General features: G+C 33.5%; 7 protein-coding genes and 3 non-coding genes across 13 annotated transcripts in view; 6 read left to right on the plus strand and 4 right to left on the minus strand.

Moving 5' to 3' along the window:
• Positions 1-773, minus strand: part of LOC105780737 (hypothetical protein) — a 1,825-nt gene extending 1,052 nt beyond the window's left edge. The window contains exons 1-2 of the mRNA XM_012605225.2: positions 609-773; positions 353-448 (exon numbers count right to left, since the gene is read on the minus strand). Coding sequence (XP_012460679.1) covers positions 353-432 — 80 coding nt within the window. The 5' untranslated portion in view covers positions 433-448; positions 609-773. The remainder of the gene's footprint in view (positions 1-352; positions 449-608) is intronic.
• Positions 774-3,786: 3,013 nt separating this feature from the next.
• Positions 3,787-8,347, minus strand: LOC105780948 (protein trichome birefringence-like 3). Of its 2 annotated transcripts, none has more exons than XM_012605488.2 (6): positions 8,035-8,347; positions 7,716-7,938; positions 7,432-7,603; positions 5,324-5,520; positions 5,086-5,244; positions 3,787-4,296 (listed from the first exon to the last, which is right to left on the minus strand). In XM_012605488.2, the coding sequence occupies exons 1-6, from the start codon at positions 8,201-8,203 to the stop codon at positions 3,963-3,965; spliced, it is 1,254 nt and encodes a 417-aa protein (XP_012460942.1). In that variant the 5' UTR covers positions 8,204-8,347; the 3' UTR covers positions 3,787-3,962. The 2 variants fall into 2 exon arrangements, with proteins under 2 accessions (XP_012460942.1, XP_012460941.1); XM_012605487.2 differs by having other exon boundaries at positions 7,716-7,953.
• A 34,891-nt stretch (positions 8,348-43,238) lies between these two features.
• On the plus strand, positions 43,239-48,542 carry LOC105780360 (phosphoinositide phosphatase SAC8). Of its 3 annotated transcripts, none has more exons than XM_052629344.1 (20): positions 43,242-43,535; positions 43,836-43,910; positions 44,019-44,146; positions 44,248-44,339; positions 44,427-44,484; positions 44,799-44,855; positions 45,068-45,099; positions 45,290-45,372; positions 45,450-45,556; positions 45,896-45,982; positions 46,115-46,192; positions 46,507-46,571; positions 46,926-47,024; positions 47,132-47,231; positions 47,376-47,484; positions 47,575-47,647; positions 47,745-47,838; positions 47,924-48,010; positions 48,139-48,231; positions 48,326-48,542. In XM_052629344.1, the coding sequence occupies exons 1-20, from the start codon at positions 43,385-43,387 to the stop codon at positions 48,374-48,376; spliced, it is 1,719 nt and encodes a 572-aa protein (XP_052485304.1). In that variant the 5' UTR covers positions 43,242-43,384; the 3' UTR covers positions 48,377-48,542. The 3 variants fall into 3 exon arrangements, 2 of the variants coding, with proteins under 2 accessions (XP_052485304.1, XP_052485303.1); XM_052629343.1 differs by having other exon boundaries at positions 43,244-43,535; positions 48,139-48,205; XR_008195092.1 differs by lacking the exons at positions 47,575-47,647; positions 47,745-47,838; positions 47,924-48,010; positions 48,139-48,231; positions 48,326-48,542 and having other exon boundaries at positions 43,239-43,535; positions 47,146-47,231.
• A 1,227-nt stretch (positions 48,543-49,769) lies between these two features.
• On the plus strand, positions 49,770-51,009 carry LOC105780361 (protein ZW2). The gene has a single exon (XM_012604645.2). The coding sequence runs from the start codon at positions 49,978-49,980 to the stop codon at positions 50,677-50,679; it is 702 nt and encodes a 233-aa protein (XP_012460099.1). The 5' UTR covers positions 49,770-49,977; the 3' UTR covers positions 50,680-51,009.
• A 192-nt stretch (positions 51,010-51,201) lies between these two features.
• TRNAA-AGC (transfer RNA alanine (anticodon AGC)) lies at positions 51,202-51,274 on the minus strand. The gene has a single exon. It is a non-coding gene; the product is annotated as a tRNA-Ala (tRNA).
• Positions 51,275-67,733: 16,459 nt separating this feature from the next.
• On the plus strand, positions 67,734-67,840 carry LOC128040723 (small nucleolar RNA R71). The gene has a single exon (XR_008195529.1). It is a non-coding gene; the product is annotated as a small nucleolar RNA R71 (small nucleolar RNA).
• Positions 67,841-105,029: 37,189 nt separating this feature from the next.
• LOC128040411 (uncharacterized) lies at positions 105,030-106,367 on the plus strand. The gene is made up of 3 exons (XM_052629158.1): positions 105,030-105,361; positions 105,837-105,894; positions 106,083-106,367. The coding sequence occupies exons 1-3, from the start codon at positions 105,030-105,032 to the stop codon at positions 106,365-106,367; spliced, it is 675 nt and encodes a 224-aa protein (XP_052485118.1).
• Positions 106,368-112,080: 5,713 nt separating this feature from the next.
• On the minus strand, positions 112,081-112,153 carry TRNAA-AGC (transfer RNA alanine (anticodon AGC)). The gene has a single exon. It is a non-coding gene; the product is annotated as a tRNA-Ala (tRNA).
• A 246-nt stretch (positions 112,154-112,399) lies between these two features.
• Positions 112,400-120,108, plus strand: LOC105780041 (uncharacterized). Its single transcript, XM_012604125.2, has 24 exons — positions 112,400-112,653; positions 112,757-112,887; positions 113,094-113,178; positions 113,676-113,729; positions 113,812-113,903; positions 114,022-114,125; positions 114,417-114,492; positions 114,863-115,295; positions 115,705-116,043; positions 116,136-116,342; positions 116,411-116,509; positions 116,616-116,685; positions 116,761-116,888; positions 117,016-117,310; positions 117,414-117,637; positions 117,721-117,845; positions 117,969-118,083; positions 118,302-118,357; positions 118,449-118,542; positions 118,616-118,790; positions 118,868-118,939; positions 119,020-119,120; positions 119,210-119,272; positions 119,550-120,108. The coding sequence occupies exons 1-24, from the start codon at positions 112,609-112,611 to the stop codon at positions 119,655-119,657; spliced, it is 3,291 nt and encodes a 1,096-aa protein (XP_012459579.1). The 5' UTR covers positions 112,400-112,608; the 3' UTR covers positions 119,658-120,108.
• A 2,536-nt stretch (positions 120,109-122,644) lies between these two features.
• LOC105780050 (omega-3 fatty acid desaturase, chloroplastic-like) lies at positions 122,645-124,644 on the plus strand. The gene is made up of 8 exons (NM_001309351.1): positions 122,645-123,150; positions 123,260-123,349; positions 123,444-123,510; positions 123,613-123,705; positions 123,787-123,972; positions 124,056-124,136; positions 124,230-124,367; positions 124,465-124,644. Exons 1-8 carry the CDS (start codon positions 122,645-122,647, stop codon positions 124,642-124,644), a joined length of 1,341 nt encoding a protein of 446 aa, NP_001296280.1.
• Positions 124,645-127,556: the final 2,912 nt, after the last annotated feature.

Genomic DNA, 127,556 nt, shown 5'->3' on the forward strand with positions numbered 1-127,556 from the left:
AGGGAAAGGGGGGCTGATTTTGAGGTAAAAATCTTCTCAAACCTCCTTAATCCATGGTGCAAGGCATGTTGCACTATCGATGTGTGTGTATATATATATATATATGGAAATTTGAGAATTGAGGCACTTTTGCTTCAAGTGAACGAACTGATGGGAAACAGAGCAGTCCCAGCAGCCAGAGAAAGAAGCTTCCATAAATAGTTAACAAACAACAAGCTATTTCAAGTCTTTAGAATTACACGAACAAATATTCAACCTTTCTGATCTCGAGAAAAAATTTTGATTTTTTTTCTTATTCTATAAAAAAAATCAATGGAAAATAATGAAAAATAAACCAGAGAAAAAAAGGCACCTGTTTGCAAGTCTGTCAACGACAAGCTCATTGACGACATAAGATATAACTCTGTGCATGAAATTTCCTCCTCCAGCCATGATCAGTTTCCAAAATCTGATAAAAAAATTAAAATTAGAACAAATATCAGATAAACAAGCCCGAAGTCAAATAAACCCTAATATTTTTGTTAGACAACAAAACAATCATTATGTAATTATATAAAAGATTTAAAAAAATTAACGCTAGGAATTATGATGATTAAGAGAAGTTTTACCTGGCAAATGAAAACGACGAAGACGATGGAGCTGGCTCCTTTGTTTCTCGAAGCTACCTGATCTCTTCTAAGGAGGCTTGAGTTTCGTTTATATCAGGCGCAGGCAGGACAGCACGAGTGTCCTTGTGAGTTGTGGGGTTGAAGCTGGGTCAGGGCTCAGGGGCTTTGATGGATCATGGCGATTAACAGGCCAGAAAACTTTGTTGTTGTCTAAACGAAAAGTTTAGCTCCTTGGGCCTTTCCAATTCTTTTTCTTTGTCTTGTTGGATTTATAGAATTCTATTTTCAACAATCAAGAAATTTTATATATTCTTTTACAAGGGAAATTACTTGTTTGATACATATTCCCGGATACGCAACTCCTCCATTTCAAGCGAGGTCACTTATACATAAATTTACCCTCATTCATCTTTTAAAAAATAATAATGTCTCATGTCATATCAACCTTAAAAGTCAATCTATATGTTAGTCATATTACATCAAATCTAAATGAGATACCCATAATTTTGTCAATTGAGTCTTAGTTCGATTGGCATTGGTATTGTTGTAAATACAAGAGGTCATGAGTTTAAATACGTTGAAGCGCATTATCCTCCTATTTAAGGGTTGGTGAGGGGCTATGAGTAGTTTTGGGCATTGCATCAAAAAGAACAGATATGATAACAACGTTAATGAAATTAATGTTAAAAAAAAAGATATCCATAATCTTAAAATTAGACTTGTAAGCTAAAGTGATCATTTGTGAAAGAACCACATTAAATCTTCAAACCTATATAAATAAAGCCTTACTACCAATGCCTTATAAGGCCAGGATACTAACAATATTTTGCCTATAACCACTTGGTCAACCTAGTCATCACGAGGGATATTCGTACAACACCACCCATCTAGCCTACCAATAGTATCACTAGCAAAGCTGCATGCAACCTCAGCCTTAGTACTACCATACCTACCCAAATCAATATGATCCTCAAGTTGCAACTTGCTAATAGCCCCCTACCCCTATTTTCGCTAACTGACCATTCCTCCGTCCAAAATAATATGAATGCGAGCCAACAATATACAAAACTACTGAAGCAACTCAAGCTCCTTCAAGAATAGTTCCAATGACATCAAGGAACATTGCAATAAAATGCCCAGGTCATACAAGAATTCGAGACATGTAAAGGCCATTAGCAAAAAGATACTAAAGGGCAAGATAATGACGAATTGGGGAGGTCCCTATAAAGTCGTAAAAAAGGCTAGCTGTGAAGCATATCAATTGGTACGATTAAATAGTAAGTTCATCCCAAGAATGCGTAGATTATGTAGTAACACCATCCCAACTAATCTTAATATGTGAATAGAAGGTGTAGAGATTCCCTATTTGTGATTTGTGTCATATGGTGGAGGAAACTGTGGAGCATCTAATGATATGGTGTCAATAGGTGGGGATGATATGGTTTGAAGCATGTTATGGTATTCATGTTGATGGGCAAGTGATCAATTTTGTATTAATTCAGTCATAAAAATATGATAGGTCTTGCCTATAAATTTAGGCAATAAATGTCGTTTCAAATTTGACAGAGTACATATAAAACAAGCGTATACATGAACAACTTTGATCGACATTTTTGAAAAATATACTATGCCTATAAATTTAGGACAGTTGTTTTTGTTTTTTTAGATAAATTACACCAATAATCACTCAACTTTAGGGTAGCTAATAAAACAATCACTTTAGTTTCAGTTCAGTCACTCAACTTTTAAAAAATAACAAAATAGTCATTTTAACCATTTTCCGTTACAAACGTAATGGAAAAGTGGCATGGCATCCTACTATGTAAACGACCCCACATTAAAACCCTAGCAGCAGCAGCAGCAGCAGCAGAAGAAGAAGAAGAAGAAGAAGAAGAAGAAGAAGAAGAAGAAGAAGAAGAAGAAGAAGAAGAAGAAGAAGAAGGAAAATGATTAGGAGAAGAGAAAAAAAATTGAGATTCGTGACTAAGTCAGGAATCGAGAAAAGAAAAAAAAGGTCGTGGATCGTGGTGACGGCAATGAGGCAAGCTTCACAAAGAACAATTCTGGTAACGAGAACGGTCGAGAGCTTTTCTTGCCGTATCCAGCCAAATGCACCATCTAATCTCTTCTCAAGTCATCTCTATTTTTTCTTCTTATTCTTCTTCTTCTTTGTACCAAATACTTTGGACTTAGAATCTGCCATGGTTTAGGGATAAAACGGTGCGATTGTTGCTATTTCCATTTTCTTTTTCTGTATGGGATTTTTGTTTTCTTTATTACCTTTTGTCTTAAATCTTTTTTTATCAGTTTACTACCATGGAGATGTTTGGTAAGTATCTGATTATGAGTGTTTTGTTGAGTACATATGGTTTGTATTGAAACGGAAACTCATTTGTCAGTTAATGGATCTTGTTGGTTATACCCATGTGAGGTTTAAACCTACAGTAGTTAATGGATGATGATGATGTTTAATGTTAACCATCATGAAAACTGTATTTTTTTTAAAGTTGAGCATATCTGTGTTAGTGAAGAAGAAGAAGTAGCATATCACTATATTTGAAAACAGAGATTGTTGGGGTGGAGAAGAAAAAGCATAAACATATTGGGTCATTTAGTAAAAAATAAAAATATTGGGCCATTTATTAAAAAATGGAAAAAGAAGGACACAAAAAAAAAATCACTCAACTTTGCCTCATCCAACGTGGCAAGTTAACTAGCCACGTTAGTGGTCCCGTTAAGACAATGACGAAAAAAGTTAATGGGTGACTGATTTGTCACTTTTCGATAACGTTAGTAATTGTTTTGTTATTTTTCGAAAGTTGAGTTACTGAATTGAAACTAAAGTGACTGTTTTGTCAGTTACTTCAAAATTGAATGACTGTTAATGTAATTTACCTTTTTTTTCTCTTTTTTTTTTCTTTTTAACATTTCATACCTATGTTATCCATGAAATAAGTACATATATATTTACAATTTGAACAATGTGTTTTAAATATTGTACGCAACATATTTAAATCACATTTAAAGCCTAAATTGATAAATAAGTTCATTGAAGGAGTTGATTGATACAATATTAATACTTAAAGGATATTAGAAGTCTTTGAAATTTGGGACCAATTTAGAAACTATGGTTCGATGATATTCAGCGATAACAACCCAGAATTCGAAGAAATCATGATTAAAGAAAATGAAATGATTCAGCTGTTGTTTCTTGTAATTTACATCTTGTATGCACAAAATTTGGTTAAGAGTAAAACTTGCAATATACAAATGAAAAGAACTTTGAATTAACGCATAACAAGCAGATTAATTCCCTTCTCGGTTTCTGTGGAGTGAAAAAATGAAAATAAAAATCTACAAATGTGCTAAAAATATTTGATTCCAAGTATCGGGAACACCGGGCAAGCACCAATGGATGCAATCGGCATGACGGCCTGGATCTGCTTTTTCCTCGTCGTTCAAAAGCCGTCCCCCAGTTTCGGTATAAATGGATGAATGTGCATCGATCCTGTACTCTGAAAGCTGCGTAATGTTAAGAACCGAGACGGGGACTTTCATTTTGTTGATCACACCAGCCACCACGCTCATCATATCCTTGTTGGAACCGCTTCCCCAGAATTTCTTCTTCATCACTGGCTTCGTTTCGTTGAAGCATTTAAGCCCATCTTCCCTGCCCCAGTCTTTGCTCCTGCACAATAAAAGCATTCATGCCCATGGTTATATTTGGCAAAAAAATACACAGTGTTGAGAAAATTTCAAATTCTGATTTTGGTCCCTCTACTATGTTCAATTTTGAAATTAGTTCATGTATTTTAATTTGATATTCTACTTATAGAATCTCATTAGTTAGTCATTAATTATTTCAGTTAAAATGCCAATTTGATTTTTTTTTAAATATCAATTCTAACTTATCATGTTGACATGATTTTTTCTAGAAAGGTGTTTTTAAATATATATATATATTCAGTCCCATCTTTTTGTCCCAGTCTTTGCTTCTGCACATTTGGTAAAAATAGGTAATATTAGAAAAGTTAAATTTTAATTTTGGTCCTTTTACTTTATTCAAATATTAGAATTTAATCTATATACTTTAATTAGATATAATTTATTCCTCTACTTTTATAATATCATTGGTTAATCTAAATAGTTAACATTATTAACTATTTTGGCTAAAATGATGACATGAATTTTTTCTTAAAAACATTACTTTCAACTCATCAGTCTAACATAATTCATTTTCTTATTAGAATGATGTTTTTAAGAAAAATTCATGTCAATACTCAATATTTTAACCAAAATAGCAAATGCTATTAACTATTTACGTTAACTAATAACATTATAAGAGTAGAGAAAATCAAATGATGTCAAATTAAAAGACATTGACCAAATTACAAATTTGAACATAGTAGAGAGATCAAAACCGCAATTTAACCTTAAAAAAGCAAGATTAGAAAGAGAAGAAGGAGAAGAAGCAGACTTGGAATGTATAGAGGACATAGTAGTGAAGAAAACACGTGTCTTGTTGGGATTGATGGTAGAATCGATCCAGTTAGCCCATGTCTTCAAACCGATTTTGTAGGCAACCGGTGTATCCAGCTGTGCATAACCTTCTTCACCATTTGCGAACGAACCCCATCTGTTCATGTAATGTTCAAAATCAGAAGCTTAAACGCAGAAAGAAATTATTTGGAATGGAGAGAGGAGAAGTTACATACAGTGTTTTGAGGCGAAGGCCAATCATCCACCAAACGTAAGTATTGAAGGCAAGGATATCAGCTCCTTCCCAGTTTTTTGACTGCTTGGAAACTGAGTCAACTTTTATGATTCTCTTCTTCGGTTCTAAGATATTCACCTCCGTATTGGATTCAACTAGAAATGGAGCCCAATAAAACTCTATACTTGCATTATATTCCTGCCAAAGGTCAGTGTTAGCTTTTATGTTATTTTCTGAATTCTGGTATACCTTCTCTTTAAAGGAATGGAATTAGGAACAACTCTGTTGATCAAATCATGATTTGACTATGGCTACCATTAGTTAATATTTTTTAATAATTTATTTAAACAAATAATAATTAATTTCAAATTTAAAAACCATTAATTTAAGTAATTAATTATTTACTTTTCCTTAAAATTGATTATTATTTATTATATAAAGTATTTATTAATTTAAGCGTCGGTGACAAGTGTCCTATAAGTATAATAAAATATTAAAAATATATATTTTATGAAAAGAGACCTTTGTCAATTTTTAAAAAATTATTTGTGAAATAAAAAAAGGTACATCGGTGTACCAAATGCTCACTCATAATATTATTAATATATTATGATTTTTAACAATAATCATTTAGGATTCATGTGTGAATCATTTTAAATAAATTATTTAAAGTAAAAGGTAAAATAATTTTTCAAGCAAAACTATAATAGAATAAATTTAAATTTATTGAAAGTTACGAACAAATTATGTATAGGTTAAAAATATTACCATTAATAATATATTCTATTAATTGCTTAAATTAATTTTATGATAATTTATCAAAACTGATCATTTTAAATACATTGTTATTTAAATTTGAAAAAAAGCTTATTTAATTTATAGCAATTTTGTGGCCAATTTTTTTTTGAAGAATTTATATTAGATTTGTAATTTTGCTTGTGGGTTTAAAAAGCTTAAGCGACAATTAGGATAATAACCTAAAAGTAAATAAATAAAATTTTGCAAATAAATTGAATATGGATTTCAATGTATTTGAAAGTAGATGTAGGAACAAGATCATCTAAATACTTGATTTAAAATAAAATTAATACTTTTAATTCTAGGAATCTAGCTCATTTGCAATTAATTTTAAATTTTAAATTTAATTGGTATCATTTTATTGGATTTTTTCAATTTTAAATATATGCGTTTTAATATTCAAAGGTTTGATTTAAAATTAAAATTTAATTGATAACTCATATTCAACTTTATAGACACGGATTAATAATGTTATCAATTTTAATTTAATTTTTAAATCAAACAAGTAGATGATGAAATTTTTAAAATCAAAAGCGAGTGAGAGGGACTAAATTCCAGAAGTTAAAGATGTACAGGGACATAGGGATAATTAGACCCTTTTTCTGCCTTACTTTCTCATCCACCCAAATGAGAAAAAAAAACTCAACTGCTAACGTGTCAGCATTCAAAAGCCTAACTTCTACACTACTCTATGTATTCCAATATGTAGTTATAGATGATAGTTCACAATCACCAACATGATTAATTGCTAGGTGCGGTGGGATTTTTAAAAATAATAACAATTTAAGTGAAAAATAACTATTCTCATAATCATAATTTTACATTTTAAATGTCATAAAATATTTTGAGTTAACAAAATTTTAACCTTACTAAAATATAGAATTAAATTATGTAAAATAAAATAGTTAAAATATGTTTTACTTTTCAAAATTTATATTTTAATTCCTATATTTTTATTTTCAATAATTTAGTACTGTATTTTTAAAATTTAAAATTTAGATCCAACTATTATCTTTATAAAATTTGTTAGTTTGACATTTTGAAATAAATAAAAAAATTATTTGGTAGCCATGTAATTATAAAGATAACATTGTAATGAACTTAAATTTAAAAGAAAAAATTAATAGTGTTAACAGTTGGACCTAAATTTTGAAATATGAAAAATAAAGAGACTAAAATCTTGAAAATGAAAGTACACAAGGATTAAATTCAAAATATTCAAAGAAAACAGGGACTGTTTTTAACCAATTAAAATGTAAAAAAATATAATGGAATTTGACCAAATCTTTCAAATGGTAGAGGGGTAAGTACCTTGGCTTTGAAGACATTACGAATTTTGCCTCGTTTCATAGACTTCTTTTGTGGAGGAATAGTCCATTCTATCATACAAACGAAAGATTCCCATTGACTCCTTTGCAGGGAATCCCCTGCAAACACCAACCTCTTCCCTCTAAGCTTTTCAAGTGCAACTTCTGGATCAAATCTACACATGAAATGAAACATTAGAAGGAATAAAACCGGTTAATTCATTAGACGTCCTCAAATTATGATTCAAATTCTAAAATCATCGTAAGTTCTAAATGTATGTTTGTTACCTAGGCAAGTAGCAGTCGTCTGGCTGCCATTCCCAATGACGGTAATCAAGATCAAGCCGACCATTTTTGACACAAGAAAATTGCCTGTCCACGTACGGACAACTCCTGTCTGTGTACAGAGGCTTGATGGAACGGTTGAACACCCACTTCCCACGAGTTATATCACATTCCTCAGGGTCAAACTCGAACCTATCGTCTAGTTCGGGGTTTTCTAGGTTCTTCTCTGCTGTTTCATCCTCTGTTAGACAACGACATCATAACAATAAAATCCTCGTACAAAGAAATTCAATCATAAAACAAACCCTGTTGAATCACTTACTAGCTTTAACAACAGCACTTGTTCTTCTAGCACAGGATTTAGATTTGAGAAAAGAACTTGAAGAGAGAAAACTGAGTCTTTCAGTATATAAGAGAGCAAGGAAAGCAAAACCGCAGAGTGTAACAGTGATGATTGAAAGGGGTAGCTTTCCTCTGTAACCTTTCATCATAATGGTTGAAGGAGATGCTACAAAGAGGCGCTGAGGCAGAGCTGAGAAATATTAAAACCCAAAAGCCAAAACAGTGTGATAAAAGGCATCAGAGAGCTCAGCTGGTGCAACAGAATGATGACCACCTTTGTGTTTTGAGTAGGAGTAAAGCTAAAGCTATGGTTTGTGGGATTTTTGACATATATATATTGGTTTAGCATAATGTGATGGAAGGTAGAGAGTAAGTTGAAAGGCTAACATCCTTGTCTAATCTTCTTCCTTTTCGTGGAAGCTAAATTTATACCTTTAAACGTTTTAATTAGGTGAAGTAAATGATGTATTTTTTCGTAACAGGCTTTCTTTTCAATTCTTTGTGTTCCTATCGCTGCTGAGTATGGTATCAGTTTTTTGTCTTCATTTAGTAGCAGGAGAAAAGCTGATGTCGACTAACGTACTTGCAGTATCTTTTACGGTCCCCATGTGTGTGTACGCAAGGGCGACGGCAAGAAGAAATATTTGGCACCCGTTATAATTCATTTCATGAATATTCTTTTAAAAAAGTATTTTTAAATAAAAATTTACCCACATTTTAGATGTGAAATCATCTAATATATATCGTAAATAAATAAAATAAAAAGTAGATACATTTTATAATAAAGTGTACCATAACATATACATAAATGCCATTAATAAGAGGAGGGTGACTCATTCCATATTATAATGTACCATAGAGTACATGAATCTCATAAAGCATTCAAAGAGCATTTTCTTTGTATATTAAGTCATCCACAACATGCAAGGTGTATGTATTGCAACAATTCTCCCTTGGATGGCTATTCCTTATAAATATGCTTTCTTAAAACTTTGTAAAAAAATGAGATAAAAATTTAGTGAAGGAAAAAAGTGAAAATATTAATAAGAAACCTCCCATCAAATGTAACCAATTATATAATATTTTTAAGATGACACATTCAAGAGCAAATTTAGATTTTGTTTGGGGGGAATTTAGTTGTATATTTTTATAAGAGCTAAAATGCAATTTTACCGTTTTAATAGTTTATATCTTTATAATTGTTTAAAGGACTTGTAAACTCGAGAGAGAGAGAGAGAAGGGAAAAGTAGAAAAATAGTGGTTGTTTGTGATGTTGTTACAATTAAGGGTGAGCATTCGATCGAATCGAATCGAATCGAATCGAAAATTTTTGAGTTAATCGAGTTTTCGAATCTCATTTTATCATCCTAACTTTATTTGAAGTTTTCTCGAATTGAGTCGAGTGAGATGGAATTCGAATCGAATATATTTGTTCGAGTTAAATTTTAAAAAATAATTTTGGGCCCTTGTAACCATTGTCACCCATCGTAATAAATTTTTTCCACCTTTATCAAATTTTTTATTAACTTTCATCACTTCATAATTTATTTATTAATTTTATATATTGGTTAGCTTCTTTGCTTGCTTAGTTGTTTCAATTATCTTGATTCTTATCACTATGTATTTTAGAATTAAAAATATATTAAATGTAAAAATATAATTTTTAATAAAAGTTATTTTAAAAATAAAATGTGAAATTGATACCAATATAAAATTTTAACACGAATATTTTATGGCATAATTAATAATTTAATTTTAATATAAATATTCAATATGACTAAACAATTCAATAATATAAATAATATAAAATGTGAAATTTAATTTAATAATATAAATAGTAGATATAAATAAAATTATTACTATTTATGTTTAGTGATTTTTTGGATAATTTTGATTTTTATTTGAGAGTAAAGGGTGAGAAGTAAAAGTTTAGGGGAAAAATAAAAAAGTTTTAGGAATAAAAGTTTGAGGGAAAGTAAATAGGGGGAGTAAAATTTTGGAGGGAAAATATTTAAAAAAAATTGGAGGGGGGAGGGTTTGGGATAGATGAGAGGTGAGATGGGAAGGGAATAAAAGTTTTAGGGAAAAGTGGGAGGAGTAAAATTTGGGGGAAAATAAAAGGTTTTGAGGGTTTTTGGGAGTAAAATTTTGAGAAAAAATAAATGGGAGAGTAAAATTTTGGTGGGAAATGGATTTTGGGTAGATTGGGGGGTTGGGAGGGGAGGGGAGTAAAAGTTTTGGGGGGAAAGTGGGAATGAGTAAAAGTTTTAAGGGAAAAGTAAAAAGGTTTGGGAGTTTGGAGTAAAATGTAAAATATTATAGTTTGATATTGAATTATTCGAGTTATTCAATTGAAAACTAAACTCGATTCAACTCAAATTGAAAAAAATTTAAGTTGATTCGAATAACTCGATTAACTCGAATAACTCGATTCGTTTAACTCGAAATTCAAATTTTTTTCGATTTTTTCGAGTCGAATTGAGTTTTGCTCACCCCTAGTTACAATTGCGGGAAATTAGAAGAAGAAGAAAAGAGAATAATTTTTTTTTAGTTATAAAGGAAGTTGAACTTGAAAAACTCAACCAAGAAACAAAGATTAGCTTGACTGACATTGATCACGTAGCCATCTTGCTCCACCAAAGGCAGGTGAGAGAAAAAATGAAATCCCGTTGTACAGCTCCCTACCACCTTGGTCATAGCATCAGCTGCCATGTTCTTCGTTCGTGGCACATGTCGTATCTTTACTTGCCAGTCCCTCCGTAACAGCCCGTTTTCAATGAAATCAGAACAATGGTTTTGGGACCACAAATCCAAAGTCAAAAAATTTATTTTAATATTATTTTGTGATCTATAGCATGATAGTATTATAGTATAAAAATTTCGTTAAGAAATTTTACCGTTTGTATGCTCAGTTTGATGAAAAGGACTAAATCGCATAAAGTGTGAAAGTTGTGTTCTATTAGCTAAAGGTGTTAAAAAGCTATAGAACTTTAAATTGGAGGTCCTTATATGGTAATTGGACCATTAAAGGTGATAGTGGATGTGGCAATTATGAATTTTTTAAAGTTAGGTAAGGTTAAAATGGTAATTAGGTAATAAATGAATAAAATAAATAGAACAAAAGGATCATCTTTTTCATTCAAAAACTAACTGAAATTTACAGCAAAGGAACACCATTTTAGGAGCTTCAACATTTGGCCAAGCTCATCCTTGCATGTAGGTGTGTTTTTGTCTCGTTTTTAATAATTTTTATGTTTCCGGGATTGTTGTAGCTTAACCTAGCTAGCCTGGAGACTAATTTGCAAAATGGTTGAAGGTTTGGGGTTTTACCATTGATGAATATGTTATGGGTTTTAAGTTTAATGGAAGAAAATGAATATTTGTTGTTAGTTAAACAACTTTTGTTAAGTGATTTTTAATGAAATTGTCAATTAGGGGTTAAATTGAGAAATATGAAAATTATGTGTTAAATGTGTGAAATTGTGAAATTCATGGGCTTCTATGAGTATATAGGATATTCGACTAGGCTTGGGTGTGGTGAAATTGCATGAATTTCATTTTTACTAGCCTAGGGACTAAATTGTAAAGAAGTCAAAAGTATAGGGGTAAAATAGTATTTTTCTAAAACATAAATTTTGGATTCAATTGATTAGAATAAAGATTAAAGTAGTTAAATTTTATTATATAGATCAAGAAAAGCAACGTACGGAATTAGATCGGGGGAAAGATAAAGTATTAGATTGAACGATCGTTTTCCGTCATTCGTGTTCGAGGTAAGTTCGTGTAATTAAATAGCGTATTTATATGATTTAATTGAAATATATGTATGTGAATGGTTTAATTATTATGTATAATTATCGAGCTCATAATGACGACATACGAAGAATACCGAGCCCCATTTGAACCTTAAGAATTCGTAGGATACAAATGACATGTCATTAGGGTTACCAATTCTAGCTCTTATGAGCTTACCGATACTCAGCTCGTATGAGCTTACCATTATTCAGCTCGGAAGAGCTTACCATTTATCGCTCGTATGAGCAGACATGTACAAGAATTGACGGATTACAGTTCAGTACACCTCGTGTGTACCATCCGCGTATCTAATGATATTCTAAGTGGTTCTATAGGCATAGTATTATTACGAGATTATACAAGTTCGATGCGAACTAGTATAGGTATTTACATGGAAATGGTTTATATATGATATATGGATACACAGTATAAATGTTACATGTACATGGAATTTAATAATTGTTGAATTCATACATGATTCTCGGTTTTTATATGAATACATGACTAACTTGGTTAATGATTACGTGGTAGGCTTTGGCCAAATTGAATTGTGTTATGCTTTGATTTACTTACCTAAATTATGGTTAAATGGTAAGTTTAATTCTTTATTATACGAACTTACTAAGCTTAATTGCTTACTCTGTTTATTTTTCCGTGTTTAATAGTGTTTTGAAAGCTCGTTCAGATTGGAGTTCGTCAAGGATCTCATCACACTATCAAACTTTATTTTGGTACTTTTGACTTTATATTTTGGGTTAAATGGCATGTATAGGTCTTTTCGGCTAATGGAAGCCTATATGTTTTGTTGTGTATTTAACCATTTGATTTGGCTTTAATTTGGTATATTTTGTTGTCATGTGAATGCCTTATTTGTGAATTGGTATTTTGGGTACCAAATAATTGAGATTGATAAGTGGTATGCATGATAAGTTTAGGCACAATGATGCATATATGTGTTTGACCATTTAGGTAGATTTTGGAGGAATAATTGACAAGTTTTTAAGTGGTTAATTGAGATGCCTACTAGTATCATACTTGTATGTATTGATATTACATGTTATAAACTTGATGTTGGTTGGTTTTGAATGCCTATTTATGCTATAGTTATATGTAAACTTATGTGTGTAGGTTGGTACTAAATTAGGTGAGAAATATGGCTTGGAAAATGGCCTATTTTTGTCCACACGGGCAGAGACACGGGCTTGTGTCTCACATGGCCAGGTGACACTACCATGTGTCCCCTGCAACTTTTATAGAAATTAAGTCAGTAGCTTCACACGGCCTAGCACACGGGCGTGTGGCTTGGCCATAGGCACAAGTCAGTATACCCTCTAGTTTTCACACGACCTGACACACGGGTGTGTGAGGCCGTTTCGAATGGTACACGGCCTGGCATACGGGGTGTGGTCTGGTCGTGTTACCTAAGTCAGTATGCTTACTAGTTTGGACACAGGCTAGGGCATGGGCAAGGACATGGGCGTGTGGCCCCATTTCGAATGTCCGCACGGCCTGAGACACGGGCATGTCTCTTGGCTGTGTGAGACACACGGCTTGGCCACACGGACGTGTGTACCTTTAAAAATTTTTCATGTGTTTCTAAAAATTTCTTGAGTACTCGATTTAGTCCTGAACCCTTTTTAATGTTTATTTTGGGTCTCGAAGGCTCGTATTAGGGACTATATGAATGAATTTCAATAGTTATTGATTTGAATGTGAAATGTACATAAGATGTTTGTTTAATTGAGTTATAAGTCCGGTAATGCTCTATAACCCTGTTCCGGTGTCGGATACGGGTTAGGGGTGTTACACCCTTGCCATCCATTTTCAAATCTCCAACCCCAATAATGGTATCCCTACTCTTTCGGTTCCCAGTATTAAATCAACCCCTTTTTTACTATCGCTCTCAACTAATAGTCAACACACTCCCTCTTCCCAAGTTGTTTTTAGCCCATCTACTAACACATGAAGTTTTGCCTTTAAAATCAAGCTAACACCTGTAGTGTGACCATATCCAAACACCAAATCTCCCTTTGGACATCTCACTAAGCTACCTACAGTTGTACGACCCGATTTTACGTCAACTCTACCATTCGTATTCAGTTTAAATCACCCAATCTATGGATTTTCCCATTGAGCAAATGCTTGCTATTACGAATTGGAGAGTGATCACATGATCACCCTAGCCCAAAACAAACTAGCCATGACCACTTCTTCCGTATTAAGATGTTGATCTGTGAAGATAGCCTAATTTCTTCCTTTCTCCCATTGTATCCCTTTAACCAAAAATTTTGCCGAGTTCTTGGCGTTTGACTACCACCATTTCTCAAAGTTACTTGTAAAAAAAAATCTTGTTGAAGACTATCTGGAATTAAACTTTTCCATACTGCTTGAGCCGATAGGCATATTCTCAAAATGTGATCAATATTTTCCATCATATGACCACAAATGTAACACGAATCATCATCCATTAAGCTCATTTTGTAACTTTATTCATTAGTTAACAGTTGACCATGCAGGCATAACCAAAGAAATTATCTTATTTGTTATGGTACCTGGACTCTCCAAATTGCTTTCCATTTCGCATTCGCCTTTGTCCATGAATCTTGATTGAGAGATCTATACCCTATTGCCACTATGTAACTACCAGATTTAGAGGCTTTCCGTATACAAATATCTCTTCCTTTTCCTTCTAATGGTGTCATGATTCTACTAAAAAGTGGATGATCTCATGTGGCAACTCATCGATGAAACAAGGCTAATTCCAATCTCCATGTGAAAATTATTGAATAGACGAAAAGTAAAATTATAAGTATAATGAATTTTTATGTGAATAAGGACTATATTGTACAAGACATAAAGTTTAAATTGGTTTTAATTGTTGAGTGAATGTAGTGAATTTAACATATAATTGCTCATGTAAACAAGGTGTGAACTAGTGGGATATATATGGCATGCCATTAGGATATTTTCAAGCGTGCTAGTGATAGTGACACTTCTGTACAATTTAGTGATTTTGCACTTCGGTGTTAGTGATAGTGACACTTTTGTACAATTTAGTGATTTTGCACTTCGGTGCTAGTGATAGTGACACTTCAGTGCAATTTGTTAACTTTACACTTTGGTGTAATGTAGTGTATGCATGCTTGTGCAAATGAATCAATGTTCATTTTGCATATCCTATGTGTTCTATTGAATCTACAATTGGGTGAATAATATAAGTGGTCTTATAAATGAATCGATAAATGATCTATAGAATGTTAGTTTAAGAATTCATTATGATTACTTTTCACTTAATTCCATTACATATAACTATTTTTCAGGTATTTAAATGATACTATTGGTTGTTTTAAATGGTAAGTTTAATTCTTGATGTACTTACTAAGCTTTATAAACTCAACGCGTTATTTTTCAACGTGTAGATAAAGACTCGAGTTGAAGCTTTATAAACTTAACGCGTTATTTTTCAACTCATCACATCTCAAAGCTTAGAAGAGAGTATGATTTTGATACTTTTTTAAATATAGATTATGGCATGTACATAAGTTAATGCAAATAATATGGACAAGGTTTCTAGTGAAAATACTTGACGAGTATTGATCATTTAGTTGGCCTTACAAACTTGTTAAATTTTGATTAACTTAGATGTGGAATCATATAATGTTTTGATGGAGAATTATGTTTTATAATGCTTTGAAATGGTTTAGAATGGTTGATGATGGTAGGGACTTGACTTTTAGACATTTCAAACATGATTCAAGTAATTTGTCTTCAGTGTCGCGACATCAGAAATTAATGTCATGAAATTGGACATGTAGTTAGAGTAATTTGTTTTCGGTGTCACGACATCTATCAGTGTCGCAACATTGACCTTGTTTAGTAATCTATTTTTGGCATCACAACATCGACAGCTCAATGTCGCAACATTCTTCAGTGTCGTGACACCCACTTCTCAGTGTCGCAACATTGACCTTGTACTTTTGACTCAAATAAGCCCTGAATGTACCCAAACTTTAAATAAAGCTTAAAAATGAATTGAATAAAAAAAATCTATTTATGTTCAAACAAGTTTTAATTTTGATGTTTGATTTGAATAGTTCTAGTGTCCCAATATGACATCCCTTACTCGTGATGTATTGGTTCATTTCGGGTAAGGGGTGTTACATTCACCATTTGGATCTTTGCTTTTATTTCTAAGCATAATGAATTCTCATTGATTTTAAAAAAGGATTTAAGGAAAAATAAGAAGTTACAGATGATGGGAAAAGTGGAAGGGGTGGAGAAAGAGTGTAGGGAAGCTCTTTGGAAGAGGATGAAGAAGGCTTTGAGAAAAAGAGAAATGGAGATCGTGAGAAGGATGAGAAGAAGAAGAACAAAGAAATAAAAGAGAGAAAAAAAACACATAAAAAGAGAGAAAAAACACATAAAAAAAGAAAGGGAAAAATTGTTAATGGCCATGTCAGTTTATCGTTACACCATTAATAGCAATTAACAACTCAATGATCATAACCTAACAAATTAATGAACATATTATAACTCTTTAAAGTTCAATAGCCAAAATATAATTTAAATTGCACATATATATTTCATTTGCTCATTACACAGAATCAAGTTAAGTTTATAGCAATGAGGCAAATTACAGACAACATAATTATTGCCCAAGAGATAATTCATTCGATGCGGACTAAAAAAGGTAAAACCGGTTGGATAGCTAGTAAAGTCGATTTGGAGAAGGCGTATGATAAACTCAAGTGGGATTTTATCGAAGATACACTGTTAGATGTAGATATTCCTCTTTCGCTGTCTCGAATTATTATGGATTGCGTTGCTTCTATGTTTATACAAATAGTATAGAATGGAAGTCTATCAAAAGAGTTTTTCCCAATGAGAGGTATACGACAAGGTTGTCCTCTCCCCCCTTATTTGTTTATTTTCTGCCTGGCGAGATTGGGCCAGCTTATTCATAAATGGGTGCAGGATAATACTTAGAGGCCTATTTTTATTATTAAGAATGGTCTAGCTATATCGCATCTATTTTTTGCTGATGATCTGTTCTTATTTGCAGAAGCGGAAGTGGAACATGCACAGATGATTAGGGATGTATTGGACCTTTTTGGGGATGCTTCGAGACACAAAGTAAATTCTAGTAAGATGGAGGTATATTTTTTCCAAAAATATTAAGCCTCGTGATGCAGCTGAAATTTGTAGTATTCTTAGCTTTGCGAAAACGGAAGATCTGGGGGCTTACTTGAGGATGTCATTGTTTCTTCGAAAGGTGACTTCAAGTACTTTCAAGTTTGTTGTGGAGAAAATTCGGAGGAAGCTAGATAGTTGGGATGCTAAAATGCTTTCCGTGGTAGGAAGGGTGGCTTTTGCGCGGTCTGTCCTCCTTTCAATCCCTAATTTCTTTATGCAAACTATTAAAATCCTTATTAGTATTTGTGCAGAAATAGAGAAGATTGCACGGAGGTTTATTTGGGGTAAGGATACAGAAAGGCATAAGCTATCTTTGGTTAAATGGTCTAATTGTTGTTAGCTACTCACTAATGGGGGACTTGGTCTTCAAAGTCTCAAAGAACATAATGATTCATTCCTACTTAAGTTGGGGCTCAATCTACTCACAAATAAGCAAGCTTTGTGGGTAAAACTTCTCTGTGTCAAATACAAAGTTAAAGAAGTTTGTCCAGTGGATATATCAAAGGGGTCGTGCTCCTTTGTTTAGAGGTCTCTTTCTAAGGTTTGGCCACTTTTACATCAAAGTCTTGCTTGGTCAGTTGGTGATGACAACCTTATTATGGTTTGGGCTGATAATTGAATTTTAAAAATTTTCCCTTTAATTATTTTTTGTCGGACTATTGAGCTTATTAATGTGTCTACTACTCTGATGGATGTTACATTAGATGATAGCAGCTAGAATTGGAATTATTTACGTTGTGTGGTTGATAGGAATATTCTTTCCTACACTGTAGGTATTCTGCCTCCAAGTCCTTTAATTGGGAAAGACGAATTGATTTCTAAATGGTCTGACAACAGGAAGTTTACTGTTAAATCTGCATATTCTTTTATCCAAAATCTTTTGAATCCTGTGGATAAAAAATGGAAACTGGCGTGGTCCTTTACTGGCCCTCAACGTGTTAGACAGTTCCTTTGGTCGGTGCTTAACGAACTCTTGCTAACTAATGCTGAACGATACAAACGAGGTATGTTTGGTGACACTTCTTGTATATTTTGTGGTAATGTTGAAGAATCTATTATTCATGTGTTGAGAAGTTGTGGCAAAGCTCGTGTAGTGTAGAAGTAGATTATCCCGGAGAGGGTGTTATTGCATTTTTTCTGTCCCGTTGTTGGAATGGCTTACGATAAATTTAAAGAATGATTTTGCTTTAGATTTTGTGGAAGTTGAGTGGCGATCTCTATTCGGTATTATTTGCTGGAATTTATGGAAATAAAGGAATTTGTGGATTTTCCAATGAGAAGGTTTCAATGTATATCACATTCTTCAATCTTCGTGGTGTTGGACGAAATTTATAAAACTTAGTTCTATGCCCTATGCTTGTAATAATACGAGATACAAACAATGTCGAGAATGGAAACCTCCACCTTTGGGGTACATTAAGCTGAACATGGACGGGGATGGCTTGACAATGTTGGTAGTGGAAAGAGACAATGTTGGTAGATGGCTTAAGGGAATGGGGAGAAATATTGGCAAATGCAGTGTCGAGCAGGCAGAACTTTAGGCGATTTAAAATATCCTCACTCTGGCTTGGAATGCTAAATGAGATATTGTTACTATTGAAATAGATTGTGCTCAAGCTATTGCGGCAACTTTGGATAAGACTCGTGGACAATCGAATAGGGACTTGGTTATAAGAATCCAGGAACTTTGTAGGAGAGATTGGCCGGTGGACATACGGAAGGTTTCAAGAGAAGCCAATGTTGTAGCACATTTTTTGACTAGATTAATGAGAAATCTCTCTTATGGTCTTAAAATGTTCAAGGAGATTCTAACAAAAATCATTGAGCATATTCGGATAGATGATCAACTCATTTGTAATAATACTGATTTATCTTTGTGATTGATATCTATAATTCTTCAAAAATAATTACATATGATCAGTGGCTAAAACTATAATTTGGAAAAGAAAACTTTTAAATATAAATAAGTTTTTAAGATATTACTCAAATGGCTTTAAAAAAAAGTGTAACCATTGAGGAGCAGAGATGTCTCTCAATCAAGCTCTAATTCTACCAACAAAAATAAATCTGCTTTTTTCTTTCTACGTGTAATAAATATCTTATCCATCTTATTTATTTTATATATATATATAGAAAGAAACTTCTAATAACATGCATTTAGTATTTTTCAAATATTGTATTGAAAAATCAAACACATGAAAATTTGAAAATGATTATTTTATAAATTTAGAGGTTTTTATTAGACGGCATATAAATGAAGTATTTGGTATGGTCCTATAATTGGTGAATACAATATCAATATTCTAGATTTTGTAGCAGGTGAAAGTTACCAATCCTATTGTTTCTTTTATGGTCCCAATCATATTGTATGTATATGCATCAAACTAATTTAATGGTTTAATTTATTTGCAAGACAATTCATCTTAATTTTTACGGTAAACAGTCCTCCATTCTTCTCTAATAACATAGGAATAATGAAGAAATAGTAGAAATGGAAATGATAATTAAGAAATAACAAGAATTTTATGGTTCATATTTGGGATTCGTGATCATTCTTTCCAATAATATCATTTTCAAGATTTGAACTGATGTTTCCACTTGAGAATGCAATGTAGCTTCCCATTACACCCAACATTTGCTGATGACCTAGCGGAACTTTAAAATCTTGTAGATGATTTCAATCAATGAATTGGTTTTATGACTTCCAAAATTATTTGCTAAAGTTAAAAAAAGAAGGGGGGGGGGGGGTTTGTATAATTTTTAAATTGATTTTCAAATAAATAAAAATAATCATAATTCTTAACAGAGTATTTTTAAATAATATTTGCAAGATAGAGTAAGCAAGCATCCACATCTGCTTAGGCTAAATATGAATTTTCATTGTTTGGCCTAACATCAAATAACATGCATGTTTTTCTTCACTTTGTTAAGGTTAGGCTCACAAGTACGAATTTCCATCATGGGCCATATTGAGTTTTGAATAAATTCATTCCTACCAATGAAGCTATTATATAGTTCATTAAGGCATCCATTAGTCAATGAGTCATGCCTTGATAACCTATTTTATTCTGATTTGAAATGCAAGTTGTAAGTTTCATCAACTACCATAACAAATGGGAGCAATCTCTAAATTATCATACAATGGCTGCATGAGTCTCATCTCATCTCCCTTGGGGTTATGGCGATTGGTTGGTGAATTGTATTTTATAAATCTATATATGGATAATATTAACTTAATTAAACTTGTTAGAAAGTGGCATTGTAGAATTCATTGGGGTTTACTTTGGTTGGGTGTAGTTTTTTATTTTTAATTTTTTGAATTATTCGTGATTATTTGATTTGCTTCTTTATTTTTTATATTATTTTTGGGTTTTGGGTTTTGAACTTTAATTCGACAAAATGACTTTATTTTGATCGCTTTGAGAAATTATTTGATTAAGTTTCAATGTTTATTTCACAAATACGCCTAATTTTTAAGTAAACGAAAAATAATAAATAGTTCTTATATTGTAGGATTCTTTACATAAATAATACAAAAAATATTAAATGTAAAAATGCGGTCAGTTACCAATTATATACGAGAATGGTATGTTTTGAATAGCAAAAATGGATCATGTCAAACTATCAGGTGACACTGGCTCTAACAGTACACTAATCATTAACAAATCATTCTAGCCGAAAAAAAAATTTAAGTGGTGTTGCCATTTAGGGTGGCAACACCGAATTTTTTTAACTGTAGTACATATAATACTGATGAAATACATAAAAAATACGGACACAAATACTAGTTTTGCCTTACACATTGGCGACACCGATTTAAAATTGAAGAAAAAAGTTGTGTAGAAGTCAACTGTTGTGATGGAGTTGTCACATCGGGGTAGGGGTGCCGTCTAATAGGGTGGCGACACCACTCCTGACTGGTTGGTCATGGGTGGACTTATCCATGGGCCGGGAAGGTCCACCCGAAAAATAGGAGGGTTTGGGCAAAAATATAGACCTAAAAATGGGCTTGGATAAAAAATAAGGCCCGTTTAGAAAACGGATCGAGCCTCGAGTAAGGTCTTTTGGGCTCGGCCTGACTCGACTTCGCAAAACAAAAAAACCTATTGTTTTCCACTATTTTGCTGCTATTTTCTCACTATTTTTCTGCTATTTTACTATTATATTGCAACTATTTTATTGTTATTGTTTGGATATTTTATAACTCTTGTTTTATTGTTAATTTTATTGCTATTTTAGAGGTATTTATTTATTAAGTTGCACATATCTTAGTATTATTTAAGTGTAATTTTTTAATTTTTGATATATTATAATTTTTAAAATTTTTTATATAAAAAGTAAAAAATTAATGGGAACTAGACAGGACAAAATTTAAGTCTATTTTCTAGCTCGGGCCTTATTAATTGGATCTAGAATTTTAATAGAGCTTGGCTCATGGATAACTCTAATTATATATTTGACCAAAAAAATTATTATTTTTTCCTCGCTTCTTGCTATAAACCCTCCAAACCTGTCCCCTGCTCCCCCATTTGCGGAAACGATAAGGAAAGAAAATAGTCTGTGTCCCCCACTTTACAAACGGTAAGCAAAAAAAAAAAAAAAAGTTGGTGTTTGAGTTTTGGGGCAGCTTGTAGAAGTGATAGGTTAGTGCTTATCTTTGTAATTTTTTTTATTTTTTATTTATGTGTTGAAGTTATATATTTTTAATAATATAATAATGTTATGTTTTTATTTTTATTTATTTGTGTAGATTAGTTGAAACTTTCAGTTGCAAACATTCCATTAAGGAATTTTTTGAGTTTTTTATTTAGTTGGTGATTAATATTGTTATATGGATTTTTTTGAATAATATTTGTTATTTATTTTAAGTTTAAGGGTGTAAAAATTCTTAATTTAAAACAAAATTAAACACTTGCTTTTTTTCATTTAATTGGGAACTTTCAAAATGTATAAAAAATGTCAACAAATTTTTTCAAAAAAATCAATTAAGCCCCTGCATTTTTTTTACACTTAATTAGGTATTTGAATTTTCAAAATGCATCGAAAAGGCCCTTTGACCGTTAACTTTAACAGTTGGCCGTTAAAGATAATCGCCCCTAATTTTTTTCAGTTAAAGCCATCACGTGTCATAATTACGATGTGACATGCGATAAGAATGATAAAAATAAAAAATAAAAGTTATAAAATTATTAAATTTTAATAAAAATATTAAAATATTAAAACTTAGAAAAAATTATTTTTAAAAAGTATAAAATTGTAAAATTTTTATAAAAATCGTAAAAATTATAAAATATATAGAAATATAGAAAAATTGTAAAATTTTATAAAGTCGTAAGAAATTTATAAAAATGTAAAGAAATATAAAGTTCATAAAAAATTATAAAACTATTGTACCAAAAAATTATTTTATAATTTTTTTATAAATTTTAGTGTTTTTATATTTTTATTAAAAATTAAAAAAAATTATAACTTTTATTGATTTGTATTATTTATAATTTTTCTTGCCACATGTCACGCTGTGGTTGTGACACGAATTGACTTTACTTGAAAAAATTAGAGGAAGTTAACTTTAATGTCAACTGTTAAAGTTAACAGTCAAATAGCCTTTTTGATGCATTTTAACAATTCAAGTATCCGATTGAGTGAAGAAAAAAAGCAGGGGCTTAATTGCTTTTTCGAAAAAGTTTGAGGGCCTTTTTAATGCATTTTGAAAGTTCGAGTACCTAATTGAGTACAAAAAAAAAGCAGGAACTTGATTGCTTTTTTTTTTAAAATTTGAGGGCTTTTTGCACCCTTAATCTTTTATTTTAATAATACTTATTATCTTAATAGATAGTTAAATGTTGATGTTATGTTTGTAGTTTTTTTATTTGTTATTTATTTTTTATGTGTAGAATTTATATATTATTATGTTTATATTATATTTTTAATAAATACACTTATGTTTTTATAATTATTTATATTTTTGTGCAAAATGGGAAATTTCAGTAGCAAACATCTGGGTTAAGGTAATTTATTTTAGTATTTTTATGTTTAGTTGGTGATTAATATTAGTATGTGGATATTTTATTTAAATAATACGAAAATTTAATTATTTACAAAAATGGGTTGTACTAAAATTATCAATGAGAATGTTGTTATAATTTAGGGTTTAGGATCTTTATATTAAGGGAAAAACTTATTTATGAAAATGGGGTGGGAAAATTTATTTACTAAAATGTTGTTATTATTATCTTTATTATAGATAATTTTTTAATATTTGTTTACTTCTGTAGCTAGATTATGATTTAGTATATTTAGTTTTTTTTTATTTGTTGTAACTTAACAAAAAGTGGGGAAAATCATCAAACAGTGTCACATGGCCGTGTAGAGTTAGATAACACAGTTGTGTGTTTATACCGTGTCACAAACTGAAGTCATGTATAATAGGGTTACACGATCGTGTCGTCAGGCCGTGTAACAAACTGAAGCATGTGGGTCTAAATGCAAAATTTCTAACAAAAGTCACATGGTCGTGTCTTGGACAGTGTAACAGACTGAAACCATGTAAGCTGGAGTCACACGACCATGTATCCACACCGTGTAACTCATTGATGTCGTGTACACCATTCACCTCCCAAAACATGATGACCACACGGCTGTGTGTCAAACCGTGTATACTTTTAGTACCTTTCAAAACAAGCTATCAAACCTTATGTTCACTTATGCCAGAAGCATACAATATACCATTCTTCAAACCTACTTAAATGCATCAAAAACATACAAAAATATAACTCAAAACACCATCTTATGTGCCTGACTAATATGTCATAAGGCACTATCACAAATAACATTCAATACCAAAGTGTTTCCTATTTCATACAAGTTTAAGCACAACTAAGCAATTACCATATGAATCATCAAAGATACCATAACTTCTATCACCAACTAACAACCATATGCCAAGGTATATTCACCAATACATTTGCCATCAAAAGAACCATTGTACATAACACCTAAATAACATCTAAATCAAAGATAAAACCATTATGTTATATGTTTCAACCAAAATCTCACCTAGCAATTCATTCCATACCATATTGCAACTTACAACTACTTATCTTATTTCATCATATACTAATCTCAATCCCACATTCAAGATTACCACATTAAACCATGAGCAACCATACCATTTAACCATTAAGACACGTCATTTGTGCAAGCACAAAACATACAAACATTTACGAATACATATATATACAATTTACTCCTATTACATGCCACATAACCAAAATAAACCGTATTCAAAGTCTACCAAAAGGTGGTTGAATGGTATGATCTTCAAGTTGATCCGATCGCCAAGTTCCTCAATACGATAACAACAGGAAAAACAAGAAAACAAATAGAGTAAGCTTCAATTGAGCTTAGTAAGTTCATAGGTTGAAAATGATATAACATACCTTATAATCAAAGTTTGAATAACAAAAAAAATTACTAACATTTAACCCTGTCACCACAACCATGTCAAAAGGTAGAGTTCATCACATACAAGCCATATAACCTTCCAATTACACAAGTTGATTCAATACCAATTCATGATATAATATCCATAAGCAAGAACACATTTTCAAGTCATTCATTAAGACTTTGTCACCGTACCTAATCATTACATCATTTAAAAATCATGATACAACCCGATGAACTAATATGAATAGACACAGATACGCGGTTATCCACCCAAAACACATCTGTCAAAACCATTTTTATTTTGAAAAACGGGGTTGACTTTTAAAACGAAAATAGAGTCGCCACCAATCTTTTTTCGAGGTGTGATTGGGTCACCTTCAGATTAATCATTTTAATAAAACATTTTGATTTATTAAAATAATGATTTTGGTCTACAAAATTCGAGAAAATGGGCTCGAGAGTCGGTTACGCACGAGGAAGGATTAGCACCCTCGTAACGCCCAAAAATTGGTACCTAATTGATTAATTAACGTTCTAATGTAAAAAATTTGAAAAGATTTTAAAATATGATCCTCTTTAAAAACCTGAATAAATCAAATTTGATGTTAAGACCTCCTTGTCCCGAAGTAATAAGACGTCACATCCAGTAAGTTAGGAAACAAAATTTTAACCCTCGAAACTAAGCTTGTCTCATGCATTAAAGTTTAAAAAGGATATTCGATTATTTGGATAAAAAAATCGAAATCCAGTAAGTTAGGACACGATTTTCTCAAAGCTCCAAAGTACTGAATATTGCCTTATTTTTAAAAGTTTTCTTTTTTTAAAATTGGGGAAAATTGACGCAATATTAAAACGATGCGTAAAAACTTTGATACAAAAACGGCAATATGAAAATACAAATAAACAATTTATAAAAATGATAATGGCAATTATTTAAATACTAGCATCAATAATAAAAACCAATGAATTTAAAACAAAGAGTATAAAATAAAAAATATAATACAAAATAAAATATAAACAAATTTAAAAATAATGAATTTGAAAATGAATAATAAGGAAAAAGAAATTTGTAATCAACAATATACAAATCAATAAATAAATTATATATATATATATATATATATATAAAAGTAGGTAATATATGTATAAGTTTTGAATAAATAATATATAAAAATGAAGATAGGTAATATATAAAGTAATAATATATAAATGAGTTTAAAAATAAATATTGTGTAATAAGGAATTTAGAACAAGTTATACACAAAACATCTTAAAAATAAATGGTATATAAAATAGATAGTATAAAAAATTTGCAATTGATAATATATGGAAAAAAATTAAAGCAAATAATCAAAAATTTAAAATAGATTATTTATAACACGAGTTTTTAAAAATAAACATGTGTGACATAATATTAAAAACAAATAAAGTATATAATTAATGGAAGAAAATAAAAGAATGATAAGAATGATTAAATGAATAAACAATATGTAAATAAGAAAGTTGATGGATAAATAAATGAATAAAAGTATAAGAATAATTAATGATTAAACAATTAAATGGATAAATAAAAAAGGTTAAAAAAACGCTTAAGTCAGCCTAACTCTCACAATATGAAGATTCAACGAAATTCCTCCACCAAAATCCAACTCAAATGAAAGCAACTTAAAAAGAAACGAAGATGAACGAAGAACAAAATAAGAACAAGCCACAGAAAATAAGAACGCACGGGAGGGAGAAATTTGAGTGCATGTTCTTAAGAATTATTATTGCTCCAAACTTCAGTGTTTTACAATGAAGGGAGAGGCCTCTATTTATAGTTGAGCCTCCCCAAATCCAACGGTACAGATCAATTACATCAACAGCTAAGATTAAAGGGTACCTATAAATTAAATCTCTAAGATTACAAAATCATATCTTCTAAGATTGCATATCATATCTAAGATTGCATATCCTTGAAGATTATGTTTCCGTATGCGTCAAGCTTATAGATGGACTTTCAACCTTTTCAAGTAATGGGTCATTCTGATTGGGCCAAATGATATAATTTTGGACTGGACTTAGACTTTGTGTTTATTATTTTGGGTTTATTATTTTTATTTGAGCTCGGGCTAAATTGGCCTATTACAGCTGCCCCTCTTTACTTATTGTCGTGTAACGAGAATGGAACAAAGACTATAAAAGGGCCAATTTTGCTCGGTCTTGTCGGGTTCTGACTTCTTTGAGTGCTTGTCTTCTTCAAGTAGTCTCATTCCATCCCAATGCATCTTCAGGGGCATAGGAATTAGTGCTTCTATCTACTCCAATGTGATTTCAGTGAGAAGATATTTCTAGCTTCGATCTTCTCCGCTGGAACTTCAAGGAGGTAGGAATTGGTAATTTCAACCTGCTCCACTGCAACTTCAGGGAGATAAGGTTGGTGGCTTAAATATGCTTCCCTACTACCTCGGTAAGATAAGAGTCGCCGTCTTTGATCTGCTCCACTACTGCTTAGGGAGACAGGATATACAATCTTCAACCTACTCCACTACTGCTCAGGGAGATAGGAATGGTGGCTAAAATCTGCTTTCTACTATCTCGGGAAGATAAGATTCACCGTCTTCGATTTGCTATACTACTGCTTAGGGAGACAGGATCTACAATCTTCAACCTACTCCATTGCTACTCAGGGAGATAGGACTGGTGGCTTAAATCTGCTTCTCTGCTACCTTGGGAAGATAAGATTTGTCGTCTTTGATCTGCTCCACTACTGCTTAGGGAGACAAGATCTACAATTTTCAACCTACTCCACTGCCAACTAAGAGAGGCAAGGCTGGTGTTTTCGATCTACTTCACTTTCAGTACAGGAAGAGAAGATCTATTGTTTTCAGTCTACTCCGCTGCAAACTCAGGGAGGCAAGGCTGGTCCTTCGATTTGCTTCGCTGCCAATACAAGAAGACAGTATCTGCTATCTTTAGTCTGTTCCTCTGCAAACTCAGGGAGGCAAGACTGGTGTCTTCGATCTGCTTCACTGCCAATACAAGAAGACAAGATATGCTATCGTCAGTCTGCTCCGTTGCAACTTCAGGGAGATAAGACTTGTCATGGGGATTTAATCCGACCTACTACAAATTTAGAGGTATAAGATTCATTATTTTAATCTGCTCCACTGCAACTTTAGGGAGATAGGATTAGTAGCTTCAATCCGCTCCACTGCAATGTCAGGGAGATAAGATTGGTATTTTCAACCTGCTCCACTACAACTTTAAGGAGATAAGGTTTGATGTAATTTGCTCTACTGCAACTTCAGAGAGATAAGATCTTATGATTTATAGCTTTGATCTATTCCATTGCAATCTTCAGAGAAACGACATTTGCTATCTTCAGTCTGCTCCACTATAACTTTGGGGAGATAAGACCTCACTTCAATCCGCTCCACTACAACTTTAGGGAGATAGGATTATTGGCTTTAATCTGCTTCACTTCAACTTCAGGGAGATAAGATTTTCCATGATCTACTCTACTGCAACTTTAGAGAGATAAGATCTGTGATTTATAGCTTTAATCTGTTCCACTACAATTTCAGGAAAATGAGATTCGCTATCTTTAGTCTGCCCCACTACAACTTCAGGTGGATAAGACTTGCTTTCTTCAATAAGACTTGTAACTTTAATCTGCCCCACTATAACTTCAAGGAGATAGGATTTGTAACTTTAATCTGCTCTACTACAACTTTAGGGAGATAGGATTATTGGCTTTAGTCTGCTCCACTGCAACTTCAGGGAGATAAGATTCGCCATCTTCAGTCTGCCCCACTGCAACTTCAGGGGGATAAGTGCCCCGTTGCAACTTCATGGGGATAAAACTTGCTTTCTTCAGTCTGCTTCACTGTAACTTCAGGGAGATAAGACTTGTAACTTTAATCCGCTCCACTGTAACTTCAGGGAGATAGGATTATTGGCTTTAATCTGCTCCATTACAAATTCAGGGAGATAAGATTTGCCATCTTCAGTCTGCCACACTACAGCTTCAAGGGAATAAGACTTGCTTTCTTCAGTCTGCTGCACTACAACTTTAGGGAGATAAGACTTATAACTTTAATCTACTCCACTGCAACCTTAGGGAGATAGGATTTGTGGTTTCATCGATCTGTTCTCTAGGGAACATGACCTGTAGAATCCATTTCATGGGCCTATTTATACCTATTGATTAGGATGTTATGATCGGAATGAATCAAAATTTTCTAACTAAATGTGTATGCATGAATGCAAAATGTCATGAAAATGATATATTAATGTTTGAGTTGTTATTGCTCATTGTTCATTAAGGCTCTATCACCGACACGTCAGAACGCCATCTTGTTCGGCGGGTATTTCCATAGAAACACTCATATTTTACTTAATCAGTTTGCCCCAATGTAATCCTCGAGGTTCAATCCACTTTACTTTTGGGACATAAAATTTGTACCATTTTCCTCCCACTGTAGCTCAGGAGTATAAGATCTGGTTCTTTCTCAATCCTCTCCTACTGCAATTCAAGGATACAGGATGTGAATCTCCTACACCATTCCCAGGGTGTCATACCAAATGTTTATGCACAATTGTAAAATTTTCTTCTCCAAGAAAAAACCTCTTCCTAGTACTCGGTGATCATTGCTTGCTTGTTCATTGAAGCTTTATCACCAACACGATATCTTATCATTTTGTTCAATCAATACTTTTGACAACAAAATCCAAAGAGATAGTCTTAATTTAGAATTTACCTTCTCAGATATTTCAACCTTTATACTTAGTGCGTTCTAAACAATAGTCTTTAGTGCGTTCTAAACAATAGTCTTGTTTCAGGTTCCTATATTATTTAGAAACTTCTAGAGTAATATGCAAAACTTCCTTTGAGAAAGTATTATTAGTTCATTAATCATTATTTCAATATAAAATTCTTGAAAAAGATCATAACAATGGACAAAAAGGAAATTAATTAGGAGCATAGCTTGAAATAATTAAATTAATCAAAGATAGCCAATGCAATAAAAAGAAATTGATTGGGGCGTATCTTGAAAAGAATAAGGTAATCAAAGATAGCAAATTTAAAAATGGGTAAGATGGAAACTAGGTGCCCCAGATATCGCAGACTGAACTTCTCTGTACGAACTTCTTGAGGACCATTTTGAGCTTAATATGTGTTTAGGGATCTGAAGTACTTTGTCAATGCCCTAAGATGTAGCATATTTCCTCATTGTTAATTCAGGCATAGCAAGACTACCACATGCCCCACTTTCTATCAAAATTTGAGCCGCCTTTTTCAGGGTTTCAACTCAAAACCCCTTTGGTCTCAAAGCGCCCTTTGCGAGTTTTTGCCTTGGCCTCTCCTCTTTTTCTTTCTTCTCTTCTTTTTTTTAATTTTTTTGATTTTTTTTGTCTCAAGGTGCCCTTTGCGGGTTTTCACCTTGGCCTCTCCCTTTTCAGGTAAAATACTTCTTGACTGAATCTGAATTCACCGGATTGGGCAAGTCTTTGGCATCCATCTCGGTCAATATCAATGCTCCTCCAGAACAGGCCTTCTTTACAACATAAGGTCCTTCCCAATTTGGCATCCACTTTCCTTTAAAATCCTTTTGTACAAGAATGATCTTTTTCAACATCAGGTCCCCCTAGTGGAATTCTCTAGGATGAACCTCTTTGCCGTAAGCTCACATCATCTGACCGTGACAGATAGATTTTAACCCTTTTTTCTTTGATTGGGTTCAACATTCCATAAACCAATGGGCTAGGTGTTACCCCGGCAAAGGTCCTGGCCAACGTTTGATGAGCATAGAGGGTAAATGGTAACTTCTTTATGCCAATCTTTACAAGTCTCGGTAATCTTTCCCACGATCCTTGTTTTATTTTTTCTTTTTTGGCTGCCTATGGCGTCTGATCTTTGAACAGACTACAAACTTTTGGCACTGTCCTTTTAGGCATTTTTTATCGACATTTGATCTTTTTTTTAAATTGGAATTTAATGACTTCAATCTTGTAACATTGGCATATAAAGCTATTTCCACCCTCTTAGTGAAGTAATTGAAAACCAAAAAGATGAATCAATATTGGCTAAAAGCTTTTGACGAGATTGGCCCCATCACATCCATGCCCCATATATGGAAAATTTGTGAAGAAATGGAGGAGGCACATAGGTTTTATCTTTCTCAAATTGGTATTTACGACATAACTGATGTAATCCCCTTTCATGGTGGACCAGTAGTACTGAAACCTCGTGATTAACTTGGCTATCGTAAAACCATTAGCATGTGTCCTTCTGACACACTTATGGACCTTTTAACCTTAACAACATCCACAGATCTTAGTAAGTCAGACATTCTTGATATGATCGTGCGAAAAAATCTTTAAATTATTGGAATAATTTAATGACGTTTCGCTTTATTTCGATGGTAAGACAAGCTCCAATCTCTTTCTCTTCTCCTAGGATCACTGTCTACTGATTTTTGTAAGGTAGGATCTATTTTTTCATCTTGTTCTACCATCCTTAACAAATCAAAAGATAGGTTACAATCTCGGTCATATTCAAAGTCCTGAGATCCCCCTAGACACATATCTTACTCAAAATGAGATTCTGAGTCGTAGCAATATCGCTCATGTCGTTGATATCTAAAGACCTATTGTAGGTACAAAGGCGGATTCTAAAGAATAAATAAATTTAAGTATAATTATTTATATGAATGAAAAATAAAATAATATTTAAAAGAGAGTCCAAAGGACAAAAGAATCTATAAATGAAAAGAATGAAAGATGCATTTTATTGAAATAAAGATTTTGGACACAATCCTATTTCACAAAAGGATTCTTATTGCCTCTAGGCCTTAAAACAACAAGCGTGTTTTGAATATTACTCTGGATTATCTCTTCCACAGTCTCATTGTTCAATACACTCCCAAGTATGCAAGGGCTTAGAAACTTTATTCCCCGGTTCCTTCTTTGAATACTTCATTAATGTTCAGATTCTCCGATATTCCTTCTGGGCTTTTGTCTTTTTCAAGGAGTCGCAACTTTGTTGCCTCTTCATTTGATTATCGCATTTACTTCCTCGTTAAAGTGATTAGGTTCTGATGAAATGTCAAACTTCGTAATTCTCATTTTAATGAACCTTTCGACCAACTTTTTGAACGTAGTGCAGTTTTCGATTGAGTAACCTGTTATTCCCACGTGGTACTCGCATTGGGCATTCTTATTATACAATTTTAGGAACGGAGGTTGCATGGGTTCTGAGTAGGACGGAGTCACCACATGCACATAAAAAAGATTTTGATATAGCTCCTTATATGTCATCGGGATGGATGTGAACTGGAGCATTTCTATATTTGACCTCAAGTTGGATTCCTGCCTTGAAGAGCCTTGATAACTAGTGGTTATGGTTCTCAGCTGACCTACAGTGACTGATTTGGAATGCCTGGTGCTCAGGTTATTCACTTTATTTTCCCTGTTTCTCGGGGTTGATCTTTTGGCATTTTCTCCAATGTCTATCTTCCCAATCCTTATCGCGTTTTTGATTATCGCGTTTTAGATTATCTCGCCAGACATTACCATATCTGAAAAGCTCATGGCAACACTTCCCAACATGTGGTTGATGAACGGGGCTTTTAGAGTATTGATGAAAAGCATCGTTATTTCTTTCTCTAAAAATGGTGGCTGGACTTGTGTTGCTACCTCTCTCCATCTTTGGGGATATTGCCTGAAACTCGCACTTTGCTTCTTTTCCATACTTTGTAAAGTAATCCTGTCGGGTGTCATGTTTGTTACATGATTATATTGTTTCATAAAAACTTGTGCTAAGTCTTTCTATGAATTGATTTTAGCATGGCTCAATTGGTTGTACCATTTTGCTGCTGACCTGATCAGACTATCTTGGAAGCAATGTATAAATAACTAGTCATTATTAACATATCCTGTCATCCTTCGACAGAACATCGTGATGTGAGCTTTAGGACAACTAGTCTCGTTGTACTTTTCAAACTCTGGAGTTTTGAACTTTGGCGGGAGTACTAGATCTGAGACCAGGCTCAAGTCCTTAGCGTCAACCCCGCAATAGTAGTCAGCATTTTCCATTATTTTAAATTTCTCTTCTAGCCATCTGCATCGGTTCTTAAGTTGTTTCGGCAGATCTACCCTTGCCTTTTCCATTTTTGCCACCTCATCGAGATCAGGGACAATAGGATTAGTTGGATTATTCCCTGGATTAGAAACTAAGCGTATCGGGTAGTTTATTGATACAGAGGTACTGGCCTAATATTATTGAGGGCTGATCGTAACAGATGGTCCTCGTGGGTACACCTCGGGTTGTGTCTGAGTGTTCGTCATTATCATCTTCAGAATTGACCATAGGGCTTTTCCTTTTTTCTAGCCCACCGGTTAATAATTGGGTCAATTGATCTATCATATTCATTTGGGACTCTAACATCTGGTCCCTCATATATTGCTGAATTTTGGTAAATTTCTCTTGTATTTGCATTTGCAACTGGTCTTGCATTTCTCTTCGAATATGTTCTAACCTTTCCAATCTTTGGTCCATTACTTTTATTCTTGCGCGAGTACCGTAACAATGCTTAGTCGATAGAGTTTTTTTCTGTTCCCTGGTTAACTAAAATAATTTTACCTAATTAGGGTCCTTTTGTGAAAATTTAATACATATGATGTAATGTAATACAAATGCATGGAATGAATGTAAAAAGAAAGAGAGGCATTGATTCTGAATTCAATTCCATTAGAAAAACTTTTTTAGAAACAAATTTCTTTACATAAAACGGATTACATATGCGGCTTTGCCCTCGTATTCCAGGCGAATACATCGATCTTTTTCTTCATATTCGGATGTTAGGATCAAATCTTACGAATTTTCCAAAATCTGTCTCTACTATCTCATTTTTGTTTGATCCGAGTCACGACCTATTGCTCACCCCGCGATACTCTTTAGTTTCTTTGAGACGTAACAGCTCTCGAATAATCTTTGTCGATTTGAATCCTCAGGCAGTGAAGCATAGTCGTATATTCCTCCACGAACTTCCAGCCTTCTCTCATTGTGTTTAATTAGACCATATTCGGGCAGTCGTATTATATTCCACTTTATTAAGAAATTCATTTTCCATGACAAGCTTTTCTATTTAGCAATCAAATTTGAATCAACACCTCTTTTCTATGATGAAAATGCAAAGCAATCATAAACAAAACAAAACAAAATACGTTAGTACAGAAGAAATAAACAACAGAATAGAAAACGTATCTGGGTGACCACTAGGGTTTGGCGCGGCTTTACCTAGGGTAGGTTCTTAGGGCTCTTTATATGCGGTTCGGTTCTAAGGCAAGGGTACCTGAACCAGCAGATTCCTAGATCCTCACCCATTATAGGCTCATATGGACCGAGTTTAATTCAGGGAATACATTTCCCTATGGCTGCACGGAGATGAAAATCTCACGAAGACATAGGTACTGATGTATCCCGGAAGCGATCCACTATCCTGCACGGAGGTGAAAACCTCACGAAGGAGTAGCTTCTCACTCCCACTTAAAAAGGTGTGACCAACGGTCATGCAATGTAATGTGTGGAGATATAAAAATTTAAAATACAAAACATGATGAAAACTATAACTCAAAAATGATGAAATGCAATGAGAGGATCATATGTTAAAAACCAAAATTTCAACTTTCGACAAAAATTAATCAATTTACGGCTTGACTCTCTTATGGTCCCCAGTGGCGTTGCCAAGCTGTCGAAACCATTTTTATTTTGAAAATTGGGGTCGACTTTTAAAACGAAAATAGAGTCGCCACTAATCTTTTTTCGAGGTGTGATCGGGTCACCTTGAGATTAATAATTTTAATAAAACATTTTGATTTATTAAAATAATAATTTTGGTCTACAAAATTCGAGAAAACTAGCTCGGGAGTCGGTTACACACGAGGAAGGATTAGCACCCTCGTAACGCCCAAAAATTGGTACCTAATTGATTAATTAACGTCCTAATGTCAAAAATTTGAAAATATTTTAAAATACGATTCTCTTTAAAAACCTGAATAAATCAAATTTGATGTTAAGACCTCCTTGTCCCGAAGTAATAAGACGTCACATCCAGTAAGTTAGGATACGACATTTTAACCCTCGAAACTAAGCTTGTCTCATGCATTAAAGTTTAAAAAGGATATTCGGTTATTTGGATAAAAAAAATCGAAACCCAGTAAGTTAGTGCACGATTTTCTCAAAGCTCCAAAGTACCGAATATTGCATTATTTTTAAAAGTTTTGTTTTTTTAAAATTGGAGAAAATTGATGCAATATTAAAACGATGCGTAAAAACTTTGATAAAAAAACGGCAATATGAAAATACAAATAAACAATTTATAAAACAAATAATGGCAATTATTTAAATACTAGCATCAATAATCAAAGACCAATGAATCTAAAACAAAGAGTATAAAATAAAAAAAAGGCAAAATAAAATATAAACAAATTTAAAAATAATGAATTTGAAAATGAATAATAAGGAAAAAGAAATTTGAAATCAACAATATACAAATCAATAAATAAATTATATATATAAAAAGTAGGTAATATATGTATAAGTTTGGAATAAATAATATATAAAAAATAAAAATAGGTAATATATAAAGTAATAATATATAAATGAGTTTAAAATAAATATTGTGTAATAAGGAATTTAGAACAAGTTATACACAAAACATCTTAAAAATAAATGGTATATAAACTAGATAGTATAAAAAAATTGCAATTGATAATATATGGAAAAAAATTTGAAGCAAATAATCAAACAATTTAAAATGAATGATTTATAACACGAGTTTTTAAAAAATAAACAACATGTGTGACATAATATTAAAAACAAATAAAGTATATAATTAATGGAAGAAAATAAAAGAATGATAAGAATGGTTAAATGAATGAACAATATGTAAATAAGAAAGTTGATGGATAAATAAACGAATAAAAGTATAAGAATAATTAATAATTAAACAATTAAATGGATAAATAAAAAAAGTTAAAAAAAACGCTTAAGTCAGCCTAACTCTCACAATATGAAGATTCAACGAAATTCCTCCACCAAAATCCAACTCAAATGAAAGCAACTTAAAAAGAAACGAAGATGAACGAAGAACAAAATAAGAACAAGCCACAGAAAATAAGAACGCAAGAGAGGGAGAAATTTGAGTGAATGCTCTTAAGAATTATTATTGCTCCAAACTCTAGTGTTTTACAATGAAGGGAGAGGCTTCTATTTATAGTTGAGCCTCCCCAAATCCAACGATACAGATCAATTACATCAACGGCTAAGATTAAAAGGTATCTACAAATTAAATCTCTTAGATTACAAAATCATATCTTCTAAGATTGCATATCATATTTAAGATTGCATATCCTTGAAGATTATGTTTCCATATGCGTCAAGCTTGTAGATGGACTTTCAACCTTTTCAAGTAACGGGTCATTCCGATCGGGCCAAATGATATAATTTTGGATTGGACTTGGACTTTGTTTTATTATTTTGGGTTTATTATTTTTTTTGTGAGCTCGGGCTAAATTGGCCTATTACAACGTCAAAATGTTCAATCGAGCTAATCCAATCAAGAACATGCCTAGGCACTGAATGCATGGCCCGAAGGCCAAAATCCTTCCAAAGACACGCCTGGGAACCAAGTGCCAAGCCTGTAGGCTTCACATCCTCCCCGAGAAACACACCTTAATCACTGTAAATATAACTCGGTAATCTGCAACAAATGTTGGATTCCAATACATTCAGTGTATAATAACATATATCATCATCTCAACTCATATCAATCTCGTACAATGCGCAAAATAACCTATTGGCATGCCAATTGTATCCTATCCTACGTTTCCGGGCTCGGTACATATAACAATATAACACTTTTCAATTCAATCCATTTTCTCACATTATACCAATTTGTAACAATTTAATATATATATATATATATATATATATATATATATATATATATATATATATATATATATATATATATATTCAAGCATACCCACAATTCTCAAATCAATATAAACATTACAAATTAAACAAGACGATACCGTATGAACTTACCAGGGGAAACCAACACAGATAGGAGTATTAGGGACTAGTTTGCAATTTTCTCTTTTCCCTAATTATCTACCGATTCTTGATCTATACAATGATTTATTTCAATTTATCAGTCTCAATTACCTTATAACATGTAACTTAATGCATATGACCTCCTATTAATATTTTTCACAATTTTCCTAAAGTTTTACATTTTATTCAATTTACTCTTTAAAACCAAAACAAGGCTATTTTTCACAATTAAGCCTAAAACCATGATGCCAAATTCATTTCCATCCCTTTATAGCTCACTAGTACTGAAATTTACATGGAATTTATGCCAAATTTAACATATTATCATTTTAGTCCCTAAACTCAAAACTATCCAAATTCAATTTATAAAATAGTCCTTTTTCAACATCAAGCTTCAAACTCAACCATTAACATCCAAAAAACTTCAAAAACATCAATGGTAAATTTTCAAAATTTTGACAGCATTTCAAAATAGTCTGTGGGCTATTTACGCGAAACGGGCTTCAAATTCACTTACATGCAAGGGCTAAGCTTGACCGAACTTCCTTGGCTATCAATAATGGTGTTTCAATGGGAGAGAAACAAAATGAAGAAGGTGATTTTTTTTTTATGTTTTGAGTTTTATTTACTTTATTCTAACTTTTAATTAAACTAAGATTCATTATAAAAATAATTATAAACCGTCCACTAGCTTAACTATGGCTAAATTTCCATATAAAACCACTTAATTATGATTTTGTGCTCAATTTGCACTTAAAAACTAATAGCAATTGACTTTTGCAATTTTTATGATTTAGTCCTTTTTTTCTTAATTAACTATTCAAACATAAAATTATAGGACCAAACTTTAATACAACACTCTAATGACCTCGTAAACATTAAATAAATAATATTTACAAACTTACACGTCAAAATTGTGATCCCAAAACCACTAAAAATGAGTTGTTATATTATCTATTCAATTTTTTAGTTGTAGTAATAGTAGTAGCAATAGTATAAATTACATTGAGAGTTCAAAATAAATATAAAGTGTAACTTCATTTATTAAACTTTATTTATTCTTGTTAGGCCCTGTTGGCGATAAACCCCGTGTAAGTAATGAACAAGAACGAATAAGAGAAAAAGAAAAATTGAATAAATAGGGCACATAAATATTTACATGGAAAAATTCCTCAAAAGAGAATAAAAAACCACGGGAAAAGATAATTTCACTAAAATGAAAAAAACACAGAGTACAAAAGATGAAGATAAAAATTAAACCCTGAAACCCAAAAATAAGAACCCTGAAAATTTAAACACAAAATTCCTTGAAAGCTTGTAAAAGCTAATACTTAAATATGTTATGGGTTAATCTTCTAGGGTTGTAGAAGGCCTATTTATTGGCTAATTTCATAGGTCAAATATTCTTAAAATAATCTACACTAATTAGAGTTCGTCTGTGACAAATAATTAGAATCTGACTAGAAGAAAAAAAATTAAGAAAATTGCATGACACATCGCTACGTCCCCTATCATTTTGTCGTGACGTCTTTTATGCTTCTCCTCTGTTTCATCGCCGTGACATCACATGGCTCCTCGTCGTAATGCCCCTCTTTGTTTGTGTCTTAATTTGACTGAAATACGAGGCATACTCCACAAATCTCCATCTTGACTTGTATTTTCACAATTCCTTTTTTGTTGAGCCCGTCACGGGCCTATCTTGAACTTTTCAAGATATTAACTGAGTCCAAGTCGTGCTTGAACTTTGAAACTAGAAGACTTCTAGTTTTCGACTTGTGCATTGCCAAATCAAAACTAACTCGGGTCTATTTTCCACGAACACAGTGCTCTGTCTTTCCAAATACAACACCCAAAAGAGAACTTCTCTTATTTAAAATGGTCATACCTTTTTCCCTTCTATGACCTAATTGCTTCTACTTCAAATGAGTCAACTCTGACTCTTTAACACACGAGGGAGTTGCTGTTTTACCAGTCACTATTGAACCTTGTAGAACATAAACACTGCCAGTCTTTCGACCTTTCATCAAAACGAGAGCTCCACGAGACACTTAAATGTTGTTTGACTCGATGTTAATGCTACAACCCTTTGAGTCTATCAAACTTAAGGAGACGAGATTCTTCCTTAAATCAGGTACATACCTGACATATGATAGTGTCCTGATTTTCACGTTGTGCATCTTAATTTGAATAGTACCTATACCGATTGTCTTATTAGGTGAATCGTTCCCCATATGCACAATTTCACTTTCAACTAAACTATATGTGGAGAACCAGTCCCTGTTGGGACACATGTAGAAAGAACACCCCGAATCCAAGATCCATTCGAACGTAAATTTAGACCTTTCAATTGTAGACACCAATAACCAATCATCACCCTTGTCGTTGATCAAATGATCATCAACTAATTCTTTCTCATTGCTCTCAACAACCTTTTTATTTCATAGTTTGTATCAATCTGCTTAACGTGACTAACTTCTTGCAGTAACGACATCTCTTGTCTAGGTTCCTTGATGCTACCAAAATCGAGGCTTACTTATATGACTTACTAGCCGAATCAATCTCATTTTTGAGTTTATCTTTGCTCAAAAAGTGACCCTTCACATCCTCAAACGAGAGTTTGTCTTTGCCATAAATTAGGGTCTCCCTAAAAAACTTATATGAAAGGGGTAAATAGCACAATAATAGCATATCCTGATCTTCATCATTAATCTGAACCTCAACGTTCTTTAAATCATTCAAAAGAGTAATAAATTGATCAATGTAACCTCTAAGGTGCTCATCTTCGTCCATACGGAACGTGTATAGCCGTTGTTTCAACACTAATCGATTATCCAGAGACTTTGCCGTGTAAAAGATTTCTAACATTTTCTACAAGGTAGATGTCACTTTCTCCACCAACACCTATTACAATACACTATTCATGAGGCACAACTAAATTGTAGATAAAGCCTTCTCATCAAGTTCTTCCAATTTTGATTGATTTAGATTATTAGGCATTTTCCCGATAATGACCTTTTTCAGACTATTTTGAACTAGAATTGTCGTCATCCGAACTTGTCATAGATTAAAATTTGTAATGTCATCAAACCTCTGACTGTCGAACCTTGTTGTTGTCATATCTAAATGGTTTGAATGTGAAAATCGAACCAAGCTATGATACCAGTTTGTCGGGGATAAACTCGTATAAGCAACAAACAAGAACGAATAAGAGAAAAAAATTGAATAAATAGGGCACACAAATATTTATGTGGAAAAACTCCTCAAAAGAGGATAAAAAACCATGAGAAAAGATAATTTTACTAAAAAAAGAAAGGAGTACAAAAGATGGAGAGAATTAAAAGAAACATGAAACCTTGAAAACAAAGAACAAAATTCTCCCAATTTTAATATTTTCTATTGTGTAAAACCTAGAGTAACTAAGGCCTATTTATAGGCTGAAATTCGTAGCATTTATGACTAGAATAACCCTAGGTTAATTAGAGTTTAAGTGGGAAACTGAAACTGAGTTTAATTGAGAGAAGAAAATTGAGAAACTTAAGGAGCACATCGCCATGTCGTGACGTAGCATTTGGTCGTTGGGGCAAAGAATGATTGCATCATTAGGACGAGGGCTTTCTTCTCATTGTGACATTGGCTGGTTGTCGGGATGAAGAAATTCTTCTTGTTGCGACGTCACACACTGTTTGATCGAAATGTGAGACATACTTCCACAAACCAAAATATATAAAGATGGTGTGAATCAAGATTTTAAGAATTTCTACAAAATTTTTCTAAATAATGAGAAAAGGAAAGAAAATCTTAGACATTTTGATTTCTAGTGGTTTGACCTCAATTGCCTACCTCCACTACTTAGTATTTCTCAACCAAGAATTTGTAATGCCCCGAAAATTTTTGGTGTAAAAAAATTTGTAAACTCCCAAGAATAAAAAAATATTAAGTCATTTTGGGAGGTTAAATCAAGAGGTTTTCTAAAAATGAGTATCATGTTAGTTTCTATAACTCGGTATGTTGAATTTCCATTATTAATTAGTATTAAAAAGTTAGTAATTTGATGTATGAACTATTTTGTAAGAAATTCAAAATTAAAGGTTCAAATGTTTTAAAAGTGAAAAGTATAATTAGAATTGTGGGAATATTTTATGTGGTTATTTGTCCAAAAGAATTTTAGTAAATCGCCCATTAGTTGAATTTTTGAAAAAAATCTTTCATCCCATTTCCTTTAATCTTTGATTAATTTCATTCAATCCAAGTTAAGTAAGTGCAATTATACACATTTCTTTCTAAAATCAATAGTCTCAATCCGGAAAATCAAAGTTCATAATCTTTTCTCCTTTCTTTTCTAGCCGTCAATCATGGTAGAGTAGAGAAATTTTAATTTTTGTGATTTCTTGCTAAAATTAGGAGAGAGATTGTGTTTTTAACTTGTAGATTATCATTATATTATTAAAATTCAGATTTTGTAAGATTATGATGAGTTCTTTAGTGGTTTTAGACAAGTTTTAGAAAAGTGAAGTTGGTTTCCGCTTTATAAAATGCATAGTTTTTAGTTGACTTAGGATTTATGCTTGTTTGTTCTTGCTATACTAACTTATTCATCGTTTTGATTGTGAAATTGAAGCGAAAGAGGTGGTTGAAAGTTTGAAGGCCAAAGGGAAGCCTAAGGTGTTGGAAAAGTGCTTCAGTTTCAGTTTGTGCTTTATAATTTTTAATTTACTCTATATATTTGTGTAAATTGATTTTTTAGGATTGTTATATTACAATAGGTGTTTAAATTGCTTAGTGACACTTTTTGTGTGCATTGTTTAGTTCTAATGTGATATAATGTGCAAGAATGCTTAAAGATGTGTTTGAAGTGTTATATGAAGAAAAATGTCATCACTATGCTTTTAATTGGTATGTAAAAAGGCTAAAAGTGTTGGAAATTTGTGTTTTAGTCCTTAAAAAAAATCTTATTAAATGAATTGAAAATTTTTTGAGTATAATTGACATATGATAGGATATATAGAACTTTTAAATTATTTTGTGTTTATGGGTTAAATGTCTAGGAGTATTTGTTATGCTATGCACATCTTCGGTGTGATGGTTGACTAAGTCATGTTTTATACACATCGAAGTATAATTATCGTTCTTTGCTTTGTAGCGCCATGCACATCACTCTTGGTGTGCTAGATGGATATCCATGCATTTGATTACATTTCCATATTCGATCAATAAGGCAATATTTAATTGCACATCTAAAATGATATTATTAAAGAAATCTAAAATACATGTGTTAATTATGCTCGAGGAATATGTGGTTGAAAAGATGGTAGCATGCCTTGTGTTGTATGCAAATTGTTCAAAGATTATTTATATTATTAGTGTGTGACCTAATGTTATGCCATTTGTTGTTTATGTTCAAATGCTTTGAAGTTGGTTAAGTTCAAATGCTTTGAAGTGACTTGTGTTGTTATTTATTAGGTTAGATTTTGCAATTAGTCCTTATACTTTGCAAAAGTTGTGAATTTATTCCTTATATTTTAATTTGCTTAATTTTAGTCTGTATAATTTTTCACTTTGTCAATTTTAGTCCTGACCCATATAGTAGTAATTAAATATGTTTGGTTAAATTCAATTACTAGTCGGCACTATTCATATAGTTATCGATTTAGTCTTTATTCTCTAATTGAACCATTTTAAGTCCTTACACTATTCAAATTTTAAATTTTCTGTCTTGACACAAATAACAATCATTAATCCATTAACAAAATTTTTAGTGAGTAATATGTAGAAAAACAAGCTGACATGGCATTACACATATGATAATATGTTTTCCGCATTAGATTTTGAAAATAGCAAGACTTAATGAATTTAACAATTATTGTTTGGTGGCACACGAACTAAAAATGACCAAATTAAAGTACATGAACTAAATCTATTACTTCATAAAGTACAATGACTAATAGCATAATTTAACGCATTTATTAGTATACTTCAAAATTAGCAAGTATATATGATATTATTGGAAATTCGTTGAACACCATTTACCTCTTAAGGAAAATTCAGTGTGCGAAATTGTGTTCCTTGCACAAGTTATATGTAGTGATAAGAGCATTTTTGGCGAACAACATTAGCTTTCAAAGTTTCAACCTAAGACTTTACCCTTTTGTCATTATATGTGGTGTTGCTCACCTCATACCTTAATTATATAGCTAAAGGTTTGATCTCTGCTCGTAGAAATGAAATATATTCCATCACTAGCCGTTTACCTCTTCGAATAATACTTATTTTAAGAGAACTAATCACTGCCATTAACTATGAATATATATATAAAAGAATTTAAACCATATGGTTCATTTTGTAATTTTATGATTTGTTAGAACATATTAAATTATATGTGAGTTCATAAATAATAATCATCATTGTTCCTCTGCAATCTGGACTACTTGCGTAAAGACAAAAGATGTTATAAGATAAGATCATAAACAACTTCCAAGTAACAACTAACCACCAAAATTATAAAAAATATTAATTATTAGGAATCCCAACACGAAATTACAATATCAAATCGGGTTACTAATTGTTAATTTTCCAAATATATGCGGTCTTTGTTAAAAACGTTTTTATTTGAGGTAATGTTTGTTAAAACTTAAATTTACACTTATTCTGTTGGTCTGACCGGTTATTAACTCATTATGACCTTTCTTCATTTTTCTTTTTTCTTCTTCATAAATCATCCTCAATTATTCAACATTTTTATGTCCCTTTCCATTAAACCACCTTCGAAAATATTAATCATATACCTAATTTGAAGATGGAAGTCGGATCTTCTTCAAGTAATTTCAAGCTCTACGATCAATTCGAATTGCTGGAATTTGAGGATAGGTTAGTGTTCAAATCCCTCGAATCTCCCGATAAAGGCTTTTCGATTTGCCGTCGTCAAGGAAACATCGAACCCCTATCTGGCAAGTCTCTTTTTTTTTTTCTCTCTCATTATTTTCATTGCTGGATTCTTAAGCTTTGTTTTGAATTTCGAATGGCTTGTATTCCAAGACTCCTGATTGGGCCATATTCTTTTTAATGGTATTGATTAGCATTTGTAGGTGAAGTCTTTGTGATTAAAGTTCTCGTAAATGAAATGAATTATTAGTTATTTTCTGAATCAGCAAAATGATTAATTTGGTAAATGGAAAGCGATATTTCCTTTTTATGTTGACTTTCCATGATTTGGATCGGAGAGCTTATATAATTTAAAATTTTTGCAGATGAATCTTCTTCTGGAAAACCACCCAAAACCTCTACCATTTATGGCGTGGCTGGAACAATTAGATTGCTTGCAGGTTCAGAGTAACCAAATTAAATGAAATCATTTACTCATTTTTGTGTTTGTGTTATATAAAATAAAAAAATGAAGTCAGTTGTCATAAATTCTTCATTCGCTTATACAGGAACATATGTACTTGTAATAACTTCAAGAAAGGAAGTTGGGAGTTTTCTAGGTTTCCCTGTCTACCGAGTTGAATCTATGAAATTCCTGGCTTGCAATGAGGCTTTGAGGTTTTCCAATTCTCAAGAAGTAGGATTGTTATTCTTGTCTTTAAAATCTTTATTTAGACGTCTAATATGATGCTTAATATCTGACCCTTATAAAATTATGTGATGCTTTATTTTAAGCAGAAAAGAGACGAGGCTTACTTCATGTCCTTGTTGAAAACAGTTGAAGCAACTCCTGGATTATACTACTCATACGAAACAGATATAACAGTGAAGTAAATTCTTTTACCATGCAGTGTGCTTTATGGTTATATAAGTTTCACAACCGTTAAGCTTATGACGCATTTGATTGTGTATACCAGCTTGCAGAGAAGATGCAAATTAATGGAAGCATGGACGAGCAAACCATTATGGAAACAGGTTAGTTTCAATACTTGGATCATGATGGGAAGCTTGTTAAACTTCTTTAGTTGAAAAAGAATCCAGTTCTCCTGTGTTCTCGGAGCTTTCATATGTGAACTTTGGTTTGTTAATCTTGCAAGTGAGGTCTTGCTGTTTTAAGGTGTGAATAAGGTTCATATGCTTACTTTGTCTAGCTACTAGTTTCTGGAGATGCTTTGCATTTGAAGTCAAACACTCAGAGCACCTTATCTCTCCTTTTTTCTTTTTTGTATAATCCATAGCTAGTCAGTACTTGCAAACGATTTTTAACTTCAGTTTTCTGTTTATTTCAGGCTGATCCTCGATTTGTTTGGAATAATCATCTTTTGGAGGAACTCATTGAGTACAAGGTTAGATATTTCGCATCTATGCTATAAAAATTTCAGCTTTCTTAAGCTGTTAGTATTTCCTTGTTAGGCATACCAAAGTGATTTCTGCTGTTGTCCGAAGAAAGAACTCCAAAATATCAAGAAATGATGAGAACTTTTCGAACAGAATCATAAAATCATTATATTTCTTTCTTTCCTTGACCTTTTTGATTAATTAATTTTTTCCCTGGCAGCTTGACAGGTTTATCATTCCTCTCCTACAAGGAAATATCCTTAAACTTCTGCTTTATCATGCTTTTGAACCCATCTGCGTGTGTGTGGCATGTTCATGTGCATTATATGCATGAAAGATCACTATTTGTGCTTACCATGAATATTCTAGAGAAATTTCTTGTACATTTTATTTTAAATTTTCTTCGAAAATATATTTTGGTGTTTCCACTTAACCTAGGTTTAAGTTTCCAAGTCACTCAATTAAAGCTGAAGAGTTCACCTGCCACATTTACATTACTTTCAAGGAGGTGTACAAGACGTTTAGGTAAAATGTTTTTGGATGACTCATTCTTTTCTTTTTTGATGTTGCTAGTCTAAGAAGCTTTAAATATGGTGTCACAGGAACACGGATGTGGAGAAGGGGAGCTAACCTCGAAGGGGACAGTGCTAACTTCATTGAAACAGAACAGTTGTTGGAGCTTGAAGGTTTCAGGTGTTCATCATTGCAGGTATGTCTACAATGTAGCACCTGACTTCAGAAAGTTGAGCAATTACTAATTTCCAAGGTCTCTTTTTTCTTATAAAGTAACTTGGGTATCTTGATTTATCTTAGCTTCATGGTTATTTTATTTGTGAAGAATGAAGAATCATACTATTTGACTTCTCTGGATTGTTCTGTTAAACTTTCTGGTTCATAGTTCTTGTGGTATTTAGCACAATTTGGTCTATTTTTACAATAAAGTACATCCATATTTAACTTCATATTTTGATTAAATTTAATTTTCTAGACCAACGAGAAGAAATAACTTCTATACATTTGTGAAGCTATTTTCCTTTTTGCATCTCAGATACGAGGCTCTATTCCACTGCTTTGGGAGCAGATTGTTGATTTAAGCTACAAACCACAGCTTAGAATTATTCAACATGAGCAGACGGTAGATTTTTACTTGAATGCAGCAGCAATTATTATTATTATTATTATTATTATTATTATTATTATTATTATTATTATCTGTGAAAATAGTGCTAAAGCTTTAGCGTTTCTGCACTTTCAACTTTTGCTTCAGCCACAAGTTGTGGAGCGCCACTTCAATGATCTTTATCAAAGATATGGAGAAACTATAGCCGTGGATCTGACAGATAAAGTAAGTATTCATTCTCGCTTCTCTTTATAGTCAAGCAAAAACCTAGCAGCAATTTGATTTTGTTTCTCATATTTGGAAAATTGTTGTCAAGACCTGCTGCGCATAATTACAGTTTTACAAACTAATCCTCATTCTACAGAAAGAGCAATTATTTCTTATTTTGCTTGACTAGTTCAAATGTGTATGAGGATACAAAGCTTTTGGTATTTATGTCACTATGTAATTGAGCTTTGACTCTTTTATGCGAAGCTCAAACTTTTTATTACACTTGTAACTAGCAAATGTTTCATCTTTCATACATTTTGATATTGTAGCATGGTGATGAAGGTCAACTAAGTGCTGCATATGCAGAGGAGATGCAAAAGCTTCCAAATGTGAGGTGACGTACGATATTCCTAAATATTTAAATATATTAGTTTGCTACGGATTTTTTAGTAGTCATCTAGTTGCTACTTCTAGATAACTATTTGCTGTTCTTTTTGGTCTTTTCTTTCCATGATTTCCCATGAATAATAAATGACGTTTCGGTTATTCTATTATAGTATATAGTTTTGTTTGTCCCTCCTTGCCTCTTTTTAGGCAACTTCTTTCTGTCCTTGATATCAAATAGCATTCTATGGAAAGTGATGAACGTGTTTCCTAAGTTGAGATCTTTTGCTTCCTTCTGGAACTGAACGGTCTCCAAGAGAACTTTGATCGTTACAACTTAATGTTTGACATGCCTGTCCTGCAGATACGTATCATTTGACTTTCATCATGTTTGTGGAAGCTCGAACTTTGCTAACCTCCAAGTTCTATATGATAAAATCTCCGAGGAATTTGAAAAGCAAGGGTAAGAACAACAAAATAAAATGTTATACATATAAATAAAGTATGCCATGATCATGGTACTAGCTATCCAGATTACTGTTTTGTACTATCACTAATCTAGCTGAGCAGATACTTCCTTATAGACAAAGATGGTAAGATCCTGGAGGAACAGAGAGGCATTATTAGATCTAACTGCATTGATTGCCTTGATCGAACAAACGTGACCCAGGTTTGCGAAAAATGTGTCTTCTTAATTCTTTGTTATCAGAAGAAAATATCCATGTTGACCAACAAATTTTTATGTGCTCTAATTTGAATTTCTATAATATTTTCAAGGCTCTTTTAAGCTTTGCTTATTTATTCTCTTAAACAGAGTTACCTTGCTCAGAAGACTTTAGACATCCAATTGCAAAGGCTTGGGGTATTTACTTCTACCGAGTACATTTCTATGTTTCCGGAAGATTATGTGAAGTTCAGAACATGTAAGTTATTTTGCATACCATTGCTAACTTTCTTAGTTTAGGACTTGATGTCCTTTTATACATACTAAATGCTTTCTTCACTTATGTTAGTGTGGGCTGAGCAAGGTGATGAGATAAGTCTTGAATATGCTGGGACTCATGCACTGAAAGGGGATCTTGTTAGGTATACATGGGATTTGAAGTCAATGGTTTGCAAAGAATCAGTATCCATTTCATTGTTACCATTTGTGAATGCTTTTGTATGACAATAATTTCTGTAGATACGGCAAACAGACAGTAGCTGGATTTATAAAAGATGGAATGAGTGCGTTATCAAGATACTATGTGAACAATTTTCACGACGGAATTCGGCAGGCAAGCTCCCTCTTTCATCTTTCCCGAATCTCAATCAAGGAAATGTAATAGACCCTTATTCTAAAACAAGTTTGATGTTTCTCAGGATGCATTGGATCTTGTAAGTGGTCGTTATACTGTCAGTAAAAGTAATCCTTCACCATTCCAGCTAAACAGTTTCGAATCCTTCTCTGTAAGTTCATCATTTTCCATTGGTGTTTAATAATTAAAATATTAATGTAAAAGAATATCAATCACTTGCCCTTTTTATATGTTATATTTTTCATTACAACCTAATATAAAGGTAATTGAAAATGGCAGTATCTTCCAGTGGCATCAGCTTTGCTGATAGGAGGTTTGACACTGACAACCTTCTCACTTCAGCAAGGTATCCCTTCTTGCCTTAAAAACAAGGTTGTAATGTAACTTGTTCCTTTCTTTTTAGTAATTCTGTTAACTAAAAGTGTTGACACTCTTTTTTTTTTGCCTCTCTTTTTAACATGTGTAGCGGCTCGAAACGCACAGCATTATGTGTCTTCCGTTGTCTGGGCTGGAGTGACTGCTGGAGCGATGGCTTTAGTCAAAGCTAATGGAAGGCAGTTTTGTTCTAGGCCTCGCTTGTGTCGCCTCTTGTAAACTACTCTTAGCTTCAAATTGATAATATTTTACTCTTACTGCTATACATACATATATATAAATATATATGTGTTCTTTTATGATTTCAATATTCGTTGCATATAAAATCATAATTTTATTCTTGGTTTGGATTAAAAATTATAAAATAAAATTTCAAAAATTCAGACCATCATTGTTGGTTTATGTTTCGAACAGATATTTCAATATCAAACAAAGGGTCATATTATGGCTGGTTGACGTTTCTCCACTATATTCAAGTTCTATGTACTTTGTAAGAAAGAAAAAAGAAATTCTATGTACTTTAATTTAGGGTTGGTATTTAGAAAGTTGAAAAATTGTCAACTCTTTCTTATTTTCTTTATTTCCTACAATCACGTGGAGTTTTTAATTTGTAAATTTAAGATAATTTGATCTTTTATTCTTATAATATCAGTAATTAACTGAAAAATAAACGGTATTAATACTGTTAATTATTCCTATTAATATAATGACAGATCTTTCTTAAAAAGGCTTTTATTGATAAAAAAAAGGCTACATTCAATAAAAATGGACATAGTTAAGAATTTTTAATTATTCAAAATAAGAAATAATATTATAAAATAAAACTTGTAAACTAAATTTCATATGAAATATAGTAGGAGGAGTAAAAACATAATTCGTATAGCCTTTTATTAAGATGAAGAGAAAACCTGGTAACTTAATATCATCCATTGAAAGAAATGACTTTGGATTACCGTGAAGTGGAAGCCTCGTCCGCCATGGCTACCTGCTGTGAACGCCATCATCGACCAGGACGAGCTGCCAGTGATAAAAATAAAACGAAACATATTCCAGCTCATTGGTATTTATCATTGGTTCACTTTTCATGTAAGTCTGAAATGTTAAAATACCAATGAGTTGGCATCTACTTCCTACTTGTCTTCTTCTTGTCCCTCCACTTCGCACCCTTCAAAGACGTGTCTTTCTTAAACAACTAGAAAGCACCTACAACCAAAACATATCTTTCTTGGGTAAACTCCATTTTGGTTAATGGCGAAACAGGTAAATGAAAATTATTTTCACCATGTTGAAAACGTGCTCCTTAATAATCCTGGCTTGACGACAAAACTCACCGAACCTGTCATTTCTCAACCCGTGCCTGTGCCTCCCCCCTTTCACCCCCCTCTCATTTTGTCTCTTGAGTCGGTTGTCTTTTAATACAAAAGTTAGCCTCTATTCATCCCCTCTCTCTTTTTCCCCCTTACAAACTTCAAGACAACACCAATATGTAATAATATAAGGTACTCCCCTGCCCCCTTTCCCTTATCTGTATTTCACGCCAAATTTTCACACGTCTCCTATGATCATCGTCTTCTTCTTCTTCAACCATCTCATTAATCCAAAAAAAAAAAAACAACAGCTGCTAATTAAGCACCTCCACCAGGCCTAAAAAGAGAATTACTTTCCCACCAAGCAAATAAAAATACCATATTTTTGCTTTACTCTCTTCTTCATTGACATTGACTTTTTGTTTTTTTGGTTGGTATGAGTCCAGGAAGCGGCGCCAGCACTAGCCGCGATGGTGGTTCCTTCGATACGTTCTTCGAGGGTTGGCTGGTGCGCCATGAGCATTACTTAGAAGAGTTACTCACTACTCAGCAACAATGCCGTGAATATCAGGGGGATGATGTGAAGGACCTTATAACCAGAGTGCTCTCCCACTACCAACAGTACTTCGAAGAGAAATCTCGCGTGGCGCAACGCAACGTTTTCCTTGTTTTTGCTCCGACCTGCTTATCTTCCTTAGAGTGTGCCTCGCTTTGGATAACGGGTTTCAAGCCAGGGTTCGCGTTAAGGCTAGTTTTTAGCTCCGTACAAGACCTGTCTCAAGAGCAAAGCGAAAGGATAGAGAGGTTGATGGAGGAGACCAAGGTTGAAGAAAGGGTGCTTAATGACGAGTTGGCCAGGGTTCAAGAGAGCGTAGCGGCTCCTCCTTTGCTAGAGATGGCTAGGAAACAAGCACGGCGGATGAACGTGGAAGGTGGAAGGGAGGAAGCACTGCTGACGTTGAGGAAGGCGTTAGAGGAAGTGGTGGCGGGAGCTGATTTGTTGAGGATGACGACAACAATGAAGGTGGTGGAGATACTGAAACCAGAGCAGAACGTGAGGTATTTGACAGCTGCAACGCAGTTGTTCCTTAATCTTAGAAATTTGGGGTTACAAAAGGATGCCAGCACAAAGGGATGAAAGAAACAATGGTTATTGAGATCATAACAGTGAGGCACACAGTACAGATAGTTTGTATATGATAATATCTCTTTTTTTGCAAGTATTTGTTTTGTTGGGGGTGGGGGTTATAATGAGTTTTTGACAACTTGAAAGACTTAACGGCCATAGTTACTAATTATTATACATCGGCAGGCAAAAAAATGCTTGAGAGGCAGTGCCTGCATGCTTTCCCACGGTGGTAATTCATATAGTTGCATGAATAAGGCTTAAGAACCAGCACCATGTATATTAACTATAATTCTACGCACTAACTGGAAATTATCAGCCAATTAAGAGAATTTTGAACAATGCGCAATCCAATCTTGGATTCCATCTTTCTTCTTTCCATATCCAACATAATAAACTATATGAGGTTTTCATTCAACTTAAGAAACCATTTAAAACTCCCATTTCCAACATATTTGCAGCTCTTTTTTCCCTGCCTTCTTTACTTACCGTGCTTAGGGTGAAAAGTAAAAGCAACCGAAAAATACAAAAGAATGGAGATGCGGGGTATCGATCCCCGTACCTCTCGCATGCTAAGCGAGCGCTCTACCATCTGAGCTACATCCCCAATTTGACGTCAATTTAAAGCCTATGACAAACTTACCGTCAACGAATCCAAAATCAGAAATTCGCCAAATGGGCCGTTTGCTAGGTTCGGTTCGGTTCGCTTGTATTATTATTTTTATATTATTTTTAAATATATATAATACATAAAAATATTAAAATAAATATTTTTTAATAAATTGAAAATAAATTTTAAAAAAATATGTATACTTAAATAACACTAAAATAAATATAATTTAACAAGCAAATACCTCTAAAATAATAACAAAATTAACAATAAAATAAGTGTTATATAATATTCAAATAATAACAACAAAACAGTAGTAACAAAATAGTGAAATGGTAGCAAAATAAGGAAAAACAATAACAAGAAAATAGAATTAAAATAACAAAAAATAACATATTTTTTTGTCCTTTTGTGAATTCGAGCCAGGTCTAGGCTAAAAATACCTTACCTGAGGTTGGACCGTTTTTTAAACGGGTCTTTTTTTTTGCCCAAGCCCATTTTTTGGGCCTATATTTTTGCCTAAACCCTCTCACTTTTCGGGCGAACCTTATATGATGCAGGGGAATTATTATCTTGTGGTTTTATTTTCATCACCTAAATAAAAATATTTTTATGTTGTTACAATAATTAAACATAAAGTTTGATGTGGCGTTTCATATAATTATTTTTTACTTTTTTGATCGGTTATTGTTCATCATCTTCTTCTTCTCCACACCACCTATGTTTCCTTCTTTCTTTTTTCTTCTTTTTCTTTGATCTCTGCTTTTGGCCACTACACCATCTCTTCTGTTGGGGATCGACTCGTATAAACAATGAGATAATAAAAGTGGAGAATAACGAACACAAATATTTTATATGGAAAATCCTCAAAGAGGGAAAAACCACAGGCAAAGGAGATATCAACTTTTCATTAAACAAGTAAACAAATGGGGTTACAATATGGAGAAAATAAACCTAAAAGTATTAAATGTACAATCCCAAACCTCAAAAACAAAATCCTAACTTAGGAACAAAATTTCTCCATAATTATCACGAACTCTCACTAAAAATCATATGCGATTATATCTTGTCGCCCCCCCCAAAAAACCTTGCTAATTGACATGTCTAACAGGGATACAATGATCCCTTTAAATAGGCTTAGACTAGTTCTAATTATACTAAAATATCCCTGGAATAATTAGAGTCCAACTGGGAGAAGAAGTTCGACTTGGATTCTAAAACTTAACTGCATAACTTGGAGAAATCATTATGACGTCCCATGCATACTTGTCACGACGTCACTGTTACGTTCGTTTGGGGTTCCATCATGACGTTGCTTGTCTTCACGTCGCAATGTCGCCTCTATTTTATCTTTTCTGCGGTAAATCATCAAAAGCCTTTCCAAGTGCCTGCGAAACATCTAATAAATGCGAAACATACCCCACAAGTTTCTACCTTGACTCGTATTTATCACACCTCCTTTTCCATGCCCCGTCATGGGTCAAACTCAAATTTTGCATAAAATCAACCAAGTCTAAATTGTGCTCAAACTTGAAAAATGAAAGATTCCTAGTCTTCAGATCAAAGTTGTATAATGCATCAATGGCTAGTAATACCCAAACATGAGAGAAACTATTAACTCTCTCCACCTGACTGTAACCATCTACGAGGAACTTTGCTTCAAACACTCTGTGAACCATTCGAGTTCTAAAGACTAAAAGGGGATTAGATTGTTTTCTAAATTGGGTACATACATGACATCCGACACGACTCCACCTTCAACCGGATTATGTAGAGAGTATCAAATCATCATCCTTGTCCTCGGCCATATCAGCTACCTCTGTAATTATCCAAAACTACCAAAATTGAAATTTTTGATCCTATTAAACTTCTCGATATCCAAATTTGTTATTATGTCACCAAATGAATCGATCTTGCGAAAGTTGAACCAGACTCTGATACCAATTTATTGGGGATCGATCCGTATAAACAGCAAGATAGCAAAAGTTGAGAGGAATGGATACAAATAATTTACATAGAAAATTCTCAAAGAGGGAAAAACCACGAGCAAATGAGGTATCATATTTTCACTAAAAGAGTAAACAAACAAGATTACAATATGGAGAAAATAATCCTAAAAGTACTAAACGTACAATCTTAAACCCCGAAAATAAATTCTTAACTCGAGAACAAAATTCTTCTATAATTACCACGAAACTCTCACCAAAACTCATATGCGACTACATTTTGTCGCCCCTACAAGAAAATCCCTTGCTGATTGGCATGTCTAATAGGGATACAATGACCTCTTTAAATAGGCTTAGATTACTAATCATGCTAAAATATATATAGAATAATCAAAGTCCAACAAGGAGAAGAAGTCCTGCTTGGTGTCTAAAACGTGGCTGCATAACTCAGAGAAATCGTTGTGATGTCATGGCATCCTATGCATGCTCGTCACGATGACACCGTTAAGTTCGTTTGGAGTTTCATCGCGTCGTCACGATGACGCTTGTCTTCATGTCGCGGCGTCGTCTTTGTTTTACCTCTTTTTTAGTAAATCGTTGAACGTCTTCCTAAGTGCTTGCAAAACGTCTAATAAATGCAAGGCACACCGCACATATCCCTTTACCTACTATTTCCATCATCACTGCACCATCAAGAAAAAATAAAGAACACGCATGCGTTATAGTATGCTTATCTTGCTATATATCCCTCAACTATTTATCTTTTATCATCTACCTCCCATCTTCACTGTCTTATTTTTTCTACTTTGAACTCTGATGAAACCAAACTTATGAGCCTTCCATGTTCGTGCTTTTTAGTAATTTTTTAGGGTTATGGCCTATAGAGGCAAGCTAAATAAGGGTGTCATCAATGCCTAAAATGACTTTAGTTTCTTCTTTCTCACCTACCAAATTTTAAAAAAAAAATGGTTTTTCTTTCATTTATTTTTTAAAGCAAAGGAATGAATCCATGAACTGACGGGAATAAAGAAACTGAGTTGTTTGGAAAAGTTCATATTCCTCTTTCTTCTTTCTTTATCACTTATTCTATTAAAATGAAGTTGCAATCAATACCAAATAGTTCAATAAAGTGAAACATGAACAATTTTTTTATGGAGGGAAATAGGTTAATTAATTATGGCAAATATTTTTCATATTTGCAGCAAAGAAAGCTAGAAATTGAAAATAAAATCCATAATGGTGCATCAATGTATCTTCTGTTTAAATATCTTACTTGTATGAAAAATTAATTATTTGTCTTTTGTTGTTTAGCTGAAACTCTAAACATTGTTAGGGAACTCTTTCTTCTTAACATTTTGGTGCACAAATGTTGCTTAGGGATACTATTTTGCAAAGGTGACAATGGAAGAGCTCTTAGTCCCATGCAGTGGTGTATTTAGGAGGTTGGTAGGGCTCCGTTCCCCCATAAAATAGAAAATTGTCCATTTAGGCCCTTTAGAAAATTTAAAAATTTAAATTAGTAAAGTTAAAATTGCACTTTGCCCTCCTAAAAATGAAAAAAATTTGATTTAATCATTTAAAAATTATAAATATATAGGCAATTAAAAATTAAAATTTAATTTTGGCCTTCCTAAAAAATTTTTTTGGCTTCACCCTTGGTCCCATGGTTGATTTGTTTTTGGCAAAAGGTCTCCTCCTCTACTATTTTTTAACATAGGTCTCATTCTCCACTAGGCTTTCATGATTTTAACTTGGTGAATTTGGTGGCTTAAGCTTGAATATGTGGCCATTTCTGAAACTATTAAAATTGTGATGAATGATAGGTTTTGCATTTTGGGTCAAGCATACAACTATTAACAATTTTTGTATAAAATCATATTTTGAATATATATACAAAATGTAGAAAGGGAAACTACATAATAAACATATGGTAGTAATGGGTAAAGGAAGAGATTATGTAATGGCCAAAAGTAGGGAGCAAATGAAGAAGAAGAAATAATGATGGAAGCAGGATTGGTGTGGAGAGGAGGAACATGATGAACAATAATTGTGAAAAAAATAAGTAAAAAAATTATGATGTGGAATGCCATACCAAACTATGTTAGTGGGTTAACAATTGGGCAACTAAAATGTTTAATTATTGTAACCACAATTACTAAATTGCAAGTATTTTTATTTGGGTGACCAAAATGAAAACATCCAAAAAGTTGGTGACCAACTAGGTAGTTTACCCTAATTTCTTTTAAGTTTGTGTTTATAAAATGATCAACAATGAGAGAATATGGAAGAGAGAGTGGTGGTTGTTGTGGAGGTTGGTTCACCCAATAAGGGCAGAGAGTTGGAGGTTATACAAAGTGAAGATGGGGAGAGTATAAAGGCTGAGGGATAAAGGTGGATTAGTAGAGCGTAGGCTTAGTGTCTTGGAGAGTCGATCTTTATTTCCTCATTCCTGAAGGTATTTATAGGTGAGGATTTTGTGTAAGGTCATGTCAATGTGTTGGGCTTGTCATTAAGTCATCATTATGGAATGTGTGGGATAGATGTCTTCGACGGGATGAAAATGTCTATGATGGGAGAGATTCTATCATTTATTTTGACTTGACGGTATGGAGTAGTTGAGCCTACGTGGTATTTACCGACCAAAAAAATTATGTTCCCGATGAAGACTCTAACATCCGGACAACAAATGGTTTGTACTTGTCCAAATGGTCGTCTCGGAGGGAAAAATTCGCAGGTGACCTCCCGATTCACTAGTGGAAGGCTTACTGTTTGAGTGCCCTTTTAGCTTGTCACATGTCTTGACGCGAATGGGGGTATAACAATTGACCGCCTCTAGATGTACCAACATCCAAAGTAAGAATCCTACACAAAAGGTATGAAATAAGCGGTGTTCGTAAGTATACGGGTTAGGTTGCAATATCGTTATAACGAAGAAGGTAAGTACTCTGAGGATTGTACCTAAGGGAGACTAGCACTAAATTAATTCTAACATAAGAAAAAATAGATCTAATTAGTATTTAAATGAATTATAGTACGAGGAAACATAAAAGAAAATATTTTTTGGTTTTTATAAATAATAAAAATAAAAATAGCAAAAACCTAAATATAAAGAACTTCAGAAAACCTAATTTATAGAATTTGATCAATTCTAGGCATGTGTGATTTACTTGCTTTGATGGTCATAACTAATTCCTATTTTGGGGTTCTACTCAATAAAGTAGCCATTACCCTAGCAGGATCTCTCGATCTTCCACTAAACTAATGAGTCGGCAAGAACTAGTTATCTCTCGACCTCACAGTTCAGACCAGTTTGGGGCTAAGGTGTTCATGGATAGGCCATACGAATTTTGGGTTAATTCGCACCTAAATGACTTTCGAGGGTCATCAAGCCTAGGGTTGAAATTCTTCCTCTCCCAAACAGTTGATTCGCTAAGAAGACCCTACATAAGAATCAATTAATCACACCTCTACTCGCTAATTCCTCATAAGAGGATTTGTTTCTCATGGATCTCATGAACATAAACTTGAATATAAAGATAAACATAAATAAAAAACCAAGAATAGAGTTTAGAGAATCTTGTTTTGTATTTGCAAGATGAAGCCTAGAAAATCCACCAGTGTTTGGTTGCGTTTACAAACCAAGTTCTCCGAAGAACAAAAAGAAAAGAACTAGAAATAAACCTAAGCCTAAAAACTACAAATTGAAATTATAGAGAAAAACTAAAAGTATGAGAAGTTGTCCTTCCATAAGTGTTTTGAGATTCTTTTTATAGAGTTAGGGTTGTCGTCTTCCTCAACCCTAGGTTAGCTGACGTTCTCGTGTTTTAATTTCCATTGTACGGATCAAAACACCCTTGGCTTGTAAGTGCTTCCCGTACAGGACTAATGTCACGACAACCTAGTCCTTGTGTCGCGACATTGAAGGCAATATGCATGCTTCAGAGGTAGCTTCAAGGGTGTTTCACGACATCCCTTGGCTATGTCGTGACATCCAAGGCAATATAGTGGTTTTGGCACTTTGTTCCCTCTATGGCGACCTCAATCTCCCCATGTTGCAACATAGTGACCAACTTTGAGTTCCTATTCCTTTGAATGGTCTCCTACACATTCACTAAATACGTTAGCTCACCTTTAGGCCTCATTTGTCCCCTAAGGTCAATAAAAGACTCAAAATGCACATTTTATTGAATTTAAACTAAACTAAGAAAACATAAATAAAACATACTGAAATTGCTCATATTCAAGCTCCTCAAATACGAAAACTAGTTTAATTCGCTACACTAAATTATGGCAGATCAAACTCCCCCACACTTAAGTCATTGCTTGTGCTCAAGCAAGGCAAACAAAAACAAAAAATTAAAAGACGACCCTTAAGCAAGTAGAATACAAATGTTGGCTTTGGAGTACATAACTAGGCATTTCATATTTACACATAATCTTGACATGATATATAGCTGACTTACCACTTTTGATGTTAGACACCTAAGTTCAGTATATTACAAGGTATACAAACATTAAGGTTTTCAAACATATGAGTCCATTAATAAATCATACCTGTAATTTGATTATACTAGCAGAATACAAGCAGTCAGAAATGCAATTATTTAACATGATACCAATTCATGACTAAGTTTACCTAGATCACATAAGACTTTTTGTCTTGTAACGTTCTAAGGTTTAGGACATGTATGAAATTCAAGAATAGTAAGCATCAAAATATTTTTAAGCACAAAAATAGTTTTGCATATCGTATTATTCCCTATTCTCCCCCTTTAATGACCCTTACCCGCTCACCGCCCTATTTCTCCTTCTCTCACCTTCTCTATTTCTCCACATAGGAAATAATAGTATAGTACAACAAATATGGCTAGCTCACGAGTTTCTGTGCACTAATAAATGAGTTTTTTTCTATTTTTGTAACTTTGTCACCTTTTTCTTTTTCAACACATCACACACACAAATGCTTTTTACTTTTCAAGTTTTTTTACTCGTTTTTATTTTTTTGAAAAATTCTTTTGTTGCACATATTGGTTAATCTATAATCACTATATCACACTAATCCTTCCTATTTGACTCTATTTTTATAAAATTCACTATAATGTATTTACTTAACCTTCAATACATATGGCCAGACGTCTATAGTCGTGCAATTCAGGACCAAAGAAAATGGTAAATACAAATTAAATTTTTTGGCTCGGGTTTTGTATGAAGGTTCATCAAGAAATGTTTTCTAACTCAAATATAGGTACTAAAGATGAACAGACAGGGCTAGCTTTTTAGCTCTGGGTGTATACAAAACAATGCCTTAGGTCATCCCTAGGTATCTCAATATTCACAAATTTAATGAATCAAACAATCACAAATTCAACAACCTGTTATACATACTAGCATGCTCATTTCCCTGCATTCTCTATATCATCTAGTACATTTAATTGCTTAATGCCTATTTATAGTAGTCTAATAAAAAAATTAAAATCATCTACTATCATGCCAAATTTATAATAAATACAATCAACCTATATGCATCCTCCTAATCAATCATTTGTATTTCTACAAGCTTATGCACACAATTAACAATAAAAATTAAAATAGAAGCATAAAAGAATAAAAACAAATTTCCTTTGTTAGCCCCCACACTTTAGATAACACATTGTCCTCAATGTGTAGCCTTAAAAAGATGAGGAAAGAAGTTACCCAATTGATCGTGATAGTTCCGTAGTCGATTTGTGGGTGCTTCCTTCCATTTTTCGTTGAAAGTTCTAAATTATTGTGTTTCTTTCATGTGGGGTTCCTACACAGAAATCTTAGAACAGAAAAAGAAAAAAAATAACAATCTACTATTAATTATATTCCAAAAAATAATAAATTATCTTAAAATTAATTATAGTCCTTTAAAAAAAATAGAATTAGTAGCTTAATTATTTTCCTCCTCCTCAAAATCCATCTCCTCTCCTTCCTCTTCTCCTTCCTCACCCTCGCTCTTTTCTTCTTCATCACTTTCTTACTTCTCTTCTTCTTGCTCAGGATGCCCTGGGTTGAACGTATCCGGTAAATAATTAGGTACTCTAATGTTATTCTGTCATGCAGATTCTTGGAAACTAATCCCGACTCTTGTATCTAGTGTATCATCCAATCAAACTTTGGATAACTACTCTTTCCAATTTCTTTTCAAGTTGCTGACTTTGTTTTCCTTTGAGATGAGGTCAGAGTGGTCGTCTTCTCTTGTTGGTGTTTGTTCCTCTTTCTTATCTGTTTCATATGAAGCTCCGTGTACTACGTATACAGTGTGTCTCCTATTATGCTTCTGGACGATTTCATAGATTACTCAATGGACATCATTGGAATACCTGTTCTTTTGCATCAGGATATCACTAAGTCGAGAGAGAAGATCCCGACTTTCTAGCTGTTGATTCATCGTTTCATATATTTATATATATTCATGTTTGATGAATACCTTGTAGCGACCACATTTTTGACTTGGAGTTAGGTACAGTGATGGATCGGGTCTGGAAATAATGGAGAATTTTTTAAACTGACTAAATAGGATTTTTAGTATTAAATGAGGAAGTATTTAGACCCGATAAGAGATTAGAAAATATTTTTGAGATAGAAAATATTTAAATAGAAGCTTAGACTAAATTGAAAGAGTATAAAAATTTTTGTAGTAGAAGTAGGAATTTGAAAGTCAAGCGACACATAGTGGTAGTAGAAAGGAAGGAGTAATTAAAAAGAAATTTAACCAAGTGAAGTATGAGTCTTCCTAGGAATTATAAAAGATGAGTTGGGATAAAATGATAAATAACCAAGTAGATATTTTAAGGTGTAATGATGATGGGTAAAAGTGTAAAGATGGATGGCTTGGGGACTTATTAGCAAATTGACCATTTAATAAAAAAGTGAGATATTTTTAATGGAAATGTGTAGAAAAGTGGAGAAAAGATGAAAGATATCATCTTTTCCCAACTTACCAAACTGTCACTTACCCCCCAAATCAATCCAACTTTCTTTTATTTCTTTCCATGTCCTTCCTCCATTGTTGAACCATCCAAGATTCAAACCTTCATTTTTCTTTGGAATTTCTATAGTAAAAACTAAAAAGAAGACTAGTGAGAAACTTTATTTCAAGAGGAAACTTTCATAGATGGGTTAAAAGAGAGAAATGCATGAGTTAGGGTTTTAGGTTTACAAAAAGTTAAGGTAAGAATGATGGAAATTCTCATAACATACATGTTTATTTTCATAGTCTAGCATAGAAAAGTTATTTAATTTTAGTTTTAACTTATAAATTTTATATGTTGTTATGAAATTAAAGAAAAGAGAAGAAGTTTGAGGACAAAAGTGAAGGGAAAGGAAATGAAGTGGCTAAGGAGTAGAAAAGAAGAAAAACTCATCATTCAAATTTTGGTTGTAAGTACTTCAAGTTGTAATTTTGTTTAAGTTGTGTTAATTAATTAATTATGTTAATTAAGTAGTTTAATTACTAAATTAATGATATCATAATAAGTATTTAGTAGGGTAAGTAATGTAAATGTTATGAATTTTGACTTTAGTCTACCATTATATGACGTATTGTGGTGATAATGAAAATGACTAAATTGAAAGAAATTAAAATATGTTTTGATATTATGAATATGTGGAAAGTGAGTTTAAATGAAGTGATGTAAAATTATAGTGTTGTATGTGGTTAAAACGAAGAGAATTTACAATTTTTAGTGTTATTATTGTGATAAGGACTAAATCTTGAAAAATACAAAGTTATGTTATTTTCTGTCATGTGAATGAATAAAAATATTTAATAATAAAAGCCCATGTAGACAAGTCTCAAACTGTTAGGATATGGACGGCATGCAATTAAGGAAAATTAACGCGCTTATCGTATTATTTCACACATCGGTGCTTATTGTTGTAAAAATTTGCACTTTGGTGCTTATCGTTATTAATTTGCAGTTCGGTGCTTATCATTATTTTCACTTTGTTCTTAGTGATATATGATATGCATTAACAATGCATTATCAATTTATTTTCGTATATCCTAAGTGTTCAGCTAGTCTACATTGGGCTATAGTGTCGTAATTCGATTATTATCAATTAATGGGTTATGGTAAGTAATGGTAAGTGTAATTTTTAAGAAAAATATATTAAAATTTAGGGACTAAATTGATGTGAATTATATGTCTATAAAATTAATATAATTTTATTTTATATTATTATTAATAGTAAATTATAAAAATCTTGAAGTATTTACTAAGTCTTTATAGACTTACCGCGTTAATTCTCTAACACGTAGGTGAAGTAGATCCCATTGGGCTAATATGGAGGTCACGTGCATCCTATCTCATCACCATTCCAAGAGTCAAGGTTGTATGTATGAATTTTGGGGTTAGTATGGCATGTACATAGGTTCTTAGTATAGGTGAATATTAGATGGACTAAAATGTAAACTTTGGAAACATTATTATTTTGGTGATCTAATGACATATTTTATTAGATTTTGAAAGAAATTTATAATATCTTCACATATGCATGCATATATGATGTTATTATATAGATTTTGTGGTGAATTTTAATGAGATTTAGGGTAATTGAATTGGTTTGGAAGTGTTTGAATGTTTTGAATTAGTGCAGGGGCTTTTTAGCAAATTTTCCAACTATTTTTGTGTCATCATAACCCAAGGTATCGATACTTGAGGAAAAGGTATTGATACCTTGACCCAAAAATTAACTTTTTTGAGAAACAGAGAGCAATTTTGATATCGTTTTTAGGTGGGTATCAATATAAGCCTAGGTATCGATACCTTAGTCCAAGAGGGTACTCGGGGCGGGGCCATATGATCCCCTCCCTCTTTAAAGCCATTTGTCCTCAAATCGGGCCATTTGCTTGCAAAGAATCTTCCACCATCACAGCCCTCTTGGTTGATGAATTTGACAAACTTGCACCAAGCAACCTAAAAATCACGTATAGTTTGAAAAAAACTCCGGTTAGTTACTTGCACACTTAAGATGGCATATTAGTTGCTTGGTTGATGATATGGCCACGCCTCGAGCACCCTTTTGGACCAAGTCCCTAAGTGTTGCTCGCAATCCTTTGCGAGTTGAATTAGTTCGATTCAAGCTGGTTGAGCTCAATTCAGCTCGTTTTCAACTCAATGAGCTTGTTTGCTCGTTTTGAGTTTGTTTTAATTCTTTACAACTTTAGTTGCTGGAATTAAATAAAATGCAATTATTTGTTTCGATTCAAATAATTGTTAAGTATTTAATTTGTCAATATCTGGACAATTTAATTATGTGATTAAATATGTTTTATTTTAGTACATATTTTTAATATGTCTTAGTTAGCTCATGACATAAATTTTTTCAGCTCATTGCATAATTTTAATGTGTCCCAATTCCAACCGAATTAATGTAGGAAATATGGTGTTTTAGTTGCTGTCGTATTTAACATGTCCTAAGCTAATTAATTTGCTGAATTTAGTTGTTTCAGGTACATACATTGGACAGCATGAATATGGTGTGCTGATGGTTCAATTTTTTCCAAGCATCTTTTCGGCAAAAGAGCTGCTGATTTCTCTTCCCAAGCTGGCCATTCAACTGAATAATTCCTTTCACATTGCTGAAAGTTCTTTTCACATGGCATGGCTGTTTGATTTTATGCTTTCACACAGAAGAGGCTGTTCGTATTTAGCTTTCACACCTAATGGCCATTGGAGTACTCAAGACCCTTTTAAAAATCATCAATGCTGTTCAGCTAACCAAAGCAGTACACTTAATTCATTCAAGCACTATGGCCACATCTACTTAAGTCTCATTCAGCTCCCAAGATACCTCCATTAATTTCCAGCTGAAACCAGCCATTTAGAGCTGTCCATTGACGTCCCTTATGCATGAGAATCTTCAAAGAAGCTGCTTGGAAGTTTCCTGGAAATTTCAACTCATTAAAAGTTGAAATCAGTTGACTGTTCGACTAGCCTTAGACTTTACTATAAATATTGTGTTATTTGCTGGTTGTTGGAAATTTTTGCCAATTTTAATATTGACTTAAGTATTTTGTGAGATTTTTCTTCTCTCAATTTCGTCTAAAGAATCCATTGACTTATCTACGTAGTTAGTGGCGTTAACCTAGTTTTTTGTTTAACCGAACTTATCACGTTATTCGTGTGGCGTTTGAATCCTTATACCGAGGTTCCTATCTTCAATAAATAGTGGGTCGAGGTTTCTCTTAATCACCTTTCACCTTGCCATCTAAGAACATATAAGATTCGAGTCAACACTTAATCATAGTGTTGGTTCCTTCTTGTTTTTAAGCCCGTTTTATTCCATCTTCCATCTCAGCCGATTTACTATTATCCTATACTAAATTTTCCTCAATAGCCGAACCAAAACCATTAAACCTAAACCCTTTTGAAGCTAATTGAACATCTAATCCCATTCTTAGCTGAATATCTTCCTACCTGCACAAGACGAACAAAACTTCATCGTTCGATGATCGGGCAACGAAAACGACTCAACGCACTCAACCGAGGCTAGATCACATCAGTTAACATTTAACATTTTGAATAAGTTTTAAAAAATTACAAATTCAGTTTCATCCCGTCTTTGTTTTTCCTCCAATCATGAAGGGAATGGTACTTTTACAATTACAGGTTCCTTGACTGGCTTTTTCTCCGGCTTAGCTGCTAGATCGACTACTTTTTCTTGTTCTGGTTCATTCTCAACTTCTTGGGTGTTATTTTGAAGATCTTTAGAATCCTTATTGTTTTCCTCGTGATTTGGTTTTTTTGGGCAACTCAGTACTTTACTCGAACAGAGCTAGATTTTGCTCTCTCCGATGATTATTTTCTGTTACTCAGGATTTTCGTGCCAATTTACCTTTTGATATCTCCCATCATGCTCATTAATTGGTTCATCTTATCTTTGAGCTTAGTCCCTCAATGACTGCATCTCACCCTCAATCCGAGCCAGCATTGACCACATACAATATGGTCATTCGAGTTGGCCCTTTCCTAAGGATTCTATAGATAAAGAGGTTGATAATTAGAATTTTTAACTTGGTTAGAATTATTACCTCATCCCTGGTTTCCGGCTCATCTCAGGTTTGGGTGATCTCTCCATCTGAGATTATAAGTATTTGAATAAGGGTTTCCACCCCTATTCCTAATGTAGTTCAAGTCCTTGGTAGGATTATTGATGTAATGGAAGAGAGGTTTATCTCCTTCATATATCGATGACACACTGGATGAGGATTCTGTACAGTTTAACCTACCTACAATCTGTGTAACATCCCGTTTTTTTGGTCAAATCGAAACAGTGGTTTTGGGACCACGAATTTAATGTCAAAAAATTTATTTTATTATTATTTTAATAATTACAGTATGATATTATGATTGTGTAAAAATTTCGTGCAGAAATTTTATCATTTGAGTGCTTAATTTGATAAAAAGGACTAAATCGAGTAAAGTGCAAAAGTTGTGTTCTATAAGCTAAAGATGTCAAATAGCTATAGAAATTTAAAGTAAAGGTCCTTATGTGGCAAATAACCCATTTATGAGTTAGTGGATGATAGTGGAGTTGCATTTGGTGTAGTTACTAATGTTTTTAAAGGTTAGTTTTGGTATTTGATAATAAAAGATAAAATAAATAAAACAAAGTTAATTATCATCTTCTTTCATCCAATTTACAATCGAAAATGGAGTTTGAAACAACCATGGATGAGCTTGACTTTCGGCCATGGTATTTTTGCTCAAATAGGTATGGATTTTGATATATTTTTAATGATTTCTACGTTTTTGAGATCGTTGCAACTAGTACTAGCTAGCCCGTGTCTTCGATTTCAAAACTGTTAAAGATTTTGATAGTTTCCATTGATGAGCTTATGTGTTCTTTGATGTTTAATGGTGAAATATGAATATTTGATGTTAGATTTTTCATATTTTATAAAGTGATTTTTGATAAAAATGCAAATTAGGGATTAAATTGTGAAATATTGAAATTATGTGGTTAAAAGTGTGATTATTTGGAAAATATGGGCTGCTAATGCAATAATAATAATTGCTAAGCATGGGTAGGATGAAATTGCATGAAATTGTGATTTTATGTGATAAGGACTAAATTGTAAAAATATGAAATAATAGGGAAAAAGTTTAATTTTTCTAAAATGTGTAAATTGTGTTAAATTGAATGAATTAATGATTAAATAAAATTTTTTTTATATAGATTGAGAAAAATGAGATTCAGATAGAGAACGGGGGAAAATAAAGTATCGAATTAGTCAACCTAATTTTTTGTTACAACAAATGAGGTAAGTTCGTATGCTAAAAACGTATTTAAATTGTGTTATAAATTCTTAATTATTATTGAATTGAATTGAATGATGAATTGTCATGAATACGAGCCGAAATTGACAGAGTTACGACGTCCAAAAGCCCCGTATGAACCTTAGGAATAGAATAGGATACAAATGTCATGACATTAGGATTACTAAGTGGTGATAACATGTAAGACCATGTCTGGGACATTGGCATTGTATTGTGATTACGTGTAAGACCATGTCTGGGACATTGGCATTGTATTGTGATTACGTGTAAGACCATGTCTGGGACATTGGCATCGTTATATGATTTCGTATAAGACCATGTCTGGGGCAGTGGCAGCAATATGTGATAACATGTAAGACCATATCTGAGATATGACATTGTATGATCTATGATTTCTGAGTATCCTTAACAATTCCGAATGGTTCAACGGGCAAAGTCAAGACGAGAATGAAAGTACAATCGAATTAAGTGATATAGATACGTACAAAACCTAAATGAGAATCAAATGAAGGTAATTTGGTAAGTTCTTAGTGTATCATGTATATGAAATATAATATATGTGTTATGAGGATGTATGAAAATGGAAATGAAATTTTATGAAATGTATGAATGAAATGCTATGTGAGTTGAATGCCAAATTGAAGCATTCATGGATGAAATGTTGGTTATATGCATATTTGAGACTCTAACCTATTGAGGTGTATGTGTGATAGGCATTTGAATATTCGAGTTGGACATATTGATTTAATTGCTTAAATTATGCAATGTGGTAAGTTCGTATAATTAGAATCGAACTTTCATTTAATTGTAATGGTACGAAATGAATATGCATATATATGTGAATTGAATGGTTGAAATAAACGATATTGAATTGCTTAATTTGAAATGTCTTGAGTAATACTGAGCCCCATTTGAACTATAGAAAATCATAAGATACGAGTGACATGTCACTAAGGTTACTGTTTTGGTCGAGCTCCTCCATTTGTTACGAACTCACCACAGCTCGTATGAGCTTACCAATATATCAACTCTTATGAGCTTACTGTTTCAGCTCGATAGAGCTGATCGTTCTTCAACTCGGAATGAGCTTACTGATCATGGCTCGAAAGAGCGAAAATGATAATGAATTAATGGATTACCAATTAATGCACATAATATGTATCACCCGAGTATCCTTCGATGTTTCATTAGGTGCAACGGGCATTATACTGTTACCAATTATATGATTGAGAATGAATTGGAATATGATCTATGTGAATTGTATAGATGATATGTGAGATATGACTTATAGTTGTTTTAATTAAATATACATATGGCACATAGTGTGCGAAATATCGTTATTTGATGATAATTCACTTGGCTAAAGAAAAGGTGATGAATATTGAATTGAATAAAGTATATATATAATTGCTTATGCATATGAAAATGTGAATGAATTTATAAGAAGTGTTCAAACTATATGTGTTTTGAATGAATAAACTCATGAAAATCTGGATTAACTATGTGCATGAATTTGAAATAGAATGGTGCAATCATATGAATTATATCATATTTTGAATAATTGTTTTAATTGCGGTTTTTTAATAACATGATTTTATTTTCATACAAGCTTACTAAGCTTTATAGCTTACTTTTTTTCTTTCCTATGTTTATAGAGTTTCGAAGGCTTGCTCAGGTTGGAAGTCGTCAGAGATCTCATCACACTATCCAGCTATGGTTTGGTATTTATAAGCTTTGTGATATTGGTTATATGGTACGTATAGGCTTGAGTCTTTCTGATAAAGGTTTTGGTGATGGTTCAAGATGGCCATTTGGTCATTTGGTATATGATGAGTATTTACTTATGAAAGGCATGTTTTAAATAGGTTTGAATGTGAAAATGTGTTGGTTTCCATATTAATTGTAACTTGTTCGATAGGTCTGGTAATGCTCCATAACCCTATTCCAGTGACGGATACGGGTGAGGGTTATTACAATCTGTTGATATCTATCATCCTCTTGGACAACTTTGACCGAAGATGGCCATATGTGTATCATTCAGTTGGCCACTAGCAGGAATTCATTGCTATATTCTCTATCAATTCATATGCATCTTCATATGTCCTTTTCATTAGGGCTCCTCTTATGGCTCCATCTAGTCTTGATCGTGCGTGTGCATCCAACCCATTATAGAACATTTGCAGTCTTAGCCACTTGAGTAATCCATGGTGTGGGCATTTCTAAATTAGATTTTTAAAATACTCCCAAGGTTCGTGAAAACTTTCTCCTTCTAGTTGTTTAAAAGTTGCAATCTCCTTTCTTAGTTGGATTGTTTTGCTGATAGAAAAAAACTTTTGTAAGAATTTTCCTGCTAGTTCATCCCATGTCGTGATAGATCCCGGTGCCTGTGAGTCTAACCAAGAGAAAGCATTAACTATTAAAGAAAAGGGGAACAATTGAAGGTGAATAGCATCATCGATGACGCTGTTATATTTAAAAGTATCACAAAGTTAAAGAAACCATTTTAGATGTTGATTTAGGTTCTCAGACATTGTGCTTCTGAACTGGAAATTGTTCTGGACCATCTAGATCATTGCTGGTTTAATTTCAAAATTATTAGTCGTGATGACTGGCCTTATTATACTTCCTTGAACCATCTCCAGACTTAGTAGTGTGTAGTCCCTCAAGGTTCTTTCGTTGCGCGCCATAGGTATATTTGTGGGTAGCAGTGGTGGTAATAATTCTTTTGGGTTATTATTGTTAATTTCTTTGAAAAATGGATTGTCTTGTGGTGGTAAATTGCCTACAACATGCGATGGATTCTGCATCTACTATTTTTGCTATTGTTGTCGACGATTACGAATTATTCTTTCTGGATCGGTGGTTGGCTCTATAGGCGTTCCCCAACTACGAGTCATACACTAAAATCAAAAAGGAAGTAAAAGAATTTAGTAAAAATAAAACTCGTATATATAATTTAAATATTTCCTAATTATTCTGTTAAATGTAAAGATAAAAATTAATTTAGTGACGTTGCCTCCCTAGCAACGGTACCGACAACTTGACCACCTCTAGACGTACCAACGAGTAAGAATCATGCACAAAAGATATGAAATAAGCGGTGTTTGCAAATATACGGCTCAGGTTGCAATATAGTTATAACAAAGTAGGTAACTACTCCGAGGATCATACCCAAGGAAGACTAACACTAAATTAATTCTAACCTAAGCACAAATAGATATAATTAGTAATTTAAATGAATTATAGTATGGGAAAACATAAAAGAAAATATTTTTATATTTTTATAAATAATAAAAATAGAAATAGCAAAAATCTAAATATAAAGAACTTCGGAAAGCCTAATTTATAGACTTTGATCAATTCTAGGCATGGGTGATTAGCTTGCTTTGATGGTCATAACTAATTCTTATTTTGGGTTTCTATTCAATAAACTAGTCATTACCCTAACAGGATATCTCAATCTTCCACTAAACAAATGAGTCGGTAAGAACTACTTATCTCTCGACCTCACAGTTTAGACTAATTTGGGGTGAAAGTGTTCACGGATAAGTCATACCAATTTTAGGTTAATTCCCACCTAAATGACTTCCTAGGGTCATCAAGTCTAGGGTTTAACTTCTTCTTCTCCCAAACAGTTGATCTGCTAAAAAGAGACTACGTAAGAGGATTAGCTCACCTTTAGGCCTCATTTGACCCCTAAGGTCAATAAAAGACTCAAAATGAACTTTTGATTGAATTTAAACTAAACTAAGAAAACATAAATAAAACATACTAAAATTGCTCGTATTCAAGCTCGTCAAGTACGAAAACTAGTTTAATCAGCTACACCGAATTACGACAGATCAACAATATTCCCTCATTTCAAGTCAAGAGTTGGTTCATAAAGCGTCTTTCCTTGAGATAATCTGATTCATTAACTTTCTCTTTTACAAGTTGCTTTGGATGGTGACACTGTTTGTTGGGGAAGTTTTATATCAAAACTCGTGATATTTTGCCATAAATGTACTCTAATGACTATGTTTCTAGGGAGTTGTGATAATGATGAACAATAGCCTTTTAAAACAGGTGGTAAGTTGCCATTGGACGTTACTTGTTCTTTAAAATGATGCATTTTAGGAGGCAAGTCTATATATTTCGGGTTCTCTTATTCTAAGTTCTTTTGCATCCTTTTCTTTTTGAAATTTTTGCAACTGTTGCTAGCGGTTTTCTTGTCTTTGTTGGTCTTTTACAACAATTTTTGCATTTTTAGAGTTTTCTTGCATCGATTCTCCTCATGATTCTTCTTCTTTACTATTATCAGAGTTATTTTAAACTTTTTTGCTAGAAAATTGCTAGGGGAGGTAAACAGTCTAGTAAAACTTAGGGCACAAGTGGTGGTCGCTTTGCCCATGCTCCGTTGAAAGAGGCAGTGAAGAGTCAAAAATCGAGCATGAAAAAATTAATTAAAGCTTGTGCAACAGAGTTTGAGAGGAAGAGTGATAAACCCACAGTGAGTCTTGGATATTAATGCTCCACATCCTACCGGGAGATGAAAAACTTGCTAATTTGACGTAGGTTGCTTGATAGACATCACAAGTATGAATTCAACATCCCGAAAGGGTCACATCATCTTAGCAATGTGTTTGGCCCATGCTCTACTGGCAGGAAACCTAAATTTTACCTTCCATTGTTTCTCCATGAAGTGACTTTTACTCTTCCCCTCCCAGATTACATTTAGGGTGTCCTGTATGATTTTAACGTAGCACAAGGGCAATTGATAGGTCTCTCCTAGTGGCTACTTGTTGGATTTTTATCATGCATTGTAAGAAGGGCATATATTCTTCTGACAAAATATTCTGATATATGTACTTTTTACAGGAGTTGGACGAGGAGAAGTTTCCTGGGTTATTTGAGTTTTACCCTCAAGTAATGGCCTTGCAAACAAAGCGTATATTCTACGGTGAGGAAGTGATATCGATATTGATTATAGGAAACATTAAACGAACATGTTCATGAACATTAAATGAACATATGGTCACGAATATTAAATGAATATGTTCTCAAACATGTTCATGAATAATAAACAAACAAACAATAAATAAAACATATATATAATAGTCAAATATAAATATTAATAATGATATTATAAATAAGAACATACAAACAACAATAAATGAGCTTTAAACGAACATAATCAAGCTTGTTCATGAATATAAATTAACTGAACAACCTTTATTTGTGTTCGGTTCATTTAATAAACGAGCCTCATGATGTTGTTCGTGTTTCTTTATTTATCTTAATAAATGAACATAAACGGACAAAAATTGAACTGTTCATGAACAGTTCATCGAACGACCTGTTAATTTACAACCCTAAAAGCAAAGTGCACAACTCATTATCTGATACGAGTATGGGGCCCTAATTTTCAACCCCAAAACATGTTGGGCTTAACCTTTTAGAAGGACCATTTGACAAGACAAAAATACCACGAAAATCGAAGTTCAACTTTGGATGTGGTACATGTGTAAATTTTAGTAACTTAAATTCATCAATGTTGCTTTTTTTCTAGCTCAAAAGATCAGTTGACTTACGGCTAGTTTTTGGATGGAACCCAGGCATTTTTGGGTTGATATGTCTCATAGCATTCGAAGATCTATCTTAGTTTTAAAGCGCACTTTAAATCACTTAATTTTGAGTTCGGGGATCAAGTTATGATTGTTTTAATAAAGACTGCATGAGCATAATATTTGGACAGGATTATTACGGGAAATTAAGAGTTTCAAGCTTTAATTCAAGTTTAAATCATATTGGGTTTGATTTTTTGACTTATTTTTATTATATATGAACAAAATATTGTATTTATTAGGTTTTATATTTTTATTATTTATTTATTTATAATTTTAGGATATTTTTAAGTATTCTAAGTTGTTTAGGAATTTTATGTTTCTTAGTCACAAAAAGTTTGGTTCTACTAAAACTTCTTATTATTTAGGTTAATTAGAGTTTCATTATACTTGAGAGTTTTATTTGGATATAATTAGTTAGCCTCTATAAAGGCCTCTTCATTAGTCATTAAAGACATTCGTTCATTAATAATTTTTTCAACTCTTGAAGTTAATTTCTTTTGTGCAAGATTGCTTTCTTGTAATTTTTAGTAGTTTTTCTTTTCGATTTTCTGCAAAGAGTTGTAGGAATTAATTCTTCATCCTTCAATTTTCCAAGGACTAATCTATTGAAGGGTTGATTAAAGTCATTAATTGAATTTGATGGGGTTTATATCTCAAATGGTCCAATTGGACAACTATCTTCTATTCATATCCATCGATTTATTTAATCCATCTTCCACCTTTGAATTTTCATATTCTTTATTTATTGTTTTCAATCTTTATTTATTTTATTCTTGAATTTCTTCATTTAGTTGTTTTTATTTTCTTTATTTTCTAAATTTGTTTGGTTTCTTCTTTTCAAGCTAGTTTCGCATCTACCTTATAAGACCTTTATAATGGGATATCATATGCTCAAAATGGTGATGAATGAGAAATTGATGCCCAAAGTAAGCTTCTTGTGAATTATGTTGAGGAAAATGAAAAACATTAGTCCCACATTGATTGGGAATCAAGTGTTTAACTTGTATATATGTAAATCGACTTGGTGGTTATTGAATGACTAAACTAATACTCTACCTTGCGCGCAGGGGGGCTACAAATCCAAATCCACTGGAGTTGGAGGCGCACTCGCACGATGTGGGCGACGCGAAATGTCCAATCCAGTTGGGCCCTTTGAAGCCTGCAGATGTTTTAACCCAATACATATTTTATTTTTCTCAGCAGATATTATAAAAAATCTATTTTAAAATGACAAATATCTCGATTTGATTTGATTCCAATCAAATTGATTTTCATTTTGATTTGATTATATTCAAATTGATTTAAGGGCTCCTTTAAGACACACAACAAATTTATTTCACTCTAAAAAATTCTTTTTTTTTTCTCTCCAAAATTTCAAACGCTTTGGTGATAAAAGAATGCAATGTTTGTTCGTTGATCACTATAGATGTGCTACTGCCTCGATCATTTTGTTGTTGTATCCTGGAGACAGACGACCAACGTTTCTCCAAGTACCATAATAGCGACTGAATCTGTCTTCAGGAAACTGTGAAAATAGGCCTCAACATCTAGTAAAACTCGATTCCCTTATTCAATTTCTGGTTTTTCAAAGATCTTGTTTATTTAATTGTTTTCAGATCTGATGTTTTAAATAAATATAAATATTTATTTAATATGTTTTCTTTAGATCTGGTGTTTTTACATAAATATAAATATTTGTTTATATTATTTATTCAAATATTGTATTTAATATAAATATTTGTATTTATATTTGTTTACTAACATGTTTTGTACAACATCTTTTGTATTGTTTAGTTTTACCATCTTTGTTCTTGATAAGTTTGATCTATTGTATTGCACCTTTTATTCCCATCATCAACTTTAACTATGATTTATCTTTGCTTATAATTAAACTTTTCGTTTTATTCCTTCTCATATAATTGGTAGTTCTATTATCATTCAAATGTATGACCTCCTTAGAGTTGATCTACTAAGATTAGTATCTCTTTGAACATTGGTAATTTCGTTTCCTTCAACGGTTTTAATATGAATCAATACATAAATAAAAATAATGACCTTGTTCTCACTTAAAAGACTTGCCAAAACTTTCATGATAAAATCATTATTAATGAATAAGATTAAGAAAATGTTAAACTCGAAATCCTAATTTTTCAAACCTTATAAATTATACTCAAATCAAAGTGGCACGCTTTAACATAGTAGTGAGAGAAACCTAATATTGACAGTAAAGTTGAAAGACAACACTATTTTGGAAATATACAATCAATTCTTATATTGAATGTTGAATTGTCAAATTGTAGAGTAGAATATGTTGAATTAATGAAGGGAAGAAAATGTACAAAAGATGACACACAAATCGAGAAATAGTCGAAATTAAGGTTTTTTTGTCTTTTCTTTGGTTTTAGGGTAAACTATATATGTATAATTGTTGAACCAATTTTCATAAATTTTTATTTTTATTATCGAAGAAATGTAAATAGAATATTACCATTACAAAATGTTTTCATTTTAGCCACGTGTCGTAAATTCAATGTTATTATATACTTCTTTTACTTGGCAACTTTCATAAATTTTATTTTGGTCACTTATTTCTTTTTTTAAAATTTATTTTATTTTGGAATTGGGTTATTCACCAATAAAGGTGAAACCCAAGTTTTCTCCTATAACTCAATTCATTGTAAATATCTAAGTAATTCAATGGAAAACCCCATGTTTTCCTTTTACTGAAAATCCTAAAATTAATTTTAAAAAGATAAAATGGTTTTCGTGTAAAATCCCAAATAATTCCTGCAAAGCTTTAAGTTTTTCTTTTTATTGGAAAAAGAACTAAAATTAATTCCAAAAAGGAAAATAAAATAAAAGAAATTAAAAAGGTAAAATAATTTTTCCTGTAAAGACCTATGTAATTCCTTTAAAACTCTAGGTTTTTTTTCTTTTATTAAAAAACTAGAATTTAAAAAGGAAAAGTAAAAGAAATTAAAGAAATAAAATAGTTTTTCCATGTAAAATTTAAAAATTTTGATGTACAAACCTATAGGCTTTCTTGTGCAATCTAGGGTTTTCCATTTTACTAGAAAACTAAAATTAATTCTAAAAATAAAGAAAAAAAAGATAAAATGAGTAACCAAAAAAATTGTTAAAGTTGAGTGGCTAAAATGATTGTGCAATAACATTGAATTAACCACTATGATTAAAATAAAAACATTTTATAATGGCCGTGCCATGTTTGTATTTTTTTTTTCAATTACCAAAATGAAAACTCATAAAAGTTGGATGACCAACAATATAGTTTATCTTTGGTGAAAAGTTTGATAGCTTTCTTTTAGTATTTTTAGGTTTTTCTTTTCTTTTCTAATATTTTATTTTATTTTTTGGATTCTTCTATACTATGCAATTATGCCTCACATTTTTTAACCAAACAGTGTGTGACGTTGCAACGAGGAAGTGTTTTTGGTCCCAACAAGCAGCCACGTCACGACGACGCGATCCTTCTTTGTGTCGACGATGCGATGCCAAGTCACAACATGGTGACATGCACTTTAAGTTTTTCGGCTTTCTTCTTATAGTTAAACTTTGTTTTTAGTTTCCGACTTCAACTCTAATTAACCTAGGGTTGTTGTAGTCATATATTCTACAAATTTCAACTTATAAATAGGCCTAGTTACTCTATGTTTTATACAACAGAAATATTTAGATTGAGAGAATTATATTCTTTGTTTTGAAGGGATTTTTTTAGGCTTCGGGTTTTTCCTTTAATTCTCTCTATCTTTTGTACTCTCCTTTATTATAGTGAAATCTCTTTTTTCCCATGGTATTTTTTTCCTCTTTTGAGGAGTTTTTCTACATAAAATTTGTGTGTTCGATCTTTTTTATTTTAGTTATATTTACTTGTTCATTGCATACACGGGTTTATTCCCAACAAGTTGATACCAGAGCTAATTCGGCTTTCTCATTAAACCCGCTCAAAAATGAGAACATCAAGGTTTGATATCAACAAGTTCGAAGGAGTCACAAATTTAAATCTGTGGCAAGTTCGCATGTCAACAATACTGATTCAGAGTGATCTTGAGAGGATCCTTGTAGAGAGGAAACCCGCAAATATGGAACAACCAAAACGGGATAGGTTAGATAAAAAAGCTCTATCCAAAATTCAATTGTGTTTAACAAATAATGTTTTACAAGAGGTTTTGAAGGAGAAAACAATATATACATTATAGAAGAAACTGGAAACCCTATACATGACGAAATACTTGGCCAAAATACTATGGCTATTGCAAAAATATAGGCCATGTTAAGGTAGAATGATGGAAACTTCAAAATAAAATTAAGAGGGATGTCGAAAATGACGAGAAAGGTAAAGCAGATGTTGTTGATGCCAGTGTTGCCAAAGAAAGAGATAAAGATTTACTGTTATTTTCAATGAGCGAAAGCTCCAAACTTACTTCCTAATGGATCCTAGATTCAAGGTGCTCCTATCACATGTTTCCCAATAGAGACTGGTTCTCCACATACATTTTAGTTGATGGTGGACTTGTGCTGATGGGAAATAATTCTCCACATACAGTTCACTTGATGATGTCCATTTAGATTAAATTAATAATGATTAATGAGATTAAACATGATTAACCTAATTATTTAAGATTAATTAATTACTAAACCTAGTATAAATATTAAAGTAAGTGGAGAACGATGATAATTCATCATCTTCTCCACCGTCTACCACTTTTGTGAAGCAAAGAAAGCTTCAAACTCTTCCATAGCATTCGACCAAAATTATACCAAGGTAATCAAGCCCTTTTCTTGTAATTTTTATAAATGTGTGATCATAGGAGCTTGATTTAGCTAGCCCATGTATCAATTTGTTCAATTATTAAATTTTAGCAAATTTCCATTGTTGATAAATTAATGAATTAGGCTTGAAATTGATAGAAATTAAGCTTAGATTATGATAAGGACTAAATGGTAAAGTTTAATAAGCTTGGTTATTAACTTTTTATATTAAGGAATAAATTGAATAAATTGAAAACTTGTCATGATGTTGTTTTATAAATTGAAAATATAGGGTCCATAATGAAAGAATGTGAAATTGGATTTTGATCCGAAGCTATAAATTGAAAGATATGCTTATATCGAATTTATGGAATAAATTGAATAAAATGAAAAATAAATTTGACCTTATATTTGAATGTGAATTAAATGAACTCTAATATTGTTCCTTTATTAATTATTGATCATAGCTAAAGACGACGCCAAGCTGTAACACCCCTCGCCCAACTTGATCGCCGGATTCGAGCTCCGGAATTCTACTGTCATTGTTAGAGCAACTATGGTCAAATAACATGCAATGTAAACATAAGTCATAAAAACACCATTATCACAAATCATAAATTCATTATACAATATTTCTCGACTCTTATACGAGCCTATGTATGCTCTAGAATTTACCTGGAATAGCATAAGAACCAAATTGCAACATTTTCAAATTTTCAAAATGACATCACAACGTGAGGATTTTTTCATCGTGATGTGACCGTCTGTTTTACCTCGTTATGACGATAGGGTTCCTTGTAACACCCCTTACCCTTATTCAACTCCGGAATAGGGTATGAGGCATTACTAGAACACTTACACATGTAAACGTATTAAACCGAGTTACAAAATTTCATTCAAATTTAAACTCTTCAAATTTTTAACATGCTTTTATAATTCTTTATAACATATCCTCAAAATATTATATTCATAACAAATAGGGCCTACGAGACCCGATACTTACTCATATAATTCAAAGCTCCATTTCCATTTTATTCAATTCACAATATTTCGTGTTCACAATTCAAATTAATTTCTCAATCCAATATATATATTTCAATACCACACTCTCATATAGAGGTGTTCATGGTCGGGCGGCTCGGCCTCGACGGACCGCCCAAATATGGGAGGGTTTGGGTAAAATAGAGACCAAATATGGGCTTGGGCAAAAAACGAGGCTGATTAAAAGCGGCCTGGCCTCAGCACCACTTTTTGGCCAGGCTCTCACTGCCCTACCCAGAATAATAAATATTTTATTTTTTAATTTTAAAATACTTTTAAAATACTTTTTTAATTTTTAATTTTAAATTTTTTAAAATTTTTTAAAATACTTTTTAATTTTAAAATATTTTTAAAATACTTTTTTAATTTTAATTTTAATTTTAAAATAAATTTTGGTATTTATTTAAAAAGCAGACTGGCCGGGCCAGGCTTATGAATTTTTCTCGGGCGGGCACTGGGCAAAATTCTAGGCCCATATTTCGGGCCGGGCCTAGGACCCGGGCCGAAATTTTTTTCTGGGCCCGGCCCGGCCCATGAACACCTCTACTCTCATACTATGAAACTTTATTTTCCCATATGAGCTTAAACCATGAACATCACATATCAAAGACAAATGTTCTTGACATTTCCATCACATAAACCGAATTAATCAATGCAACTCAATGATATAATCATCCATATATCATTATTATCATATATATATATCAAGACTAAATTTCTTATATATTTGATCAATTGCTTTTCAACACCGCAATAGTTCCTTCGATACCAATACGTATTTACCATTCAATTTAACATTTACCGATTATAATCAGGCATATGACCATTATACACAATTCTTTCATACATTTTATTGTCCTCCTCCTCCTCTCCATTCCACATCCTTTATGTATAAAACATGCTTAAATAGCATTATACATAATTTCACTATTCACTTATATTTAAATTCCAAGCTGTCTATTTGAGTCAGCCTCACCAAATCATTTTTATCTGAAGCTACAGAGCTCCAAATTAAGATCCGTTAATTTTGCCTTAAACTATACTCATATGTATTCTTACCATAAAATTTTAAGAATTTTTGAATTGGCCAATTAGTACAGTTTATTCTTTAAATTCACCCCTGTTTCACTGCTCAACATCACTGACCTCTCTTCACTTAAAATGAATTATCTCACTGTACAGAATTTGGATAATAATTTTGTTTATTTCATTTGAAAATAGACTCATCAAGGATTCTAATAATACAAATTATAACTCATAATTATTCTTTTACAATTTTAGTGATTTTCCAAAGTCAGAACAGGATTCCAAAATCATTTCGACCCTATCTCACTAAAGTTCAAATATGTCAAAATATACAACTCTTTTTCTTGTTCTGTTTCTTTTATATGAAATTAGACTCAATAAGCTTTAATTTCATATCTCATTCAACCACTAAATCAATTTCTAAAATTTTTGGTGATTTTTCAAACTAACATCACTGTCACTATCCAAATCTATTCTATTCCAATATCTCTCATTCACATAACACTATAACCATTTATTTTATAACACAATGCAAGACTTCATCACTTCAGTCACTCTTTTGTAACTTATCACATTTCAATCACATTCTCATATCTCGTTAAACATGTCGGTATAACAACAAATATTTGGGGTTTTCACATAGTACCACCCATGTTACTTTTATCATTCGATACACGTAGTAGCCTTCACATAGTACTACACACGTGATCAATTTTTACGGTTCACGTAATAGCCTTCACATAGTACTATACACGTGATCAAGTTTTACGATTCACGTAGTAGCCTTCACATAGTACTACATACGTGACTAAAGCTTTTCGGTACACATAGTAGCCTTCACTTAGTACTACTCATGTGACCATCACTTATCAATTCACGTAGTAGCCTTCACACAGTACTACACACGTGACCAAAGCTTCTCGGTACATATTGTAGCCTTCACTTAGTACTACACATGTGATCATTATTTATCGATTCACGTAGTAGCCTTCACACTGTACTACACACGTGACCAAAGCTTCTCGGTACACATTGTAGCCTTCACTTAGTACTAAACATGTGACCATTATTTATCGATTCACGTAGTAGCCTTCACACAATACTACACACGTGACCAACACTTTCACTTTCATATAGTGGCCTACACACAGTCCATGCCACATATGTGATCATTTCTGTCAATTCATTCGTATCCCTTTTTATTTCGAATGTTCAATCGGGAAATTTCTCACTTTTTCTCATTTTTTTTTCACTAATCAAAGTCAATTCCTTGTCTTTCTTGACTTATAATAACACATTTAACTTATTTAACACTCACATTATTCAATCCAGTCCAAAAATCACATTTTGGCAAAATTATATTTTTGCCCCTAAAGTTTCACAAAATTACAATTTTGCCCCTAGGCTCGGATATTAAACTTTATCCCTTATTATTATGTATTATGACATGCTGAACATTTTTCCCTTCTATGACAACACCAAATTCCCACTCTAACACTACTTATGAACATTTAGTATTTTTATCGATTATATCGTTTTACTCGTTTTCACTCAAAATCGCTTAGCAAAAGTTGCTTAACATAATTTATAGCTTCATATTCTACCATAAAACATCAAAATAAACACATTTTACATATGGGTATTTTTTCAAATATAAACGCTAGATTAAATTATTGCTAGAATAAGCAAAATCAAGTTACCGGGACTCAAAAAATGTAAAGAACATTAAAAACGGGGCTTAGAATCACTTACTATGGAGCATGGAAGCTTGAAAACCCTAAAAATGGCTCCCCCCCTTGCTGATTTCGTCCCAATGAAGAAGGTGAGCCCCAATTTGCCATCTTTTTCCCTTTTAATTCATTTTAATTACTAGATTACCAAATTGCCCCTAACTTAAAAATTTCCTATTTCACTTATCTCATGCCCATTTTTGTCTACGAACTTAACCAATAGTATAATTACCATATAAGGACCTCCAATTTAAAGTTTCATAACAATTTAACACCTCTAACATGTAGAACTCAACCTTTGCACTTTTTACAATTTAGTCCTTTTTACTAAATTGAGTGCCCAAACGTCGAAATTTTCGAACGAAATTTTCACAAAATCATTCCGTGAAATCGTAGACCATAAAAATATAAGAAAAATAAATTTTTCTTCATCGGATTCGTGGTCCCGAAACCACTGTTCCGACTAGGCCCAAAATCGAGCTGTTACATTCCTCGTCACGCCGTGGTCCAAAACCTAGATCTCATAGTGACGTGGACTCTGTTTTGGCACAAAATAAACCTTTCGGTGCCTATTTCAACCAACCAAAATTTATATTTCTATTAGTGCATATTTGTACACTTGCACCTGCACAAGATTAACCAATAACTCATCCCAAAACATGCATTTAACCATTTACACATCACTCAATCCATTATTCCATAATTTGGCACCAATTCAAACCAAAAAACTTAATCTAATTCAACCTAAATCACAAGCCTTTAAAACCATTCAAACCAACCTTTTACAATGTCATTCAATGATTATTTATGCTACCAAATTGCCATATAAATATCAACAAATTACCAAACATACATTCTCACATTTGAGCATTAACACTTCATGATTCAAAAATTAACCAATTTCAAAACAAACTATTCATCCAAAGTAAACTCTTATAGATATAACACCTATGTACATGCCACATAACTGAGCTTAAAACGAGCAAAAGTCTATCGAGTCGATAGCTAGATTGTTTGAATTTCGAGGTGATATAATTAACGAGTTTCACAAACCAAAAATCTACAGAAAAGGGGAAACACAACTAGGTAAGCATTTTGAATGCCTACTAAGTTCATAGGCATAAATCATTAACTTACCTCACTTTACACTTATACACAATAAATTACTCAACTTGACAATTAGACCTAAACATGGTAATACAATTTCACAATGTGAGTTCTCATATAAGCGTATCATATAATAAATCAACATATAACGTTTCATTTCACTATAAATCAACATTCCAATGTCATTATTATAATCAATCCAAAATCTAACCAAATTCTTATCAAGCTTATGCCATTTCAATATCATTTCTCAAATTTTATTAACCATTTAACCATTTGAACTCTAGTAAATAAACCACACCAAAAAGCACCGAAGTGCTAAATATAGAGCATTGAACTACTAAGTAGAGAGCACATGAGTGCTAATCAGAGAGCACTAAAGTGTTGAACTCGTACAAATACACAAATAACCCTATTGGCATGCCAATCGTATCTTAATCTTTTACTAACTTCACACGGGCGTTAATATTGTATTCGCAACATTTAAATCACTGTATTATCATCATGCACATATCATCCAACCATAAAACATTTTGTATCCACTAGGTACTTCATATATGTTTATAATTGTCACATATACAATACTTTACAATTTAGTCATTCCAATATCGAATATCATTAAATTCACATCAAATCAAATAATAAGAAAAATAAAACATTACAAACACAACAAGAATTAACACAGTCAATTTCATATGAACTTACTTGACAAAAACAACAACAAACAAAATGTCAAGGACCATTATGCAATTTTGCCTTTTCCTCAATTATTCTCTAGTGGATTCAAATCTCGATCTATAATAATATTTCATTTCAATTATCAATTCCAAATACCTTATAACATTCTATTTTATTCATATGACAATTTAATTTCATTCTTCGGATGTTTCCTACTATTTTTCATTTTATTCAATTTAGTCCCTAAAACTAAAATTGCTATAACTTTCAAATTTGAGCTTCGATTTTGAAACCTATTTAGTTTCATCCTTCTATAGCCCCCTACTGTCCAAACAAATAGAAATTTCATACCAATTGTGAAATATTTACACTTTAATCCCTATGTTTAAAACTAACAATTTTCACTTTACTAATTAGTCCTTTTCACTTTTAAGCCTAAAACTAACAAATTAACACCAATTTCATCAAGTATTCAATAATGGAATCTTGTGAAAACTGTAATAGTTTTAAAAATTGGTACATGGGCTAACTTGATTTTTGGGACTTCAAAACATAAGAATTATAAGAAAATAACTTAATTTCACTAACCAATTAGTAGCAAAAAGCTTGAAACACTAGGGATATTTTTTCCCACTACCAAAGATGAAGAAGATAAAGAAATGGTTCATATTTTCCTTTTAATTTTTGTTTATATATTTTAATTAGTTATTAATTAATTAAGATTAACTTAATTAATCTATGCTTAATTAACACTTTTGGGTGGTTCACAAGTCATCCCCACCACCGTTTAACAATATAATAAGGGTCTAATTTCTCAATTGATCCCTCAATTAATTAAAAATCCGTAACGATTAAATTTTACGACCTTTACGATTTAGTCCTTATACATTAATTATCCAATTGACAAATTTAAAGAACTAAAATTTAATTAAACCTTATACTAACCTCATAAATATTAAATAATAATATTTACAGACTCACTCGTTAGAAATGGTGTTTCAAAACTACCATTTTCGACAACATTGACTTTCAAGTCGTTACAACTCTCCCCCTTAAGAAATTTTGTCCTCAAAATTTTTACCTGAGAATAGATTAGGTTAATGTGCTTTCATAGCTTCCTCCGACTCTCATGTAGCCTTCTCTATACCATGTTGATGCCATAACACTTTCACTAGTGGTACTCGTTTGGTTCGAAGTTGTTTTATTTCCCGAGCCAAAATTCTAATTGGTTTTTTCGAATACGACAAATCTGGAAAAAGTTCTATTCATTAGGAGATATCACATGATATGAAAATGATCTATTCCTTTTTAGCATTGATACGTGAAAAAAATTATGAATCTTTTCATGTTCCAAAGGCAAAGCTAGTGGATAGGCTACCGAACCAACCCCTTCTCGAATCTCGTACGGCCTTATAAACATCGGGCTAAGTTTTCCTTTCCTGCTAAAGGGTAGAACCTTATTCCAGGGTGAGACTTTCAAAAACACTTTATCACCAGTCTAAAACTCAATATCTTGTTTTTCCAAATCAACATATGATTTCTGGTGATCTGCGACAGCTTTCAAACAATCTCGAATAACCCTGACTTTATCATCTGTATTGCGTATCAGATTGATCCTTGCTAGCTTTATTTCACTCAATTTTGACCAATAAATAGATTTCTACATTTGTGTATGTGTAAAGCTTTGTACAGTGCCATTTTGATGCTCGAACGATTGTTTTTATTATAAGCGAATTCAACTAATGGCAAAAATTTCTTCCAACTACCTTCAAACTTGATTACACAACATCGTAACATATCTTCGAGTATCTAAATCACCCATTCTAATTATCCATCTATCTAGGGATGAAAAGCTGTATTGAAATTCAATTTTGTACCCAGGGCTTCGTGTAGTTTTCCTCAAAATCTGGAAGTAAATCTCGGAACTCGATAAGAAATAATGGATAATGGCACACCATGTAGTCAAACAATCTTAGCAATCTACAACTCAGCTAACATCTCTAGTGGCTAATATGCTTTGACCGAAATAAAGTGTGTTGATTTGATCAATCTGTCAACAATTACCCAGATTGATTTTTTTTCGGTGACACCGATAATCTCGATACAAAGTCCATCGTGACTCGTTCTCATTTCCACTCTGGAATCATCGTAGGTTGTAACAAACCTGATGGAACCTGATGTTCGACTTTCACTTGCTGACATACTAAACAATTTGTCACAAACTCTGAGATTTCTCATTTCCTTCTCGACTACCAATACATTTATTTCAGATTATTATACATTTTATTACTGCCTGGATGTATCTAATATGTACAACTGTGAGCCTTGTGTAAAATGACCCATTTCAACTCTAAATCATTCAGCACACACTACTAGTTACGGAAGTATAAACTACCATTATCACCGATGTTGAATTCGACCGTCTAACCACTTTTAACTACTTTTCTTTTTGCAAGTAAATTTGGATAATCTTTCTGCAACTCCTGAATTCTCTATAAGAATACCGGTTTAACTCTCAACTTAGCTAAAATAGGTGAGTATTCATTACTTTCAAAGCATAAAAATATTTTTGACTCAAAGCATCAACAACCACATTCTCTTTACCTGAATGATAATCAATGATCAGATCATAATCTTTCAACAACTCTAGCCATCTTCGTTGTCTCAAATTCAATTCCTTCTGTCTCAACAAATACTTCAGACTTTTGTGGCCGGTACAAATGTGGCATTTCTTACCATATAAATAATGTTGCCAAATCTTTAATGCAAATAGAATCATAGCTAATTACAGATTATGAATAGGATAATTCTTTTTGTTCGACTTAAGTTGTCTAGAAGCATAGGCTATAACCCTTCCGTCCTGCCTCAATACATAACACACCCCGTTAAGCAAAACATAACTGTAAACAATGAATAATTTTTTGGATTCAGGCTGAGTCAATATTAGAGCCTCTATCAACATGGCTTTCAACTGCTCAAAACTCTATTGACAGCTTTCAAACCAGATAAAACTGAAATCTTTCTATAATAGCTTCGTCAACGGTAACACTACCATTGAGAAACCTTTAACAAATCGTCGATAGTACCTGGTTAAACCCAGAATACTACGTACCTTAAAAACATTTCTCGGAGGTTTCTATTTCACAATTCCAGAAATTTTATTTGGATCAATACGAGTACCATCAACTAATATTACATGACCCATAAATCCGACTTCTCGCAGCCACAACTCACACTTACTGAATTTTTCATATAATTGTTTTTCTCGCAGAGTTTGCAAAATTGTTCTTAAATGATGAGCATGGTTAGCTTCATTCTTTGAATAAATCAGAATATTATCGATGAATACCACCACACACTTGTTTAAATACAATTGGAATATCTGATTCATCAAAACTCTAAATGCAGCTAGGGAATTAGTAAAACCAAACGGCATTACAAAAAACTCGTAGTGTCCATATCGAGTCCTAAAAGCAGTCTTCGACATGTCTAGCTCTTTAAATCGAAGCTGATAGTAGCCTGATTGATGGTCAATATTTGAAAATACTGTAGCTTATTTCAACTGATTGAACAAATCACTGATACGAGGCAACAAATATTTGTTCTTTATTGTCACCTTATTTAGCTGTTTATAATTGATACACAGTCTCATCGTTCTGTCTTTCTTTTTCACACACAGAACAGGAGCACCCCAAGGTGATACACTCGGTCTAAAAAATACCTAGTCAAAAATTTCTTGCAACTGTACTTTCAACTCTTTCTGTTCTGTCAGAGTCATTCTATATGGAGCAATCAAAATCGGAGCAATTTCAGGTGCCACTTCAATTAAAACTTCAACTCTTTTTTTTCTGGTGGTAAATTTGACAATTCTTCTGAAAATACATTAGTAAATTCATTAACTTTCGGTACTTGTTCAATCTTAGATTCTAACACTTTGGTATCCAAGATGAAAGCAAGGTACGATTCATAGCCTTTTCTGATCATTTCCTGAGTCTATAATTCTGATATGATATTGGTCTCACAATCTGTTCTGTTAGCTTCAACATTAATATTTTCACCATTCAGTCATCTCAATACAATCTGTTTCTATCTACAGTTAACCACAACATTATATAGGGTCAACCAATCCATACCGGGAAGAATATCGAATAAATCAAGTGGAAGTATCATCAAATTGTAAGGAAAATCACAACCCCGTATTCTTAGTGGAACTTTTTACATATATTATTAATTAAGACACACTGTCCCAACGGATTTGTTACTCAAATAATATAATCAATCAACCTTACTGGTATATATTTTTTATTTACTAATGCATTGCATATATAAGAATGAGTTGACTCGAGATCAGTCAATGCATATACATTAACATCAAAAAGAGAAAAAGTACTAGCGATGACTTTGGAGCAGAAGCCTCCTCTCGAGCTCGAATGGCATAAGCTTTGGCTTCCGATCATACAACCGTGTCTATGGCTCTACCCTGATTAATTTTTGTATTACTACTATTCCTAAATTATTAATTCGCCATAATTTGATACATCAAATTAGGCTTTCCATTACACTTAACGAGCTTATTCTCAAGCAATTTTAATGTCTTTTTTCTTATTTTTACTTAGTTTTAGTTCTTCGTTTTAGTAAGTGAATTAATTCATTTTATGCTACTTTTGATACCCGAATTGGCCAAATGCATCGTAGGGACCCTAACGATTGATTGCGTGTGTAGAGAATGTAACACCCCGAATTTTGGGCCTAGAAGAAATAGGTTTTCAACAAGGGCACAGATAGAAAACTGCACATGAATATTTAGTTGTGCAAGGAAGTGACATAAATGAATGTCTGCTTCAGTGGTTAAAAGATTTAGGAGTGTTTGGAAGTGCCTGAGAGAGAAGTCAGGGGTTCAAGCTTATGCAAATTTTTTTTATTTTAAGTGAATAAAATCCCTGGATCTAGTAGGTTCTTAAATTATTGTGGTTAAAATATGACACAAAAATAGCTTGTGGTCTAGTGGCAAGGTGGCGTGTTGTGTAACTGTGAGGTCTGAGGTTCAAGTCCTGGGTTGCACAATGGAGTAATTATTTTGCTGCTTGAGCTGGGTAGATGGTGGAGTTGGACTAGAATACTGCTAAAAAGAGTTTGAACTGGTCATAGAGTGAGTTGAAGAGAAATTGGTGGAGTGATTCAAGGAGGGATAAGGGGAGAGATTTTAGGAGGAAATCAAGGAGTTTGAGAGTGAGGGTGAGCTGTGCCGTTTGGGGGTATGCTTATGCTGAATTTGGTCTTTAGGCATTGAGGGAATCAATTTTGGGGTTGTTGTTTTTTCTCCGTTTGCTTCGGCCTTGGTCAGTTTTTTCTTTCAAATTTTACTTGTGCCGAATTTTGCTAAAAACTTCGGGTACCTCTCGGGTTTGTTCTTTTTTTTCTGCTTTTCCCTTTTACTTTTCTTTTCTTGTTTTGTTTTGACCGAATAGTTATTTAGTCCCCTCTGCCGAATCTCCTTTCTCATCCTTCTCTGTGTTGTCGAATTCTTGAACCTTCTCCACTATAGATTCTTATAAAAGGGAGTATTAGCGTTGGTTCTTCTCTGTTTTCGTGGTTGAATGTTGATTGTTTCTGGATCCCCTTTTTGGTTTGCTCCTTCTTGTGTTTCAAGTTACACTCTACCCTGTCAACAGTTTGGTAGGTGAGTAAGTGTTTGTTATTCATTGTATGGGATGCGGTTTGAAAGGATATATGTTCATTATTGGGTTTAATTGGATTGTTAAGCGAAATGCGATCTAAGGGTTGGAAGTAAAGGGTTTTGCGGCTTTTATGTTAGGTGGAGTTCAAGAGTTGGTTGGTGCTTCTCCAAGGAGCTAAGGGTGCGGTTCGGTTGATTTCCTGTGAGGGGTATCGATTACTGATTTTTCCTTAGCATCATTTGGCTTTGGTTGATTAACGAATCTTGGTAGTTAATGAAATGACGTTTTGGTTGAATCTAGGTTGGTGTACGTGGAGATTTGCGCTCTTCGGTCGAATTCAGGTGTGTAATCACCCCACTACAACCGTAGATCGGCGTAAAGCCGAAAAGCCATAAACATGGCATTTGAAACCGCACGGGCGTGCGATCGCTCGAGTGGTACACCCAACGTGCGATTCGTGGGTAAATAACCGAAATACCCTTGATGGGTAAAATGACCGAAATACCCTCGATGGGTAAAATGATCAAAATACCCTCAATGGGTGAAATGGCCGAAATACCCTCAATGGGTAAAATAACCGAAATACCCTTGATTGGTAAAATGACCGAAATACCTTTGAAGGATAAAATAACCGAAATACCCCAAAGGGTAAATGACCAAAATACCCTCGAAGGGTAAAATGATTGAAATACCTCTGAAAGGTGAAATGACTGAAATATCCTCAAAGGGTAAAATGACCGAAATACCCCCGAAGGATAAAATGACCGAAATACCCCCAAAGGGTAAAATGATCGAAATACCCCTAAAGGGTAAAATGACATCTAGGCCGGGTTGGGGGTTAAAGAGAGTCAAATGTGGCCCGTGTTGGAAAATGTGCCCATATTGTAGTAAACATGTAATAATTTTCTATATATTTAAACGATGAATAAATAAATAAATTTAATTTAACATTTCACTATTATATCTTTTTGTGTTTTTGTCTTTCATATTTTGCACATATAGCAAAAGTGTGACAAACAAATATTAGCTCATTGATTTTCTAACTTCAAAATGATGATAAGTGACACTGTAAGAATGTTTACAGTGCGAGAAAGAAAGCTTATTTCAGTAGATAATCTAAAAAAGTCCATAATCCCATAAAAGAATCAAAGTGACCATTTGATTCAAATACTTAGAAGGATTATTATGTCGTCTATAATTCCAATTGGGGCGATGGTTAGTCTTGGCTATTGGAGAAGTTGACTCCACGGGTAGAGACATAGATGTATTCATTGGGAGAATGATACATTGGACTGGACCCAAGATGAATTAATTTTGAACTCGTTTGTGAATTAATTCATTAGTGACATTCATGGTGTGATTTACCTAAATACTGAGTTAGTCATTGACCATGCGTATGTACCTCATGTTCTTTAATATAAATGGAGACTTATGTTCTAATGATGATCAAGCCCATAGCTGGTATGCTGGGTACATGACTTGTGTACGACATGGTTTTACTAGCAACAATGAAATTCATAATTCAATTAAAGAGTTAACCATATCCTCTCATTGGTATTTTGTGGATTGATAAATATGGAACGTGGCCATTGATTGCTTGTTCTCGAACGACCAATTTATCACAGTTATTTGTTAGCAGTGATCATATTAATCAATAAGAAGACACAATGGTGATAATGAGATAAAATAAGATTGTATTCAGTGAACGAATGTAACTCAAATGAATCAATGATATCATATGAGGGTAAGACACACATGACGAGGTCATTGGACAAAGAAGTTGGATGAATTGCTTTCATATAGAGTATACAATAAGGATTTTTCAATCATGATACTTCTTATGGACTAACTCCATGATTAAGTAACTTGAGAATTATCATGATAATGTTTCTAGAAATAATTACAATTTCTAGAGCCAAATTGTATATGTCTGATTGGTCCCTCCGCTAGCTCAACAAAAGCTCGATTAGACTATATTAGAATCAGAAGAAAATTCTACGACTTTGGAAATAATTTAATTGAGTCAATTTATTCGATGTGGAATTAAATTACGTGATTGTGAGAATTGTTCAACTAGAGAATTTGATTAAAGATTTTTTTTTGATAAATTAATTTTGGAAAATCTAAGTGAGTTTTGGGAAAATAATTTTGATCAAGTAAAATTAAATTAATCAAATTAATCAAAATTAATATGATATTTTTGGAAATTAATTTCAAGTCAAATAATTGGTCTAATAGGTAATTGAACTTAAAAATTGGGCTCGAGAATCTAAAACCGAGATCAAGACCCAAAAATTGGTCAAATCAGGCATAGTATGTAAAACTGGATTGGCGGTCCAATTAGTAGTTGGACCGAACCGGTCGAGCCGTTAATCGAACCGACAACAGTCGAACCGGCTCGAGGTGCCATGAGGGTGTCAAGCTTGCACCACCAGGCGTGACGGTGCCGGCGGTTGAGACGATGGCAGTCCGATGGTCGGCGGGTGATCCTTCGACGATTGAGGAGTGGAGGAATCACACTCCTACTTGGACTCTATCAGATAATTTGATTTTGGAAATATCACAATCAAGTTTGATTAGCTGGTTATTACTTTAAATATAACAATCAAGTTCTTCTTTTTGGAAAAAAAAGATTAAAACTTTGGTTTTCCCTTAAACTTATTTTCCACTGTGTTTTCCAACAGCCTGTGTAACACCCCTTACCCGTATTCGATGCCGGAATAGGGTACGAGGTATTACCAGAGCACATACACTTTTAACACTCACAATCTTTCACTTCCTCGTCGTATGAATTTATAAATTTCCACTTACTTGTTGAATTCATCACGAGTACCTGAATTGATCCGTATCATTACATATTCTCATGTCGTCACATTTTCCCATTTAACTATTGTAATATATCAATTACTCAATATCTCATAAGCTAAGTGTCACATATACATTATCCATTCATCTCCCATACAACTATCAATATTAGCCACAAAGATAGTACAAATTTTCTCTATTCGATGTTAAACCAAAACATGTTACTTCATTACCAACTAACCTTACTAAATATACACCTTATACTAGCCCAAGTGTTTAACCATTCACCCATGACATAAATATATTTTATCTATTATTGCAGAATATAGATGTGCTACCCAAATCATAATTCACCTCACATAGTAATTGACTTAATTTTTATCATTTGTCAAATAAATTACAAAACAAGTTATATAACAAAATATAGATACATTTTAAACCTCACCAATAAACAAATTCTCATGGCATTAAATAATCATCACGCATCAAAGACAAACGTACTTGACATTTCCATCACATAAACCGAATTAATCAGTGCAACCTATCATAGAATGACCCACCTATCACGCTTCTCAATTGCGTCACTTAATAGACCAAATATACCTAACATTTATCATCATGATCAATCCACAACAAAAATACATCCAGATATCAAAATTACTACACATACATATATATATACCATGACTAAATTTCTTAAACATTTGATCAACTGCTTTTCAATACCGCAATAATTCTTTCAATACCAATACATATTTACCATTCAATTTACCATTGACCGATTATAATTGGGCATATAACCATTTATACACAATTCATTCATGTATTTTATTGTCCTCCTCCTCCTCTCCATTCCACATCCTTAATGTATATAACACGCTTATTAACATTATACATAATTTCATTACTCACTTATATGTAAATTTAAAGCTGCCCATCTGAGTCAGAGTCACTAAATTATTTTATTCCGAAGCTATGGAGCTCCAAATTAAAATCCATTAATTTCTACTAAAACTAGATTCATATATCTTTTTACCATAAAAATTTCAGAATTTCTGACTTAGCCAATAAGTACAGTTTATTCTTTAAAGTTTCCCTTGTTGCACTGCTCGACAGTTCTAACCTCTCTTCACTAAAAATTGATTATCTCATTGTACAGAATTTGGATGGTATTCTAGTTTATTTCTCATGAAAATAGACTCGTTCAGGATTCTAAAAATATAAATTTTAACCATACTTAATTTTGTACAATTTTTAATGATTTTCCAAATTTAGAACAGGGGATTCCGAAATTATTCTAACTCTGTCTCACAAAATTTATTATATCTCATCATTTACAATTCCATTGCTTACAACGTTTCTTCTATGAGAAACTAGACTCAATAAGATTTAATTTCATATTTTACTAATCTTATAATTCTATTCCTATGATTTTTGGTGATTTTTCAAAGTTGGCACGCTGCTGCTGCCCAAAACTGTTTTAGTGCAATATATTGATTACCATTTTGACCCTAAACTTTTAACACATGACAATTTCGTCCCTAGGCTCGGAAAATGAAATTCTTGCAATTTAATCCTTGATCCAAGCCTAATAATTCTCATACATATCAATAACAGCCCATGGATTCCATGAAATTTCAGAATTTTCCACAATTTCAATACTTTTCAACTTAATCCCAAAACATGTTTTCATCCAAAATTCTTTAATTAAACACATTTAAACATCCATTAACATATCAATTTCATCATCAAATAACAAAAATAATATGAAATTATCAATGGTATCTTCCGAAACTTTCAACAAAATGAGAAACTAGTAGAATACTAGGTTGGACCTAATTGTAAAAGTCTAAAAATATAAAAATTTTAAGGAAAAAGTAAGAATTACGCTTACTTGAAGCTAAAATATGGAAGAACAGATCTAAACCCTCTTCCATGGCTGTTTCCCACCGAAATTTCAAGAAGAAATGCTCTTGAAATCGTTAAAATAAATTTTGGCCACATAAACTTTATTATAATTCCAATTTTGTCCTTAAATACATAAAAATCTTCGATTTTTTTAATGGTATGTCGTCTCTGCCACTTAATTTGGGCCATTTACTCTTTTAGTCCTTTCTTATTTAATTTTTAAGCTATTTAATCACTTTAGCAAGTTTTTCATCTTTACAATTTAGTCCTTTTTAATTAATTGACTGTCGAAACGTTAAAATTTTCTGACGAAACTTTAACACTACCATATTGACACTCCGTAAATATTTATAAAAATATTTATGGCTCAATTTGTAACATCAAGGTCTCGATACCTTTTTTCCTCTATTTCTTGACTTAATAAATTTTTATAAAACACAAATTACTAATTTAAAAATCTCTTAAAAATCATATTTGACTCGTAATTATTAAATAATAAAATTTACGAGCTTATTTTCTGAATTTGGTGATCTCGTACCACTGTTTTCAACATTTCTAAAAATCGGGCTATTACAGCCTAGACGTGAACGAAAACATCACCTAGAAGGGGTATCCTAATATCGAAGCATGGAAGTCATGATATGCCTAACAGTGTTGAAACGAGAAGAATTGAGGCCATCTACAGTGGTATCGTGATACTAACCTTGGGTATCATAATACCTAAAATCTCAAGGCTCTCTCTTTTAATATCGCGATACCAGACCATGGGTACCCCTGTTGTGAGGAGGCAAAAATTTACTGTAGGGGTAGTCCTTGTCCAACTCCAACACCAATAAAAAATAGACGATGAGGGGCATTTTGGGTACAAAATTTGGGTTGTAATCAAATGTTAAAAGCCACTTTTGGTTTAGAGAAAAAAGGAGAGCTTTTAGTTTAGGTTTTCTTTTATCTTTTTACCTTAGGTTTTAGAGTAGTTTTCTTCTCCATAGTTCTAAGGTTTTTAGTTTATGCTTTTCTCTGGTTTTTCTTAGCATTTTATTAGTTAGTTAAGTTAGTTATCACTGTAACTAGGATTTATTTAGTTGTTTAGCACTTCAAACTCTCCTGTAATTGCACTTTAATCCTTTAGTTCAATATAATTTAAATTTATTATATTTCATCTTTCAAAATCATATCTTTGATGTTTTTATTTATCTTTCTTGCTGCCATTACTTCTTGTTATTGTTGTTCTTTATGTTAATTAAGTTAGTTATCTGTAGCTAAGATTTATTTACATTTCTAGTCTCTGTACCTCGCATTCAAGACTTTTTAAGCTTAGTTTAATGTATTTCAATTTATTTTACTTTAAATATGCTAAAGCTTGTTCCTTTTATGTTTCTTGCTCTAGATTTTGCGGTTAGCTGCTTTTAATTTCATGTTATTTAAGTTTTATTGCATAAAAATCTCAACTTTCATATTTTTCTCAAGCATTAATTTCATGGTTGCTTTGTTTTCCATTGTTATGTTTATTTTCTTAACTTTGAGTATGTGTAGCTAAACCCTTAAGGAGGTTGGTTGATGGAGATGTGGATAAACTAAGACCTTTAGACAAAGAACTAAATCGTAACAAATTTGACTAATTTGAATAGAACTAAGATCTTAAGTAGTGACGCCCTTAAAGGAATATTAAGATAAAATGATACCTGAAGGTAAACCTCTTGTGTACTCGTTTGTTAGTCGAGAATTAACCGGCAAGATCGAAAGATAAACTGAACCTAATTCGTCTAAGTCGGTAAAATTGAGATCGTAAGATAGAATGGAGCCACTTGGTAATTTACGCGATTTATGTCCCTAGTCTGAGGTTTGGTGAACCACATCGAAGTCAACCAACCCCCATTAGTCATTTATTAGATAGTCCCTCTAGTTTACATTTCTTACAATTTAGTCCCTAAGTAGAATATTTAATTTTCTTACAAACTCATCTTTTATGAATCGCCGTAATATAAAATCGTATTAAGAGACACTTAGCTTCTATTGTGTATGCTAGTTATTACTCAATCGCCTCTTCCTTTGGGTTCAGTCTTTAGAATACTTTGATGTTTTATTGTATCACTGTAAATATTACAACTGACCTGTACGCTTGTAATAAAACTGGGATTTAAAAATTATAATATAAATTTGTTGTTTTAATGCACATGCGTGCAGCTGGTCACTTAGAAATTAGTATAAGTAGCTAAATCATAGGAGGTTGGTTCATGGAAATGTTGCGTAGCTAATTTTTGGGTTAGGGACTAAATTGCAATAATTGGACTACATCAAATAAACTTCAAAACTTAGAATTGAAGCCCCTAATAGAAAATTAAGATAAGTGAGACCGTGAGGAGATCTTACCGGGTACCAATTTGATAGTCCTGGGTTAGTTGGGTGAGGTCGAGAAATAAGTCGAACTAATTTGCCTAATTTGGTAAAATTGAGTCTGAAAGGTAAAATTGAGCTACTTTAGGAGTTTAAGTGATTTAGTTCCCTAATTCGAAGATTAACTAGCAACACGGAAGTTAACCAACCATCGTTTATTATTAATTTGATAATTTTTTAGTTTTGATTACTTTACGATTTAGTCCCCCTTAGTGTTAGAAAGCAAATTAGTGTAATCAACTTCAAATTATGATCTGTCGTAAGATTTAATGACTAGTTAGCTATAATCCTTCAATTGCATGTTTATAATTGGAATCACTTAATCGTCGACTCTTGTGGGTTCGATCATTGGAATACTTTGATGTTTCATTGAATATTTTAAATATTACAATTGACCTGTCACACTTGCAGATACCACTTTATTATTTGATTGAGTTAGTGTTGATTCTGAGCCCCCAGTGTTTACACACTGGTGGCGCAAGCGGTCATTCATCTTCCTTTCAGTAGAGTTGCCTCATGGCTTGGTAGTCTGATCCCCAATAACATTAGATTTCTTTGGACAATCTCTCAAGAAGTGTTCCATAGAACCACATCGAAAACAAGTTCTCATTTTCGCTCGACACTCACCGAAATGGTTTTTACCACAATGATCACAAATTGGTTTATTCCCATTACGAACACTGCTGACACTGGTTGTTGGTTTAATAATGTGTCTTAAATTGCTCGATCTCGTTCTGTCCCTCTCCAAAAACCTGGATGGAGAAGTGAAACGATTATGAACAACCCTAGACTTCTTCAATGGAAGAGTCTAAAATGATCTAGTCAAATTTTGTTTACCAGAATCTTTACGTTACATATCTCTTCCATTTTCTGAGCTCTTTCTGACAACACAACATTTTTTTTCAATTTTAAAGCCTCGATAAGCAGCTGCATGTCTTTGTTTGAACCCCACTAGAATCGGGTACATATCTCCCCTCAGTGGATACTAAATCTTGGGAATATTTGCTGAGTCAAACAAATTCATGTTCATATTCAGCGACAGTTATATCACTCTATTTCAATGCTATAAATTCTTTCTTTTTCTTCTCGAGGTACAAATGACTGATATATTTCTTTCTAAACTCAGTCTGAAAAAACTCTCAGTTTACCCAATCTCTCCGAACAACAGATATCAACATTATCCACCACTTATATGTTTCATCTTTTAATAATGATACCTAACATCTCAAACTATCTTTCGATGTACATATCATTTCGTTGAACACTCTCAGAGTATTTTCCAGCCAATATTCAGCTTTAGCTGGATCATTGTCCGTTTTACTTCGAAATTCTTTGGCCTCATGTTTTTAGATTTTGTCGGTTGGAGGTCGGTGAACAATTACTGGATTTGTGTTTTGAGGACAAAGGGGTGTCGTGAGAGGCACGGTCAGGGTAGAGGTTACGGACTTGAGGGAGTAGCTCCTATGAATTGTGAAACCATTGATTCATCATTTGGAAGAAGGCAGTTTTCGCTCCACTTCTAGAAATTTGCGAAATTGGAATACTATGAATTGCTCTCTGGTCAGAAGTTGGTACATTACTATCTACCTCATCAGATACGACACGATTTAATTCGGTCGACATTGTAAATCTATAAAAAAAAGAGTCAAATTGGATCAGAAGGCATCACACTATCACAGGTTATTGTGGCATGTATTTCTAGAATCGTACACACTACATTCAATCCTAGAATCGACTAAACTAGACAATGCTATCATTAATTGTAAGACCCCTCGCTTGACCCGATCGTCAGATTCGAGCTACAGAATGCTACAATCTTTGCCGAAGCAACTACGGTCGAATAAAATGTACCGCTAATATTCCAAATACCCCAACTTCTTTGTCATGGCAGTCACCATGATAGAATTATTAAATGGGTTCACTATCGAGAACTCTTTTAGATAATGCCTCATAGGCATACCCAGATCTTACCACAATGCTGGAATAACAACTCACCGCAACAAATTTCTAGAGAATTCGCCATAAAGGCTTTCTAAATGATACACCACAAGGGCTTTCCAAATAATTCACCATAAAGGCTTTCCAAATGATACGCCACAAGGGCTCTCCAAATAATTCACCACAAAGGCTTTCCAAATGATACGCCACAAGGGCTTTTCAAATAATTCGCCATAAAGGCTTTCCAGATAATTCTTCATAAAGGCTTTCCAAAGAATTTGCCACAAAGGCTTTCCAAATGATACGTCAAAAAATCTTTCTAGAGAGTTCACCACAAAGGCTTTCTAAATGATACGCCACAGAGGCTTTCCAGTGAAATCACCACAAAGGCTTTCCAAATGATACGCCATAAAGGCTTCCCAGAAAATTTACTACAAAGGCTTTCCAAATGATATACCACAAAAGCTTTCCCAATGATATGCCAAAAAGACTTTCTAGAGAATTCTCGAGTTTACAATTTCAACAGACCTCGTGTTTAAGGTCCTGACGGACTACATCTTTGCCATGCTAGCCTTCGTGTTTATTGTCACAATGGGCCAACACCATGGATGTTATAGAGCCTCACTTATATGGTCTTACGTCATTTCGCCATCTTGGCATATTATCAAATGATGCCACAGGGCCTTACCCGCAAGGTCAGGCCGTGATTTGTCCTTCGTTTTGCAATAAAACTACCCTACTGAAGGCATCACAAATAAATTTTCATTTACATACTTGCAGATGCTTCTTAGAAAACACATGTACACATGTTTACATCACTATACAAGAATACATTTTCATTCACAGTAACATCAACCATAACATAATCAACATAAAATGACATGCATGAGTCAGGTTCAGAGGCTCACCAGAGACCTACCTTTACTTTGATCTAGAGTTTCTATTTCGATTGTCTTTCCTAATCCAGCAGTAGCAACTACTTAAAAGATCATAAGATTTCCATTATAATCCTCATTACAGACATTTTACTAACATTTCAACTACATTTGACCCCCATGCAGAGCCTTCCTATAACACTCTTCTCTTCTATAATCGTAACGTGCAAAGTTGTAAGACTTAACAAAAGGTAGAATCACCTACTCATTAGACGAGATCTTAGTCCGATCTTAATGAAGAAGAAGATAATGTTAAGGTTATAAAGAAGAACATAAATATTAAGCAGATAGAAAAACCATCTGAAATGTACCCTTCCAAAAAATATACTCTCGATCCCCCTGATTTCCCTACCAAATCTATGGTAGGTACGATAAAATCTAGTGAAGGTTTACCTTATTGTTGACTAGTCATGGGAAGGGTCAAATCAATCTAATTGACTCTTACCGAGAAACAGCTATTCATGTTGCTTGTGATGATTTGTTTAGTTGGCTTATTTTAGTGTACAAGCATTCTCTCGCACATCTTACTAATTTGCTATTTATTTTGATCTTTGCTTCTGTTGCTAAGGAATCCCAACAACTCTCAACCAAACCCGATACAAAAATCCAATTGGACAGCACTCGTGCAAATCGGGCACACCATAACTTAGCGATAACTAGCGTTCAGTGTGATCTTAAAGACAATTAAGACTCCTACAGATTCCCCATACACTTGACAGGCTCTTAGTGCTCAAAAAAAAACTTTAGGGCATACCCCTTCAAAGGCGCACACTTTCTTGGCCGTAATCTTTCTTCTCTTGGAAACTTCCTACAATTAATTCCTTAAATACCACCAACGGATGGATGCTTTAACTCTAGTATGCACCAATACTCTAACTTTCCATCAAGCCAACATGATGGTAGATTATGTTACCACAGCGTGCCCAACAGTCTACATACCTACCTTACTCATCTTTTCAGATCCGTCGATTTTAGGGGTGTGACACAAACACCATTATTACATATCATAAATTCATTGTACCATCATTACACCATCAATACGTATGCTCTAGAATTAACCCGGAATCGCATAAAGACCAAATTGAAGCATTTTTAAAATTTCGAAATAACGTCGTGACGTGAGGAGTTTCTCGTCACGATGTGACTGTCTGCGTCTCATTGTGATGATGGGGTTCCTTGACATGAGATGGTCAAAAATCCAAATCTCGTTGCGACGACCATCGTTTGACGTCACGATGTGGACTCTATTTTTGGCACAAAATAGACCTTTTGGTGCCTACTTTAACCAACCATCTTTATACTCTTTTGGTGAATATTTTCACACTTGCACATGCACAAGATTAACCAATAACTTATCCCAAAATATACAGTTAACCATTTATACATCACTCAATCCATTATTCCACAATTTGGCACCAATTCAAACTAAACAACTTAATCTAATTCAACCTACATCACAAGTCTTTAAAACCTTTCAAACAAACCTTTTACAATGCCATATCAATGCTTATTTATGCTACCAAATTGCCACACAAAATATGAACAAGTTACTAAACATAAATTCTTACATTTGAGTATTAACACTTCATGGTTCAAACATTAACCAAGTTAAAAAAAACTATTCATCCAAAGTAAACTCATATAGATATAACACCTATGTACATGTCACATAATTGATCTACCATAGTTTGGTTTAGTAGTTTAAACTAGTTTTTGCACTTTAGAAGCTTGAAATTAAGCATTATCATTAGAATTTAATTATGTTTTAGTAAGTTTTGTTAAATTCAATAAATTGTGCAATTTGACTCTTTTATTGACCTTAAGGGACGAATGAGGCTAAGGGTGAGCTAACGCACTTTGTGAGTGTGCAGGAGACCATTAGAAGGCATGCTAAACCAATACTGATCACTATGTCGCAACACGGAGGATTCGTTGTCACAACAAAGGGAGTGGAATGGAGAAATCATGAAACTGCGTTTGATGTCACAGCACAGACAAGTAGTGTTGCGACATACCCTTGAAGATATCCCAGGAGGAGTACACTAACTACTATGTCGCAACACTGGTCCTGGTGTGTTGCGACATCGACTCTGGGATCGAAAATAAACACGAAGTAGTGAACTTAAAGCTTGGGGATGTTAATTGACCTAGGGTTAAGGACGACGGCCACCTGAAGGCTATAAATAAGCTCCTTTGGCACATGTTATAGACACAATTCCATTAGTTTAGATTCTTTCTTTAGATTTAGTTTTATTTTCTTACTTTCTAAGATTTTCTAGAATTTAGTTTATTTGTTTTTGTTTTATTTCAAGAGATCTGAATTGTGAAGGAGATCAAGTTCTTTGGATTCGCATTCATTATCAATATCAATCAGGCTTTCTTAAACTTTTTACTTTAATTCATTCATTATGATTAATTCTTACATCTATTCCATATTGCTTATGAAAGCTATGAGCAACTAATCCTTCTATGGGGGATTAGCGAGTGGAGGTATGATCTATTAACTATTTTGTAGGGTTACTCAACAGATCAGCTGTTTCAGAAAGGAAGAACGTGAAACAAACCCTATGCCTGACAACCGTGAGAAGTCATCAAGGTGGGAATTAACCTAAAATTGTTATGGCCCATCCGTTAACACCTTCAACCCAAGCCAGTTTAGACTGTGAGGTCGGAAGATAAATAGTCATTACTGAATCGTTATGGTAGTGGAAGATTGGAAGATCCTGCTAGGGTATCAACTAGTTGATTGATGAGGAACCTAAAACAACAGTTGGTTGGAATTGCAGAAGCGAGCTAATCACCCATAATAAGATTTGATTTATTCTACTTTTTTATCTTTTGAATTTTATCCTTTTATGTTATTTTGTTATTAGTATTACTCTAAAAACCCTAAAAAATGTTTATTTATATTTATTCATAATATAGTTTATTGAAAGTACTAATTAGATTTATTGGTGTTTAGGTTAGAATTAATTTAGTACTAGCCTACCTTAGGTACGATCCCCAAAATACTTATAAAGTGTTTCGTTGTAAACAAATTATATTACAACCTGACTCGTATACTTGCGGACACTGCCTCAAATTCCATATATTTTGTAGTAGTATTTACACTGTGGACGTTAGTACGTCTGGAAGCGGTCAATAACCAAGCTTAAAATGAGTAAAAGTCTACCGAGTCGATAGTTGGATAGTGTGAGCTTTGAGGTGATCCGATCGACGAGTTCTGCAAACCAACAATCTATAGAAAAGGGGGAAAACAACTAGGTAAGCATTTTGAATGCTTAGTAAGTTCATAGGCATAAATCATTAACTTACCTCACTTGACACTTATACACAATAAATTACTCAACTTGACAATTAGACCTAAACATGGTAATACAATTTCACAAGGTGAGTTCTCATATAAATGTACCATCTGATAAATCAACATGTAATGTTTCATTTCACTATAAATCAACATTCCAATGTCATTCTCATAATCAATCCAACATCTAACCGAATGCTTATCAAGCTCATGTTATTTCAATATCATTTCTCAATTTGTATTAACCATTTAGCTCAATGAACTCTAGTAAATAAACTCAGATACACAGGTACTAAACCACACCTAAGAGCATCAAAGTGCTGAATAGAGAGTGGTTAAGTCATAACAGAGGACACAATAGTGTTAATTAGAGAGAACTGAAGTGTTGAACCCGTACAAGTGCACAAATAACCCTATTGACATGTCAACCGTATCCTGATCGTTTACTAAGTTCACACGAGAATTAATATTTTATTCGTAACATTTAAATCATTGTAGCATAATCATGTACATACCATCCCATCATAAAAAATTTTGTATCCATTAGGTACTTCATATATGTTTATAATTTTCACATATACAATACTTTACAATTTAGTCTTTCCAATGTTGAATATCATTATATTCACATCAACTCAAATAACAAGCAAAATAAAACATTACAAATATAACAATAACTAACATAGTAAGTTCCATATGAGCTTACTTGATAAAAAAATCAAACAAAGCATCGAGGACTATTCCGTAATTTTGTATTTTCCTCGATTATCCTCATGTGGACTCAAATCTCGATCTATAGTAATAATTAGTTTCCATTATCAATTCCAAATGCTTTATAACATTTTTGATTCATATGACGATTTAATTTAATTTAATTTTTGAATGATCTCTAAAGTTTTACATTTTATTCAATTTAGTCCCTAGAACCAAAATTGCTATAACTTTCAAATCGAGCTTTGATTTTGAAACCTATCTCAATTTCATCCTTCTAAAACCCTCTATTGTTCATAATTACAAAATATTTTATACCAATTTCAATATATTTACACTTTAGTCCCTATGTTCAAAACTAACAATTTTAACTTTAAAACTTAGTCATTTTTCACTTCTAAGCTTAAAATCTAACAAATTATCACCAATTTCATCAAGTATTCAACAATGAAAAATTTTGAAAACTTAAACTGTATTACAAATTGGTACACGAGCTAGCTAAATCAAGCTCTCAAGACCTCAAAAACATAAAAATTACAAGAAAAAGACTTAATTGCACTAACCAATTAGTAGTCGAAAGCTTGAAACCCTTGGAACGTTTCTTTCTTCGTTTCTTACGGCCAAAAATGAAAAAGATAAAGAAATGGTTCATGTTTTCCTTTTAACTTTTGTTTATATATTTTAATTAGTTATTAATTAAGATTAACTTAATTAATCTATGCTTAATTAATATTAAGCTTAATTAACACTTTTAGGTTGTTCACAACCCATCCCCACCATCATTTAACAATCTAGCAAGGGTCTAATTTCTCAATTGGTCCCTCAATTAATTAAAAATCCATAGCAATTAACTTTTACGACTTTTATGATTTAGTCCTTATACCTTAATGAACTATCCAATTGAAAAAATTAAAGAACTAAAATTTAATAAAACCTTATACTAACCTCTCAAATATTAAATAATAATATTTATGGACTTATTTGTCAAAAATGGGGTTCAAAAACTGTTGTTTTTGACACCACTAACTTTTGGATCATTACACGAGCCGTCGAGAGGGAAAGAAAAAGCGAAAGTCATCGACGAGTGATGCGAGATTTTAGTTTGTGCTTTTATGATTCAAGATCAATCTATTTATTGCATATTCTTATTATAATGCGTGATTGAGTATCAATGTGAGTAAATAATGATTGTATGAATTGATTTTCTATGATTGGTACTGAATATCGAGATAGTAGCATGATTTAGTTGGAATATAATATGTGATATGAAAAATGAATTTAAATATGCTATATGATATGAGATAATTTTGTATTGATGATGAATTGAAATAAGATTATGAAATTGAATTTGAGATTATACATTAATTGAATGATATAATGAAAAACTAGATTATTGGTACCCTCTTAACTATTTGGGCTGAGTCGAATAAAGTTGGCATGCTATAGGATTATATTGTGTATGGGTTCATGCACTTTTTATGCCAATATTCACTTCGTGTGCTAGGATGTGCTTCATGCACCAGGATGAGCTTCATGCGCCAGTATGCACTATGTATCCTAGTTTCCCTTCAATTTATCCAATAATGCACTTTGCTGCCAGATTTGTCTGTTGGTTAGATGATCTGTGTATTTGTCCAAGTCTCAGTTAGGTTAACAGGGATTATAAAATGTAATCTTGACAAATGATATTGAATTGAAATGATTTGATGATATGGAGTTATATGTGTGCATATATGTATATAGATAAAGAAAATATAAAAAAATTATACGATCCGATTAGAATCAATCCCTAGGGGCCGAATTGAGTACAAATGAATCAACAGACTTCATAAAGAGATTCAAACGGTAAGTTGAATATTTAAATGGCATCGATTGAACATGGAAATTAGATAGCTTATTTTTAAAGGTATACATGTTTGATACATGAATGGTATTGAATGTTTTAAATGACATATAGATTATCACTTGATAAATTGTAACGCCCCAAAATTTTAATTTTGGGTATTGTGAATGTGTGACACAAAATATATGTCTACTTTACTAGTTATGTGTTCTGGGTGTGTTTGAGAGGTTCCAAGTTCAAGCCAAGACTTAGGCAAGTTTTGGTATTTTTATGAATAAGTCCTATCTTTGGTTAGTAGGCTTTTAAGTAAAAGTTGGCAAATAAGTAACAGAATAGGCCTGCTGGTCTGGTGGATAAGTGAAGTGTTGGTGTAAAGGATCGAATCTTGGCGTGGGCATTATTTTTGCTCGTGCATCCAGGAGAGTTTGAGATGGACTAAAAATCTGAGTAGTGGATTTAGTGGGGAGTTTAGTGGAGAGAAATAAGGGATTGAGGTGGTTATCAAATATTATGTTCATCTTTTTTTCTTTTTTTTTTTACTTTCCCCAAAATCCCTCCACCATCTTGTCATTTTTCTCTTCATTGCTGCCGAATTTCTGCTCTCTTTCACCCTTTATCTTCTTAATTTTTCTTTTCCCGCTCTGCCTCGTGTCGCTCCACATTTGTCTATGATTATTTGGAAAGTTTTAGATAAGTGATTTATCTCTGTTTGTTAACTTTCTTCTAAAGTATTTTGTTTATACCAATTAGGGGAGGATTCAAGGGCTCGTAATCACCAATCGGAGTCTTAGTTTGTATGGGAATTACTGTTCATCGATTGAAGGTAAGGTTTGGTCGCGTATGGGTTAAAACTTCAATACAAGTTTGATTTGGCTATGCTAAGGATTTTGGAGAGGGTCACTAGGCCCAATACTGGATTTAGGGACCGAAGGTCGATTACGGAACGACTCTGCTCCAATGGAGCTGACCTCTTCAAGGGTGTCACTAAGGTCGCCTCTAATGTGGCCGAGTACTAGATTGAGGCCACGGAGAGGATCATGAATGATCTAGATTACACCCCTAGGTAGAAATTAAAGGGTACAGTCTCACTACTACTGTGGGACGAGGCTTATCAGTGGTGGCTGACCATTAAGAAGGGCACTTAGCCCGAACGTCTAACCTAGGAGTTCTTTAAGACCACCTTCTAGGGGAAATATGTCAGAGCTAGTTATGCAGATGCACATAGGAGGGAGTTTCTGAATCTTACACAGGGGGATCGATCAACCAATTATGAGGTCGAGTTTCTGAGACTGAGCCGCTATGCGCGAGGTATGGTGACATCTGAGTATAAACGATGTGTCCGCTTTGAGGATGGTCTCAGAGATAATTTAAGAGTTTTGATAGCCCCGTAGAGGGAGTGAGATCTTTCTGCCCTGGTCGAGAAGGCGATAATCGCCGAGAAGGATATGGAGGAAGTCATGATTAGAGAATATCGAAACTACTTATCTAATGTGATCTCTACAATGGAAGCGAAGAAGTTGGTTCGTAAGGGATGTGAGGCATTCTTGGCCTATGTAAGTGTTTCGGATTCTGGGGACTCTATAGTTAAGGATATTAAAACGGTAAAGGATGTTCCGAACATCTTTCCTGAGGAGCTACTAGGTTTACCTCTGAATCATGAAGTGGAGTTTGGGATAGAGCTCCTTCTTAGTACAGCTCCAGTGTCTATCTCCCTCTACCGAATGGCACCGAAGGAGCTTACGAAGCTTAAGGCTCAGATTTAGAAGTTATTGGATTTTGGGTTCATCCGCTCTAGCATGTCTCCGTGGGGAGCACCGGTACTGCTTGTAAAGAAGAAGGATGGACTCATGCGGATGTGCATCGACTATCGACAACTAAACAAGATGACCAATAAGAACAAGTACCCTCTACCGAGGATAGATGATCTATTTGACCAGTTTCAAGGAGCTTTGTTTTTCTCCAAGATTGACCTCTGATCTGGATATCATTAATTAAGGGTTAAGGAGACTGATGTTCATAAGATGACATTTAGGACTCGTTATGATCACTACGAGTTTCTAGTGATGCCATTCAGATTGACTAATACACCGACAGCTTTCATGGATTTAATGAATCGAGTGTTCCAGTCTTATCTGGACCAGTTTGTGGTGGTATTCATCGACGATATACTGGTTTACTCGAGGACTGAGGATAAGCATGATGAGCACCTTCGAGTAATTCCTCAGACTTTGAGGGAAAAACAACTCTATGCTAAATTTAGTAAGTGCAAGTTCTGGCTGCGTGAGGAGACATTTCTTGGTCATGTAGTTTTAGCTAAGGGGATTCAAGTTGATCCTCGAAAGATTGAGGCTATGTTGGAGTGAAAATAGCCTAGGAACGTGTCTGAGATCCGCAGTTTTCTGGGACTGGTAGGATATTATCGATGATTTGTAGAGGGTTTTTCATTGATTGCAGCTCCTTTGACTAAGCTGCTACGTAAGGGTGTGCTGTTTAACTGGACTGAAAAAAAGCTTTGAGAAGCTCAAGACTGTACTGACTGAGGCCCTTATTCTGATATAGTCGGAGTCTGGAAGGGAGTTTACTGTTTATAGTGATGCATCACATGTCAGTTTGGGATTTGTGTTGATGCAGGATGGTAAGGTGGTAGCCTATGCGTCTCGTCAGCTTAAGACCCATGAGGCGAATTATTCGATACATGACTTGGAGTTGGCCGTTGTGGTATTCGCACTAAAAATCTGGAGGCATTATTTGTATGGTGAGAAGTGTATTATCTACACTGATCATAAGAGCCTCAAGTATCTCCTCACTTAGAAGGAACTTAATCTTAGGCAGCGCAGATGGATTGAGCTTCTTAAAGACTATGACTGCACCATCGAGTACCCCCTGGTAAGGCCAATGTGGTGGCTAATGCACTGAGCTATAGGGCTATGACTAATTTGAGGGCGATATTTGCTCACCTAAGTTTATTTGATAATGATAGCTTATTAGCCGAGCTTCGGGTTAAGCCGTCATGGATTAAACAGATTAAAGGCAAACAGTTGGAGGATGAGTCATTGGGTTTTCGATTCTGAAAGATTGAGGGTGGTAGTACTACAGATTTTGGACTGAACAATGATGGAGTACTCTATTTCCGTGGGAGAATCTGTGTTCCGAATGATACTGATTTGAGACAGGCCATACTGAGAGAGGCGCATAGTAGCACTTATGTTATGCATCCTGGCGAAAATAAGATATATCGAAACCTCTGTGAGTTATATTGGTGGTCAGGGTTGAAACGTGAGGTTACTGATTTTGTAGGAAGATGTCTGACTTGCCAGCAGGTTAAGGCTGAGCATCAGTTACCTTCGGGTTTGCTGTAGCCGGTTAAGATTCCTCTTTGGAAATGGGAGCGCGTAACTATGGATTTCGTTAATGAGTTACCTCTAACACCCACTAAGAAGGATTCAATATGGGTCATCGTGGATCGATTGACCAAGTCTACCCACTTCATACTGGTTCGTACTGATTATTCTCTACAGAAGCTAGCGAAGCTTTATATTTTTGAGATAGTGAGACTGCATAGAGTATCGATTTCGATCACCTCTGATAGGGATCCTTGTTTCGTGTCTCGGTTTTAGAGGAAGTTACATGAGGCTATGAGTTTAAGGTTGGACTTCAGTACTGCATTCCATCCTCAGACCGATGGTTAGTCTAAGAAGGTGATTCAGCTACTGGAGGACATGTTGAGGCGCTACCGCTCTGATCCTACTCATATTGTCCCTATTGAAGAGATCGAGGTTAGGCCAGATTTGACCTTTGAGAAGAGTCGGTTCAGATTCTAGATCGTGACATTAAGGTTCTAAGAAGGAAATCCATTCCACTGGTAAAGGTTTTATGGCGTAATCATAGCCTGAGGATGCGATGTGTCAGCACTGTCCTCATCTGTTCTGATCAGGTAAATTTTGAGGACAAAATTTTCTTTAGGGGGTAGAATTGAAACGCCCCAAAATTTTAATTTTAGGTATTCTGAATGTGTGGCACAAAATATTTGTCTACTTTAGTGGTTATGTGTTCTGGGTGTGTTTGGGAGGTCCCAAGTTCAAGCAAGGACTTGGGCAAATTTGGGTATTTTTATGATCTTTGGTCAGTAGGCTTTTAAGTAAAAGTTTGCAAATAATTAACAGAATGGGCTTGCTGGTTTGGTGGATAAGTGGAGTGTTGGTGTGAAAGAGGTCCTGTGTTCGAATCTTGGCGTGGGCATTATTTTTGCTCGTGCATCCAGGAGAGTTTAAGATGGACTAAAAATTTGAGTAGTGGATTTAGTGGGGAGTTTGATGGAGAGAAATAAGGGATTGGGGTGGTTATCAAATATTCTGGTCATCTTTTTCTTTCTTTTTTTTACTTTCCCCAAAATCCCTCCACCCTCTTGCCATTTTTCTCTTCATTGTTGTCGAATTTCTGCTCTCTTTCACCCTTCATCTTCTTGATTTTTCTTTTCCCACTCTGCCTCGTGCCGCTCCACGTTTGTCTGTGATCGTTCGGTAAGTTTTAGATAAGTGATTTCTCTCCGTTTGTTAACTTTTTTCTGAAGTGTTTTGTTTATTCCAATTAGGGGAGGATTCAAGGGCTCGTAATCACCAATTGGAGTATTAGTTTGTCTGGGAATTACTATTTATCGGTTGAAAGTAAGGTTTAGTCGCTTATAGGTTAAAATCCCGATACGAGTTCGATTTGGGATCACGTTATATGAGATTAAATAAGTGTTATTTGTTCAATTATAGGCTTTGGAGTGCTCGGGGACTGTTTTAGCATCAAACAAAACCAGGTGTGTACCCGAAACGTAGAAAATGGGATTCGGCGAAAAGCTGAAATTGCTTACTGTTTGGACAGTAGCAGTAGGCTAACTTTGAAAAATCACCATAAATTGTGGAAATCGAATTAGAGGATGAACAAAATATAGCATTAAAGCTTATTGAGTCTAGTTTCTAATAGAAGAAACAATGTAAGTAATGGAATTGTAAATCGTGAGATATAATAATTTTTGTGAGACAAGGTCAGAATGAATTTTGGTTCCCCTATTTTGCCTTTGGAAAATTATCAAAAATTGGAGAAAAATAATTAGGGGTTAAAATTTACATGTTTAAATTATTAATGAGTCTATTTTTAATAGAAATAAATGGTAACATCATTCAAATTTTTTACTAAGAGATAATTAATTTTTAGCAAAGAAAGGTCGAAACTGTCAGACAGCAGAACAGGGGTAAGATTGAAGATTTTACTGTACTTATTGGCTGAACCAAATATTCTAAAAATTTTATGGTAGAAATTTATTTGAGTCTAGTTTCAAAAACATCAAGCGGACCTTAATTTGGAATTCTGTAGCTCAAGATATAAATAAATTAGTAACAACGACTCAAGTAGACAGCTTTGAAGGAACGTAAAAGTAAATAGTGATAACATATTTGAATATTTAGCTAGCAAGGGTTACAGTAAAAATGGACCACACAGCCAAGGCCAATTTGAGCTGAGTGGGCCACACAGGCGTGTGAGCCCATTTTCACTGAATTGATTGCTAAGGTTGCACGGGTCACGCAAGTCGACTGTGAACCTACTGTAGGGTCGGTGAGCATCACTTAGACCCCTAATTGTACGAACTGACTGTTTGATTTATATATGTGTTGAGCACGATGATAGTATGCTTGTATACTAAGCTAGTTATATGTACTGATATCTTGAGATAGCATGTCATGAATTTTATGTTGCATTGCATGGGGTTGGGTTAATTATATTTGGAGGAAGTGTACTGAAAGGCTTTTAAGCCTAACATACTGGCAGCTCAGCTGTAAATTACTATTTTGTGCCGCATTCGGTACTACCTAGAGTGTAGGGATGGGTGGGTTGATTTGATCCCCAAATGGAGTGTAGGGTTGGACGGAGATGGTGTGTAGAGGCTGGTTGGGTAGGACTTTGTTACTGAATACTACATGACTGCTACTGATACTATGATGGGCTAAGGCCCAAACTGTTACTGATACTGAAAAAGGGCTTAGGCCTAGGACTGCTTTAACTGTGCACTGTGGTTTGCTATTGTTTGTTTTCTGTGGGATTACACACTGAGTTTTCGTAAACTCACCCATTTTATTTAAATGTGCACAAGTAATCCCCAGATCTAGACGGATCGGTGCGGCGGAGGGCTCAGCGGTGAGCATGGTTTTGGACTTTCATGGTTTTTAACCCATATTTACGATAATTGGTTTTATTTCTATTCTATTTTTATTGGCTAATTTTTTGGGTTGTAATTGGACTTTCAGACTTTGGTTTTGGGTTTTAATTATCTTTACCTTATGGATTACAACTGCTAGTAGTAGGAAACCTCGGTTTTCAAAATAAACAAATGTTTTTCCTAAACGCACAATTGTTTAATCTATTTTAAAAGCTTCCACAAACGAATAATGTTTTGAAACTATCGATTAAATGAGTAACACAATTTTTGAACTAATAAGATATTAAGATAAGGAATTCAATGGAAATGGTTTTAACGCGATGACACGGTTTCAAACACCCTATCATGTGACATCCCTAGATTTGGCCATAACGTCTGGGCCAAGTTTGGGGTGTTACATAAATGGTATGATTTGGTCAATTCTATTGCAAATGTTGAATGAATTGATTTACAACTTGCCATATGTATATACATATATAATATGATAATGGAAATTCTTGGCATGATAGAATGTAAATTGGTTAGACATTGGGCTTGAATTCATTGTAATCATAATGTTAATGTTGTATTGTCTTGAATAATGAAAGTATCATTGAGCTTTATCACTCAGCATACGGTTTGTCTACTCTATGGTAAGTATAGGTGATTCTCAAAGTCTCGAAAGGTGAATTTAGCATCTAAGTTGCAGCTATCGACTCAACTAAGTTAGTATAACTCTTTACATTTTGATAAATGGCATGTACCTAGGATTGAGCTAGTTCTAAGTAAAAAATGGTCAACTTTGAGTAATTGTGTAGTGGGTGAATGAAAATGATAATGGTTCATGTATGAAAAAGGTATTATTGATTTTGAGTTGTATATTGAACTTGTTAATTGTGTTGAATTGTCATTTTGGGTCTTAAGACCAACTATATTTTGCTATATGTTAGGTTGGAACCAAAAGGGATTGGGATTGTTGTATTTTGCCTATAGAGTCGCGACACCACCCTATGGATGTCGCAACACAAGCCTTTATTGTTGTGATACCCCCTGTTTGATGTCGCGACGCTAACTCAGTGAAGTTTGTAAACTTTACATTTTAGTCCCTAAGGGTGGAACCAACCTACTATTTTGGAGGTCGCGACATCGAAACCCTGAATTCACGACTCCAGCCTAAAATTTTTATGAAAACTTTTTAGTTTGGTCTTAATTCAATCTTGGGATAGCAAATAAGCTTTCGTATGCTCATATGAGACCTGAAAATGATTATGTATCATATTATAAACATGTAATATACATATTTGCATGTCTAAATTATTGTTTTGTGTATAATCGATCATAGTTGCTACGACACGGATGTGACATCCTGTAGCTCGGACCCAACGATCGGGTCGGGTATGGGGTGTTACAATCCTGAAATACCATATCTTAGTGTCGCATTGGGCATTAATGTATTTAGCAAACAACACACTACCTGATATAACATTTGTTGAAAGTTTATTAGCAAGATTCAACTCTTCTCCAACACATAGATATTGGAATGGAATTAAGCATTTATTTAGACATCTTAAAGGAACAACTAATTTGAAGTTATTTTATTCAAATCATTTAAATTCTCAATTAGTTGGCTATGCAAATGTTTGATATTTATAGGATCTTCATAAAGGTTGATATATTTACATGTGAAGGTACAACCATATCATGGCGTTTAACAAAATAAACATTAGCCCCTGCCTCTTCAAATCATTGAGAGATAATTGCAATGCATGAGACTAGTATAGAGTGTGTTTGGCTAAGGCTAATAACTCAACAAATCCAGAAGATGTATAATTTATCTCTAGAGGAAAAGGCACCAACCATTTTATACGAAGATAATACGTGTATACCTCAATTAAAAAAATATACATTAGGAAATAAAATAAAACATATTTCACCAAAATTATTCTTCACTCATGATATTGAGAAGAAAGATGATATTGAAGTTCAACAAATTCGTTCCTGTGATAATTTAGCAGATCTGTTTACCAAGACATTACCAACCACAATATTTGAAGGCTAGTATATAGAATTGGAATGCGTCGCCTCAAAGATGTTAAGTGTCATCATCATTAGGAGAGTCCAAAATATGTTGCACTATTTTCCTTTAACCAAAGTGTTGTCCCATTGGGTTATTTAACGAGGCAACATACAATGAGAGATTCTGCACTTCCTTAAGTAAGTTCTTATCTCATAGAATTTTTCCTAATAAAAGTTTTAATGAGACACATATTTTCTTTTATAAACATCCAAGGGGGAGTGTTGTATTAATAATAGATGTCTATAGTCCTCTTAAACTCTCATTAAAGTGATGAGATAAAATTCTCTAGTTCATTTATAAACATGAGAGTAAGTTAGATGTTTTAATGAAATAATTAAAAGACTTATTTACTTATACTTCATTGAATCTAAAGAGTTTATAAATAAAACTCATTATAAGTGAAATTTGAAAACGAAAAATTTCTAGCTTATTTTTCTTCTTTTACTTTTTTAAAAAATTGTTTTTAATGCATAACATATAAAACTAATTATAAAAAAATCCCTAGCTTATTTAGTGGGGTTTTAAATAAGACGGAAGAACAAATGATATAGAGGTTTTAAATAAAACAGAAGAACAAATGACAGTGACAACGGATAGAACAGCTAATGAGTGGACCGGAAGAGATAGCAAATAGTGATGTTTCCATTCTCTGGGTTCGTCGGAAAATATGTTGAACAACACTCAATCATTTGAAAAGAAGCTGTGAAACTTGTCCTTTTACGTCCAACCTCTCCTTTTTACAGCACCCTTGTTCTGCTGTTTTATAGTTACAGCCACGAACAGAGAGGTCGACAGGGGAAAAAGGAAGGCATGATGGAGATGCGGGGTATCGATCCCCGTACCTCTCGCATGCTAAGCGAGCGCTCTACCATCTGAGCTACATCCCCATTTTGATATCTGCTGGCAGATATAAATTCACGACTTCTACATCTACTTTAAGCCTATGACAAACTAACAGTCAACGAATCCAAAATCAGAAAGTCGCCAAATGGGCGTTTGTTCATACTTCATATATCATGCGACGAATTTATTTGAAGTTTCCTGCAATCACATGGCTCACAAATCATATCCCGACAGCTGTCCAACAAAGTCATAACATGAAGTTCAAAACGCAAGCTTCTTTTTTTTTTTTTTTTACTTGTTTTGATAAAACAAGCTATATTCTTTCTGGACTCCTGCTTGACAAAGTCTCAAATTTTAACTTTTTTGCATTGGGTTAATCACTGAAACTAAGCAAAGCAAGAAAAAAAAGGTCTTTGATCCAAACCAAACATCCCCCGAAACTTTGAAAATAAAATAGAAAAATTCCTCCGATTTGCTTTCATCTTAATCTGGTTTAACCATGTTCGCTAAACGCCTGCTTCAGAAAACGGTTCATCATTCCCAGGTACCAAAAATGAAATTCCTTGCTTTTAGTTTTAGAAATTTCAGATTCTTCCCCTTTCTTTTCTTTGTTAGTAAAACATCTGATTGAAGCTTGTTGGTTTCAGCAAAATGTGCAGCGTGGGGATTTGAAATCAGAAGATTTGGATTTGCGAGTTGCTATCCACTATGGGATCCCATCTACTGCATCAATTCTTGCTTTTGATCCTATTCAGCGCCTCTTGGCTATCGGGACTTTGTGAGTTTCAATTTTTAAGCTTTAACTAGTAAACATTATCAACTCGAATTCTTTTTTTTCTTTGCTATCAATCCAAAAATGTCTTAGATAAGAATGTTTTGAATGTTGACCATTAGATTGCTTCATCTACAATTTTCTTTTTGGTCCTAGTGTGGTGTTTCATTACTTGCTTTCTTAATATGTATTTTTGGTTCCATTTATTATAGAGATGGACGGATTAAAGTTATTGGGGGTGATGGAATTGAGGGACTTCTCATATCTCCGAAGCAATTGCCTTACAAATATTTAGAGGTGTGCATGATTTCAGCGCAAATTTTTATCTCAAGGCTTGCTGGCAATTTTGTTATTTCTTTAATCCTTAGTAAACTCTAGTGAACTTGGATTTGAAAATTTGGATTTGGATTTCAATTATAATGCAAAATGGTAAGAATGAAATGCATATATTATGGACAAATTAGTTAAGATTCAATCTAATATATATTAGAAAAGTATAAAAACATGGATTTGTCAAATCCAAAAATATTTTACGGATTTCAAATTCATTACTAAATAGGCTTCTAGCAAAATCATGGATTTGAGAAATGATCATGAATGTTACATTTTTAAATAGTTTACTGCTCAATTTATACTATTTTTGAAATCCTAATTCCCAAACATTACCTTGAGCAACTCCAAGTTGAAGTCTTTCTCTATTGAGATAAATTTTTTATTGTTCATCTATGAAAACTATGTTAAGATTGTAACTTACACATATAGCTGTGAACTAAACTTCAGTATTTTCATGGCAGTTCATACAAAACCAGGGTTTTTTGATTGGTATCTCAAATGACAATGATATTCAGGTATTTATTTGTTATAAAATGTGCTGCGATTGTGTCGTAAGGGATCTTGCCAGTATGTTAAAAACTTCCCAATTTTTTGCAGGTCTGGAATCTGGAGACCAGGCATCTAGCATGCTGCTTACAGTGGGAGTCCAACATTACTGCCTTCTGTCTCATTGGTGGCTCACATTTCATGTATAATAGTTTGCAAAATAATGATCTTCTATATTTATAAAATCAGCTGCAAATTTGGTAGTTATGGAAGTGGTATGTGGCTATGCTTACCGCATTATTTCTCTATCTTATCTCACAGGTACATTGGAGATGATTATGGTATACTATCAGTGGTTAAGTATGATGGTGAAGATGGAAAACTTTCGCACTTACCCTATAATATAACAGCAAATTCTTTAAGTGGTAGTTTCTTCTTTCCTTTCTAATGGTCAATTAATAATCTCCACTGATTAAAATAACTAAATGATTTTTCATGTTTCTCCTTAGGAAGTTTTTGGCCTATGTTACTTGGATTTCCTATGTATCATTCTTGTTGTCCAGTCTGATTATGTACAGTTTTTTTAGTCTCTACAAAAAATGTAACTGCAGCATGATGAATTTAATTCATGAAGAGGAGTCTGAAATCCTATATATACTATTTAAAGCTTTTGGGTTCTCTATTCCTTTAACGGACTGTTTTACACTGTCTTACAGAAGCAGCTGGATTTTCATTTCCTGATGACCAACCTATTGTTGGGATTCTTCCTCAACCCCATTCTTCTGGAGATAGGTGGGTGCAATTGCTAATATTAGCTCGACCTTTGGAATTGATAAAATAAAGACTTAAGGCTCAACTTAATAACTAGTCAATTAATCCTGAATGCTTGAATTTGAACCGTCACCGTTACTTTTACATGTAGGCTATATGGTGAAACAAACTAGGATGATTTGATGCATTACCATAAAATAACATATTTTATATTAAGGTATTGTATCTAGTCTTTCATTCCATCAGTATCTCGATGTGCCTGCAGCCTTACTAGGATGAAACAACCGTCTTAAGTTAGAACCTAATTACCATATGCAATAAGAAAAAAGAAATCCAGATTGCTTTAGCATCGTCTTTTTACTTTAATATTTTGAATTATATTCTTTTTCAGGGTCATAATTGCATATGCAAATGGTTTGATAATTCTTTGGGATGTTTCTAAATCTCAAATTCCCTTTATTGGAGGTGGAAAGGATCTTCAATTAAAGGATGCAGTGGATTCAGATGTTCAAGATGATACATTTGAGCATCATCTCCAAGAAAAGGAAATAAGTGCTATTTGTTGGGCATCTTCTGATGGATCCATTCTCGCAGTGGGATACGTAGATGGGGATATCTTGTTTTGGAATACAAGTATTACCTCTTCTAAAGGTGAAAGAAATGGACAAAACAAAAATGTTGTTAAGCTGCAATTGTCATCCGCTGAGAGGAAACTTCCTGTCATTGTCTTACAATGGTCCTCAAATAATACATCACGCAATGATTATAATGGCAAACTTTTTATCTATGGTGGTGATGAGATAGGATCTGAAGAAGTTCTGACGGTACGTAACACATTTGATTGCAATTTGACATTTTCTATTCTAGAATTTATATAATAAAATGTCTGATGTAATGAAGTTTACTAATTCTGAATGCATAGACTATATGTTCCCAAAGGGGGTAAAAGTTCTCACTGGCATTTTAGTAGATTTAAAAGAATACTCATCCATTAATATGTTTTATTCATTTTAAAGGCTACAATTTCTAGTGAATACATTTAATTAGGAATTCCTATTTTTATCACAATAACAATAGTCATTACTTGAAGTTGTCATGTCAAATTAATTTTAATCTTGCTTTTGGATGATGGAAAATCTAACTTTGGTAAGCCTTGATTTGTATTAAGTCAATTAGGAACTTTATTGCAAAATGAAGATTGTATAAATTTAGAGCTTAATGTGGCTGGTACAGGTTTTGAGTCTTGAATGGTCATCTGGGATGGAGACTGTTAGATGTATTGGTCGTGTGGACCTTACATTGACTGGCTCTTTCGCTGACATGACTTTGTTGCCGACTGCTGGGGCAACAGGGGGAAATCACAAAGCTGATCTCTTTGTGTTGACAAACCCTGGACAACTGCATCTTTATGATGGTACAAACTTGTCTACCTTGCTATCTGAGAAAGAGAGGAAACAATTTGCCCATCCAGTAGAATTTCCCATGTTTATACCTACAGCTGACCCATCAATGACTGTTGGAAAGTTCAGCGCCCTACCTGCTGGTGGAATCTCATCAAAATGTCTTTCAGAGGTATTGTGTTTTGCCATAAATATGTTGATTATTCGATGTCGTTGTGTTCCCTTAAGTTTTTCTTGCCTAATGTTTTCCCCCTGTTGCATCAGCTTGCATCAATAACGAAACTTTGCTCAACACCAACCCCTGCTGCTGGCATAAAGTGGCCCTTGACTGGCGGTGTACCCACTCAACTAGCTGTCTCTAAGGATAACAGTATTGACAAATTGTACATAGCAGGTTACCAGGATGGTTCGGTCCGGATCTGGGATGCTTCATATCCTATACTGACTCTTCTCTTTGTTCTTGAAGGAGAAGTGAGTTTCAGAATACTGTCCTTTCAATGCAACTTTGTTTGCATCAAATAATTTCTATTGAATGTCAGGTGCAAGGCACAAACATGGCTCGTTCTAGTGTTCCAGTTACAACTCTGAACTTCTGTTGGCACACTTTGAATTTGGCTGTTGGAAATGAATGCGGTGTGGTTAGTACTTTTTCTTTACATTTTCTCTTTAGCTTTTAATATTTCAAGGTTATGCATTAAGCTGATACTTTTATGTATATGTTTTTTAACATTTGGTCTTGTATAGGTAAGCATTTATTACCTTGGCAGGTCTGATAAAACAAGCTTTCACTATGTCACGGAGACCAGATGTGAAGGTAAGCTTTCACTCAGTGATGCTTTTGTTGAAGCCTTTATTTTCTCAGATTAATATCGTTCAACTTGCCCTACAGTTCAGAGTTTTACGCAAGGAAAAGGACCTCAGTGTAAAGCTGTATTTTCCCTTCTTAAATCACCAGTTCAAGCCCTGCATTTTGGGAATTGTGGAGCCAAGCTTACCGTTGGATTTGAATTTGGTCGTGTAAATTTCATCTGTCTTCTCTTTGTTTGACACATCCTCTTCATTTGTCTAAGCTAGGTCATTGTTGATTTGCTGGTTTTTTAGCTTTATATTTCAGGACTCATCTTTCTTTATTCTTCCACCACAGGTTGCGATGCTTGATGTGAGTTCACCATCAATTTTGTTTCTCACCGACTGTGTATCTAGTTCATCATCTCCGATCATTTCATTGTCTTGGTTAGAGTTTAAAAATGTTCATAGTCATGTCAAAAGCCCTGAGCATTCAGAAACAGATGTTGCAATCAAACCTGAAGAGGAAATAATATTTATATTAACCAAGGATGCAAAAATAATCTCTATTAACGGTGCTAATGGTGAGATGATACACCCTCATCCATGGCACTTGAAAAAAGAAGAAACTGCACTCTCCATGTACATTATAGGCAAGTACCGTAATAGAGCTAGATGCTTATAGTTATAGTTAACACTTCTTTTTGCATTTAGTATTAATGAACAATAGAATTCTAATAATATTTCAAACTCCAGAGAACAGTTTTCCATTATCCATATTAAACTGTGAGAAGCGGTCTGAGGAATCCAACAAGGATACCACTGCCAAGATTGAGGCTGAGCTTGATGCTTCTTCAACTGGGACTGAGCATCCCTCCTCTTCAGAAGCTGCATCCTCTCTGGAACACTCACTTGATACACTTTTGTTGCTTTGTTGTGAAAATTCCTTGCGCTTGTACTCGATGAAGTCTGTGATTCAGGTGCCTTTATTGCCTTTACTATGTTTTTCTTCTGAACATTGTTGTGCCTCCATTTGTACGCTAAAGAGATTTACTTTCTATAGGGCAAGGATAAAACAATTCATAAAGTAAACCATACGAGACCTTGCTGTTGGACCACCACTTTTAAGAAAGATGGAAGAGTTTGTGGACTTCTATTGCTGTTTCAAACAGGGGATATGGAGATCAGGTAAAAAATGCTGATATTATTTCTTTTTTCTTTTTTCCTTAACTAGGGTAGTGATTTCTATGTCATATCATCTGATTCCCATGTTTATCAAATGACTGAATGCTACTACCTATCTCCATGCAGATCCTTGCCAGACTTGGAATTGGTTAAAGAAAGCTCCATAAAGTCAATACTAAGGTGGAACTACAAGGCAAATATGGATAAGTTGATGACTTCTGATAATGCTCAAGTTGCACTGGTACATTCTCTTCTTTCTCTTTGGAATGCCGTTTCATTGTTTAGCAGTGTGTATCATGACACATTAAATATAGATTTAAGAACATGCATTAACATCTGCGATTATTCTGTGCTGACAGAACCAAAATTACCTGTAATACTGAAAAACCCTTTGTTTGGTCAGTATATTTGTATTCTCAATAACTCATCTGATATATGCCTGATGTTTGGTATAAATAGACGAGCGGATGTGAAATGGCATTCATCTCTCTCTTGGCTGGTGCAAATGATTTCAGGTACTGCCATCACTAAATTAACCAATTCTTTAGCGACAATTTTAAATTTAATGAAGAAAATGATTCTGAGAACTTTTTGTATTGTTTCTAGGATTCCGGAATCTCTGCCTTGTCTCCACGATAGGGTTCTTGCGGCAGCTGCCGATGCTGCCTTAAGTTTCTCTTCAAACCAGAAGAAGAAACAGGTCCATAGAAATCTCTTCTAGGTCTAATTTCTGACAAAACAAAACTGCTTATCGTTTTACCATATTACTGCAGGGTATGGCACCAGGGATTCTTGGTGGTATAGTCAAAGGCTTTAAAGGAGGAAAAGTGAATACATCTGCAATGCCTGAATCCAATTTTACTCATTTGGAGAGCAAATTTTCAAAGACCCCATTCATAGACACAAGCCAGAATGTTAATAAGCATGAAGAGATGGAGCTTGACATAGGTTTGGTCCATAGTTACATCTACACCCTTTCTTAATTATTGGTTTCCTCTGACAACACATTTTTCTTGTGGCACCAGATGACATCGAAATAGATGACACTCCACCTGTAACTAGCTCCTCATCTCATGAAGCTGTTCAAACGAAAGGAGGTAAACTTCACAATCGTACTTGCTTTTCTTTGCTCCTAAACTTCTAAAACAAATTGGTGAATATTCACTTTCCGTTGCAGGAAAAGAAACAGACAGGGAAAAACTGCTAGGTGCAGCAGATGATTCAACACCCAGGGTTAGAACAGCTCAAGAAATTATTGCAAAATATAGAAAAGCTGGGGTAACAGATCTAGATACATTTTTGCTTTTACTGGTTCACCTTTTATCAGTAACTGCTCTCTAAGCAGACTCCATTGTCTGATATTGCAGGACGCCTCTTCAGCAGCAGCGCATGCGAGAAATAAACTGGTAGAAAGACGGGAAAAGCTGGAGGTAAAAAAGGATTTCCCATAAAACGAAGTTGACATTTGTTGGATGAATAAAATCTAATTATAATTTAAATTTAAACTGCTTTCTCTTTTGTTATTCTTAGTTAATGAGATGAAAGGGTACAAAACTGTAAATAGTTCCTAGAACCAGAAGAACTAGTTAATGCCATTCGATGAACATTTTACTGCAGTAAATAAAATTTAAAAGTTGTCAATATAACAGATCCTGCCTTATCTCTAAGTGTAACCTGCTTCTCTGTGGTTGCTTATGATTGTATCAGAGAATCAACAGACGCACCGAAGAGCTGCAAAGCGGGGCAGAAAACTTTGCGTCATTGGCAGATGAACTGGTGAAGGCAATGGAAAATCGAAAGTGGTGGCAAATATAACTGGACACAAATGGGGAATTATATCTTGAGATCATTTCTTCATACTCCATAGTAGTTGATCACTTCCGAGCTCATGATGGCGCCATTATTGTTCACAGTAAAAAATTTGGAATCATATGAGTTGGTTGGTGAAATAGCGAGTTGAAGCTTCAACTTACACTAGTGTCTTGAGAGTTGTTTGTATTCTGATGTAAAGTAGCATAAAGTCAACATTTCAGCTCCTTTAAAAAAAAATCCATTATTGAAAAGAAATTATTGGGTTGAAAATCATAGATTTTGTTTTCCATGCAATATGCATGTTTAAATATCGAATGTAAAGAGTTGATGTTGATTAAGTATAGAGTTTGTAAAATCCTTACTTTGAAACAGTCAAAAACCATCCATGTTATTGGTAAAAGTATTGATTTTCTATTCTAAGGAATGACCAGACCCTGCCTTTATCTTTGTTGAATTTAGGTTATTTTGTTTGGTCTCACAATAGAAATTATTTAATTAATAATTAATTCCCTTGTCGTGTTTCGCATGGTCCATGTATTCCTTGCCGACTTGGTCGGTTGGCTAATTTGTTATAGAGTTTTAGTTTTGAGGAGCAAGGAAAAAGAAGGTATAATTGGAAATTTAGTTCTTAATCTTTATATGTTAACTTAGTCTTAATATTTTAAAGAAGAGTTATATTAAAAAATTCTAATAAAATATTGATTAAATAGTTAAATTGTTAAACATGTAGTTCTAATGATAGATCATTTAAATTATTTATTCACAAGACATAGAGTTACGTGAAATGTCACATAGGTTGACTCATTTTTTAAAATTTAATATTCAAATTTAAATAAAAGTAGATTTAATAAAATATACAAACATTAAAATTAAATTAAAAAAGTTAATACTTTGACATTTTAAAAGTATTCATTAGAGAGGAAAAAGAAGAAGTGATTGTCAGCGTGTTTCATGAGCGATTACTTCGAGTTTGAGTTGGAGATTAAATTAATCAACGATTCAATGAATCATAAATTTCATCACGTGGGAGGGAGTTCCCAGTCCGTGGGTTTTTCATCATTTTGTTTTCGGGGAACCGACCTTAAGAAGCTCGTGTTGAAAACCCTCCGTCCATGAATAACTGATGAAGGGAGCAGGAAATCCACTGCTACAACCGCCTACCTTTGGAAATATCAAATCTTACAACTCTTGGATTTTATATTATAAAAAAATAAAAATCGAGTTTTCAGTTGGATATGTTGGGTTTTTCATTAAAATTCTCAAATTTCTGTCAATATATTTATTAAGATTTTCTTTCTATTTTTTTTAGGTTTTAACTATAATTTCTACCGTATATTTATATTATTATCCAGGGATTTAAATAGCGGTCCATTATTGAAATAGCGGCCGTTATATAGCGGTAGCGGCACCGTCAAACCGCCATCGCCGAAACTCCGCTATACCCCATAATACACAATAAGTAGTGTAAAATTCACGATCGCGATACCATAATGACCACAATAGCATCCGTTATGTCCGCAACCGCGATAAACGCAATGCGACCGAAAACGCGACTGCGATCGCAATTTAAATCCCTGTTATTATCTATGCTTTTGATTAAGTTAATTGGCTATTACTTTAAGTTCTTTTACAATACATTGAAAAGTTAAATCAATATTAATGGTTTAATTTTATATAAAAAATAAAAAATGACAAGTAAATAAATATTTTTTTAATAAATTAAGTAGATAAGTAATTCCTTACCACTTAAAATGGAGAAAATTTTCAATCTATTTATTTCTATTAACATTGTATTATCATTTACAATATTAAAGTTTTTTTGGTTTAAAATTGACTTCGTGAAATGTTAAAAAAATGAAGGACTAAAATGCAAAATAAAAAATATAAATTAAAATGTCAAATAACATCTAAAATAATTGAGATATAACCAAAACAAAATGTTATTATAAAATGGAGAGCATTACCTCTTGTTTATGGATTGTGCAAGAATTATATATAATTTTAGATATTGTGTCAAAAGAAAAGTTATAAGAAGAATCTATAATAAAATTGTTAAAAAAACTCAATAATATTTTTACCTTAAAAAACAATTCTTTAATATTATCATTGCTTTTATTAATTTTTTAAAATTTATATTACATTATTTTATTTCACTCACTCAATAAATACATCATGAGATTACAATATTTTAAGTTTATAATAAACGCATTTAATTTGATTTTGGTAAAATTTAATATAAAATAAAATATCACATAAAATTTTTAGATCAAAAGATTCAAAATAAGATAAAAGAAAATATTTCAAATAGATTGAGTCTTAATTTTATTGATTGGATAGACTATTATAATAATTGAAAGTAGATGAATTTAAACATATTTAAATATATTTTTATGTAAAAATTGAAGAATAATTATGAATAAAAATATTTATAGTATAAAAAATGATTTAAAATTGAATTTAAAATCAAATAATAAAATATTTAAAAGAAAAAAAAGGGGGAAGTGAGATTGGAAGGAGAAGAAAACGCCCGCCCTACCGGTTGCGCCAGTAATAGCGGCTGCCGAATCCCTTGAAAAAGTGAAATACACGCTCCAATGACAGGGACTGGAAATCGAGTTGAGAGTACTCGGTAACTTTATTCCATACATACCTCCCATTATATATTGAAAAAAAAAATGTCTCTGACTCTGAACAGCCTCTCCGCAGCCCGGCAACCTTAAATATAAAATCCCCCTCCTCCCTTCTTCGTTTAGCCGCGATCCTCTCAGTGTTTGCCCATCTCTCTTTCTTTCTCACTATAGCATCCTTCTATCTCACCCCTTTTTATTTTCTGTTATTCTGTGAGGAGGAACAGCATTAAAAAGGCAGGATCTTTGACGTTGTCGTGTAACCAAAGATTTTTACTTGTACTTACATATTTTTTTCCCTTTATTTTATTCTTTTCTGAAAGCAAACCGGTGGTTGAGTTTTTCTTTTTATCAGAGTCTTCAATGGCGGGTTTCGTTATATCTGGTTTAAAGCCTCTTCCTTGTATCTACGATAGACCCGCCGCTGGTGTTATCTCGACGAGTTCTTCAAAATCCAGATTTTTAACCAAAAACAAGAATTTCCCAGGTCTAAAAACGTTAAATCCAATCAAATCCAGGAACTGGGGTCTAAACGTGAGTGCCCCATTTAGAGTTGCATCCGTTGAAGAAGATGAGGGAAGGAAAGAGAGAAACCATGGTATTAATGGATTTGAGGAACAAGAACAAGAGGCAGGGTTCGACCCTGGGGCGCCTCCGCCGTTTAAGCTGGCTGATATAAGAGCGGCCATACCGAAGCATTGTTGGGTGAAGGATCCATGGAAATCTATGAGCTACGTGGTGAGGGATGTCGCTGTGGTGTTAGGCCTTGCGGCTGCTGCGGTCTATGTTAACAACTGGATTGTTTGGCCTCTTTACTGGGCTGCACAAGGAACCATGTTTTGGGCTCTTTTTGTTCTTGGTCATGACTGGTAAACTTTTTTTTTTTTTTGAATTGCATTTGCGAGTTGCAACCTCCTCTGTTATTAGATCTGACTGTCTTAATATGTTTCATGGATTTTGTTTCATTTCATTGTGCAGCGGCCATGGTAGCTTTTCAAACGATCCCAAGTTAAACAGTGTAGTGGGGCATCTCTTGCATTCTTCCATTCTTGTGCCTTACCATGGATGGTATGCCTAGTATTTTTTGAAAGGTTCATCTCTTCCCCATTTGTATATGAAAAGTTTAAATTGAATTCATTTCCATTATGATTGAACTTTACAGGAGAATTAGCCACAGGACTCACCATCAAAACCATGGTCATGTTGAGAATGATGAATCATGGCACCCGGTGAGTTAATTTCTCTCATCTTCTTTCTTTTCCCTTATATTGAGAATGATGAATCATGGCCTTTGGTCTAAATTGTAAACACTTTTGTCAATTCAATTGCAGTTGTCTGAGAAGATATACAGGAGTTTAGATACTCTAACACGAACATTGCGGTTCATATTGCCTTTTCCCATGCTTGCATTCCCTTTCTACCTTGTAAGTGTTTTCGTTGTTATTAAATTTTTGATGATTCCTATATGTTGAGAAATTAATGGTTGATTTCACTTTAAATTGCAGTGGAACAGAAGTCCAGGAAAGAGTGGTTCGCACTTCGACCCCAGCAGTGATTTGTTTGTCCCGACTGAAAGAAAAGATGTGATTACTTCCACTCTATCTTGGACAGCCATGGCTGCTATTCTTGTTGGCTTGGGTTTCACAATGGGTCCTATGCAGTTGCTTAAGCTATATGGCATTCCATATTGGGTAGGTTTCAAGTTTCTTCTTTCAAGGAAACGATATCGGGAAGTAGAAAATATGATTTGACTCGTCTTTGGTTTGATGTTTAGATTTTCGTGATGTGGCTGGATGGGGTTACATACTTGCATCACCATGGTCATGAAGAGAAGCTTCCTTGGTACCGTGGGAAGGTATATGAAATTTGTTGGTCTAATTTAATATGCTAAGGCGCCTATGTTGAAATTCATATGGAAACTTACAAATAAAATAATAAATATGGATAGGAATGGAGTTACTTAAGGGGAGGTCTTACAACACTTGACCGTGACTATGGATGGATCAACAACATCCACCATGATATTGGAACCCATGTCATACACCATTTGTTTCCACAAATCCCACATTACCATTTAGTAGAGGCGGTTAGTACCTTTACGTATCTCTTTTTTTTTTCCACTTTGATGTTGTCTTATTTCATTGGTTTTCTAATTGTTATGTTGGTATAATGTTGTGTCATAGACTGAGGCAGCGAGGCCAGTTCTCGGAAAATACTATCGAGAGCCGGAACAATCAGGGCCTTTACCTTTCCACCTCATCGGAAGTTTGATGAGAAGCTTGAAGAAAGATCACTATGTTAGTGACACTGGGGATGTTGTTTACTACCAAACTGACCCAGAACTCAAAAAGAATGCTTCATAAAATAGCTCAGCCCCACAACAATGGCTGGAATTCAAGCTCTTGGCTTCAGACTTGCTAGCTTAACCATAAGAGACCTGTGCAATGAGCTTTCATTGCCATGGTAGAAGACAATTGGAGTTTCATTTTTTTTTTTACCTTTTTCTACGGGGAAAAAGTTAGGCACATATATATTTACTGTATTGGCATTCTACTAGTGAAGGAAAGATGTAAAGTTTTATTCTTTGAACGAGAAATCGCAATTGCTTAAACCAACAAAAAGAAAATGAAAATTTATCGCTTTCTTCTAAAAATGGAAGAAAGGAGTTATAAGTTGGTGCTTGTTTAAGTGTGTGGACAAGAATGGAAGTGCCGACGTAATAGTTTTGTCAATTTTGTGATGGAGAATCACATCATGTTTACCTATATTCAGTTTTGTGAAACTACAGTTTTGTTGCTTTATAGCTTTGGTAATGGATCCATTATCAACAATCCTTATCATTTGTGGTACCAATAAATTATCGTCGTTAGTAGTCATTTTCCTCTACTACCATTATATCAAATTGTGTCAACTTCAATCATTATTATGATATATAATTTATTACGTGTGATTTTTAGTGTGAACGTTTTAAGTCATGTTATCACTTAAAAATTATAAAAGAAAATATTTAAATGATGAGTGTTACTCTCATTTCATCAATCTATTTACATTTGTCGAGTTTAAGGATCAAAATGAATTGAGTTATCAAGTTCAATATTAAAATAAACAAAAATGCAAATACTAAAATATATTTACTTGACAAGTTCAGTAACTGGAAATTATATTAACCTCTAAATTTTTATTTTATTTGGTAGTGGTATTCTATTATTAAAGGAAGTTATGATTAAATTGTGAAATTTGGAAAACAGTAAAACTTTTAGATTAAAAGATAATAATAAATAAAATGATTATAATCATATTGTTTTTCTAAATATAAAGTGTAACATCGTCATTGTCAGACTTTGTTATTGAATTCTTCTTTTTATATAAAATAAACAGACTATCACCATCTGTTCTTGACTCCCTATATTATCCTGTATCAGACATTGAACCACCCAGAGGCGGTTGGCTAAAAATCACCATACTCGCATCAAGATTTCTCCCTATCCTTGCAATACTGTCAGCACATCTGTTCACCTCACGTTTCACATGACGCGAAGTTAACTTTCATTTCCTACTGCAGAGGTTTCGAAGCTGATGGATCTCAGCTAAGACATGGGAATCACCATTCCCCTTCTGTAACGTCTCCATCAACAATGCATTGTTTTATTCCACCTTGAAACCACTATCCCACTGGCCAGACATAACCACATGATCAATCAGATGCCCCAAACTCTCTATACCAAGCATATAAAGGTAACTTGTTGAAGGCTTGATGTATTAATTTTACATTTTTTCTTCACATTGGTATTATTGAGAAAATGAGGAAAAAATATCACAAAGAAACTGGACTCTGAGATTAAATTAAAATTTGAGTTATCAATGCTTTTCCCTAACCCATTCTCAAAATCGTTTCTATTTCTTTATATTCAATAGATCGAGTAGAGGTCTAAAACAGCAATGAAGTTCAAAGAACCAAATACATTCAAAATAAGAGATCTTTTTGAAGCTTTAGCATGCAAGACGCGCAATTTATTAGTGTTCGGTAGTGATCTCTTAGCATCAGCTTGATAAAAAGTACAATTTCATGCCCAGGAAAAGGTTTATTTCCAAAGGAATATCCGCATACAACAACAACAACAACAAAGTGATTGAAGGAATTGGAGGGTTCATTTTTGTTTAGAAAGAGGGAAACATTCTTTCAAGAAAGTATGAAGCTCTGATGAGCACAAGTTAGGGAAATTCCGGTAGTGGTCGACATGAGGAGACGTGCCAAAGTTGAAGGACGATACCTTTATCCCTTTCTTGCTCATCTCCTCGATACAACACTCAATTGACTTATAGGGAATGACCTTATCAACTGTGCAATAAAGATATAGTTGCGGACAGTGCGAATGGGCTCCCAAAGCTGCATCAACCACCGCTCTAAACTTTCTGCATTAGGAACCACAAGTTGATTATCATGAGCACAGTGCGAATGGGTCATACTAATGAGCGCATGCTTTACTTCCTTGTTACGAGAGAAATTGTTTACTAATAAAGGTGGTTAGCAACGAAATGGGATAGGAGCAAGGTGAACAGTGCACTTAGATTAGTTATACGGTGCATTTTGCACCAAGTCTAAATTGATGAGTTTTGACAACCTATACTTACAGCTGTAGTAACTAATTAGCTGTTAGTTTTCTTTCCAGCTACATAAGGAAGGCAGTGTATGCATGACATATTCATTGAATATTTGGTTAATCAGCTTGTCTTCTTATCAATTCTCCTTCTGCTATTCTATTTTCTTTGCTTCTCTGTTTTCTTTTCATTTCCCTTCTTCTTTTTCTTCTTCCTTCTTTTTCTATCGGATTTCTCTCTTTTTTACCTTTCTTCTTTGTTAGTTTATGCTTTTCTAGTTCGTTCCAAAACAAAGGTATCAGAGCTTCAGTCGATTCTCATGGTCGATGATGGGATTACTACCAGGCTTTAAAAGGATGTTAGCCAACTCCAACAAGAGATGGCTTAGTTGCATGCGGTTGTGTCTCTATTGGATACCAAATGGGAAGGATGCATGAAGGAGTTACGTGAGGATGTGCGTAGAGAAATTAAATTTGAACTACAAAGTCTCTTTGAGTAGTATTTAGGCCACTTGACATTGAACCTTAGGGTTGCTGGTACATCTCAAGATCGAGGCAAAGGCATTTTGAGAGTCCTCCACCCAAGTTCCCTCTACAAGAGCCCCATCTGTCATCTTTGGTTGGAGAAATAGGAACTGTTGGCTCTCCTATTCATGGTGATCATGTTGAGAAATGTG

Source organism: Gossypium raimondii, chromosome 4 (assembly GCF_025698545.1).
Source record: "Gossypium raimondii isolate GPD5lz chromosome 4, ASM2569854v1, whole genome shotgun sequence".
Classification (NCBI taxonomy): domain Eukaryota; kingdom Viridiplantae; phylum Streptophyta; class Magnoliopsida; order Malvales; family Malvaceae; genus Gossypium; species Gossypium raimondii.

Coding starts and splice junctions, on each gene's coding strand:
- LOC105780948 (XM_012605487.2), bottom strand. CDS start 8,203: ATGATGAAAGGTTACAGAGGAAAGCTACCCCTTTCAATCATCACTGTT. Junction 7,954..8,034: donor AAGTGCTGTTGTTAAAGCTA/GTAAGTGATTCA, acceptor GTTGTCTAACAG/AGGATGAAACAGCAGAGAAG. Junction 7,604..7,715: donor GACGACTGCTACTTGCCTAG/GTAACAAACATA, acceptor TTTCATGTGTAG/ATTTGATCCAGAAGTTGCAC.
- LOC105780360 (XM_052629343.1), top strand. CDS start 43,385: ATGGAAGTCGGATCTTCTTCAAGTAATTTCAAGCTCTACGATCAATTC. Junction 44,147..44,247: donor GGTTTTCCAATTCTCAAGAA/GTAGGATTGTTA, acceptor TATTTTAAGCAG/AAAAGAGACGAGGCTTACTT. Junction 44,340..44,426: donor GAAACAGATATAACAGTGAA/GTAAATTCTTTT, acceptor TGTGTATACCAG/CTTGCAGAGAAGATGCAAAT.
- LOC105780361 (XM_012604645.2), top strand. CDS start 49,978: ATGAGTCCAGGAAGCGGCGCCAGCACTAGCCGCGATGGTGGTTCCTTC.
- LOC128040411 (XM_052629158.1), top strand. CDS start 105,030: ATGACATTTAGGACTCGTTATGATCACTACGAGTTTCTAGTGATGCCA. Junction 105,362..105,836: donor CCTCGAAAGATTGAGGCTAT/GTTGGAGTGAAA, acceptor ACTTAATCTTAG/GCAGCGCAGATGGATTGAGC. Junction 105,895..106,082: donor GCACCATCGAGTACCCCCTG/GTAAGGCCAATG, acceptor CGATTCTGAAAG/ATTGAGGGTGGTAGTACTAC.
- LOC105780041 (XM_012604125.2), top strand. CDS start 112,609: ATGTTCGCTAAACGCCTGCTTCAGAAAACGGTTCATCATTCCCAG. Junction 116,889..117,015: donor TTGGATTTGAATTTGGTCGT/GTAAATTTCATC, acceptor CTTCCACCACAG/GTTGCGATGCTTGATGTGAG. Junction 118,543..118,615: donor CAAACCAGAAGAAGAAACAG/GTCCATAGAAAT, acceptor ATATTACTGCAG/GGTATGGCACCAGGGATTCT.
- LOC105780050 (NM_001309351.1), top strand. CDS start 122,645: ATGGCGGGTTTCGTTATATCTGGTTTAAAGCCTCTTCCTTGTATCTAC. Junction 123,511..123,612: donor ATGATGAATCATGGCACCCG/GTGAGTTAATTT, acceptor ATTCAATTGCAG/TTGTCTGAGAAGATATACAG. Junction 124,368..124,464: donor ATTACCATTTAGTAGAGGCG/GTTAGTACCTTT, acceptor GTTGTGTCATAG/ACTGAGGCAGCGAGGCCAGT.